We start from the raw sequence: 144,179 nt of genomic DNA, 5'->3' as shown, positions 1-144,179 counted from the left end.
GGATGCAGCCAAATAAATAGATAAGTAAGTATTTAAGAAGAGCAAACAAATAAACAAATGTATTGATTTTTAAAAACAATCAAATGTTGCTCCCACCATAATAATAAGAAAAACCAGGATTATTTACAAAGTCATAACCTTTCTTGAGAGTTGAGGTAAGGAGGCAGCCAATGGAACTGAATTGCACAGTGAAGAGTCCCTCTGGGACATAAGGATACTCAAAAGGATTCATCTTAGTAAAAGCATGGAGGGAAAAGTGGCTGTAATAGAAGTAAGTAAGAAGAAACAAGAGAAAAAAAATTAACAAATCCCTAAAGGCTGAGAGTGGGTTAGCATACCACTTTAGAATGACAGGAGTGCCAGGCATAGGGAAGTTTGCACCCACTTGCATGCTCTTCTGCACAAGCCTCCCCTAGATTCTTAGAGAAATAGTAAGGACAGGGAAGGAGACGAGATCAAACCTCATCAATGGTGACCTGGTGACTCCGAGGAACAGGCACAAAACAGTGCCTACTGCTGTGGACCTTATTTTCATAAGAACCAAAAGCTGTAAGCCATTGGAAGAAGGACAGCAGTCATTCTCAGCCCTTTCCCCCATCATGTGGCGGTGGGTAGGAAATGCTCCTTCCTGCCCCTCAGAACTAGTCACAGACCCATTGCTTCTGTAGGGAGGATAGAAGTAAAAGATATCTTCCCTGGAGGATGTGAAGGAAACACTCTTGGACCAGTTATTCTGCACCAATAAAAAAGATTTGCTTCTGCTGGGGGAGGGGAAAGAGTATTTCTCCTGCCCCAAACTCACCACAGATTCGAGGCAGAGTCTGGCTGCCACAGCAGCAGAGGGAATGAATACTCACAAGGGCACACTTTTGAAGCCTTGGCATACTGCCTGGAACCGAGGTTGGACCAGGAAAATCAAGAACTTTTACCCCAGCTACAACCCACCACTGAGTAATATGCAACCGCAACTGGGAAAGGGGCAAGACCATGGACCAAGGCAGGTGACCAAGAATGAATAAAAGCTGAGAGTGTAGAATACCAGAAAAAACTCCTCAGTACCCCAAGTCCCATACAAAAGACAAGGGGAAAATAACCCACTGTTAGAATCTGAAGCCTCTGATTTCACTGAGGATGACAATAGCAGTAACAAAACCCAAATCTTGCTTAAGTACTGACTGTTAGTTGTTTAATCACTAAGTTGTGTTCAACTCTGTGACCCCATGAGCTATAGCCTGCCAGTCTCCTTTGTCCATGGGATTTCCCAGGCAAGAGTACTAGACTGAGTGGGTTGCTGTTTCCTTCTCCAAGTCATCTTCCCGACCAAGGGATCAAACGAGCGTCTCCTGCATTGAAGGCAGATTCTTTGCTGTCTGAGCCACCAGGGGAGCCCCGAATCCTGGCTAGATTGATTCAATATCCCTTGCTAATAACCTAGCAGAAGAAGAGTGGCTATTCCTAGATCTGAAACTATTTAATTCAAGGTATATTGTTCTTCAACACACAATGTACACAATGCATTAGAAAAAATAAGACTCAAAAAAGCAAGGAAAAAATCGATGTACTGTCAAGAGATAAATCAATCAACAGAACCAGAAACAATGACCTAGATGTGGTACTTCACATAAGGATTTTAAAATAACTATAAATAATTTGTTAAAGTATATGGTGGAAAAAGTGGACAGACAGAGAGTATCAGAAAGAAATGGAAACTATAATAAAATGCTAAATGGAAAAAAATCATGGTATAAGAAATCAATAGTTCCTTTATTAAACATGGCTGAGGAAAGAATCAATGACTTTGAAGACAGAAAAGTGGAAATTAACCAAAAATTAAACAAAATGACAAAAAAAAGAGTGATGAAAGAGAAAAGAGCATCCAAGAGCTGTGAGATGATGTCAAACCATCTAACATAGATATAAGTGTACTTCTACAAGGAGGAGAGAGAGAACAGGGAAGAACCACTCCAAGAGATAATGCCTAAATTTCCTGAAATTAATGAAAAACAAAAACCCACAAACCTAAAAAGCACAGAGAACCCTGAGTAGGATACACACACACAGGCACACACATGTATCATAGTCAAATTGCTGCAAAAAAATAAAAATAAAATAAAGAGAAAATCTTCAAGGCAACCAGAGGGATTAAAAAATCATTACCTAGAGAATAACATGGAGAAGGCAATGGCACCCCACTCCAGTACTCTTGCCTGGAAAATCCCATGGATGGAGCAGCCTAGAAGGCTGCAGTCCATGGGGTTGCTGAGGGTTGGACATGACTGAGCGACTTGCCTTTCACTTTTCACTTTCATGCATTGGAGAAGGAAATGGCAACCCACTTCAGTGTTCTTGCCTGGAGAATCCCAGCGATGGGGGAGCCTGGTAGGCTGCCGTCTATGGGGTTGCACGGAGTTGGACACGACTGAAGCGACTTAGCAGAGAATAACGGTGGACTTTTTGTCAGTAACTGTGTAACAAAAGAACAGTAGAGCAACATCTTAATGATGGTGATGAAAAGAGCTGTCCATCCAGTGAAAATTAAAAAGTGAAAGGAAATACTATCTATGTCAGGAGAGTTTGCTTCTGGCATTTACACAAAACCACAGAAATTCACACTTGTCAAAATGTATTGCATGACATACACTTATATGCTTGCACCCAATCTGTACTGCGATCTACTCAAGAACAAGGACTTTTATTTATCCTTTTTCTCCAGTGCCAGATGCAGTGCCTAGCACCCAGAATGTGCTCAGTAAGTGTTTCTGGTTGATCAGATCAACTTAAACCGAAGTCCTTTGTGTATGCACGTGTGCATGCTCAGTCGCTCAGTCTAAGATAGCTCATTTAAATAATCCTTATTAAACAAGTATTTCTGGTGCCTACCATATGCAAAACAGCATCTATCAAACTGGGAGTTAAAGCAATTTATTGAGGTATTCAGAGACTTTTTGAGTATAAATAATGTCTTTCTGGGGTTTCCCAGGTGGCTTAGTGGTAAAAGAATCTGTCGACCAATGCAGGAGAAACAGAAGATGCAGGTTTAATCCTCAGGTCAGGAAGAACCCCTGGAGTAGGAAATGGCAACCCACTCCAGTACTCTTGCCTGGAAAATACCATAGACAGAGGAGCCTGGGTACAGTCCATGAGAGTGCAAAGAACTGGACACAACTGAAATGACTTAGCATGCAGGCATGCAGTGTCTTCCTATCTTACCATCATTTTTACTACTATTAGTACTACTGTAGTATGTTATGCAGAACACTTTACAACATGATCTAGTGACGAAAAGAGATAGTCAGGATTTCCCTCTGCAAAAGATTGTCAAGGAAAAGAAAATACTGAGGCTGTCTATACACATTTTGAAGAAATCCATTTTAATTAAATTATTGAGATAGTATTGAATATTTATCAATGTGATAATCATAGAAATGGTCTGTATTTCTATGTTTCTATCGTTTGTGGCATAGGGTATCTTAATTCAATCAATTATTCCAGTGGAAGTGCTTCAGAAATTGTGCTACCACTAGCTCTGCATAACATGTGAAAAAGGGGAGGATGATAGAAGTGATAAAGTAGTAGAGACACCAAAACTTATACATTACAACTGTGTATGCATCTAGGTATACACATTTATGGGCTTCCCTGGTGGTTCAGATGGTAAAGAATCCACCTGCAATGCAGGAGACCTGGGTTCAATCCCTGGGTTGGGAAGATCCCCTGGAAGAGGGCATGGCAAGCTACTCCAGTATTCTTGCCTGGAAAAATCCTCAGGGACAGAGAAGCCTGGGGGGCTATAGTCCATGGGGTTGCAAGGAGTCGAACACGAGTGAGTGACTAAGCATACACACACACATACACATTTATATATGTAAGTTTCAGTCTCCTTGGTGTTAATCATACATTTTCAGTTTACTACATAATTTGTGCAAAATTGAATACGACTATACACTTATATTTGGAGAAGGCAATGGCACCCTGCTCCAGTACTCTTGCCTAGAAAATCCCATGGATGCAGGAGCCTGGTGGGCTACAGTCCATGGGGTCGCTAAGAGTCGGACACGACTGAGTCACTTCATTTTCACTTTTCACTTTCATGCATTGGAGAAGGCAATGGCAACCCACTCCAGTGTTCTTGCCTGGAGAATCCCAGGGACAGGGGAGCCTGGTAGGCTACCGTCTATGGGGTCGCACAGAGTCGGACACGACTGAAGCGACTTAGCAGCAGCAGCAGCAGCAGCAGCAGCAGCATACACTTATATTAATATATGATTAAGTAGTTTTTAGGATCACATATTCACCACCCTTATGGCAGAAAGTGAAGAGGAGCTAAAAAGCCTCTTGATGAAAGTGAAAGAGGAGAGTGAAAAAGTTGGCTTAAAGCTCAACATTCAGAAAACGAACATCATGGCATCCGGTCCCATCACTTCATGGGAAATAGATGGGGAAACAGCGGAAACAGTGTCAGACTTTATTTTTGGGGCTCCAAAATCACTGCAGATGGTGACTGCAGCCATGAAATTAAAAGACGCTTACTCTTTGGAAGAAAAGTTATGACCAACCTAGATAGTATATTCAAAAGCAGAGACATTACTTTGCCAACTAAGGTCCGTCCAGTCAAGGCTATGGTTTCTCCTGTGGTCATGTATGGATGTGAGGGTTGGACTGTGAAGAAGGCTGAGCACTGAAGAATTGATGCTTTTGAAGTGTGGTGTTGGAGAAGACTCTTGAGAGTCCCTTGGACTGCAAGGAGATCCAACCAGTCCATGCTGAAGGAGATCAGCCCTGGGATGTCTTTGGAAGGAGTGATGCTAAAGCTGCAGCTCCAGTACTTTGGCCACCTCATGCAAAGAGTTGACTCATTGGAAAAGAGTCTGATACTGGGAGGGATTGGGGGCCGGAGGAGAAAGGGACGACAGAAGATGAGATGGCTGGATGGCATCACGGACTCGATGGACGTGAGTCTGAGTGAACTCCGGGAGATGGTGATGAACAGGGAGGCCTGGCGTGCTGCGATTCATGGGGTCGCAAAGAGTCGGACACAACTGAGCGACTGAACTGAACTGAACTGAACTGATTTATGCCATTATTGAGCACCATTTTGTATCTAGAAATGTGATATCCTAATGCAGGATGTTACTATAAGCAAGCCTAGAAGGTAAATTTTCCATTGTATTAAAAACATGCAAAGCAAATGATTTGTACAAACTACATACGTCTATATGCATACTTATATACATTAATAAGCAGACCATAATATTAGAACCATTTTTAAACCTTGTTTTAAAATAAGAAGTATGTTTTGTTTTGTTACTGAAAAATGTCAAGGAACAATGGAGTAAAACCCATACAACCTCACCTAAATTCACTGAGTAGTAAGATTTTTGCCATATCTGATCTCCTTTCTTCCCTCATCCCCTCCGCCTACACACACACATGAATATTCTTCTCTCAACCATCCAAAAGTTAAGCTGCATACGTACGTCAGAACACATCACCTCTAAATATTTCAGTTCTCAAGAAAATGTGATTCCTCTACACAACTTCACACCAGTAACACACCTAACAAGCAGTCATATCCAAACTTTCTCAATTGTTTCATCATGTCCTTTTTGCTAGATTATTTTTTCAGTCCAGGTTGTAATAATCAAGGTTGATGTATTTCATTTGGCTGTTATGCCTGCTTAGGCTCCCTCAATTTTCATCTGTCTTTGCTTCCTCTGCTTATAATATTAAAATAGTTGAAGAGTCCTGCAGAACACTCCATATCCAGGATTTGTCTGTTTCCTTGCGTTAGGTTCAGATTGAACATTTCTGGCAGAACACACTGTAGGTGATGCTATATTCCTCCTGTCATATAACATCAGGAGGCAGGACTTCAGGCTATCCCACTACTGGCAGTGCCAAGCTCCATCACTTGGTTAATGCGGTCACCTCTCCATTATAAAGACATATTTTGTCTCTCTGTAATCAATAAGTTATCTATGGGCTGATACTTTAATGTCATCAATAGTGTCCGCCTCTTTGTGACCCCATGGATTGTAGCCCACCAGGCTTCTCTGTTCATGGAATTCTCCAGGCAAGAATACTGGAGTGGGTTGCCATTTCCTTCTCCAGGGGATCTTTCCAACCCAGGGATCGAACCCGGGTCTCCTGCACTGCAGGCAAATTCTTTACCATCTGAGCCACCAGGCAAGTTCCCAAACTAAGAGACTATCCAGTTCTCCAAGAATCTCTCACCTACTGTTTCAGGTGAAACATCTGTTCTTGGTGATCTGAATCAATTTTTACATGGGAGGTTACAAAATAGTGATTTTTCTCGTGCTATCAGTCTTTCTATATTTATTAGGGGGGAAGTATGCTTTAAACAAACACTGAATAAAATGATAAAATTTCATCAACCGAACGGTGTTATAAATTCCATCATCAGGTCTTAGTACTCTTGAAAATGATCCCAGCAATTCAACTAAATTTTTCACGTTCAGATATAGATTGATGACCCAAAAGTGTCTGAGATACCTCAGGACCTCAGCTCATTTTCAACTGGACCCCACCATGAGGTAAGCCAAGCATGTTCACAGGTTGCGTTGGGTGTCACTGCCTCCAGGGAGCCATTCCTCATTAACCTCAGATGGAGACAATCACTCTCATCTGTGCCCAGGCTGTGGCCTGTACAAACTTTCATCAGAGTACCTCTGACACTTCATTACACACAGTTATGGTTGTATTTACTTCCTGCAGGCTTCCCTGGTGGCTCAGCAAAGAATCTGCCTGCAGTACAGGAGACCCAGGTTCAGTCCTTGGGTCAGGAAGATGTCCCGGAGAGGAGAATGTCTACTCACTTCAGTATTCTTGCCGGGAGAATTCCATGGGCAGAGGAGCCTGGTGGGCTACAGTCCACGGGGACACAGAGTCAGACACAACTGAATGACTAACACACACAGTCACTCCCTTCTCATGGATAAGCTCAGGCAGGATAGAAACCTTCTCTTATTGGCCTTCTTAGCCATAACATCTAGGACGATGCCCAATGCATACTGAATTAACATTGAAGTCACACACAATCTGTATCATCTAACAAAACCCCTGAGAGGCAAGTAGGGCACATGTCCCTTATTTAGTTTATATGGAGAGCAACTCAGAGAGGTAAGGTGACCTGTTTTCAGGAGGCTGTTTTCCTATCCAGTGATGGCAGACTACACCACAATCGCTACTCAAGAATAAATTCCAATGATGTTCCTCCAGTGGTTTAGCGATTTCTAGGAATGGGAAAAAACATCTCAAACGCTTGTTTCTGTCACAAAATGCCCTGCCCATGTTCTCCAAACATCCTTTTCTTGGATTTTTTTCACTTCTCTAATTATTAAAGCTGTTATTTATTAACTCATTATGCACTATGCAGGGCTTCCCTGGTGGGTCAGACAGTAAAGAATCTGCCTGCAATGCAGGAGACCTGGGTTCCATCCTTGGGTTGGGAAGATCCCCTGAAGGAGGGCATGCCAACCCTCTCCAGTGTGCTTGCCTGGAGAAATCCCATGGACAGAGGAGCCTGATGGGCCACAGTCCATGAGGTAGGTCACAAAAAAATCTAGACATGACTTAGCAACTAACACTTTCTCTTATGCAAATATGAAACAGAGACAAGGAAGTACTAGATAGCTTGCCCCATCACATTCCCCAAAATCAAAGGGGCCAGGATTTACCCAGATGCTCCAGAGTGCAGGCTGTAACCCGCTCGTGATGGCACCTTAATCACCGCTGCAGAGCAGAGCCAGTGTCAGGCCCTGGCAAAGAACCACTTAGATAGGAATTATTAGTCTCCTCATTTACACAGGAGGTAGTCTTACAGAGGGATTAAGTAACTTCAAGTTAGCTAGTAACAAGCAAAACTAGACTTTTGAACCCATATGACCTTACGCTATGGCCAGAGCTCTTAATCATTGATCTGTGCTGTGTATGCTAAGTCACTTCAGTTGTGTCTGACTCTTTGTGACCTAGTGGACTATAGCCTGCCAGGCTCCTCTGGCCACGGGATTCTCGAGGCAAGAATACTGGAGTGGGTTGCCATGCCCTCCTGCAGGGAATTTTCCTGACCCAGGGATCGAACCCGCATCTCCTGCATTGGCAGGCAGGTTCTTCACCACTAGTGCCACCTGATCACTGACCTACTGCTTCTTTAACTTGCTGCTTCCCCATCAGTGTTCAAGTACACCCTCCTTCTTACACAATGGCCTTTACAGAGGAAAGGAAATCAGCAGTTGTGCTAAAAATAATAATAGGTGATATTTACCAAACACTTACTGGGTACCAGGAAGTGTTCTGAGTATTTTAAATGTATTATTACATTTTATCCTCATATTTACTCCATAGAATAGGTTTCGCTTTAATCATGCTACACACACGCTCATTTAATCCTTGCAACAAATATTTTGACAAGCAATGATGGTGAAAACCCTTGAGATTTTATCTCAGGAACATAACTGGTTCATGAAAATGTACACAGAATATGCAGCTTCGCAGAGAAGACCTCACATGAAACTGCAGTGAAACTCCAAGTTTGTTCACAGAGCACTGTGTTCCATCACTCTTTACTTGGTGTGGTAACAGTAAACATTAATCTACTGTCTTAAGAAAAAATTATCTACCTCAGCAACAAGTTAAACAGCATAGATCTGTTTTCTTTAATCACCATTTTTGGGAGTTCGTGATGAAACTACACTTAGTGGTATTTACTTTCCTTTTCAACAATCTTTGAAGTCAAATGCTTTTATTTAAAACCCTGCAAAATGCATATTGCCAAGTGAATGAAGCCCATCTAAAAAGGCTACATGCCGTATAATTCTAACTCTACGACACTAGAAAAACTGTGGTGACAACACACGCATCAGTGGTTGCCAGGGGTTCAGAGGGAAGGTGAAGGGGGGATGGATAGAGAGCATAGGGAATTTTTAGGGCGGTGATATCATTCAGTATGCTATTGTAAGGGTGGATACACCTCATTAAATATTTGTCAACATCCATAGAACTTACAAAGAATAAACTTCAGTGTAAATTATGGGCTATAATTATTAACATTGTAACAATACTGGCTCATTGATTATTACAAATATCACACTAATGCAAGATGTTAATAACAGGGAAAACTGGGGGCAAGATGGGGTATATGGGAATTCTGTGTATTTTCTGCTTATTTTTCTGCAAACCTAAAACTGTTCAACAGATAAAGTCATTATTTTAATATCATGTACAATAATTACACATGTGAATATATAATGTTCCTGTTACAGCTAGAATGTACATATATGTGTGTATGTGTGTAGAATGTACATATATATGTTGCAGAAGAACATGAAGCCACTTCCATCAGACCATCGAAACATCATTACTAACACAACTCCCCTTCTTACTGAGAAGGAAACGTCTCCTAGTTAGTTGTGCTGTGGGACATTTTCTGTGCTGTTGTCAACTCTGAGCAGTCCATTAGGAATAAATTTACAAGATGTCAACTGAAAAGCCCAGTAAAGCCAAATTTCAGAACATTTCACCACATGATACATTGAGCACGTTGTGAATACTATTCTATCTTTGTCATACATCCCCATTCCTGTTGCCAATAGAGCACACACATCCCCAAAAGATTTTGTCTAGGGCACACTTTCAAGACCCCTGGAGATTAGAAGGCATGAGCATGGTAGGGGGCAGGGTAATGAAACTCATTAACTCTGAAAGAAAGACTAAAAAGAAATAAGAAGATTCTACTAACAAAGTTGAATGTGCATCTGTGTGTGTGTGCACGCACGTGCATTTGGCAGGAGAAGGTTGGGAGTGGAAGGTAGGAATGGAACAAGATTTTAAGATGGAAATAAACCCACACCACTTACACACACACATACACATATGTCTGGAGCATATAAGAGTCTCTTTAGTTCAAGCTGGTGTTAGAAAAGGCAGAGGAACCAGAGATCAAATTGTCAACATCTGCTGGATCATTGAAAAAGCAAGAGCATTCTAGAAAGACATCTATTTCTGCTTCATTGACTATGCCAAAGCCTTTGACTCTGTGGATCACAACAAACTGTGGAAAATTCTGAAAGAGATGGAAATACCAGACCACCTGACCTACTTCTTGAGAAATCTGTATGCAGGTCAAGAAGCAACAGAACTGGACATCGAACAACAGACTGGTTCCAAATAGGAAAAGGAGTACATCAAGGCTGTATATTGTCACCTTGCTTATTTAACTTATATGCAGAGTACATCATGAGAAACACTGGGCTGGATGAAGCACAAGCTGGAATCAAGATTGCTGGGAGAAATATCAATAACCTCAGATATGCAGATGACACCACCTTTATGGCAGAAAGTGAAGAAGAACTACAGAGCCTCTTGATGAAAGTGAAAGAGGAGAGTGAAAAATTGCCTTAAAACTCAATATTTAGAAAACTAAGATCATGGCATCTCGTCCCATCACCTCATGGGAAATAGATGGGGAAACAGTGGAAACAATGGCTGATTATTTTTTGGGGCTCCACAATCACTGCAGATGGTGACTGCAGCCATGAAATTAAAAGACGCTTACTCCTTGGAAGAAAAGTTATGACCAACCTAGATAGCATATTCAAAAGCAGAGACTTTGCCAACAAAGGTCTGTCTAGTCAAGGCTATGGTTTTTCCATGTATGGATGTGTGAGATGGACTACAAAGAAAGTTGATCACTGAAGAATTGATGCTTTTGAACTGTGGTGTTGGAGAAGACTCTTGAGAGTCCCTTGGACTGCAAGGAGATCCAACCAGTCCATCCTAAAGGAGATCAGTCCTGGGTGTTCATTGGAAGGACTGATATTGAAACTGAAACTCCAATACTTTGGCCACCTCACGCGAAGAACTGACTTATTTGAAAAGACCCTGATGCTGGGAAAGATTGAGGGCAGGAGGAGAAGGGGACAACAGAGGATGAGATGGTTGAATGGCATCACCGACTCAATGGAGATGAATTTGGGTAAAGTCTGGGAGTTGGTGATGGGCAGGGAGGCCTGGCGTGCTGCAGTCCATGGGGTTGCAGAGTCGGACATGACTGAGCAACTGAACTGAACTGAACTAGGGGATAGTCTTTAGGAAAGTAATTGTTGGATCATTTTGGATTTCTGGATTTCAGCTGTCTCATCTCTAAGATGAGACGGTTGCATGCATGCCAAGTTGCTTCAGTCATGTCTGATTCTTTGTGACCCTATGAACTGTAACCCACCAGGCTTCTCTGTTCATGGGATTTCCCATGCAAGAATCCTGGAGTGGGATTGTTGGATTATAGGAATACTCCAATACTCAAATTTACTAAACAAAGTCAAATTGTTCCTAATTTTATTTCTTATGGTCTGTATGTTGCTTTATCTTATACTTTTTGGTGTATTTTGAAGAGCAGAGGTTTTTGGTAAAGTCTAATTTATAAACTCTTTCATATTTAATATTTGTGTATCCTAAGAAAACTTGCCTGTCCCAAATATTTTCTTCTAGGAGTTTTATGGTTTTAATTTTTCATTTAGGTCTCTAATCAATTCTGTTTTTTAATATAGTGACGTATTATGTATCAAAATTCACTTCCTTCAGTACAACTAGTGTCTTCTATCTACTTATTTCAGTATTACTTGCTTAAAAAAAAAAAGAAAAGCTATCATTTTCTCATCAGTTACCTTGGTATCTTTGTGAAAAATTAATTGTCCATATGTACGTGACCTTATCTCTATTCATTCCCTTTCATCAGTTTACATTCCAATCCAAAAGAAAGCCAATGCCAAAAAATGTTCAAACTACAGCACAATTGCACTCAGCTCACATGCCAGCAAAGTAATGCTCAAAATTCTCCAAGCCAGGCTTCAACAGTACATGAACTATGAACTTCCAGATATTCAAGCTGTATTTAGAAAAGCCAGAGGAACCAGAGATCAAATTGCCAACATCTGTTGGATCATCGAATAAGCAAGAGAGTTCCAGAAAAACATCAAACTTCTGCTTTATTGCCTATACCAAAGCCTTTGACTGTGTGGATCACAACAAACTGTGGAAAATTCTGAGAGACAGGAATACCAGACCACCTTACCTGTCCCCTGAGAAACCTGTATGCAGGTCAAGTTAGAACTGGACATGGAACAACAGACTGGTTCCAAATAGGAAAAGGAGTACATCAAGGCTGTATATTGTCACCCTGCTTATTTAACTTATATGCAGAGTACATCATGAGAAACGCTGGGCTGGAGGAAGCACAAGCTGGAATCAAGATTGCCAGGAGAAATATCAATAACCTCAGACATGCAGATGACACCACCCTTATGGCAGAAAAGTGAAGAAGAACTAAAGAGCCTCTTGATGAAAGTGAAAGAAGAGTGTGAAAAAGTTGCCTTAAAACTCAACATTTAGAAAACTAAGATCATGGCATCTGAGCTCATCAGTTCAGTCAGTCACTCAGTTGTGTCCGACTCCTGCGACCCCACAGATTGCAGCATACCAGGCTTCCCTGTCCATCACCAACTCCTAAGGTTTAATCAAAATCATGTCCCTTGAGTCAGTGATGCCATCCAACCATCTCATTCTCTGTTGTCCCCTTCTCCTCCCACCTTCAATCTTTCCCAGCATCACGGTCTTTTCCAATGAGTCAGTTTGTATCAGATGACCAAAATATTGGAGTTTCAGCTTCAGCATCAGTCTTTCCAGTGAATATTCAGGACTGATTTCCTTTGGTTGGATCTCCTTGCTGTCCAAGGGACTTTCAAGAGTCTGCTCCAACACCACAGTTCTGGTCCCATCACTTCATGGGAAATAGATGGGGAAACAGTGGAAACAGAGATAGACTTTATTTTCTTGGACTCCAAAATCACGGCAGATGGTGACTGCAGCCATGAAATTAAAAGACGCTTACTCCTTGGAAGAAAAGCTATGACCAACCTAGATAGCATATTAAAAAGCAGAGACATTACTTTGCCAACAAAGGTCCGTCTAGTCAAAGCTATAGTGTTTTGAGTAGTCATGTATGGATGTGAGAGTTGGACTATAAAGAAAGCTGAGTGCCAAAGAATTGATGGTTTTGAACTGTGGTGTTGGAGAAGTCTCTGAGAGTCCTTTGGACTGCAAGGAGATCAAACCAGTCAATCCAAAAGGAAATCAGTCCTAAATATTCACTGGAAAGACTGATGCTGAAGCTGAAACTCCAATACTTTGGCCACCTGATGCAAAGAGCTTACTCACTGGAAAAGACCCTGATGCTGGGAAAGACTGATGGTGGGAGGAGAAGGGGACGACAGAGGATGACATGGTTGGATGGCATCAATGACTCAATGGACATGAGTTTGAGCAAACTCCGGGAGTTGGTGATGGACAGGGAAGCCTAGTGTCCTGCAGTCCATGGGGTTGCAAGGAGTCAGAAATGACTGAGTGACTGAACTGAACTGAAATTGTTCTACATAACTGCTTGCTTAGTTGCATCAGCAGTGTCTGATTCTTTGAGATTCTACGGACTGTAGCCCCCCAGGCTCCTCTGCCCATGAGATTCTCCAGGTAAAAATACTGGAGTGGGTTGCCATTCTCTTCTGCAAGGTATCTTCCTGACTCAAGGACTGAACCTTCATCTTTTATATTTCCTGCATTGACAGGCAGGTTCTTTACCACTGGCACCAAGGTGTCTCAGGGGGTAAAGAATCTGGCTGCAGTGTAGCAGACCTTAGTTCAATCCCTGGGTTGGGAAGATCCCCTAGAGGGGGGCATGGCAACCAACCCACTTCAATATTCTTGCCTAGAGAATCCCATGGACAGTGGAGCACGGTCCATAGGGTTGCAAGTTCTACATACCTGTTCTTATGTAAATACCTCATGTTTTTTGTTGTTGTAGCTTTACAACAAATCTTGAAATCAGGTCGTCTTTAGTTCTCAAAATCCTTATTGATTCCCTTTCAAAATTGTTATGGCTCTTTCAGATTTGGGGTCTTTCATAACTACATTTTGAACTGACATAAATTTCTGTCTGAAAAAAGTCTATTAGGATTTTGACTGGGATTGAGTTGAATCCTAGATCAATATGAGAGAACTGACACCTCAAAAATATCGAATCTTTCCATCTATGAACATGGAGTGTCTATCCAGTTGTTTGGCAATTCATTAATTTATCTCAACAAAATTTTATGGCTTTCAATATACAGATCTTGCAAATATTTTGAGAAATTTATCCCTTAGTGTTTAACATATCTGGAAGTTAGAGAAGGTATTTTTTAAATTAATTAATTTGTTTTAATTGATTACTTTCCAATATTGTGATTTTTGTCATGCATTGACATGAATTTGCCACAAGTGTACACGTGTCCCCCCTGTCCTGAACCCCCTCTCTCTTCCCTCCCCATTCCTTCCCTCTGCGTTGTTCCGGTGCACCGGCTTTGAGTGCCCTGTTTCGTGCATTGAACTTGGATTGGTCGTCTGTTTCACATATGGTAATATACATGTTTCAGTGCTATTCTCTCTAATCATCCCACCCTCGCCTAGAGAAGGTATTTTTATTTTTTAGTTTGTATTGTTGGCATTGATTTTTGCTTATTGGTCTTATTTCCCACAACCAGCTAGATTAATTTCTTGGTAGCTTCCTAATCTATTGTTCTCAGTTATCTGTGGCTCTCCCCTCTAGACTATTTGCTCTGGATTCTGTGACATCTTTCCTTTATGGTAAACAAACACATCTGTTCATAGCTCTGCAGCTTTCTCAATTGGGCTGCTGCTTTCTGCCCTCAGAAAACTGATGGACCAAAGGCCTCATTTCATTGTGCATTGTCTATCTTTCCTTTTCTACTCCAAACTGATGATATTTTCCCAACACAAGTCTTCCAAAAGCCCCTCCAGATAGCTTCTCATCATCCCTATCATGGTCACAGGGCAGTGTTCTAGGAGCATGACAGGAAAAATTAATTTTTTTCCACTGTAACTGGATTCTCTCTCCCCTCTTCTGCACTATTCTTATGTGTCATGATTATTTCTTGTACATTTTTATGTCTTTTAAAGAAGAGAAGAAAGAAGAAAACATAGTCTTTTATATTAATTCCCATATTTACCATTTTTGATGCCCCCTTTTGTCTATGGGTTTTAGTTCCTGTTTGATCTCATTGTTTGGATATATCTCCATCACTCCTCTCACTTTGTACTATTATCGTCATACACATAAGATCTTTATGTGCTATTTGCCCAACAATACATTTTTATAATTATAGTTTCACGAAATTATCTTTTCAATAATTAAAAGAAGAAAAAATCACAGTCTTTACAATGCCCAGATTAAAGTAGTTTATGTAAGACAGCTTGAGAGGGAGGATGTGTGTTTATAAAGACATATTGATCATTAAAATTTTATATTCTGATTCACTAGCACAGTTGGCTGCAGTGCAGTCCTAAAATGAGATAAAATTGTTAAAGTTTCCTACACAGAAAGAAAGACTCTATTTCATTTTTCTCCACAAACTTGATGGAGTAAGTAAATACTACTAACAAGGAAACAGAGATTAAATTGCTGACATAGCTGACAAGCAGTGCAGGTAGGATTAAACACAGTCTGTTTCCGTGGTCTGTGCTGCATCCCAAATAGTATTTTCCATAGTAACCACTGTTTGGGTTCCTCCAGACCCTTTCAAAAGCATCTAGTTTTACCCAGGACCTTGTAGGTGTGTGTCACGTGCATGTGATCATTTTAGCTGCTGTGCCACAGCCACCATCTTCTCTAACATCCTTGCTCTGATCTGGTTCCCCCAGAGTTATCACTCCTGAATCAGCCAAATCCCCTCCTGAAAGCACTAGTTACTGACGGTGCCGCCACTCCACGGCTGGCCCTCTGCTGCCAACGGTCTTCTGTGCCTTGCTGCAGCTGCCGGCTTGCATGCAGTCACCGACGCTGCAGGGGCCATGCTGCCAAAGTCTCCTGCTGCTGGCAAAGGTCACGACCTGCTAGCAGGAGTGCTGGGCTGAACCAGGCCTCTGTCTCTCTCCCACTCCCATGGCCTCAGTCAGAAGCCAAGGTGGGGATGCTGAGCCCAGAGGCAGACACTGCTATCCTCAGAAGTCCTCCTCCCCCTAAGGCGGAGTACTGACCGTGATCACAGTTTAAGGGCCCCACTCTTTTAGGATAAATTCTTCTTCGAGATGGTAGTTCACTTCACATGTAAGTGGACTCTTGGCAGGTGTGTACCACCAGTCCTCAGTCTCCTGACTCACTGAGATAAGTTCAAGAAGTTCTGTTAAGTTCGAGTAAATTCAGCTGAGGTTTCCACAACAGTGGCATCTTCAGAACCCAGTGTTTGGTGTTGGTCAATAAGTATGTCTAGGTAGACCAGGTTAATACACTAGCATCAGATTCCTATGTAACTAACGCTATTATTCATGTTTTAAAAACAGCAACAAATTTGAAGGCTTTTTTCTAGTGTTTTTCATTCTGATAAATGATATTTTCATACACAGGGAAAGAAGATCTTTCCTGAAAAATGTAAGACTGACTTCTCACTTGATATTCTAAAAAAAATTCTTTTGGCACTGAAACTTGGAATAATCAACTTTGAGGAACTACCTATTCAGTACAATTTGCTGCTTCAGTGCTATTTTCAATGTTATTTTTCCTAGAGATTAAAGCATAATATCTTAGAACTGTTTATATCAATATTTTAAAGTAAAGATGATTGACAAGTAAAATTATGGCTTTTTTTAGGGGTATTTTTGGTCATGTTTCCATGAGTGAATATCTCAGGGCAAAGTTAGCTGTTTATTTTTCCTAATGTTACATACACTTTTCAGGAAAAGAAAGTTTCACTCAATACATTAGTGTTGAATCTAAGTGGACTAAATGAAGGAATATACTCATATCATAACTTACTTTTTACCCATTAAATAAATTATCTAATAGAGTTCTGGCCCTATTGAGGACTACAAGAAGAGCACGCAGAATTGAATACTTGTTTTCTCCTCAAATCTGAAATACTATATTGCCTGATTTTTAAAACATTATCTGTACATGTGAAAAGACTAGCAATAGGCAAATTATATTACCTGAGAATTTTATTTTTTAATAAAAATATTTTTTAAAGTTCTTTTTAATTTTAGTGTTTTATGATAATAAAATTCATTTGTATCAAAAGCATAGTAACTTAAGAACACCCAGTGAAGAGGTATTTCTTTTAAAACTACAATTTACAAAGAACTGAAACCCATTAATTTCCAAACATTAGCATATTTTTAAACTTATTGTACTGTTAGTTCTCATGCTTTTGGAATTATTCACATAGAAAGCTATCCTTTGAGTACAAAATAGACATTGAGATTGGTATTTTTAAAAAATAGATAAAAGGACAGTATAGTTGACATTTTTGCTTTGGATTATCTATATATAGTTATGTAAATCACAATTGGGGAGTACAGAACTTTTTTATTTACAAAATGATTGGAAACAATTTTCATTACAATGAGATAGAAGAGACTGTATATCAGTTAATAGATTTACTTGAAAATAACAAACTTGGAAGTTTTGAGATTTGCATGTATGGGCAATTCTGTTCAAATTAGTAAAATCTCTTCCACTCCTTCTCGGTCTCATTTCTTTCATGAACACTTTAGGGGGAAAGCATTTTTATAGGTCTAATGTTTTTACATGGCTTTACATACAGTTACAACTGTCTTTGTGTAACAGACCCTAAATCATCACATTCAAGTGCAAACGTGTCTGAATAATAAGGTTTCTTTTCTTTTTTTTTTTTCGCAAAAGACAATCCAAATAAAGTTTCATCACATGAAATCTGCAAGTAAGTAATTTTAATTCTACATCGAGTTAAGTCTTGTACAGACAGCATTTATTTGTACTACAACACATATTTTTCCCCCCACAGGAAATGTTTCACATTCTAGCTGTGTTATTTTCTTTTTTTTAATGAATAGAGAAGGCAAGATTTGAGACTTAAGTGAACTATATTTAATGAGTTAACTCAGTGTGTAGAACAGTGCTTGGCATATAGTAAATCTGCACATGTATTAGCCATAACCATGCAGAACAGTGACAGTAGATAAAAACTGGCTCTGGGAACTTCCCTGGTGGTCCACTGGTTAAGAATCTGCCTGCCCATGCGGGGGACATGGGTTTGATGCCCGGGCTGGGGAGGTTGCACATGCCACAGGGTAACCAAGCCATGCACTGCAGCAACTGAGCCGATGCACCTGGAGCCCATGCTTTTCAGCAAGAGAAGCCCCCACAGTGAGAAGCCCACGCACCACAGCTGCAGAGCAGTCCTCGCCTGTGGCAGCTAGGGAAAGCCCACATGCAGCGACAAAGACCCAGTACAGCCAAAAATAATATGAAAAAAAATTTTTTTAATGGGTTATGGATTGGGTAAGGGAAATTTATCTCAATAACTTCCTTGTCACTCACAACAAAGCAAAATAATACATGAGGTTTAGTGGAATCTAAAGGCAAAGTTTAAATTGGGCAGAATTTCCGAAAACTCTATTATAGGGCTATTTGTTCCTTTTTATTTGGGTACTTTTTTCTGGAAACATTTTAGCAGATAAAAAGGTAAGAAATACACCTCAACTTTTCCTATGTGACTGGAGTGGTCAAGTTTCAATTTGGAGCATAATAACTATTCCTCAGGAGCACTTTAAAGTATAACACTCAAGCCCACGCTAAAAGGACACCAGAGTCTCTTCCGTACTAGGTTCTCCCTCCCTTGAGCTATCCTAAAATCCCTCAGAATGCTTTCTTGTTATGAAAGACCAGCCATGTTTGCCTTTGGCTTACAGATAGAACCATAACTGATTGTACTGTCTCTGACAATGAGAGAGTTCACAGCCTTTACTCCACAAAGGCTGCGAGAAGCTAAGTGCACAGAATACGCTACACAGCTTCTGCCTGTGAATGCAGCTTAAACCTGTAGAGTTCAAAGAAATGTGCCATTCATCACAGCCTGCAGTAGACGTGCTATTGCTGCCTCCAAGGTGATGGTTGCTGCAATCACCAGAGTGTTTCTTCAGGTACAAGATAGGATAGTTATCCCCACAGCCATAAATGTTAGCATTAAAATTGGTCTCAGCCTCAATGTGACAGATAGTTCACTCAGACCACCCCAAGTCCAAAGGCTCCCTATCTCTCACCCCTCCTAGGTGGATGACTGATTTGGGAGTGGTTCTAGTGTCTGCCAACCCACAGACTTAAAACCATAAATGCCCCCTTCCTTGCCCTTGACTACACACTCGGAGCATGAATCAGTTCATCTGTTCTGTCTCTTTCCACCCTCATGGAAACTTTTCCCCCAGTAGCTTCCGTGCCCTTCCTTCCAGTCATATACATGGATCCATCAGTTTTGGATAGTTTCTTTTACCATTCCTTCAAATTCACTAAGCATTTTCTTCCGCAGTGTGTCTAACTACTCTTTATCCCATCTGGTGTATTTTTCGCCTCAGGCATTATATATAGTTTTTATCTTGAGGTTCAATTTGGCAGTTTTTACTTTTCTCCATGTCTGCTTAACTTTTTGTACATACAATTGTAGTCATTGTTTTCATATTTTTATCTGCTAATTCTAATATGTGTGTCAGCTCTGGTTTCAATTGATTTATTTTCCACCTATTTAGAGATTATTTCCTGCTTCTTTGCATGCCTTGTAATCTTTGATTGGAGGTCAGATATTGTGAATTTTATCATGTTGAATGCTGGATACTTTTGTATTCCTATCAATATTCTTGAGCTTTATGATAATATACAGTTGAGACAGTAGGAAACACTTTCATCCTTTTGGGTCTTGGATGGCTAATTTCCACTGTTGAGGCTAAGCCTTCCTGAACAATCTATTTTCACCCTGGACACATTGAGGTTTTCTAGACTGGCTAGAACAGTGATTATACCCAGCCCTGTGTGAGTGCTCATATTGTTCTCTCTTATTCTTCTGGGAGATTTCCTTGCCTCTGATAGTTTCCTCACAGACGTACACTAATGAGTACATGCTGCACGGTCAGGGGAACACACCATATATTTCTGGATTTCCCCTCCTCTTTATTACTCTTTCGAACTCTAGCTGACTTTGTCTCCCTGGGTTCTATTCAACTCAAAGAGCCTGCTAACTCCTCCTGGGTTCCTCCTATTTGCACTACAGTCTGGAAACTCTTTTAAAGCAGTAAGCTTGGGCAAAAATAAGAGTCACCTATTTGTTTCCTGTCTTTCAAGGTAACTGTCTTATGTTGCCTGATGTTTGGTATCCTGGAAATCATATATTCCATACCTTATTTTCCTTTTCTTTGTAGTTTCAGGTGGAAGGATAAATTTGGTCCTTGTTACTTAATCCTGGCTATAAATGAAAGTGAAATTGAAATTGAAAGTGAAGTCGCTCATTTGTGTCCAACTCTTTGCGACCCCGTGGACTGTAGCCAACCAGGCTCCTCTGTCCATGGAATTCTCCAGGCAAGAACACTGGAGTGGGTTGCCATTTCCTACACCCCAATTTTGAATATCAGACAGACTTCAATAATTTTCCACCTTGAGGGAAAGGATTTGAAGAAGTGATACTATGAGAATGTCTAAACAAGAGATGTTTATAGACGGCAATCTTATAGAAAGAAGTTACATGAAGCTGTGTTTGCATAGCATATTACATAGTATGGAGATAATACACATTCTGTCAAAAATGAGGGAGATTATGGGGAGGGGGCTGAGCCTGCTTGGTTTTGCCTTTGGGTTGGGGTCTCAATCTCTTTTTTTAACCAAAATAGCTCTTGAGATTTTTATGCCAATCTGTCCTTAATCTCCACATCAGGTTCAAACACCAAAGTTGAAAAGTATTTACCCACACATAATTAAAATTCTTCCCACCTCTTCTCAACTGTTCAATAATGGGAAGGAGAATGCCTTGTAGAAGATAAAAACATAGCAGGTGCTTCTGCTCTGGAACTTGGCACAGTCTGCCAGCTTACTTATGGATCTGGCATGGAATACCAAAGGGAACACACTGTGGGCTAACTCGGGAGTGGGATGAAACTAGCAAGACACCCATTCTGGAAATACGTAGTCATGTTTGTCAGATTTATTTCATTAAACATACTTCAAGTAGATACAAAGCAGGCAAGCACATGCCTAAATGAAGCCTGGGTGATTCTCCAGGGCAGGGTTGCAGAGACAGTCAGAAAAGGGAGAATATTTGACCTTAATGAATGAGGAACACATTGATCTAGGGAACCCTTTCTCCCCACCTGAGTTCTTACAAAGGTTACTCGCTTAAGCAGACATCGTTTTCAAGAACCTACACTTACCTACTTGGAAATAAACCCATCTTTTAATTTTTAATATAACTTCACAAAATGATAGTTTTATGTGCTTCAAGGAATATATATAAGTATCTGACAAGGAGGGCTTCCCAGGTGGATTAGGTGGATCAGTAAAGAATCCACTTGACAAGCAGGAGACATGAGTTTGATCCCTGAGTCAGGAAGATCCCCTGGAGAAGGAAATGGCAACCCACTCCAGTATTCTTGCCAAGGAAATCCCAAGGACAGAGGAAGTTGGTGGGCTACAGTCCATGGGGTCACAAAAGAGTCAGACACAACTTAGTGACTAAACAATAACAACAATATCTAACAAGGAACTGCCTGTGCTCTAGTAGGGAAGTAACTCATGTATTTATTAAGAGTAGCACAAAGGAAGATGGAACCCAAGTAAGACAGTAGGTGTTGCGAGAGGGCATCAGAGGGCAGACACATTGAAACCATAATCACAGAAAACGAGTCAATCTAATCACATGGACCACAGCCTTGTCTAACTCAATGAAACTAAGCCATGCCCTGTGGGACAACCCAAGATGGGCGGGTCATCGTGGAGAGGTCTGACAGAATGTGGTCCACTGGAGAAGGGAATGGCACACCACTTCAGTAGTCTTGCCTTGAGAACCCCATGAACAGTATGAAAAGGCAAAATGATAGGATACTGAAAGAGGAACTCCCCAGGGTGGTAGGTGCCCAATATGCTACTGGAGATCAGTGGAGAAATAACTGCAGAAAGAGTGAAGGGATGGAGCCAAAGCAAAAACAATACCCAGCTGTGGATGTGACTGGTGACAGAAGCAAGGTCTGATGCTGTAAAGAGCAATAGTGCATAGGAACCTGGAATGTCAGGTTCATGAATCAAGGCAAATTGGAAGTGGTCAAACAGGAGATGGCAAGAGTGAACGTCGACATTCTAGGAATCAGCAAACTAAAATGGACTGGAATGGGTGAATTTAACTCAGATGACCATTATATCTACTACTGTGGGCAGGAATCCCTTAGAAGAAATGGAGTAGCCATCATGGTCAACAAAAGAGTCCGACTTGCAGTACTTGAATGCAATCTCAAAAATGACAGAATGATCTCTGTTCATTTCCAAGGCAAACCATTCAATATCACAGTAATCCAAGTCTATGCCCCAACCAATAACACTGAAGAAGCTGAAGCTGAATGGTTCTATGAAGACCTACAAGACCTTTTAGAACTAACAACCACAAAAGATGTCCTTTTCATTATAGAGGACTGGAATGCAAAAGTAGGAAGTCAAGAAACACCTGGAGTAACAGGCAAATTTGGCCTTGGAGTACAGACCGAAGCAGGGCAAAGGCTAATAGAGTTCTGCCAAGAGAATGCACTGGTCATAGCAAACACCCACTTCAAACAACACAAGGGAACACTCTACACATGGACATCACCAGATGATCAACACCAAAATCAGATTGATTATATTCTTTGCAGCCAAAGATGGAGAAGCTGTATACAGTCAGCAAAAACAAGACTGGGAGCTGACTGTGGCTCAGATCATGAACTCCTTATTACCAAATTTTCAGACTTAAATTGTAGAAAGTAGGGAAAACCACTAGACCATTCAGGTATGACCTGAATCAAATCCCTTATGATTATACAGTGGAAGTGAGAAATAGATTTAAGGGATTAGATCTGATAGATAGAGTGCCTGATGAACTATGGACTGAGGTTCTTGACATTGTACAGGAGACAGGGATCAAGGCCATCCCCATGGAAAAGAAATGCAAAAAGCAAAATGGCTGTCTGGGTAGGCCTTACAAATAGCTGTGAAAAGAAGAGAAGTGAAAAGAAAAGGAGAAAAGGAAAGATATAAGCATCTGAATCCAGAGTTCCAAAGAATAGCAAGTAAGAAATCCTTCCTCAGTGATCAAAGCAAAGAAATAGAGGAAAACAATACAATGGGAAAGACTAGAGATCTCTTCAAGAAATTCAGAGATACCAAGGGAACATTTCATGCAAAGATGGGCTTGATAAAGGACAGAAGTGGTATGGACCTAACAGAAGCAGAGGATATTAAGAAGAGATAGCAAGAATACACAGAAGAACTGTACAAAAAAGATCTTCATGACCCAGATAATCACAATGGTGTGATCACTCACCTAGAGCCAGACATCCTGGAATGAGAAGTCAAGTGGGCCTTAGAGAGCATCACTATGAACAAAGCTAGTGGAGGTGATAGAATTCCAGTTGAGCTTTTTCAAATCCTGAAAGATGATGCTATGAAAGTGCTACACTCAATATGCCAGCAAATTCGGAAAACTCAGCAGTGGCCACAGGACTGGAAAAGGTCAGTTTTCATTCCAATCCCAAAGAAAGGAAATGCCAAAGAATGCTCAAGTGACTGCACAATTGCACTCATCTCACACGCTAGTAAAATAATGTTCAAAATTCTCCAAGCCAGGCTTCAGCAATACGTGAACCAGGAACTTCCAGATGTTGAAGCTGGTTTTAGAAAAGGCAGAGGAACCAGAGATCAAATTGCCAACATCCACTGGATCATGGAAAAAGGAAGAGAGTTCCAGAAAATCATCTATTTCTGCTTTATTGACTATACCAAAGCCTTTGACTGTGTGGATCACAATAAACTGTGGAAGATTCTGACAGAGATGGGAATACCAGACCACCTGACCTGCCTCTTCAGAAACCTATATGCAGATCAGAAGCAACAGTTAGAACTGGACATGGAACAACAGACTGGTTCCAAATAGGAAAAGGAGTACATCAAGGCTGTATATTGTCCCCCTGCTTATTTAACTTCTATGCAGAGTACATAATGAGAAACTCTGGGCTGGAAGAAGCACAAGCTGGAATCAAGATTGCTGGGAGAAATATCAATAACCTCAGACATGCAGATGATACCACCCTTATGGCAGAAAGTGAAGAGGAACTAAAAAGCCTCTTGATGAAAGTGAAAGTGGAGAGTGGAGAGTGAAAAAGTTGGCTTAAAGCTTAACATTCAGAAAACGAAGATCATGGCATCTGGTCTCATCATAAGAAATAGATGGGGAACAGTGTCAGACTTTATTTTTGGGGCGTCCAAAATCACTGCAGATGGTGACTGCAGCCATGAAATTCAATGATGCTTACTCCTTGGAAGAAAAGTTATGACCAACCTAGATAGCATATGCAAAAGCAGAGACATTACTTTGCCAACAAAGGTCCGTCTAGTCAAGGCTATGGTTTTTCCAGTGGTCATGTATGGATGTGAGAGTTGGACTGTGAAGAAAGCTGAGCGCCGAAGAATTGATGCTTTTGAACTGTGGTGTTGCAGAAGACTCTTGAGAGTCCCTTGGACTGCAAGGAGATCCAACCAGTCCATTCTGAAGGAGATCAGCCCTGGGATTTCTTTGGAAAGAATGATCCTGAAGCTGAAACTCCAGTACTTTGGCCACCTCATGCAAGGAGTTGACTCACTGGAAAAGAGTCTGATACTGGGAGGGATTGGGGGCAGGAGGAGAAGGGGACGACAGCGGATGAGACGGCTGGATGGTATCACCGACTCGATAGACATGGGTTTGAGTGAACTCCGGGAATTGGTGATGGACAGGGAGGCCTGGCGTGCTGCAATTCATGGGGTTTGCGAAGAGTCAGACACGACTGAGCAACTGAACTGAACTGAACTGAGCACAAAGGAAAGAAAGGCAAATAACAATATAAAGTGCCAACAGAATAAATTTCATGGGTATAAAACACATGGTAAAGAAAACAATCATATTTACAAGTTCAAAGTGATGTGTAACCACTAACTGGGTTGGTTTATAAAGGTCTCATTGAAGAAGTGGGACTTGTATTGTGCTTGACAGGATTTCAGTGAACAGATTTTGAATTCTTTCTTCTACAAGATTCATTATGACTCATTTTATTATAACTTTCATTTCACAGACCCACCTTCAAAGATGGAGGGAAGTTTCAAGAAAGTGAAACGAAGTGAAGTGAAGTCGCTCAGTTGTGTCCGACTCTTTGTGACCCCATGGACTGTAGCCTATCAGGCTCCTCGGTCCATGGGATTTTCCAGGCAAAAGTACTGCAGTGGGTTGCCATTTCTTTCTCCAGGTGATATTCCCAACCCAGGGATCGAACCCAGGTCTCCCACATTGTAGGCAGATGCTTTACCATCTGAGCTACCATGCACCACCCATGCATGCATCAAGAAAGGGGAAATAATTGCAAATAATTATAAAATTTGGCATTCCCCACAGTAGAAACTCTGAAACATTATATCCTAGAGACAACCACATCCCTGCTTCTCCTGGGCTCTCCAGCAGTAGTGGTCCCACAAAAATAGCTTCTAAACTCTTACTTTACCAAGGTGGGGAGGGAAAGACATTGTTCATAAGGCAGTACCATTATGTGGTACTGTCATTGAGTACCACATAATACTGCGAAGAATTACCCATTATTTTGATCATTATCTGATTCAGTGAACTAATGAGACAGTTGTTTTCAGTACTGCTTTCTATCTTCATGCAAGAATGGTAGCATCATTTTTCTGCTGTCTGTGGAAGTATCTTGCAGAGTGGATGCTAGAAAACTGCTGAATGTAGAACTGCTTGTCAGTGAAGCAGAGGAGTATACTATTTATTCTTCCCTCCTGTCAGGTCACAGAAAAGTAATAATGTTCTACATGTATCAGCAGAAGTGATAAACAGAGCTAGTCAAAGTTGAGACTCATGGGAGACAAATGCAGACAATTAAACCCATGAAGAAGGAAAATATAATGCTGTGTACTCTTCTACAGCACAAAGGTAAATTGGGGCAAGTTAGAGGTATATGCAAACAGAGAGGAAAAAAGTGGTCATTACATGCAAAATATTAATAGATGAGCCCTCCAGTTCACGGCCTGTAAGTGAAAGCAAAACACTCTCTTGGATCATGGGACTGTTTCCAGACTTGGCTTGATTTATATTCAAAATATAAGGTATAATTTCAAAATATCTTAAATGATGTTTGGCATTTTATTTCATAAAATTATAGTCACCATTATAATTACTCTTCAGATTGAAATTCCAGGAAATCCTCCTTATTTCATTTTCCGTTTTCTACTTCTCACTTTTAATGTCAAATAGAATTTTTTTCTCAACTTTCTATGACTTTATCAAATAAATTTTCAAATACTATGAGCTCATAAACAGAGGATTCAGACATTTTCAATTATAATGCCAAATCTTTGCTATTATTTCAATGCCAAATAGTTTAAAGTCATTTCCATATGATAAGTACTGATAATTAAATCCAAGAATTCCACCTTATTTTCCTTTTATAAACAATTATCAGTAAATAAATAAAGTAACATTTCTATACTATTCACATCAGAAATGGAATTATATATGTGCATTATAAATACAGACACATTATAAATACAAGGTGTTTTCATCAGGTAGAAATGTGTGAAATGATGCATGCGAGAGTCAGTTAACTATGTAAATTAATACTGCTTAAGTCATTGTGTATAACAGTCATGACTGTCGTAAAACACGATCTCAAAAGACAGATAAATGAAAGGCAACAAGGCATTATAATTGCTATTCCAAATTGAAGTAAAATCTTTCATAATTATTGATTGCCTTCTATGTTCCAGGCACTGTAACAGAGAAAAAGATTATTCAGTTCAGTTCAGTCGCTCAGTCATGTCCAATTCTTTGCGACCCCATGAATCACAGCACGCCAGGCCTCCTTGTCCATCACCAACTCCCAGAGTTCACTCAAACTGATAAAACATTATTAAATATTTAAAAGATTATTAAATATTGCAAAATAGTTAATCCTACAACTTTGAACTTAATAAACTTTGAACTTCATTATATGTAGTAGAGAGTGTTGGACTGGGTGTCTAAATGTAGCTCTGCCTTCACCTGGCTCAGTGACCTTTGAAAAGTTACTTAGCCAGTTCAGGATGGGGAACACGTGTACACCCGTGGTGGATTCATGTTGATGTGTGGCAGAACCAATACAATATCGTGAGGTAATTAGCCTCCAGTTAAAATAAATAAATTTAAATTTTTTAAAAAAAGTTACTTAGCCTGGGTTTTAATATTCTTAAACATTTTTAAAATATCTATATTTAAATATTTAAAACTACAAACTAGATTATATCTAGTTTGATAAACCAGGTCACATCTAGCTTGATAAACTAGATCACATATAGTCTGATAAACTAGATCATAAAAACCATGATCACATCTAACTAGATATGATCTAAACTAGATTGTATCTAAATTGCATTGCAGCTCTAAATTCCCATGTTTTTATAAAAGATAAATTTGTCTATATTTTTCAATAAGTTATGGTTGAATAACATTTTAAGATGAATTAGAAAAATTGGTTAGGCTGTGATGTTAATGAAACCATGCTCCTGATTACCATAATTCCCGTTTTGACCTAAGTTCTAAAACAGATCATTCCAAGTCCTACTGACCAGCCTTGCAGAAAAATCAGGGGTAAGGTGTAGGTGTGACAGATAAGTGAAAATCCAACTAAAAGCACACACTGTGCTGAGGAGAGCACCATTCATCTTCGTAGACCAAAGAACAACAGTGAGACTCTCTGATTTGGGTTGATTTTCCATTACAGAAACTCATAGGAGTTTTCAGGAATTTGGTGAAAGCCAGAAGGTGAAAGCAGAATCAAGAAAACTGCCCTTCTAGTGGTGGCCTGAAAAGGCTCTGATGATTCACAAACGGAGATAAAAAGAGACTGAAGGACCTGGGAGAAAGGACATTCTCTGCTCAAAGATGAAAGGTGTGTTCCTTACGTCCTGAGCCGCAGATCCTATAGGTGTTTTTAGGAGCAGAGAAGACACGGTATTGTGCATTATTCAAAGCCAATTTTTGTTTAAACAAGAGATATTTATTTTGTGCCTACTATGTGCCCGGCATAATTCTAGCAATGGGGATACAAGAAAAAGTTCCTACTCTGTGGAACTTACATTCTAGTTGGTGAGACAGACAATACTCATTAACGAAAAACTACGTAAAATAACTTGAGGTGGAGAGAAGGCTATGCGAACTCTGATGTAGTGTAATGGGATAGACAGTCACAGAAGAGGGGGAAGGGCAGTAATAATGAAGTAAGGCAGTTGGTGAGGACCCCTCAGAGGAGGAGGCATTTGAGATGAGACGTGAATGGTGAGGTGGCAGTCTTGCAAAGCTGCCCGGGAGACCTATTTTAAGTAAGAAAAAAAGCCCCAAATGGGACTCTTGAGTGTTTAAAGAACAGAAAGTTCTTGTTTTTTCAGAGCCTGTGGGATAAAATGAAAAGGTATCTTGCAGGACTGGAAGGCCATAAAAAAATGTCTCAATGTTGTTTTAATTGTACTGAGAAGACATTAAAAGTTGTAAGCAGAGAAGTAACATGATTTATGTTTTTAAAAGGTTACTATGGCTGTGGTATAAACCATATTGTTTGGGAATAAGAAAGGGAAAAGTAAAACATATAGAAATTCATAAAGCTTTTCTTTAAGAGAAAAATAAAATCCAATTTTAAAATGTGAAATATTTGTTTCCTCTATGTGTGTCTGAATGTCAGTTATCCTAATAAAGGCTTAATAAGGCATATTTGTTATTTGTCTGACCTGTAATCCATGTTGTAAAACACAACCTCCAAGGGGAAGAATGATGTTTAATAATGTCTGAAACAGGGCTCCCAGATGGGCGGGATGGGTGAGATGTGGGAAAGAAGATTGGAAGGAAGTACATGATCCATGGGCTGGAAATCTCAGCAATCAAAATTATAATTTATGGAAAAGTACAAAAAGGGGAACCCACATAATAATTTAACTTATCCTAATAAACTGGAAATATGAAATGATGAGAGAAAATGGATTTGTATTTTCTAGAGACAATATAAACATCTTTTCTTAGTTTATTTAATTTAATTAATCAAGATTTCAAGGGATAGTTAGTACAGGGAAGTAACAGATACAAATAAACATCTAGATTTTTCCATGGAAGACTTGACCTTGTATAACAATCTGCATATGTGTGTTTTTTCCCTAAATACTAAATAACATATCTTCAGGGAAATACTCTACACAAAACAAGAACGATAATACAAAACTGCAAAAGAAATTTCCCATAATTTTATATATCACCAAGAAAATCACTGCTTTTAACACTTTGATTCATGCTTTCCAATCTTTTCTGTGTATATATATTTTACAACAGGAATTTCATGTTGTATATATCATTTTGTTATCTTGCTTTTATCACTTCATGTAAGGACACATATATTACATTTTGTGCATTTTCTTTTTTTTCTGTCACAAACCTATGTTAGATTCTGACTAAAACAGTTTTACGTTGTACTCCAACAAAATTGGTTAATGTTTTAGAGAGAAAATCTGGGAAAATGCTATTTTATAAACAGCTTAATTTTAAATTTATGATTAAAAGAGGAAATTAGTTTCTCTTTCAGCTTAAATTTTATGTAATTATCACTTAGCCACTCATTCTACCTGTGTAATATCTTGTATGAATTTGGTGCTGTGCAACGCCGTGCGCATGGTGGGAAGGGGACTCTCCCAGTGTCCTGACAGGCCTGAGGACCAGATAAGCAACCAGGTCTCATGTGTCGGTTCCTGTGGTACATTTTCACCTAAAAACAATATTATAAATAAGATTTGTCACTTAGGCTAGCTGCAAAGATAGTCCACGATGTACCTAAAATACGAAATTATTCATGGAGAAGTCTGGGCTAGCCCATAAATAGTACTAAATTCCTTCTACTAGATTTGGAGACAGCATGGGTTGGTTAGTAGCAGCTGGGACCCATAATAACTAATTCATAGCATTTCTGGATGCATTAAAAAGACAGCAAATAAAAGACATCTGGCACCAAGTACGTACCATGAATGGTAGTTCCTTTTCGTTCCATTTCCTTCTTCTTTCCTTCCATCTGAATGCAATTACTTTTACTTACACTTGTTCCTATGGTATTCTGAAGTGCCAGTAAAATGACCTTTAGAAAAATAGGAGCTGCTGTACCTCAGCCATCCCTAGAAGCAGAGCGGGATCCAGAGTAAATCACTCGAGTGTGTGTCCCATTCATATTACATGTCTGTTCAGGAGAAATCAAGTTAAAGTAAATATCTAGAGCAGCAGTGATGGAAATAAGCATAAACTATGAGCATGCAGGTGAATCATTTTTATACATGCATGAAGAAAGAAGGCACTTTGCCTTGGATATATCCTGAGAACTTAATAAAAATAATAGCAACTGGCACAGTGTTTTTTTTGTTGTTCTACATATGACCTTCTTCTTCTGAGTCACTGTGCCATACTAACAACATTCACCCTAAGATGAGGGGAGGCCAGCAGAAGGCAGTCATGGCTAGCTGACCACCAAAGCTCCTCTCCTGAAGGCTTGAGTTGTTTCTGCCTGTCCCAGCCCCTTTACTTTTTCGCGGAGTTATGTGACTGCTGCTAAGTCGCTTCAGCTGTGTCTGACTCTGTGCGACCCCATAGATGGCAGCCCACCAGGCTCCTCTGTTCCTGGGATTCTCCAGGCAAGAACACTGGAGTGGGTTGCCATTTCCTTCTCCAATGCATGAAAGTGAAAGTGAAGTCTCTCAGTCATGTCCGACCCTTATCGACCCCATGGACTGCAGCCTACTAGGCTCCTCCATCCATGGGATTTTCCAGGCAAGAGTACTGGAGTGGGGTGCCATTTCCTTCTCCGGTTATGTGACTAATTCTGGCCAATGGTTTTGAATGAAAGCAATAGGCCAAGATCACTAAAAGTCCAGTATGAGTTTCTCATGTTTGTTCTCTTCCTACGGCCACCTTGGAGTCATAGATTGAAGAGAGAAACAAAACAAGATGGGAGGAACCTAAATTCCTGACTTACTGCTTAATGGAGTGCATCCAGGGGAGTCCACAAACAAAAATATTCACCTTGGATATAGCCTGAGTGAGAAGTAACACAGCAGATAGATGGGTACCGCTTGTCTGGGTGGTTGGATTGCGTTTACTAATACACAGCATGAGTGGCCGTTTGGGGATTGGACTAAAAACAAATGACAAGTGAATGACATCAAGTGCTTTTATAGGAGGTAAAGAAGGATTGACCAATTTGGTCCATTTGGAACAGAGAATGTTTGTTTACTTGAGAAGAGAGGTAAGCTGGGTCCCGAGAATGACTCAAGGGAGAAGAGGCAGGAGCGTCAGCACCAGCAAATGCATCATGATAGCAATGGGTACTGTGCGTTAACAATCAGTTGGCCAGTCTGGCTTGGGGGTAAATTTGAAAAAGGATTTTAAGATGTCAGGAACCTTCTAGAGTTAAGGGAACTGGGGCTTGGAATACCATGCCATGAATTTGATCCTGTCAGTGAGTGGGACACACTGAAGATTTTTGCATAGTGCGATGGTGACGTGAGATGACTTTAGAAAGTTGTGAGGAGATAGGTAATATGAGAGTCCTCCCCACCTTGGCCTACCCGCTTCCCTCACCGCGGACCTTGCCCTACACCTCCCCTAGAAAAAACTCTCCAACAAAAACAAACCAGAAAACCAGTAAAGATGTTGGGAGGATAGAGGCAGCAGATAGAACATAGGAAGTACAAATTCTCTGCCCTTCTCAGATTTGTCCTGATCCTCTCCAGAGATAAGATCTATTGAGGCTGTGCTTGTGCCTGGCCAACAGCGGTTTCTCCTCTTATTTGCCAACAAATATCCTGAGTTTGCACCAGCAATGTGTGCTGCTCTAGAGATAAGTTGGTGGTGATTCGGGTCAGTAATTTCTATCACATTCCTCTCCAGCAGGTAAAGCTACAGAAGAGCCAAATGAATCAGGATTCCTGAATGAAATTTTAGACGCAGACTGCTGAGGACTTCTGAGAAATTATTGTCTTCACTAATAAAACAAAAAGAACTCTTAAGGGAAAAAAAAGTTATTCTTCCTTCCTCCCTCCACTTCTTAATCTTGAAAATGATTGTCACAGCCAGATCTGTGATAACCAGCTTGGGACCACATAATAAAGGTTATGGAATGAATAGATAAGCACATGTTAGTTTCCTGAAGACATTATTGAGCTGCCAAATCATGATGCTACTCTCTAACTCCAGACTTGCTACTAGAGAGCATCATGGTTCAGTCACTAAGCCATGTCTGACTCTGTGACCCCATGGACTGCAGCATGCCAGGCTTCTCTGTTCATGGGATTTTCCGAGCAAGAATACTGGAATAGGCTGCCATGCCTTTCTCCAGGAGATCTTCCCGACCCAGTGATTGAACCCATGTCTCCTGCACTACAGGCAAGTTCTTTTCTGATGATTCATGTGGGAAGTCCAACCCTTGCAACATATGTGTATAAATATCTTAGCCACAGATGCAAAAGATATCAGATAAACCAAGAACAAAACTTACCTGACCCCCTTTAAAAGCTAATAAAAATCAAGATATCAAAGGAAAATATCTAAATGCAGAAGCTAAATAATTTACTAGATAACTATCAATGACAAGAGCAGAAATAAATGAGGCAAAGCATTCAGAAGATAGGGAATCACTCCATCCACAAGAAATAGTATTATTTTATCTTGGATTTGCAACATCACTGACCAAAAAAAGCATTTAGAATTAAAGCTTCCAAATCAAAAGCAAATATAAAGTTTCCCAAGATGTAATTTAATAAATGATTCAGATAAATTCAGTGGGAGTTATAATGTTTATACAGAAACACATATATTCTATTCACTGAAGAAACGATTTATCAGTCCTCTTGACAAATGTTCCATGGTGAAGGCAATTGGAAAATAAATGCATAAAAATCCTTTAAAGGGGGGACTTCCCTGGTAGTCCAGGGGGTAAGAATCTACCATGCAGTGCGGGGGATGTGGGTTTCATCCCTGGTCGGGGAACTAGCATGCCACATGTCATGGAGCTACTGAGTCTGTGGGCCACAACTAGAGAGTCTACAAAGAAAGATCCTGTGTGATGCAACACAGCCCCGAGGCAGTCAGGTAAATATTTTAAAAATCCTTTAAAACCTTGAGTAAAATCTACCTATGCCCTGAAGAACAAAAACCGAGCTCTGAAGTGTATCTCTAGAAAATCAGAAGTGGATGAAAGAAGAGAGTATGTCATTGTCCAAAAAGCCAATATTCTCTCTTATTCCAACCTTATTCCTACTTGAGAAAAACTCTTCTGCTCTGAGACTGTTTTTGTGCTCTTATTTAGTGCTTTCTGTCAGTTGAAAATATCTGGCATGTTGAGGATCTCAATATATATTTGTTGAATGAATATCTAAAGACTATGATATTAATTTCCTGTGGCTGCTGTAACAAATCACCACAAGCTTAGTAGCTTAAAATAACAGAAATTCATTCTCTCACATTTTTGAAAGTCGGAAGTCCAAAATCCATATCACTGGGCCAAAATCAAGGTGTCAGCAGGCTACCCCTCCTTCAGAAGCTGCAGAGGAGAGTCTGGTCCTTGCCTCTTACAACGTCTAGCAGCTGCCAGGATTCTGCAGTTTGTGACTACATCATTACAAGCTTTCAGAACAGGATCTTCAAATTCCCCCCTGCTCCATCTTCACATCACCTGTACGTCAGTGGGAAAAATCTCTCTCTGCCTCCCTTTTATAAGAATATGTGAGGGCATTTAAAACCTACCCTAATACCAGTAATCTCCAAATAATGCCCTCATCTCAAGATTCTTAATTTAACCATATCTACAAAAACTTAAAAAAAAATGCAAGCTAACATTCCTAGGTTCCAGGAATTAGGAATGTGGATATCTTTTAGGGGGACAATTTTTCAGCTTAATATAAAAGCATACTAAGAAAGTAATAAATGAAAAACAGAAGATATACCAAGAAAAGGGAGTCTAACAAAGAAATAATATGTTTGTTTATCACATGGATGACTTGGATCATCTTAGTGAAGTTAAAGGGGGTTCCCTGGTGGCTCAGTGGTAAAGAATCCACCTGCAATGCAGGAGATGCAGAAGACGCGGGTTCGATCCCTGGGTCAGGAAGATTCACTGGAGGAAGAAATGGCAACTCCTCCAGTATTCTTGCCTGGAGAATCCCATGGACAGAGGAGCCTCATGGGGTCACAAAGAATCGGACATGAGTACTTCTAATGCTGTTAAAAACTTTACTTCTGAGAAAACAAAAATTAAAGACAACTTTGTTAAAATTAATGTAGCAATGAAGAAAATTTCAAACCAAACAGCCAGTGCTAATAAATAAAAATTGGAAAATCACATGCTCTTTCTCTGAAAGAAATGATTAATATTAAGATGAAGAATGAATCTATGAAAATTTCTGTGGAGAATGTGATCCAAAATCATCATTACTAGTATAATTCACTTGGATTCCTTATGGAAGAAAAGAACATTATGTAAGATATTTTCTCTACATCAACATTATTTTTGCAGATTTCTGCATATAGAAGAGGAGAGAGATAAGACATTGCCAAGAATTTTGATGCTACAAAAGGCTGAAAGGAAATGTTGAGTGAATTAAACATTTCAGGAAGTTTTAAAACTCAGAATATAGAGGTGTGGCCAGAATACTGGAGTGGGTCGCCTTTCCCTTCTCTAGGGGATCTTCCCAACCCAGGGACTAAACCCACATCTCCCACATTGCCGGTGGATCCTGTACCAACTGAGCTATCAGGGAAGCCCACAAAAGGCTGGAAGGAAATGTTGAGTGAATTAAACAGAAAGTTTGAAAACTCAGAATATAAACCTGTTTTTTAGTACACTGAGAAAATAGATAAGGATGATTTTGAAGTTATCAGAACAGAAATCTAAACTATATTATCACTATTATTCTTCTCCTGCTGTTTCTATGTCCTGCCACTGTCTCCCAGTGTACTACTGTGGAGAAGGCAATGGCACCCCACTCCAGTACTCTTGCCTGGAAAATCCCATGGATGGAGGAGCCTGGTAGGCTGCAGTCCATAGGATCACGAAGAGTCTGACACAACTGAGTGACTTCACTTTCACTTTCATGCATTGGAGAAGGAAATGGCAACCCACTCCAGTTTTCTTGCCTGCAGAATCCCAGGGACGCGGGAGCCTGGTGGGCTGCCGTCTATGGGGTCGCACAGAGTCGGACACGACTGAAGCAACTTTAGCAGCTGTAGCAGCAGAGAACCAAATATAAAAGCAGTTTAAAATTATAAGAATAAAAGCATTAATAGAAATACAGAAAAAATAAAACTATAAGAATAATAAAAATCCTGTCATTTTATTTTCTTTGCTTTCATGAATATTTTCAAAACTTTCACATTCTAAGAACAAAGCAGGGGTTTAAACACATGCCTTAAAGAGTATTTATTAACATTTCTTTTAATGTCCACATTTTAAAGTTTATCCTTGAATTCCTTATCCAATAGGTATTTGCTGAAAAGTAAATATTTACGGAGTTAGTATATATTTGTTGAATGACTGAAAGAAAAAAGTGGCCCATAGACACTTTTTTAGAGGCAGGTAAAGTGCACCAATTTTCCCTAGAACAATCCAAATGAGAAACAGGAATGTGATTCTTGCTCAGAGCTTATGAAATCCTGGTGTCAATGGACTACCTGGGTAGAGAATATCATGAGAAATTTGAGTGTCCAGAAAATCCTACAGAAGGATTCTCAAATCAGTCTGGAAACAACAAAAATAGAGAAGACATAAAAGTATTGTTTCATTGATTTTCATTTTTTATTGAATTATGTTGGAATATGTTTTGGACATTTATTCTCCTCATCAGTTTCTCTGAAAATTTTTCTTCTTTCTTCTCTTCCTTATCTCTTGACCCACTTCCTCTTCTCTCTTCCTTGTCTTCCCTACTGTGTATTTTTTCTTATTGTGCTAGTCATTGGACAAATTCACCATTACCAACCAACAAAAGTTAGATGGTCTCATGAACACTTTCTGCCTGACATATGCAGTTATGGAAAAAGTTAGCTTAGATCACTTAGTCTTAAAACCAGTTGAGGAGTGGAATGGGGAGGAGGGTTGGTGGAAGGATGTTCAAGTGTGAGGGGCATGGGTAAGAAAAAAAAATGGAGAGAAAGGAAAAAAAAAAAAAAAAAAAACTGAACCTTTAAAAACAGTTCCTGAGGCTGAACAAAAGATGATGGTCCTGAGGAGAGTAAAATATAATTGACTAGGATCACAATGAACATTACCAATATGGATTATTTAGAATGCACGGTTGGTGAAGTCAAATGGAATGGCACTCCCCCCTTTAAAATTCGAGCTAAACCTTTGAAGTTTAGAAATACTTGGATTGACAGTGAGGTTTATAGAATTGACATGGTTGATTATAGAGATGCTGTGGCAAGATGGAAAAAAAAACTGGTTCTGATTCTCCCTGCTCCCTATATAATATAACCCAATTCACAGATTCTGCTTCTTCCATCCAGTATGATTCTATCTTGCCATTTTTGTTTACTGTTTTCCTGAACCATTCAGCTTTCATTGACAAACAGGAGAGTCAGTCAAATAACCACACCGTAGTGTAAACTGCTGACACTATTTCTGGAGATGCTTCTAGTTCTTAGGTGAGCTGTTAGCACTCAAGATACACAGAAAACCCAGTAGCCTCTGGGGTATGTGTATTTTCTGAGATCTAACAGAAGAGCTTTAAACTGAAAAGCTCTGATTTAAACTAAATCTTCCATCTTTGGTGGCTCAGAGGATAAAGCTTCTGCCTGCAATGAGGGAGACCTGGGTTCGATCCCTGGGTTGGGGAGATCCCCTGGAGAAGGAAATGGCAACCCACTCCAGTATTCTTGCCTGGAGAATCTCATGGACAGAGGAGCCGGGCGGGCTACAGTCCACGGGGTCGCAAAGAGTCAGACATGACTGAGCAACTTCACTTGACTTGATTTCACTTGACTTTAAACTGAAGCTCCAAGTGAAAAGGGGGGCAGTACACACTGTGTATTCAGTATTATGGATTTCCCCAGTGGCTAAGATGGTAAAGAATCCACCTGCAATGCAGGAGACCTGGGTTTGATCCCTGGGTTGGGCAGATCCCCTGGAGAAGGGAATGACTACCCACTCCAGTATTTTTGCCTGAAGAATTCCATGGACAGAGGAGCCTGGCAGGCTATAGACCATGCAGTCATGAAGAGTTGGACATGACTGAACAACTAAGCATGATTCGGTATTGAGTCTCTTGCATCAATCTACCTGCTATGGGAAGGAATTAGCCAAGAAGTTGCTCATCTTCTCAAGATCAGGAATGTTTTTCAAGCCCTCACCTCCAAGGAATTCCCTTACAGTCATTCTTGGAATTTGAACTGAGTTTATCTCAACATTTCTGCTATGTTATACCCACTGACCTTTCCCATTCTGTATTCTTGGAGTCTTTTTCCTCCTTTTTATTTATCCATTCATTTGTTTATTCAACAAGCAATCAATGAACATTTATTGAGGTCATATTTGGGAGACTGGATGTGTACTTGGGATACAAGCTGATAACAGCTTTTTGTCAAAAGCTGTGGGGGAGGGATAGTGTGATCTAGGGTCAGCAATGAACAGCTGTGCATTCATTAACTCCCCTGGCTTGAACCTAAATGGAAATTGACTAGAGGTAGCCTTTTCAAATTAATTATATGTAATGAAGACTCTCTGATGCAACATCAGTCAATATAAATAGTTTAATCTAGGTGAGTGCCTATGATGGTTTGTCGATCTTCTTGCAGGAGTAGATTCTCTCTTTCTCTGTCCTGCTAGTGGCTACCTTGACCTTCACTGTGGACTGGATCTGGAACAAGGGCTTTCAAGATCAAGAGTCTCCTGCCACAGACTCCACATGCCAGTGTCAGGGAGAGGAAGGTCAGCAGGCACTGCTGCAGCAGAGTGCAGTGTTACTAATTATGAAAGCTGGGGCTTTATATTTGGTAAACCCTTGTGTGTTGACCCTAAATGTGTTTAGTGCACTTGTTGGCTCTGCTACTCCAGCTTGCCTGGCTGGACACTTTATCTCGATCACATCAGGCACCCCTAATATGCTGATGTGGGTAAGATGTGGTGCCCTTCAGTGGGTGTAGGCAGCTCTTTTAGGCTGGTACTAATAAGATGTTGTGGCCAGAACTGGGCCTTAGACTAAAAATTTATGGATATGTGCACACACACTAAGTGGATTTAAGTTATTTTATTTCTTCTAACAACAACAAAAAAATGCATTTAAATAATGAATTCCTTATGGTGGAATTTCAGGCAAAGTAGGAGAGACATTTGGTGTTCGTGTGCTGTCTTTGCCTACTCTGCGACCCCATGGACTTGAAGCCCACTAGGTTCCTCTGTCCATGGGATTTCCGAGGCAAGAATACTGGAGTGGGTTGCCATTTCCTTCTGCAGGGGATCTTCCTGATTCAGGGATCAAACCCACATCTCCTGCGGCTCCTGCACTGGCTGGCAGATTCTTTACTACTGAGCCACCTGGGAACCCCGAGATACTTGATTTCAGGTGGTCATTCTCAATTCCCCTGAAGTGTACCTTATTTCAAAAGTCTATTATCGTCTTTGTCAGTTGAGCCCAAATAAGATGGAGATAAGATTGCTATCTTTCTAGACAAGATTAAGAGTTTCAGCTGAGTTTAAGAGTTTAGCTGAGATTTCTTAAAAAATGCTTCCAGTTTAATATAATTTTATGTACATGTTTTTCCTTTTCATTTTCAGTCATTATGCTAAGATAAATTTGTTCTACATCTTCCTTTTAATTTATGGAGAACACATCAAAATGTTTCTGAAACATTTAGTGAAACATCAGATGATCTTTCTGATTAAAAAAAAAGGATTTTTTTTAAAGCCTAAAATTCAGGAAGTTGACTTACCAAAGCTAAACATGCTATAATTGTAAAAGTTTAGGATTGCTTCAGAATATGAAATAAATAACAAGATGTGCCCATAATTTAGAAAAATATACCTTTTCCCCTTTATTTCTTTTACTACTATTTTTATAAAAATAATAGAAATGTTCAGAGCAAAACAGACCCTTTCATTCTTAAAATCTTCTCTTTTTTTCCTGTGTGTTTATAATTTGGAACCGTTTAAGGTAGCATTTCTCAGAGTATGGAATACAAGACCCTCAGAGTGTATTTCAAGGAACACAGACCTTCAAGACCCCCAAAAAAGGTAAACCAAAGAAAGCTTTCTCATTAATTAAAGGCAGAAATCACTCAACAGTGTATCCCGTCTGGGAGACTCACGGTGTGATGCTAATGCAACCTGGAGGCCCTGTAAGAATGGGAGGTAATGAAAGAATGTTCTTAACTTTATCTACCCCAGCATCACCTACTTTGCAAGTATATCTGTTAATATCCATGGATTGCATGTTGGGAAATACTGACCAAGTTTTTCATAGTTATTTAACACTTAAATATTTTTCCTCTTCAGAAAAGAAAGGCAGTATAATTAGTTATTTGGATTTTGGACTCAGACAGCCTGAGTTCTAACTCCAGTTCTGTGACCTTGAGCAAATGACTTAACCTCTTTGAATGTCAGTCTTTCTGTCTCTAAAATGGGCATCATAATAGTACCAATCTTATGGAGTTGTTGCTAAGACAGATCTTCTTTAAAGTACCTAGTATACTGCCTGGCATGTAGAAAGCTCTACATTTATGATTGTACTGTTACTATTAGTGAAGGCTTGGCTGTATATACATCTTAGGTACTCACAATAATGGGAGTCAATTATTGTAATTTCCATCATCTTGACCTTTTCATATATAAGCAATAGGTTTGGGCAGATAATAGATCTTTCTAAAAGGCCAAGTTTTGCATCTGGAATCTGCTCCAAATGTCATCTACCATACTCAAGGTTAAAGAACTCAATCTCACTGAGACCAGACTATCTGTTTAACTATCTCACTGAGACCAGACTATAGTTTAGTTATCTAAGCTAACAAGTTTATCTTCCTTATCCTTCTGTCCTTTCAACCCATTCCCTTTCTCTTTTTTTCTTTTTATGCATTTCAGCTCTTTTTATGCATTGCTTTGATTAATGTCTTATGTTTCCTTCTCTCTTTTATCCAGCATCAACTGATTTATGGTGACCTGGCCATGTTTTGTTAATCCGCCAATTCAACAAATATTTACTGAGTACTTACATGGTCCCTGAATTTATGTATCATACTGAGCACTGAATTCCAGGAACTGGCTTTGGCAAAAGACAGAATCTGAATGCTTACATGAGGGGGAAAAAAAAATGAAAAGAAAACACAGCTTCTTTAGCAAGTTACCTGAAAAATAGCTGAAATTCAAGAAGCCCTTTGATTAGGAGTGAGAGATTGTGCGCACAATAGACTCAGTGGCAAAGGTTGAATTTTTCTATCATAAGCACACCTCTTTCCCAAATGCTCTCTCCCTGAAAGCTGCTGACAGAGCTTTGGCAAAAGATCATCCTCCTCTTGGCTGATAAGCTAAGCCCTGTTTTATATTTAACTCACTCCGGCGCAGGAGGGGTGGAGTGAGGGATGCGTTGTTTATAAGAGGAGCCGTGACAATATTCTCGTCAGTCTTCTTCCTCCAGCTCAGCCCCTCTTCTGGAGTCCTTACTCCACCCCCTTGTTTCCACATTCATCCTGGAGTGGCTAGTGGGAACGTGAAGGGAGAGGGAAAGACGCAAGAAGCCAGAGAGAGGTTTGCGAAAGGCAAAAGCCGGCTGCCAAGCCAGGCAATTACTTCCAACTGGAAAAGGACTGCTGACGTTAGTTAGTTACATTTAACATCCTTTCATGTGTAACATTTGACTTTGGAAAGAAAAATGTTCTTGGAGGAGGGATCATCTTGGGAAGGCTCTAAGAGATACTGCATTAAGACGAAACATGTGGCCATTATCTGTGTAGTGGTGGTGGCTGTCGGATTAATAGTAGGACTTTCTGTGGGTCTGACCAGATCATGTGACTCTACAGAGAGCGGACAGGGCACGACCCAGGCTCCTTCCCACCTGCCTCCCGTTACCAGCCCTCCACAGGACCAGGGGGTCTGCCCTGCCAGTGAGGATGAAAGCGGAGGCTGGAAAGATTTCAGGCTGCCGGACTTCATCAAGCCAGTGCACTACGACCTGGAGGTGAAGCCGCTGATGGAGGAGGACACGTACACCGGCAGCGTGGACATCTCCATCAACGTGAGCTCACTCACCCGGTACCTGTGGCTACATCTCCGGGAGACGAGGATCACCAAGCTCCCGGTGCTGAGGAGGCCGTCTGGGGAGCAGGTTCAAGTCAGGCAGTGCTTCGAATACAAGAAGCAGGAGTATGTGGTGGTGGAAGCAGAAGAAGAGCTCGCGCCCAGCGCTGGCGAAGGTCTCTACCACCTGATCCTGGAGTTCGCCGGCTGGCTGAACGGCTCGCTCGTGGGATTTTACAGAACGACATACGTGGAGAAAGGACAAACCAAGTAAAATAAAAGTTTTTTGCTACGTTTTTCCAGAGCTTTTATCTTTGCTTTCCGTTTCTCTTCCTTTCCTTTACTCTTTTCACCTTTCACTTATTTGCATGGTCTGATCTTTATTTAAACTTGACTTCATTTCTGCCTGTTCCTCTGGGAAGCAAAAGCTCTTGCCCTGTTGTCTTTTCAAAGCTTATCACAAAATTGGAAACTATTGAATGAGGTGCACGGAGTCCAAAAAATCAGTGTAAGTCCTTTTCATCAGGAAAAATCATAATATACTGCATGTTATCCTTAATGTTTATATAAACTGCCTGAAACTTTAAAAAATATTATGTTTTTGGTAACTTTCACTGGTGATATTTGTGGGCTATATGGCAATGATTTTAAGCTGAACTTTTAAAATATACTAAATTTAAGTGAAATCAGTAAATATCAATTATAATTTTTTGTTTTATTGGAGACTGAACATTGAAAGAGTATATAAAATTCATGTAACTGTCTTTGTTGTCACTTAAGAAAGGTACGGCTGTGTCTTCTTTTTATCTCAAATGGCCAGAACTATGTTTTACTCAATAAATACTCATTGAGTCCATACATCAGTAGTAGCACATGGATAAATCTTTGGGCTTATTATCTATCATGCAGTATGCAGTAATTATGCTCAGTCTTTTGTGACAAAAAAGATATATTAGGCAATTAAGGACATAAAAATATCCCCACACACAGAGCCCTCCAAGTACACCTGTATATATATTTGCATTCCCTGAGACAGTTACTTGTCTTTCATTTAGTCAGAGGCTATTACTTAGAGCTATGTCAAAGACATACTGTCAGTGAATTAAAAAAACTTCACCCTGTGGGCATGGTTCTTGCATATGAGAGGAAGGTTACACCTGAGGTACCACCGAACTTGAAACTGTTTTGACTTTTACCTACTTAGATTCCGAACAAGTGAATAATGGAGAAACGTTAAAATTTGGCAACTAAAACCAACGTTGGCAACTAAAAACGTATAAGCAAATCTTTGACACTCAATCAAACTTGGTATATACAATAAAAAGTATTTACATTCTTAAAAAAAAAAGAAAAGAAACCTTATGTCACTGTTTAGAGAAAGTTTAAGGCCAGCCCTCTAAATATCCCTATGTTGTTTGAAGCATTTTATAGAGCAAAGCAAATCTTTTGGTCAAAATGCTTCCTGTTGTTTATCAGAAAGACCAAGGGATTAAAAGAAAAAATTTAAACATTCTTATTGTGTAGTATAGTATTAAACTGAGTAGACTAGAAATGATAGTTTGAAAAAATATTTAGAGGGATCATGTTTATATAGATACACTCTTCTATATACTATAGAATAAAGTTTCTTTATTGTTTACATATTTTTCTGTTTATAAAAATTACAAATGTTGAAAGCATAGAAATTATAAAAAGGAAAATCAAAAAAAGTATAAATAATTTCACCATCCAGTGGTAAGCCCTGTTAACATGCTAATGTATATTCTAATTTTTTTAGGTAATCAAAATTGTAATTAAATTACCTCTACATATCTCTCCATCCATATGCCTTTTAACTGAATATATTGTAAGCATTTCCCTTTATTAAATATTTTCAAGAATCTGATTTTAAAGACTGAGCAATATTCCACTGCAGGAATGCATTGTTATTTTTTAAAACCAATTCACTAATGCTAGACATTTGAGTAGATTCCAGTATTTTATTACTATAAACAAGTCAGAAAGAACATAGCTGTAAGTACATCTGTAAGTGTACTTACAGTGTATTTCCTTGTGTTCGGATGTAGTCTGAAAAATAAAATTGCTGGGTCAAAGTACAAATATGTCAAGAAACTTGTAACATTTATTTTGGTTAGTTATCTCATAAAATATGTTAATGAGACATTCACTACAGAAAACTTGAGAAGCAAAAAACTTATAAGAAAAAAAGTCCATATATAACCCCATCACTCAAGTATAGTAATTGTTAGTATTTAGGCAGATAGTTTTCTAGTCATTTTTTTCTGGACACAAACATAGCATTATTATGCTTTATATAGTGTTGTGTAACATGTTTTTACAATATATCAACACTTTAACATGTTATTTGGTGTTCTGTAAATGACTTAATGGATACATGATGGTCCATGATATGAATATAATGTAATTCAACTTTCCCATTAGATTTGGGTGCTTAAATCGCTCCCACTTTTTTACCTACAAACACCTATAAAATGTAATAAACAGCCTTTTAAAAAACTAGGAATAATATTTTCTCATATTTCTATAGGAAAATTCTTAGGAAATTGGCTCAAACTATGTATGTATGAGCACATGTGTGTGTGTATATACACACACCTACATATATATAACACATGTGCATGTACTTATGTATATGTATCTCCAAACTGACTTTCAAAAATATGTCCCAAATTACATTTTCACAAACAATAAAGTACCAATTTCTCTAACAATAAAATGATTTAAGTGTTTGCAATTGGGTAGAGGAAAAGGAATATCTAAAGATATATCTACCTCTAAAGAATATCTACCTTCCAGAGATTCTAAAAATCTGTTAGTGTAAAGTGAAAACAAGTCAAAACTTTTAAATGATTATTGCTAAGAGTTTAAAACTGCTTCTTGGGTTGTGAAAACAACAAAAATTGCATCTGAGTAAAGCCATCAAAATACTTCATAAAAATTCTGTACACTATAGGAAGGCCAAAAAATAAGGAACACAGTTCCATTCATAAGTTTCTGTTATGTATTTCAGAAGCATAAAAATTACTGTATGCTAACATATATTATTCATTCTGAATCTTTGGATTATTTTACCATATGAGCTAATTTTATGATAAAATATATACTTGAGAGCTGACATTTTGAAACTTAGCTGTTTTAGTTGAGAAAATACTCAGAAATACTAAGTGACAGCAAGCTGAGGGGAAGGCCAGTGGTCAGCTAGGCTCCCTGGAGGACTGGTGTCCCCGAGTTTGTCTGTTTTCATTGGTAGCAGTTGAGGTTCTCACATTACACAGGACGCAGCCAGTTCTGTACTGCATTCATGGTTTTGGAACGATTCTGGCACATACTCGGTAACCTCATTTAGGCTCAATGGAATACTTTTTGTTTTTCTATTATGAAATATTTCAAGCATATGAGAAATTGTTTTCTTTCAAGCTTGTGAATAACGTTTTGACAATGCAGGTCTCCAGTGGGTTTCATCTACAAAATGCAGAGAAGAGCCACAAGAGTGAGTTCAGGGGGAATAGCAGCCTTCTTTCATATTATATAGTGAACTTTGTCATATTTGATGCTCATACAATTTCAAATGCCATCAGAGTAATACATTTTTATGTATACTGTCAAGATTATATTTTCCAGCTTTTCTGCCTTATTGTCAAATTAACTCTGGGATTGAGTATGTGTGGTATGGGATATTACTGTCGGAACCACAGTGCAAACTAAACATAAGTGCCCTCAACAGAAACCAAAATTACTTGATTTCTGCAAATACAACAGAGACTTGGACTTCATAGAAAGGAGACAACTATCTGAGCTTTCCGTCAAAGTTCAGAGGCAAATGGAGACTTGGAGAAGAAGGTAGAACAAGTTCAGGGTTCCCTAGCTATAATAACCATAGCATCTCACTGGGGACAGAGTTGTAGTGAGGCTTGGGCGGAGAAAGTTTGAGAAACTTGACAGCCACTTTTTCTACCGTCTGGTCTGTTCCTTTGGGTCTGAGGAAAACCACTTCAAAGGACTGAAATCTTTGGAATGATTTCCTGCCCACATCACTAAACCCTCTTAACACTCTCAACAGTTACGTAGGATTCCCAGTTACTCTTTTCTCAGAGTTCCCCTCTACTCACATCTCCAAACTATATAACAATATTCCCTTCTCTCTAAGGTTCAGCATTTCCTTTTCTACATCTGGATTGCTCTTACACAGCATTTCCTAATTATCTGTTCCACAGAGTTCTAGTGGCATGAAGGTATTAATAGATATTGCCAGAAAAAAAGAGCAGAGTTATTCTGTGGCCAAGGTTGTTTGGGAAATAATACTGAATACAAAATGATTTTTTTTTTTTAATGGTGGGACTTTTCAGAGACTTTTATATTATAAAGTTCATGACAACCTCTAGAAGCTGCCATAATATGCCGTTTCCCAACCACATGACTGTGGAATCTTCCGTGGCCCCTGAGAGTAGGGTCTCTGTCTCTCTTGTTCACTACCTAGCTCACAGAGAGAACTCAACTATTACTGAATGAATATATAGAAGCATTTTCACGTAGGCTGTCACATGACTAGCATGCTCTGGCAAATGCTGGGATCCACTGCATCGCCACAGCTTCTTTCCTGTAGAGGAACCCAGTTTCCACCAATGACACCTTCACTTTCCCACTAAGCATGGAAAACTTCTTTTGGTTCTTTTTCTCCCCATCTCATGTCAAAGCCAAGAGGAGCTGATAAAACCTATTTTTTTGACTTAGGAATGCCATCTTCAAACTTTAAGGACTGAGAATCATTGGAATTGATAGGAATTACAAGAACTTAAAAGAAGGACAGACAGTTTTCAGTTTGGGTTTTCTGGGGTTTTGGCAGAGGATGAGACAGATAGCATCACTGGCTCAATGGACATGAGTCTGAGCAAACCGTGGGAGACAGTGAAGGACAGGGGAGCCTGGTGCGCTACAGGCCATGGGGTTGCAAAGAGTCGGACATGACTGAACAACAACAGTGTTGCTGGGATTGAAGATGAATTTTGATGTAATGGTGGGATTTCAATAGGCAGAGACAAGTAATGTAAAAAGCAGGCAAAAAGGAAAGGCACTACGTCAAAAAAGCAGATTAAGGAGAAGAAATACCTTTGTAGGAGAGGTTTATTTGGAGATGCTAGCTAGAGATAAGTCTGGAAAACCCATTGGGAAAAAAAGTAAGGATAATTAATTAATGAAAGGCATTATGCAGAAAAGGTTAACCCATGACTATTTACATGGGGAGAAAAGAACTAAATCTATACATGAGTACATGAGAGAAACTGCAGGTGTCCAGGAAAGAGATGATAAGGATCAGGTAGGACAGTGACTTCAGGACAGACAGAAGAGAATACAATGAAGGGAACAGCCTGGAGGCAACATAGTCAGGACTGGCAGACTAACTGGCTATGGGGAAGAGATGAGCTAAAGTTACAGATCAAGGATGCTCCAGAAGTCTGATCTGACAGCCCACCTTTCACTGACATTAGAAACAGAAGAACCAGGTTTAGAAGGGAAGGTCATAGTGTCAGATGTGCTGAATGTTAGATATCTAGGAAGAGATGTCTAGAAGATATCTGGATAAATAAATCTGAAGCACAAGGTTAGGACTTGGGATAAAGATGTAAGAGTTAAGTGGAAACATGGCAGAAAAGAAATCAGTGGGATGGTCATAAATAAGGGTGCGTGTGTATGTGTGTGATATCCTCACACATGGATATGTATCCTCACTGTAGTTCTGATCTTGAAATTTTAACTGTATGTCAGTTTATTCATTATATTCTTAGATTGATGTGTTAAGTTATTGGTATGCCCATTATCAATAAAGAACAGATTTGGCAGGGGGAGGCCTTGTTTACTTGTTGCAGGATGCATAGTAATTTCCTTTATGTTGGAAGCACGGAAACAAAAAGAAATTTTACTTGAGTGTCCTCCATTTAGAAAAAGAGCTGTTGGAAAATAAATTAAAATAATTAACTGGTTCAAACCACCATAAAAATAGGTTGGAGTCTGGATAATAATCTAAATGGGTTGTTTTGCACCAATCAGCTCCCGTACTTAATTCTGGAACCCTGTACTAAGTCTGCAGTGAAACTTAGTTGTGGCTGCCTCACCTGCATCAGAAGTCCTTCATTTAAGTTTTCACCTAGACCTTGCTGTTCATTTGCTGGCTCAAGTTATTAAACTACTGAACGTAGCCCGAGAGCCTTCATTGGAAACAGTGTGCCAGATGATTTATGAGGCAGTCAAGCAGCTGTTTTATTTTAAGTTGATTCCAAGTGAACGGCTTGGTGCTTGCATCATCACTTCCTCTCCCTTCAGCTTTCTCTGAGGTTTCCTTAATCTCACCCACTCAGAGAAGTCAGAGGAATGCCTTCCCTTTTGTAAAACTAACAAGCTACACAGAATTATATTTTTAATGTGCTGGGTCTAGTAAGTGACTTATTAACATGATGTGGAGAGGCCCCTGTAGAAAAATGGTTTACCTCAGCACATTTGCCTAGCATTATAATTATTCAGGACATACCCAAGAGTTACTCCTGAACATACTGTGATTAGCCAGGCTTTTTCCATTAAATTTGCAAAACAATTCATCTAATTTTAAAAAGAAGCTTTTACCACTGAATAAAACCCCTCCAGAGAAGCCATTGTCCGAAATGGTTTTGTAAGGCTATCTCATGTACATTGTTTTCAAATTTGCATATATTTAGAAAACTTTAGTAACTCTGATGGAATTTAGCATATACAAATAGGGCCTTTTTAAAAAACTGAAGAATACTTGATTTATAATATTAGTTTCAGGTTTATAGTATAGAGATTTGATATTTTTATGGATTATACTCCATGTAAAGTTACTATAAAATATTGGCTACATTCCCTGTGCTGTACAATATATCCTGAGAGCCTGTTTCATTCATAGTGGGCTACACCTCTTAATCCCCTGCCCTTATCTTGCCTCTCCCTGCTTCCCTCTTCTCACTGGTAACCACTAGTTTGTTCTCTATATCGGTGAGTCTGTGTCTGTTTTATTTGTTGTTGCAAATAGCAGGCTCTCATTCTTTTTAACTATTGAACAACAGTCACTGTATACACACACACTCTGCTAAGTCACTTCAGTCGTGTCCGACTCTGTGCGACCCCACAGATGGCAGCCCACCAGGCTCCCCCGTCCCTGGGATTCTCCAGGCAAGAACACTGGAGTGGGTTGCCATTTCCTTCTCCAATGCAGGAAAGTGAAAAGTGAAAGGGAAGTCGCTCAGTCGTGTCCGACTCTTCGCGACCCCATGGACCACAGCCTACCAGGCTCCTCTGTCCATGGGATTTTCCAGGCAAGAGTACTGGAGTGGGGTGCCATCGCCTTCTCTGACACACACACTACATCATCTTTATCCATTCATTTGCTGGTGACTCTTAGGCTGTTTCCATATCTTGGCTATGAACGTTGAAGTGCATCTATCTTTTCAAATTGGTGTTTTCACTTTTTTTCCAGATAGATACCCAGGACTGAAATTACTGGATCATATGGTAGTTCTATTTTTATTGTTTTGAGGGACCTCCATGCTGCTTTCCATAGTGACTGTACCAATTTACATTTCCTCCAATGTCCTACCAGGGTTCCCTTTTCTCCACATCCTTACCAACATTTATTATTTGTATTTTTTGTATTCCTGTTGTCAATGTGGTGTATCACATTGATTGATTTATGGATCTTGAACCATCCTTCCATCCCTAGAATAAATCCTACTTGATGGTGTCTGATCTTTTTTATTTACTGTTGAATTCAGTTTGCTAATATTTGGTTGAGGATTTTTATATCTATATTCATCTGAGATATTGGCTTATAATTTTTTTTGTACTGTTTTTGCCTATTTTCAGTATCAAATTAATGGTGGCTTTGTGGAGTGAATTTGGAAGTGTTCCCTCCTCAATTTTTTAAGAATATTTTGAAAAGGATAATATTTACTCTTCTCTCTATATATATTCTATACTGGTAGAATTCCTCTGTGAAGCTTTCTAGTCCTGGATTTTTGCTTGCTAGGAGTTTTTTTTTTAATTGGTCTATTTCAGATTGTCTATTTGTTCCTGATTCAGTCTGGAAGATTGTATGTCTCTAGGAATTTATCCATTTCTTCTAGGTTGTCCAATTTATTGCTTTATGCTTTATAGCTGTACATAATATTCTCTCATGTTTTTTAATCTGTTATATTGGTTATAATTTCTCTTCTTTCATTTCTTACTTTATTAATTTGTGTTCTCTCTCTTTTTTCTTGGTGAATCTGGATAAACATTTATAAATTTTGTTTATCTTTCCAAGGAACAGCTCTTGGTTTTTTTGATTTTTTTCTATTTTTTTAGGTTTCTGTTTATTTCCTTCCTGATCTTTATTATTTCCTTCTTTCACTGACATTGGGCTCTGTTTGTTCTTTTTCTTTCAGGTTGTTTATTTGAGACTTTTCTTGTTTCTTGAGGTAGGCATGTGTTTCTATAAACTCTCTTAGAACAGTTTTTGCTACATCCTATAGACTTTAGATAGTTTTTGTTTTCATTTGTCTCAAGGTATTTTCTGATTTCCTCTTTGATTTCCTGATTGAAACATTGGGTTTTTTAGTAGCATGTTTTTTAGTCTCCACCTGTTTGTGTTTTTTCTCATTCTCATTCCTGTGAATGATACCTATAGTTTCATAATGCTGTAGTCAGAAAAACTGCTTGATATAATTTCTGTCCTCTTAAATTTGTTTAGACTTGTTTTGTGGTCTAACATACATCCTGAAGAACATTGCATGTACTCTTGAGAAGAATGTGTTCCTGTTTTTGGATGTAATATCCTATGGATACATATTAAGCACAACTAGTCCAAGGTATCATTTAAGATCACAGATTTCTTAATGGTTTTCTAATGATCCTATCTGAATGACTGTCCACTGAATCTAGGAATTTTTACTTTTAGAAGAGGGTTTTCCCCATAAAATCACATTGTAAGAAACGCCACGGGAAGAAGGAACCACCCCTATGGACCGTTGAACAGGGCCTTTTATTGGGCGGTCGCTCTCGGGCGGGTAAGCAAGAGAGTGAGGGGGGTCTGCAAAGCAAAGGGAGTCAGCGGGGTAAAGGGAGTCTGCGGGGGAAGGGAGTCTGCGGAGTCTGCGAGGTGTGAGGGGTGGGGAAGGGGTTTTATAGCCCGGGCCGGGGCTCCCATATAAGGAAGAAAACACGGGCTCAGCGGTGATTGGTGTCCAAGGGCTCCGTGTCAGCTCCTGATTGGACGGCGAGGGCTTTGTGTCGGCTCCTGATTGGTCGGCTTGGTTGCCGGCCCGTCTCCGGGGTGTGTCTGCAGCGCCCTCTGCCGGGGCATGTCCCGACATGCCCGGGCATGCCTCAGCACGCCTGACCTTTCCCTGACCTTTCATCCTGACCTCGCCCTGACCCTTAATCCTGGCCTTGCCCTGACCTTTCACACATAGGCTCTGAACTTAAAAAACAGACAAACAAATAAAATCCACATTTCGTAGCCCTTCTGGTTGATGAATGTCACTATATGTATACCAGTGTAAGTCCAGATCACTATGACTGAGTGGGACTTGCTGTAACTAACATTTGCTGACAGGACCACCAACATGGACCAAAATACCACACAGAGATCTCACCAATACTGTCCCATTTCTTTTCCAAAGGTAGGCTCTGATGTACTGTAATATAATAAGGCATCTTTCCCCTACGATCAAGCACAATCTCTTTTAAAGAGAGATTGTAAGCAAAGGACGGAAAATTCTTCTTTCTCTTAGATGCTTAGGAGTACATACTGTAGCATAGACACTGAAACCAAGTATTTGAAAACCTACCCAATGGCTGTTGCTTAGAACAGTATTATTCCACTCCTTCATCACGTCACCTCCCACACACATGAAGGTGCATGCACATGCACATGCTCATGTGTGCACACACACACACATACATGGTCTCTCTCTCTCTCTCTCATATTCCCAAATTAGTGGGCTGGCTTATTTCTGAGATGTGACTAAACCGAAACATTCTTGCAGAGAGTAACTTTTCCTTTTCTTTTGTCTGAGAAAGAAATCAGAATCCAGAAGAATTCAGAAGAAAAAAGCACCTGACTAAACATGGAGTTGGAGCTAATGAATCTTATTATAAACCCACAGTATTCTGGGAAAGTGTATAGGTTTCTTTACGTTCTGATGTATTTGAGATTCACACTTCCCTTGTAGCTCAGTCAGTAAAGAATCTGCCTGCGGAAGACCTGGGTTCGATCCCTGGGTTGGGAAGATCCCCTGGAGAAGGAAATGGCAACCCACTCCAGTATCCTTGCCTGGAAAATCTCATGGACAGAGGAGCCTGGTAGGCTGTAGTCTATGGGGTCGCAAAGAGTTGGGCATGACTGAGCGACTAACACTTACTTAACAGTCTCAGGTGTTAGAAACTCCAATTGACTAGTTAAACTGTTATCATCACAAAAACTAATCAGTAATACTGGGACTTTTTGGATAACTTTCTGTTTTGAAATAATTTTAAACTTAACAGGAAATTTATAATAATAATACCAGGAATGTAGGAACACAACCAATGGTTTACATTTTGTCCTGTTTTCTCTCTTCCCTACAGCCCCACATCTCTGTCTCTCTCTTTAGACTATGTTGAAACATTGTCTCTCTTTACCTCTTCACATTCAGTATATATTTTTAAAGTACAGAACATTTTCTAACATAAACCACAGCATTGATATAATTTTTGTGACGCGTTCTGGTTCCTTTTATTGGAGAGTGGTAAGTTATGACCAACCTAGATAGCATATTAAAAAGCAGAGACATTACTTTGCCAACTAAGGTCTGTCTAGTCAAGGCTATGGTTTTTCTCATGGTCATGTATGGATGTGAGAGTTGGACTGTGAAGAAGGCTGAGCACCGAAGAATTGATGCTTTTGAACTGTGGTGTTGGAGAAGACTCTTGAGAGTCCCTTGGACTCAAGGAGATCCAACCAGTCCATTCTGAAGGAGATCAACCCTGAGATTTCTTTGGAGGAAATGATGCTAAAGCTGAAACTCCAGTACTTTAGCCACCTCATGCGAAGAGTTGACTCATTGGAAAAGACTCTGATGCTGGGAGGGATTGAGGGCAGGAGGAGAAGGGGACGACAGAGGATGAGATGGCTGAATGGCATCACTGACTCAATGGGCGTGAGTCTGAGTGAACTCCGGGAGTTGGTGATGGACAGGGAGGCCTGGCATGCTGCGATTCATGGGGTCGTAAAGAGTCGGACATGACTGAGCGACTGAACTGAACTGCACTGAATGGGAACTAGTTGTGCTCACTGCTACAAGTGTGTTATTTCTTCTAGTCCTGTTCAGCAGACAAAGATAGGGAATACATGTCTTGTATATATTTTTATATCCATTTACATATTTACCAAAAAAATCATTGAATTTACACTGATCCTTCAGTTACAGTTCAGTATCAAGGTCTGGTCTCCTTTCTTTTTTAAAACAAATTTATAACTCTCTTCCCCAGCAGTGAGAAACCTGCCTTCTGTTATCTTCATTTCTTTTTTTTTTTCATTTGCTCAAGCTCAGTATACATAAAAGTTTGTTTTTCATTGCTAATTCACATCACTGCAACAATCCAAACCTACTTACTGGAACTCAATATTGATCTACAGTTATTTTAAGATAGATTTTATACATATTAAATGCACAAATCTAATGGGAACTAATTTAATGAATTCTGAGGAATGTACACATCTTTGTTAATCATACCCATAATAAAGTATACATTTTTTTCAATCATCCCAGAAAGTTGTCCCCTTCAGTCAATAGTATCCCAAAAGACAGCCCTTTTCCAGTTTTATTTTTCACAGATTAGTTTTTTTGGCTAAGTTTTTAACAAGTAATTTTTATATCCAGAGAGTGTTTAAAGGAACTTCAAAAATATTTTAATTTCTTGTAGATGAATGTTGACCTATGACATATTAGTTTTTACATAAATTATGTATATATTGCATCCTTGAATCCAAATAAAGTGCAGACTTTTACCATGGCCTCTGCTTGATCATTTAGTCCTTCCAGTTCACTGTACTTCAGCTACTCTGGACATCTTTCCAGTCCTCAACCACAGTAAATTCTCTTCCACTTTAGCAACTATGTTCCCTCTATTAAAGAAACATATTTTCCTTAATCTCCACCTATCTGGAGTTTTCTCATCACCTACTGCAAGAGACTGTCCCTGACTATTGTACCTTATATTGCCCACCACTTTTCCGGGGTCATTCTCTGTCACTTTCCTTGTTTTATTTCCTACACAGCTCTTATCACTCTGCTTATCTATCTATTCTTTGTTATTTCCTCAGTACGTAGAATGATACCTGGTAAATGTATGTGTGTGTCTGAATATGAAAGAGTGAGTTCAACAAATATTTATTGGATGAATGAAGGCTGCAATAATTTGTTATCCTGTACGAAATACCTTCATTAGTCCCAGAGAATTCTGAAGCACAAAATATTTTTCTTGTACAAATTATTAATGAATATGTCAACCTTTCCGTTTTACACTTTTTACTCTGCTTAGTCTTCAAATGAGCAAATGTACAATCTTACTGTACTATAACTACATATAAAAAGTATATATTCATTGATTTTTTTTGGAGCAATTACTCAAAAAATAGTCCCACTTTGAAATGATGGAAACATTATAAAGTAACATTTTAGTTTAATAACGCATAGGCCTAGTTAGAGCCATAAAAGAATCCTGTCTCTTTCCAAAAAGGGTTTTAAATCTGGCCAAAGGTTGCTTCACTGGGAGACTGTTCAGGGACTGCTTTTCATGGAAATGAAACTAAGGGTTTTGTCCCTGGTGTAACATAAGTAAGAAAGAATGTGCTATTAGGGACAGGATCTGTAGACTCTAGAATATACTCCTCTAGTCCATGACAGAACACAGCTGTTCACACTTACAAGGACAGCTACAAGCAAGCCTTCAAGTTTGGCTTTGTGTTTATCTACTTGTCACTTGATAGCTGTAGGATGGAAAGAATAATAGCACATAAATTGGACTGATTTTTGCTCATCACAGATTTTTAGTTATGGGACCAAAATATTTAACTACTCATATAAAATACCCAAAGCAGTTTCTGAATTTTCATTTGTTAACCTAAAAATTCCAGTAAAGACTTTGAGAACTATTTGATAGATTTCTGGATGGACATTTGCTTTAAGAAATGCAAGAGTTGATTACATAGTTGATTGTTTTATATGGGAATAGAGGCTGTCAGAAGAGGCAACATGTATTTTGCTTGTGTGTTTGTTTCTAAGGAGCATAGCAGCCACTGATCATGAACCAACAGATGCCAGGAAATCCTTCCCTTGTTTTGATGAGCCCAACAAAAAGGCAACATATACGATATCCATTGTCCACTCCAAAGAATATAAGGCACTTTCAAATATGCCAGTGGAGGTGAGTATTTTAAATTCTTTTAAAATTTATGCAGATAGTTTGTTTATAATATCAATTTCCTGATTTGCTATGAGAGAACCCACTGAATTCTAAAATAAATGTACTCTAATAGCTTATTTAGAGGCTTGAAGATACATTTGGGCAATCTCTTGTCTTTGAGTACTAGATGTCTTTATTTCAAGATTTTACTATCTAGTCAAAATACCATGTTGGGTTTTCTAAGCAAGAATGGATACAGTAGACATATGTCAGCTAGGCTCTGCTTAGATGAAAGCATCCCCTAATCATGACAAATTAAAGGCAAACAAATGGAATTACAGATTTTAAAATACTCAGCAGCCTAGTTGTCTTGGTTTCTACAAAAAAATCATCACTTAAATGTTGACGTATAGCTACCAACTCCAGGGATCACCATGCCCATAGGTATTCTAGTGAACAAGAAGTACTCATTAAATGTTAAAAAACAAACAAAAACAAAAAACAGGCTACAGTAAATTCAGTTTGCATAATTATTAACATGACTCTTCCCTCTTTTCCTGCTCCTCAACCCTATAATGGATAATGCTGTTAACTAAAGTATCATTACCTCAAGGTTGAGGTTTATTATGCCTTATATCTTTGACATGTAAAAGGGTGAAGCTCATCCTTAGATATAATTGTCACCTACCCAATACCAGAAAAGCACTGTGCCTACATTACATTTCCCATCTTTCTGATCCACTATCTGAAATATGATCACTGAAATCATCCTCTTTAATTACAAATATTCCTCAAAAAAGCAAACAAAACCTTAAGAAGGTTAAAAAGTAAATGGAAGCTTAAAAAGGTCAATGTAAGCTCATCAACTTTTCTTCTAGTGTCAGACTCCTAGGCAATTGGGTTTTGACTGGAGAAGAAAGAGGAAAAGATGCACTTAAAGGACACACTCTGACTGGGTCAGACTACAATGCAGTCAGAATACTTGGCATGGAACAGGTAAAGTTAGGGTGGGAGGAGGAAGGATGCAAACTTTTTATCATGGAGTAACATGGAACAACAGACTGGTTCCAAATAGGAAAAGGAGTGCATCAAGGCTGTATATTGTCACCCTGCTTATTTAACTTACATGCGGAGTACATCATGAGAAACGCTGGGCTGGAAGAAGCACAAGCTGGAATCAAGATTGCCGGGAGAAATATCAATAACCTCAGATATGCAGATGACACCACCCTTATGGCAGAAAGTGGAGAGGAACTAAAAAGCCTCTTGATGAAAGTGAAAGAGGAGAGTGAAAAAGTTGGCTTAAAGCTCAACATTCAGAAAACGAAGATCATGGCATCCGGTCCCATCACTTCATGGGAAATAGATGGGGAAACAGTGGAAACAGTTCAGACTTTATTTTTGGGGGCTCCAAAATCACTGCAGATGGTGATTGCAGCCATGAAATTAAAAGATGCTTACTCCTTGGAAGAAAAGTTATGACCAACCTAGATAGCATATTCAAAAGCAGAGACATTATTTTACCAACAAAGGTCCATCTAGTCAAGGCTATTGTTTTTCCAGTGGTCATATATGGATGTGAGAGTTGGACTGTGAAGAAGGCTGAGTGCCGAAGAATTGATGCTTTTGAAGTGTGGTGTTGGAGAAGACTCTTGAGAATCCCTTGGACTGCAAGGAGATCCAACCAGTCCATTCTGAAGGAGATCAGTCCTGGGATTTCTTTGGAAGGAATGATGCTAAAGCTGAAACTCCAGTACTTTGGCCACCTCATGCAAAGAGTTGATTCATTGGAAAAGATTCTGATGCTGGGAGGGATTGGGGGCAGGAGGAGAAGGGGACGACAGAGGGTGAGATGGCTGGATGGCATCACCGACTCGATGGACGTGAGTCTGCGTGAACTCCGGGAGTTGGTGATGGACAGGGAGGCCTGGCATGCTGCAATTCATGGGGTCGCAAAGAGTCAGACACGACTGAGCGACTGAACTGGACTGAACTGCTGGGGCTTCAACTCTCCTCTACTAGCACATGCTTGCCTTGTGGATGATGCATCGAGCTCTAATCCAGCCTCCCTCTCTTAATGCTTTTTTAAAGCTTCTCACTGTAGAGTGACTCACTGTGTGGCTGCAGGGCATGTGGAAGTGTTTATACAATGGACAGTAGGAATTAGGCAAGTATTCATGGATGAAGTATTAGGACTGGTGATTGGCAGTGAGGAAGGCAAAGTGGCATGGACAGAAAACCAGACAGATGGAGTTGGGAGCTGCCAGCAAGTAATACAATCTCTTCTCTCTCCATGGTAACCAAGGCAGTGACTTTAGTGACCATACCTTAGGTCTCTGATGGAGACAACCAGAGATGGAAAAGACAGCCTGACCTCCTGCTATGCCTGCACAGCTATTGCCCTCTTGCATGTAGTCAAATTAGCAAATACCTGCTTAGTTCTTCCTGTGTTCAAGGCACTGCTGCTGCTGCTAAGTCGCTTCAGTCGTGTCCAACTCTGTGTGACCCCATAGACGGCAGCCCACCAGGCTCCCCCGCCCCTGGGATTCTCCAGGCAAGAACACTGGAGTGAGCACTAGCCTATTCTCCATTAAGGGGTCATAGTGTATGCTCAAATATTATGGTCAGGATTTTCTGTTTAATGCAGAAAGATAAACTCCTGTCTAGTTTATATCACAAAGTTTAATATCTCCCTAAGAAACCTCATACAGTATATAGTTCAATCACACTCTCACAGTACTAAAAATAAAATGAATTTTCCTCCAGTCTTTTCAACATCACCATTTAGGGGTAAAATTTCTTTCTACCATTAAGCTTTGACAAGCTTTTTTTTCTGACTGGAAAGCCAGGTTTAGAGTAACTATTTGTTTGTCTTGTCCATGATTGATCACTTTATAAATAAAAGATTATCTTTTGCTTTCAATAGAAAGAAGAGTCGGTGGATGATAAATGGAATCGGACAACTTTCCAGAAGTCTGTTCCCATGAGTACTTACCTGGTGTGCTTTGCGGTACATCAGTTCGACTCTGTAACGAGAATATCAAACAGGGGGATACCTGTGAGTACCATTCTATTTTTTAAAATTTACCACCTATGCATTTGTGATTGTCTACTTTTTCTGAACAGTCTTTTTAAACCCCACACTAGAAAAGCCCATTAGACACCAAGGTCTGTGAGTCTGATGAAACACTGAACAATATAGAAAAATGTAAGCTGAGAGGAGCAAGGTGAAAAATAAACAAAACAGCCATAGGAATGGATGGCCTTGAATTATTTCAGGAGAAAATTCACTATAAATCCAAAGCTAGTTTCTAAGGATATCAGCACAAACGTATTAAATATTTGAGCATGCTCAATTTAGTAAAATGATTGGGTTTCTGTGTTTGGGTGGTGTCCAAGATAGAGGCCAGAGGGAGAGGAGGAAATCAGAGGTAGGTGAATATCCTTCAAGTAGCTAAGCACTGAGACGTTTGTGGTGCCATCCCAATATGTAATTCAACATAAGACAGCAGCAAGGTCTCAAAAAGCATCTTCTTAAAAATGTAAGAAAATACAAATAAGCTTTTAAAAAAAAAATTCAAATGATGAACTTAATAATTTTCTCTTGAAAAATGAAATACTAAATACTTTAACCTAATTATTACCTAATTATTTTTCTCTTTTTGGAGACCCCCATTCTGCTCATGCCCTAAACTTGCTATCTAATGGTTAGTCTGCCTCTGTGCTATATATTATATATATGAAACACTATATTCTTTGTAATATAATTTTATAAGGAAGAAATCATCACTCCCATTTTACGAGTGAGAAAACTGAAATGATGAGTTTAAGTAATTTGCTCAAAATCACACCACCGGCAAGTGCGGAGACTCAAATTCCAGATTCTTTTCAAACAATGTACCCTGCTGCAAACCTTCTGAAATGTGATATCCTGAAACATATCTTTACCTCTTCACCAGTCACTGGAGAGAAGAGGTACTTCTCTCTCCATCCTATCTATAGAAGACAGCTAGCCAGAGTTTTCCTTCCTGCAAAAACCTGTGGGGCTCTTTTCTTCAAAACTGAAGGAAAACTTAAGGGCATCTAGTTTGAATGTCAATTCAAGGTAAATTCTCCCTCTTTGGCATTTGACTGGCTCCCTACCCATTCACTCTAAATTGAAATCTAGCACTTAACACCCAAGCACAGATGCTCCAGTACAATTTCCCACTCCAGAGAGAACTACGGGAAAACTACACCACTTTTATCTACTTAAAAGTAACATCAGTGGGAACCCACACTATTCTCACAGTACTACATTCTTATGGCTACACAGACAACCTAAGACAAACCGGCATATGAGGAAAACAAGCAACATAAAAGAGAAAATCCAAGACAAATAAACAGCCAAGCACAGTGTGAGTAAATAGTCATAGAAACCAAAAAAGCCATAAAGATTAAACATTCTCACATACCCAACCTATAATTATTACCCTCAGAGATTCAAGAAGATATGACCACTGTAAAATAAAAACAGAAAACTATGAGAAAACAACCAGAAATAGTAGTCAGAGTTTAAGAACATAACTTTCAAAGCATGACATGGCTCTAACCCCCAGGAGCTTGTTGCGAATTCCTTCCAAACCCAGGGCCCAGTAGGCCGATAGGTTTAGTCCCTGCCAACTGCTCTGTATTTTTATCCACTCCACAGAGATGCTTACGTTGTTTGAAGCCCTGATATGTCTTGTGGGCTTTCCACTTTTATGTTGCGACTGTCATTTCTGTTTGGTAGGAGCAGTGTTGTTCCTGTTTAGTTGCTAACTCATGTCTGACTCTTTCCAACCCCAGGGACTGTAGCCCACCAGGCTCCTCCGTCCCTGGGATTCTCCAGGCAAGAATACTGGAGTGGGTTACCACTTCCTGCTCCAGGGGATTTTCCCGACCCAGGGATTGAACCCGCGTCCCCCGCATTGGCAGGTGGATTCTTTACCGCTGAGCCACCAGGGACGCCTGTCAGGAGAAGTGGGGGTATATTAAAGCATTAATATGCTGTATGCTCTGGAACCGAAGTCTCCATATTACTGGTCCCTCTAACAGATGAAGTTGGTTTTTGTGTAACACTACATTTTTAGTATAAATTTCATAAATCAGAAAACCGTTCTTATCCACTCCACTTCTGACAGTATTATTCTGGTAACATGTATCACTTGCTTTCACAGTCGGGTTACACTGTACAATCCAAGACTCTATAATACCCTGACTGAAGTCACCATTCTGGCAAGAACTACTTTACATCAATAAAACCAAATCGAAGCCCATGTTCTTCTTAATTGTTTACCGGTAATGGCAGATATTAGTACCTGAACCATTCACTATGTTTAAAATGTCCTTGTTGCTCATGAAGATTAGGAATCCAATCCTAAAAAATTGTTGGGAAAAAAGGTAACCAAGTTTGGAATGTAGCTCAAAAAGACTTAACTCTGCACATTTCCTTTTGTGACTGCCAGTTGCATGACACTTTTATTGAGGTATAGTTGGTTTATAATACTATATAAAGTTCAGATGTATGACATAGCAATTCATAATTTTAAAGGTTATACTCTATTTGTGGTTATTATAAAATATTGGCTATATTCCTGGGGCTGTACAATATTTATTTTATATATAGTTGTTTGTACCATTTAATCCCCTACCTATATTTTGCCCCTCCCTTGTTCTCTCTCCCCACTGCTAACCTCTAGTTTGTTTTCTGTATCTGTGAGTCTGTTTCTTTTCTCTTATATTCACGTTTGTTTCCTTTTTCAGATTCCACATAAAAGTGACATCAGATAGCATTTGTCTCCCTCTGTCTGACTTACTTCACTAAGCATAATACACTCCAGTCCATCCATGTTGTTGCAAATGTCAAAATTTCTTTCCTTTTAGGCTGAGTAGTATTTCATTGTATATAAGCCACACATGCTCCATTCATCTGTTGCTGGTCGCTTAGTTTGCTTCTGTATCTTGGCTATTGTAAATAAGCTACTATGAAAACTGTGGTGTGTATATATTTTTGAATTAATCCTTTTGTTTTCTTTGAATGCATGCCAGCACTGTAATTGCTGGGCATATGGTAACTGTATCTTTAGTTTTCTGAGGAACCTCCACACCGTTTTCCACAGTGGCTGCTCCAACTTGCCACCAACAGTGAACAGCGTTTCCCTTTTCTCCATATTCTCAAAAGCATTTGCTATTTGTGGCACATTTTCAGAATGAGTTTGATTTTTACAACATTTTTATTTCAATGAGTTTCTTTTTTTCTTTTAATTTCTTTCCTGGAAGGACTGTTCTAAATTAAGGGCTATCAATCTTTCTTGAAAGAATGCATTTAATTCAGGAAGCCACAGAAGATTGCCAATGATTCTTATTCCTAAATTTACAAAAATAATATGAACAAAGAAGTATATAAAATTCTGTGAAGTTAGATTTTTAAATGTTATTTGTTTGGAAAAAAACTCTACTGCAGTCATGATAATCACCACGCATCAAACTACCCAAATTTTGACTTGAATGAGAAGTGAGCTGCCAGTAAGTGTTCTGTGTAACCTAAGTGATGATGCTGGGCTGCTTCTCAAACAGTACCTCATGGCTGCTGAGCTCTGGGACTCAACGTTCTGAACGCACGTTGAAACTGCAAAGCCACAGCAATAATACAGTCCTGAGTCACCCAGACTTCAAGCCAAGGTTTTCCATATTTATAATAATTTATCGATGGATAAGGGACAATCTAAAATTTAGGAAGAATTTATCACATTCCTGTGATAAAGCAGGATCACAAACAAAACTTGAAAAGAACCAAAACATCACAATTCCTTTCTACTAAGTATTCCTCCTCCCCAAATTTCTATCTACTGCTGGAAGAATATTTAGAAGGACATGCTTCCCCGATGGTGCTAGTGGTAAAGAACCCACCTGCCAATGCAGGTGACTAAGAGACATGGGTTAGATCTCTGGGTTGGGAAGATCCCCTGGAGAAGGGCATGGCAACCAACCCACTCCAGTATTCTTGCCTGGAAAATCCCATGGACAGAGGAGCCTGGCAGGCTACGGTCCATAGGGTCACAAAGAGCTGGACATGACTGAAGCAAATTAGCACACATGCAAAGTTATAAAATTAAACATATTGATGGCATCCAGTAATACTAACTATGTAACTTAAACATGCATTTACAGAATTAAAAACAATATCAAATTCTTTTCTCCTTCTCATCCTGGCTACATCAACATTGATAATAAAACTGAGGTTCCCCCAACATTTTGTCAGTCTTTATTGAGCACCTACTATGTGCACAAATAGTATGCTAGGTCCTAAAGGGAGTGAAATATGCTAAAACATCTATACCTCAATGGACATGTGAAACATAGGTGGTCACCACTGTCCACTGTCACCCAACTGTGTTTTAAGGTCTTTGATCACACCATCCCTTTGGTGCCAAAGATCTCACCTTCTAAAACAGAAAACACAAAAACAGGGGGCTCTGCAAGAGTCATGGGCCACATAAAAGGAGTGTGTCTATCCGGAACAATTCAGATAAGATGGAAAAATCTCAAGAGATGAACAGGTGCTAAGTCTGACGGATGATCGGCAGTGGAAAGACAGGTTGTTGTCAATGGGTAGAGTGACCAAATATTTTATTATTTATAGAATATAAATAATAGAGGTGTTATTAATTATGCTGGGATAAGAGGTGTAAACAGATAAACAACAGACTTAGAATCCTACTTGGATATTTGGTCATCTCTGTCCATAGAAGATACTCAGCAGACAAGGACAACAAAAACATGGTCCCAGGCCCAGCGGGCCTGCAGGGCTCACAGGTGGTGGTGGGGACCCTGCAGGCACTGGCTGGACTTCTGACTAGGTGGTAGTGGCTAGAAGCATCTGTTCAGTTTGATTCCTTTTTGTTCACATGGTCTTTCCAAGTTCAGTGCCTTTGTCTCAGACTCTAAGACACCCTTCCAGAGTCTTGCCCCTTCAACCTTACTACCCCTCTCCTGGGGTTACTCATTGACACACAGCCCTCTGGACTTGCCTCCACTCTCTTTCCAATCTATTGTTAAAGCATAAACTCTGTGGTTTACTTTTTTTCTTGCCTTCTGTTTTTATTGCTAAAGCCTTTTCCAACCAGGCTCTTGCAAATCAAAAGGTTTTGGCTTTCAAATTTATTTGTATGGGTGTGAAAAGCCTATTCTGAACTTTGAAAACTTAATGTTTTATTTTTTCCCTCTTCATTCTCCTAGTATTCCTAATGGTAATGTGGGTACCACAGGGTGGATATCCCACATATAAGGAAGTATGGACAAAGAAAATTACAGGGGATAATCATTTAATGTATTATCTCTGATGATACAAATGTTCTTGATGGAACACATGAAAACTATTATGTGTCAAGTATTGCTTATGCATTAGCTTATTTAATGCTCACATTAACTATTAGTTACGTACTGTTGTTAACTCTATTTTGTAACTCGGGAAAGTCAGGCTTCATTCTTAGCAGTAGAGAAAAGAAGCAGTACAATATAGTAAAAAACAAACTTGGTGCTGAAGTTTAGTGTCAGTTTCATCTTCATTTCTCTTGTGTATACATTTTCCTCATATATACAATTGGAAGTTTACTTTTAAAACTCTTCAAACTCTAAAATTTGAGATACAAGTTTACAATTCTTATCTAAAATTTTTGGGATTAGTTGCATGTTGGAATTCAGAAATTTTCAGATTTGTGAAAGGCAATATGTACAGATATTGAGTATTATTGAGTAACTGCAGTGGGATCTTGGGGGTAGCTCCTTATGATCAAATAAAAGTGTTTCTACAGCAATACTTTTGTAGTGAGAAAAATAAGTTATTTAAAAAAAGTTCCTCTCAGTTCAGGTCAGATGATACCACCAAATTAATTTGCTGAGAACATATTAAAAACAAAACTTTGGATTTTCAAAACTCATTGGATTCTGTAATCGTGGAAACTGGGCTAATGAAAGCACTGGAGTAAAGATATCATTAGTGATGCAAAATATTATATTTTATGATCATTATTAATAGTCTAGATTAATAGGATTGATGTGCATGGTAAGTGTCACATTACCTGGAAATTTTTAAGTACTCAGTAAGACTAATAATTAACCATAATGATTACACATAAAAGAAGTAGTGGCAACCAATTAGAATAAATTCTTGTGGACTTAAATTCCATCTCTCAAATTTCTGGAGACCCTTGATTAAAGGGATAATATTAACAACTCTAAAAGCCTTCTTGGGTAGGGTTCCCATGTGATAAGAGAAAGGCAACAACAACAACATTGACAAAACAGATGAAGCACACCTCCCAAAAGAATAATCAAGTGCATATGGGCTTCAGGAAGCACAGATTTTACATCTGATGCTAGCTCAATAGATTCAGTGTTTTGAGTTATGCCTAAGGGGCTTCCCTGGTGGCTGAGAGGTTAAAGCATCTGCCTGCAATGCAGGAGACCTGGGTTCCATCCCTGGGTCAGGAATATCTCCTGGAGAAGGAAATGGCAGCCCACTCCAGTATTCTTGCCTGGAGAATCCCATGGACAGAGGAGCCTGGTGGGCTACAGTCCACAGGGTCACAAGGAGTCGGACACGACTGAGCGACTTCACTTTCACTTTCATAGTATCCAACAGGTCTTCCCTGTAGCTCAAATGGTAAAGAATCTGCCTGCAATGCCGGAGACCCAATTTCGATCCCTGGGTTGGGAAGATCCCTTGGAGAAGGAAATGGCACCCCACTCCAGTATTCTTGCCTGGGAAATCCCATGGACAGAGGAGCCTGTTGGGCTACAGTCCACGGGGTTGCAAAGAATCAGACACAACTGAGCGATTAACACTACTACGCCAATAGTATCCAACAGTGGTATATCTCAGTAATTTAGTCCACTTAGAGAATTTAGTATCTAAAAACGAAATATATGCATTCAAGTTAGGTAGGTTCTTGAAGACTTACAAACTTCATAGATAGTTGTAGTTATTAAGCTTATATAAAACCTTTATATTTAGCCTTTAATAAAATCTTTAAATAATAAAGGCATATGTGACTTTATAGAAATTAAGAAGAAAGAATATACATGTATATCTCCTTCCTCACCCCATGCTATTTCAATATGGTTAGTCACATGCTTAAAGAATCATCTCAGTGAAGCAGGCATGTAAACTTAGAACAATAGTTTGTTACAAAGCAATGACAATTCAGGAGTAACTGACTGAACTTTATCATGGACAGAAGTGCTGAAGCTTAGCAGATGATGGAGGGGAGTTAGCTACTCCTACCAAAGGCTGCAGAAAGGAATCTTTAAAATAAAAATATGTTTGTGATATAGAGCAGATAGGACACACAGATATGCTCTGGCTAATACTCTAACAAGGTTAATGTCTTTATATTCTGTGATTGCTTATCTCAGTTGATCAAATTGCTTATCTCAGCTTATCTCAGTTGAACAAAGTTGATCAAATATGACCATATCTCAGGGTTAAAAAAGATGATGCATCAAAATAAAGGTCACTTTAAAATAAAGGCTACTTTTATTTTTATTGGGTTTACATGAACACAACTCTATTAAAGGACACTGCATGCCTGTTGCTGCTGGCAACAGAAATATGGAGAGTAAGGAAAACCTGATCACATTGTCTCAGAAGCCTTCTGATTGAAGGAAGTCAGTCTACCAGCATGGTACTGGCAGAAAAAGCACAGAGCCTTTCTCCTCCCCACTGCTCCACCTAATGGGGAGACCTGCCTGTTATCTCCTCTTCCTCTTTTTCAACCCTGTTTCACTCTCCAAATATTATGGGCAACATAAATGTGCAGAGTGTGTAGATGACAGCACGGTGAGTCAAGAGAAACTACCATTTCTGACATTTTTAACAGAAGAGAACAGAAAGTCTGAGGAAGTCCTGACATACTAATCAGTTTACTGGTGAAAAATTCTGAGAATCTCAGTTTACGACATGGTCATGCCATATGAACATGATGGTTTTGATTTCATAGGGGGCAATTACCTTCACTTTGTTCAGCGACCACCAACGGGATCCTTGGTTTTACTTACCGTCTTGGAAAATGCATGCTGTCGTTCACAAAGAGAACAGGAGAGCAGCAGCAGTAAGGAAATGTACCACCTCTTCTGGAAAACTTAAAAATAAATAAAAATGAAATTTAAAAGAAAGGATGATAAATGAGTGAACTTTGTAGGCTTTGGAGATGAAGATGAATACAATTTTATTTATGCAAATAAAGCAAGAATGTTAATCACCCAGTATCTGGGAGAACACTAACCACTGGTAATTTAAGATGATTTTAGAAACACCCCTTAAATTATTGGATCTTTCTTATTGTTCACTTCTAAGAAAAGACGGCTAAAGGGGTAAGCCCAAAAGAATAGCAAAACTAACAATGCATTTGAAATAATAAAAAGGAAAAGAGTAGGCCTAATTTTTCATTTTTCATTATTAAAGAGTGATGAGGCCCCAGCTCCAGTTTGGTAGACAGGCTTAAACTTACCAGATGGCTGCATCTTTTGCTTTATTTGAGGTTTTAGAATCAGGCCTCAAGTTCAACAAATACAGTTCATTTGAATTCCTCACAAACTTTGTTAAGACTGCTTTCTTAGAGCAGTTTTAGGTTTACAACTAAATGAGGAAGGTACAAAGATTTATATAACCTCCCCCCCACCGGTTCCCACATATGCATACCCTTCCTCATTATTAATACACCTCCTCCAGACAGTACATTTGCTACCAAGGATGAAGCTATATCGAGCCATCATAATATCCAAAGTCCATAGTTTACCTTAGGGGTCATTCTTGGTGTTGTATATTCTATGTATATTCTATGTAGTCAAATGTATAATGACAAATATCCATCAATACATCATGCAGAGTATTTTCACTGCTCTAAAAATCTGTGCTCTATCTATTAATCTCTCTACCCTTCACCCCTCAGCCTGTCCACCACTGATCTCTTTACTGTCTCCATAGCTTTAACTCTTCCAAAATGTCATATAGCTGGAATCATACAGTATGTAGCCCTTTCTGATTGGTTTCTTTCATTTAGAAATATGCATTTAAGGTTCCTCCCTGTTTTTTTGTGATGGTTTCATAGTTAATTTCTTTTTAGCACTGTATAATATTCCATTGTTCACAGTTTATGTGGTACACGAGAGACATCTTGGGTGCTTCCGAGTTTTGGCAATTATGACTAATGCTGCTACAAACATTTTTTGTGCAAGGTATGTTTTAAACACCTTTGGGTAAATGCAAAGGAGCACAATTGTTGGGCCATATGGTAAAAGTAGGTTTAATTTTATAAGAAACTGCCAAAACTGTCTTCCAGAGTAGCTGTACCATTTTGTTTCTCACCAGCAATAGGAGTTCCTGTTGCTTCACATCCTCATCAGCATCTGCTGTCGTCCGTGTTTTGAATTTTGGCATTATAGTAAGTTTGTAGTGGTATCTCATTGTTATTTTAATTTGCATCTCCTTGATGAATATGATATGAATCAGCTTTTCACATACTTACTTGCCATATGTATATCTTCCCTGGTGAGGTGTCTGTTAAGGCCTTTGGCCCATTTTTTTTAAATTAGGTTGTTTGCTTTCTTCCTGTTGAGTTTTAAGAGTTCTTTGTATATTTTGGATAATAATTAATCATCAAATGGACCTTTCATAAATATTTCCTCCCAGTTTATGCCTTATCTTCTCATTCTCTTGATACTGCCTTTCACAGAGCAAAAGTTTTAATGAAGCCCAGCTTATCAGCTTTTCTTTCATAGTTTATGCCTTTGGTGTTGAAAATAAGAAATCACCTTCATATCCAACATCATCTATTGATAGATTTTGCATGTTATCTTTAAGACGTTTTATAGCTTTGTGTTTTATATTTAGGTATGCAATCAATTTTAAGTTAATATTTGTGATGGTTATAAGGGCTGTGTCTATATTCACTTTTTTCCATGTGGATGTTCAGTTATTCCAGCATCATTTCTTGAGACTCTCTGTGCTCCGATGTGTTGCCTTTACTCCTCTGTCAAATTACAGTTGCCTATTTTTATGCGAGTCTATTTCTAGGCTCTCTATTGTCTTGTACTGATCTGTTTTTCCATTGTTTTGTTAATACCACATTGTCTTGATTACTGTAGCATTACAGTAAGTCTTGAAGTCAGATAGTATCAATTTTTCAATATTGTTTTTCTCTTCCAATATTGTGCTGGATACTCCGGGTTATACATGCTTAGAACTGGGGAGTAAAAAGTCTATCCTTGCTTTGATTTATAAATTATGTCATGGCATAAAATAATATCCTGGGTATTTAGAGATGTAGCTTATCAAGATGCCTCCCTCTTAAGAAAATTTTGAATCACTGTATTTTAGACTCTGGGAGTAGAACAGTTAAAATATCAAAAGGGTAATTTGATGGCAATGGATAGAAAAGCATAAATGGAAAACATGCATGTAAGGGCTCTTTAGATAAAAAAAAATCATGCCTTATTTCCTCAAAGACAAATTACACAGAGATACACAGATAGATAGATACATAAATATTAAGATGACAATATATGCTCTAAGTGGAAAAAAAAATATTTTACAAATATGTCATACACTATGCCAACCATTGTGTCTTATGTTATTTACAGTCCTTGATGAAAGTACTCAGTGAGTTAGACAGTATTCTCCTTCACACCTGAGTCTCAGAGATGTGAAGTGATTTGCCCAAGGCCATGCAGAACGAGGATTCAATTAGACTTGTCTGCCTCCAAAGCTCACCTTCTTTCTACTAAGTCATGTATCATAGTTTTTGTGTTTTACCAAATGAAGAATTTTCACTGAAGTTTTCTGTTTTTTTAATAGCTCACTATATATGTCCAGCCAGAGCAAAAGCACACAGCCGAATATGCTGCAAACATAACTAAAAGTGTGTTTGACTATTTTGAAGACTACTTTGCTATGAATTATTCTCTTCCTAAATTAGGTGAGAACCATTTTTAAAATTTTCTTATTTTTAATATTGCCTTTGTTTTCACCTGAGTTAACTCACTTCCTCTACTTTTAGCATCCCAAGTTAATGGTTATTCATTAGTCTTTTAATCATATGCCTATACTATTTGTCTAATACTTACTGGATGCTGAAAGATTCATTCTGGATTCCTCCAAGAGTAATGTCTAGTCTCTCTTCTTACCTGATAAATGTACAGTATTTTATTTCCAAATAAAGATTAAACTACAGACAATGATTGAGCCAGAAAGAGCAACCTAAATTTGTTGATATCAAAATTAGTACCCATCCCAATAGCTTACATTGCCTCTCTACCATCAGCGAGTTAATAAACAATATGGATAAATAATGCTGTCAGAGTCTTATGTATTTCCAGTCTTTCCATTGTTGTACAAGACTAATTCTAGATTCTCCAGCAGTTGAAATGAGCTGGTGCTCCTACCATAAATATTTTTTCTAATATGAAGGATGGGGGAACATGTTTTCTTTTGAAAATAAAAACAGTGCTATAATCAGAAACACTTTATTAGTAAGTTCAAGTGGTATTAGCAAAGACTGTAAATGTAACACCCATACAGATGACTGTAGGGATGAAATGAAGACAACAACAAAAAAACCAACCAACCAACAACTGACTTTCTCTTTTTCTGTTTCTGCCCTTACTTTAATAAATTACCAATGCAAAGCAACTGGAATGCCAAATTCTCTGCATGGGAATGGCTATGGCTCTGAAAAACTTTGTGGAAGCTCCTCCTCACTTTCTTTTGATTGCTTCACAACCATCAGAGAAGGAGACGGGAAGAGAAATACTTCACAAAAATCAGCATAATATCTAATAAAATATTAAGCACATTAATTTAAAAGTCTTTTTCTGTTTATTTCTCTTGTACCACTCACGATAACCTGGAAAGTGGAATTCTCACCAATTTATTCCTTACAAGCATATCCTCCAAAACAGATGCTTGGGAAAAAAAGCAAATAAAAATGAAATACAGAAAGAAACAGAAGACATAAAATTATAGAGGACTTGAAAAGAGCATTGCCGATCATATCCTTAAGAAATAAAAGACACTGATTTCTGGAGTCAACAGAAAAAGTCCCATGGAAATTTTGAGCACGTTAAAGACTAAAAAGTTTATACAAATAGATGATTGTTTTTCACTCTGAGAAATTATTTTTAGCCTGTTAAAAAGCATTCATCTAAAGAACTTAATTTGGTAAGAAATGTTATGAACAGAATGGAAAGAATGTATTTCTCACTGGACTCTTTTTCCATAGATAAAATTGCTATTCCAGATTTCGGCACTGGGGCTATGGAGAACTGGGGACTCATCACTTACAGAGAAACAAACCTGCTTTATGACCCTGATGAATCTGCCTCATCAAACAAACAGAGGGTGGCTGCTGTGATAGCCCATGAGCTTGTGCATCAGGTATAGAATCTTAGCACCAACTAGGGAGAAATAAAGCAGGAAATAAATGCTGAGTAAATAATAAACTAGGGAGAAATAAAGCAGGAAATAAATACTTCTGTGTCATTACAAAACTTGCATGAACAAATTACTATATTGAAAATTTCTCAGCCTCTGTACCATAGGCATGGGAATCTAACTATCTCTTTATTGCTGATAATTGCAGTGGTTTGGAAATATTGTGACCATGGAATGGTGGGAAGACTTGTGGCTAAATGAAGGATTTGCTTCCTTCTTTGAGTACCTGGGAGTAGACCATGCAGAAAAAGACTGGCAAATGGTAAGCTTGAAACACGTAAACTTCAATCTCTATTTTGCTCGTGCCAAGCAGACTGGGGACTTTGGACTAGGACAGTGGCCCTGAGTTAGGGACCATGTGCAGTACTGAACTGGGAACTGTGCTGGGAGGACGGGGTGGAGCCAGCTGGCTCCAGTGACTGTACCATGCTCAGAGCCTACACCCAAGCAACTGAACACCACAAGCCTAGGATGTCATTGGTAGTCATTCAAGAACACATGCCAAGGCAGGAAAAAATGTCCAGCTTAAACAGAGTGAACTCTGTGTTCAAGAAAGTATCCGTAGTTCTAACCCTTTGAAAAATGTCTAAGCCTAATTTTATAAATGACTTCCCTTACACAGTTTGCTGAAATGATGGCAAAGAGATAAATGGCAAAGAGATAAGCACATAAACTTAGTAGTTAGACTCAGGTTTAAATCCTGGATGAATCATTTTAAGGTGTGTTACAGGGAATGTGACCTTGAGCAAGTTATATACGCTCTCTGAGTCCATTCTCTCTTCCATTAAAGAACATTGTTCTCTATCTCGTAAGCTTAAAGGCGCCCCGAAAAATGTACAGGTAATTACTATTATTAACTGTGTGTCCCCGAGGGGCCTGGAACAGAGGCTTCTATGAACTCTACAGATACTGTTTTCCTGAAAAGCTATATCTGTTTTCAAGTATATTTACATGATGTAAGTATCTCCAGGGGATCTTCCCGACCCAGGAATCAAACCCGGGTCTCCCACATTGCAGGCAGACACTTTACCATCTGAGCCACCAGGGAAAGCATATGCTTATCAGTTTGTACATGTAAAAGTGTAAGCATGTGAAAGAAATGTCACAGAAGGTTGTCTACTGTACAGACAACTGCCCTCTACTGGACAGAATGAGAAGACCGTTATATGCCCGAAGTACTTCAAGTCTGCACAACCTGGTTCAAAAACTAAAAAAGTTAATTTGCAACAATTGCTTCCTTAAAATTTAATCTACATCAGAATTTTTCATCTGGAACTATTGGGCCAGATATTTCTTTGTTGTGGGGGTATTCTATGTATTGTAGGCTATTTATCAGCATCCCTGGCCTGTATCTACTAGATTTGGGTAAATCTCCATCCCAATTGTAAAACCAAAATTTCCCCACATATTTTCATATGTCACCTAGGGGACAAAATTCCCCTAGCTGAAGACCATTCATTTATGTTGAAAAATGCTGATTTTGTAATTTGTTGAAATTAAACTATATAAATGAAAAGTTCTTTTGTCCTTTACTTTTTATAAAGTAACCCTCTATATATCAAGATATAAGAAATTATAACATTTTAATATTGCTATATTATGCATAATAAATATGTAATATTTTAACATTTAATATTTAGTGTTTCAAAAACACCAATTAAATATTAGAACAATTTAGTATTCAGTTCTTAAATGAAATGTAATCATATGATCCAACTCATTCATTCTTCATCCATTCATTCATTCTTCATTCTATGAACACTACAGAGGTCTCAAAACTAAATAAAACACACACACACTTCCTGCCCTTATAAAAGCTCCCAATTTAGGGTCTGGTGGTGAAGGGGATAGATGAACAAAGATGCATTGTAAGAAAGCTTGCTAAGTACCACAATAGTGGAGCCTTATTTCACAGGTGAGAACTCTGATGCCCAGGAAGGTAATATAAGTTTGCAATATTACATAGACAGTTGGTAACACAACCAAGACTAGAGTCAAATTTACTGACATTGAGAATAAGATTCTTTCTTCTTATCAAAACATTTTAGGGACATAAAAATTAAAATTTAAATCAAATTATCTTGACTGACAGTCATCATTTGACAATAGTATCCTGCCTATCATAAATGGAATTCACAAACTTGTAAAATGTAAACCAATATAGCATCCTCCCTTTTGGAAATATTTTTTGATTAAGTAAGACCAATAAAGCTTTCGATTTTTTATTAGTAGTGCTTTATTAGAGCTAGATTTCAGATTCTGATTAAGAATCAAAATGATAACAGCAGCTAATGTGCTAAGATTTCACTGTATGCCAAGAACTATGTCAAATGCTTGCATGCATTGTCTCATTAAATCCCCTGCACATTTCTGAAAAGTAGCTGCCATCATTACTCCTATTTAATGAGTGAGGGAAATTACTTAAACTTACATGTCGAGAAAATGAGCTTTGAATCCACAAAGCTTTACTATAGGGCTAGATCTCTCAACCACTCTATTTTGCTGTGAAAACCTAGGGTTGGAATGAGAAGGTAAATATTAGAACTAATGCAAAAGTTAGTATTTTCTTCAATAATGAATCATCCAAATTCCAATGATTAGTTGGCAGAAAAGACCCCTAAAACGTCCATTTTTGGCAAATCAATATTCTTCCTTACTTCTCAGACAAATTTGTGAGGTGATAGCATCATTCCTATTGCACAGATATGGAAACAGAGCCTCAAAAGTTTGGCACATGTCTGAAAGTCATAAAGAAATAGCAGAAACAGAATTTATAAATGCTTGTGTCTTCTTGGCCAGCCATATAGGGGCAAAGTCAAAGGAATTATATGTGGAGGAAGGGAATGGAATCAGTATAGAAAAATCAATGCAAAATTTGATTAATTGGACACCTAATGCTTGCTTTAAATAACATGAGTCAATCTGTGTTCTATAAATATTTTTATATATAAACCAGTATAAAGTGCTGTATTTCTTTGGTTCATTGTCATTTCAGCGTGATCAGATAATACTTGATGATGTATTACCTGTGCAGGAGGATGATTCTTTGATATCTTCACACCCAATTGTAGTCACTGTGACAACTCCTGATGAAATAACATCTGTTTTTGATGGAATTTCCTATAGTAAGGTGGGGAAAATATGACACTGTTTTGAATGTCTTCCTGTTTAATGGCTTTTTCCTTAGCAAATGCCTAAAAATGGTAAGAATGGTTAGATTATGTTAATGGGTTTGGAGAAATAGTGTAGAGCTTATGCCAGTGCAGAATATTCCACAGTTTGCAATTTTCAGTGGAAATAATCAGTGCTAGTCATTGTCACAGAATTCTGAATCAGATTCTTTTTAAAGTTTCTCTTTTCACTTTTGCTTAAAATGGCTCTCATTCTGATAACTGAACATTTATACTTTAAACATCCAATTTAAAATTATTTGATTTGATTATTTGAATGACATTAAATCTTTTTCTGTAGTCAATGAGAAATGCCATATACATGGACACCTTTTCTAGTAGAGTGCTTCCAGTAAGTATTTAAATCCCAGTCCATTTAAGGAATTACTTTCATCCAGTTTCATATAAGATTTAAAGATGAATGACTTTTGTTAGTATGTCATAGATGGGGCATTTTTATCCATTAATTCTATGAAAGGTGTTGAAAATCCACAGTGACGCAAAGTTTCATGCTACCCATTTTCTCTTACAACTTTTTCTCCTGTAGCTTCTCTTCTAAACATATTCCACATTTGTATGCAGCATATTTTAGTCAATTTTCTACCTCAGCTTCTTATGGTTTACCAACTATACTAAGTTGTCCAAAAACCTCTGTAAACTAATAAATTTTATTGTTCTAGGAGATACTCAAAGTTTTATTTAAGACAAACTATGATAATTATTAAAATGAATAGTAGATAAAATTGGCTTGAATGAAAAATACCATATATTAGTATCTGAAGCTTATAGCGTCGTATTTTTTGGCTTTCCCTCTCATATATTCTCATGGCATTTTTAGACTTCCTTTATTCGTTTTTCTTTTACATTGTCAATTATTCTTTTTATCTTTCAGTTAAAATGAAAACTTTGAATCTACTTATAGTATATTCTGATAATTCATGGAGACACATTTATATTTATTAAATGACCTTCTTCCTAAGTCCCAGGTATTCCATGGGTTTAAGGTATTAGGTCAGAAATAAACACATGTTTCTAAGCCTTTAGCCTTCTACTAGGTACAAAAATAACTTATATTTTAATAAATTACAGTAAAAATTGCTAATTCAAATGAGGAAGCAATGTTTCTCTGGTCAGCTACTTGAAAATTGATTTTTAAAATCTATTTTGGCTATTGTTGTTCTTGTCTAGTCGCTAAGTCATGTCCGACTCTTTACAACCCCATGGACTATAGCCTGCCAGGCTCCTCTGTCCATGGGATTTCCTAGGCAAGAATATTGAATGGGATGTCATTTCCTTCTCCAGGGGATCTTCCCAACACAGGGAACGAACCCGGGTCTCCTGCAGTGGCAGGTGGATTCTTTACTACTAAGCCACCAGGAAGCCGTTTAAATCTACCAATAAAGTGTTTTAGAGTTAGTCTTATAACATATGAAAAGCAAGTAGAGAGCAGAGGTATTCATCAGATACTTCAGACTAAATAAAACCAAGTAAGATAAACCATTTTGGAAGAGAAGGGTTTCATGCCTAAATTATGTGTCTTTGTGTGTGGATAGTGCTCAGTTGTGTCCGACTCTTTGCGATTCCATAGACTGTCTAGGCTCTGCTGTCCATGGACGTTTCCAGCAAGAATACTGGAGTGAGTTGCCATTTCCTTCTCCAGGGAATCTTCCTAACCCAGGGGTTAAACTTGCATCTCTTGTGTCTCCTGCATTGGCAGGCAGATTCTTTACCACTGCACCACCTGGGCTTCAGTAAATTATATGTCTAATCTATATTAGAAATTATATGTCTAACCTATATTAAACTATATGACCTGATTAATCCCTCAACTGTTTACTCCCCTCTGTTAAATATAATTTTCCCAACTATTCCAATATACCTAAGAAGTTGCCAGAATTTTATCCTGAAATTGGTTTCCTTGTTCAAAGATGACTTAATACTTTTTTCCCCAAGTTTCTCTTTCATTAGGAAAGCCCCATCTACTGGTTCATGTGGTGAAGTGCAATAATTATTTGAATCTTAGGTTCATGAAAGGCTGGCCCTTGTATCCTTTTCTTCCTGCCTTTTAGTTATTTTAGAAGCATAGATATGGAGGTATGCCAGATGGTATTTTCACCCTAGAATCACAGATTGATAACCATTTAGCAGAGTCATCTTGAAGACATTATCCCACAAATATGGTCATGAGATAGTAGTCCCAATAGAGATCACTGATATTTGTTTCTTTTGTATATCCTCTATTAGTTTTACTTGCCATTCTTTTACATCATAGGGAGCTTCCATTCTGAGAATGCTTGAAAACTGGATAACACCAGAGAAATTTCAAATAGGATGTCAGGTATGATTTATTACTTTTAATACTATTAAAATCTACACTGGTATGTGGCTGGTGAATGTTAAGATATGTGATTAATTAAGGGCAATTCCCCTTTGACTTTTACTTTCCTTGTTCAGGAATAGATAATATTGCAAACTCAAAAAAAGTGATTTCACATACAGTCTGTTACCTGTATCGGGTCTGTAACTGTCACTTAGCCAAAGTTTCACAGAGAAGTTAACAGATTACTTCGTTATTTTTGATATCCTTTACAGGGCTAGGGCTTGGAAAATGTCCTTTCCCTTCCTAAGATATTAGTAGTAGAAACACTTTGTTTCATTTTGTGCTTACCAGTAACAACTGAGGGACCATTATCGAGAGATCTAGGTCATCGTGAACTTTTGACTAGAATGACTATATTGTAATTTTTCAAAGTGAAGAAGCAAATGTCAATATAGAATATTCAAAAGCACTAATCTAGGTAAAATTAGTTACTTTTACTATACTATAAGCTGCAATCCTCTCACTCAGAAGAAGCAAGGAACTAATTTAAAAAACAGTAACAACAGTGATGAGAACCACGCAAACTGATCCAGGACTCAGAATTCTCTTCACTGTAATCTCAGGCAAATCTCTTCTCCTCTTTAGACACCAGTTTCCTTCACCCCCAAAATGTGAGAGTCGCATAAAACAGTATTTTAACGTTCCTTTCAGTCCCAAGATTGCATGTTTCTCAGTACAAGACAACTGTGACGATACAAAGAAGTTCCTCTAAATTAATTTTAAGAAGATACTATTCACTAAAAATCATCATTACGTAGGTAGCTACGATTATAATCATTACCGTTTCAAGTATCCAATTATTTTACTAAGAAAGAATGATCTATACAAAACTCTGGAACGAAATTTGATAAAATGTGCCTTTCGTTTCCTCTCCCTTCCTTTGCCTGCCCTCCAGTGGCAGTGCTGAGCAGGCAACCAACCAAAAGAACAAACATGAACGCAGCATTTCAAACTGTTTTCAACCCTCTCCCAGGTATCTTGGAGCAGTCCTGCTAATATTGTTTTATCTCTCCATGGCTAAAAAAAGGAATTTAGAAGATAACATGACTTAGGAATAGCACGTCTTGAAAGTTAAAGCAACTTAGAGTGAAAATGATATGTACAAAGTCAACCACTGGTTTATTTTCTTTGAAGATTCAAAGACCACTTAAGAAGGTTCTGTTTCCATCAAAGACACCTATATTTTAAACAGGACAATTCTAGAGTATAACAGAGAAGAGATTACAGTAGGAATTTTGGAAGGTTTCCTGGAGAACCACAAGTAGTGCCCAATTATGAGATTAGAAGACTAGGAATTTTCTTTAGGGATATCACAGTATCCCTGAAAACTCATATGCAGAGAGGTTTGGGGACCAGAACTGACAAAATGGGGAAACTTCTAGTTAAAAATATTTTGTATCTGTATTGTAAAAATATTTGAAAAATGAAGGCTTACACTTTAAAGTGAGTAATTTCCCCAGTTTATCCATTATCATCATCATGATGATTATTATTCCAAAGACTGTATATTCATTTCTTTAGAACAAAAATCTGCAAATTACTACTACAGCTTGTGGGCCAAATCCAGTCCACCACCCATTTTTGTAAGGTCTGCAAATGAAAATCATGTCTACATTTTTAAATGGCAGGAAAAAATCAAAAGAAGCACATTTCATGACATGTGAACATTGCATGGAATTCAAATATCAGTGCATAAATAATGCTTCACTGGAAGACAGCCATGATTACTCACTTACATATTATCTTGGCTGCTTTGGGGCTATGGAGGCAGAGTTGAGTAGTTGTGACAGAGCTTTTATGGCTCACAACACTTAAAATCTTTACAGCTTTTTATGGAAGAAGTTTGCTGAGAGCCCTGGCTTAGAGCCAAGCTGACCAGTTTTTATCTTTGCATATCACTTAAACCACTCATGAGTGATGGGACCGTCTAGTATCTGAGATGAGAAAACACTACTGGTGTAAATAAAGGTAAGGGATACAGCTGGTAGTGGACAGTTTAACACTAATACGTGAACATCATAGAATCATGAGTCTTTTTTCCCTACCAGATCAAAAATGTTATAGTCTGCTGACTGTCTGCTGAACAGTTGACTGTCCTTAAGTACCTTGCATTGTATATCCTGAAAAAATTAAACTTTCCCTCTCCTGTTCACAATTCCACTAGACTAAAAAAAAAAAAAATTATCTCATTAATAATAAAAAGTATTTCTTATACTTTACAAATAAATCATTATTTGTACAGTGTTTTTATAGGTTATGAAATGTTTTACATACAGAATATCATTTGGTTTTCATTCCAGGTATACTTGCTATATTATACATTAGAATGAGATTGTTGAAAGGTTCACTCATGTTGTGAAAGTATGGAAAAAGCAAACATTGACTTCTGAAATATTTATCTTTCACATGCAGAATTACTTGAAAAAACACAAATTTGAGAATGCCAAAACTTCAGATTTCTGGGCAGCACTTGAAGAGGTAATGAGAAGTATATCCTCAAAAATTCCTTTGATTAACAAATGATTTATCAATCATTTCTTTATCTGATTATTCTATCCTTTTATTTCCCTTATTTGTTGATTGATTATTCTCTATTTTTTTTTAATCTTAGGCAAGTAATCTCCCAGTGAAAGAAGTAATGGACACCTGGACCAATCAGATGGGTTACCCTGTACTTAATGTGAACAATATGAAGAACATCACACAGAAACGCTTTCTGTTGGACTCGAGAGCTAATTCTTCCGAGCCACATTCAGCTTTTGGGTAAGACTCTATAATGTACTTCAGGGGAAGCAGAAATTTGATGGAAATACTGGCAATTCATTTAGAACTTGTTCTTCGGTACCTGATTCATAAGCACAGTGTCTTTATGGAAATAAAGACATTTAGAAATAGCTCAGTCATCTCTGGGTTCAAAATGGTGGATTGAGCATGTGCATGCAAGTCTTATTCTTCCCAGAAGTGACTGAATAAGGAAATAGAAGTACTAAAAGAAATAAACTCAGAGAAGTAAAGAAAACAGAGAGGAACTCTGAAGTTCCTAGATGGGAGGGAGGGAGGAATATAGACAGAAAACAAACTGAGAAGGTGCAGCCAGATGAAAAGAGACTTGAGCAGAGGTGGAAGCTGATTTCCCCTACCCTAGATGGGCCTGGGCTCAATGTCAGCACTCAGAGTGGACGGCAGGAGTGAGAAGTGAGGTTGAAAGTAGGGCAGTTAATTTGAAGTCTGCACTCAGGACCATTGCATTAGCCAGACCCCTCTCCCTCCACTTTCCCTTCACTGACTGCCATTCTTTCCTCTGCACAGAGCTCGCAAAAGTCTGGCAATGACCCAGCAAAACCCAGAGGGCTTTTTTTTTTTCCTGAACAAATTGACTAAAACAGTGGAGGAAAGCTAAGAATTCCCATTTGGTTGGTACACTCAGAGAAAAGCTTTCCTCCTCGTGGCATTTGTAGGTTGAATGGGCTGGAGCTGCCAGCTCCACTCATACATACACAGAGCCTCTAGTCAGACTTCCTGTTCAGCGGAGAAGTCTGTCTCAAAAATATACCTCTCTTCTCAACAGTAGAGGGGTTAAATACAAGACACCAAGAATAATCAATGTAGTCCTTCTTTCTTAAACATGAATGAACATCAAAGATAACAAGATGCATGAAAAAAATCTAAAAAACATAAAAGTCAAAATCTCACATGAACAAACAATAAACCCATCTCAATAACAGACATAATTGAAATAAAAAAATTTATGAAATATATTGAGATCAAAGCTCTTATACACATTAACTAAGAGCAGATTGTTTTTGAAAGGACAAACTGAAAATATAAAAGAGCTATGAAAGATTAAAATTTCAGTTGTCAAAGAAATTAATAGACCAATTCAAAATAAATTTCCAGAATTCTCTAAAAGTACAGGACAAGCATATACAGAACTGGCAAGTGTGAAAGAGAAGATAAATATGAAACAAACCTAGCACCAACTAATACAAGTCTCTCAAAAAAGGAAAACAGAAACTTAATGGGCATATTATATCAAAGAAAGAATAAAAGACAAAGGATTCTGATTAAAAAGTCCCATTGAGTACATAGTACAAAATGATAACAACCAAAACATACTTAGCTACAGCCTCATGAAATTTCAGAGAATAAGGGTACATGAGGTACTGTGACATTAGAATTATTCACAACTCTGAACACAAGAAGAACATAAAGCAGACATTTAAAATGTAGATGCAAAAAATATTTTCAACCTCTGATTCTCTACCCAGTCCCTAAACCAAAAGTAACAGCATAGTGAGGACATTGGACATTCTCTGACATGCGGCCCCAGAAAATGCTTTACATGCTGCACTTAGAAAGTTACTAAGGCTACACTCCAGGTGAACTGGAGCAGGGAGAGAAAAAATACGAATATATAAAAAAAGAGGAAGACAGAGGATCCAGGAAACAGTGTATCAGTCCTAGGAGATCCATGGAAGGAAATACAGGTCAGTGCCCATCCGGTGGGCTCACAGTGCTGTAGGAGCAGGAAGACTGGAGCTGAGTTAGGTGAGCTGCAGGAAAAAGACAGCATGATCGGGAGGATGGCAAAATTGAGGGGTTGCTGAAGGCCTATCAGTTTGGTCAACTGTAAAGAAGAAAAATTAGAAAAAAAAATCAAGGCCATATGTAAAAATTGTGATCCAAAAAAAAAAAAAGAAGCAGGTAGAATGATTTTATATGAAGAAGTATTTTATATGAAGAAGTAGAATGAAGTATAAGGAAAAGGAGTCTCCTGCACTGGCAGGTGGATTCTTTACCACTGAGCTACCAGGGAAATCCAAAAAGGAGTCTATTTTACCCTTATAAAATAAGGTGTTAGGGGAAATTTTTACTTAAGTGACTCAAAGGCCATGAAATCAAACCATAGAAAAGGAAATATAACTCCAACACACTTCTTGGCCAACAATAGGTATACAGCATAAGTCCATATATGTTATTTGTTGTCTTTTAGTTTTTATAATCAACCAATGGATAACATGTTAAAATTTTGTTCTGGTGGCAGGTTAGATTGTACATATAAACAGTTTTAACACTGTAACAAGAAAAAAAAATAGTTGACAGAAGAAAGGAGGTGGAAAAGGAAGAAAAGGTACAAGAATGTTGGGATACTGATTCAGTGGTGGACTGAAGCTGGTTTTAATCCCAACTCAGAGATGTCATTCCAGTAGCCTGAAATTGGTCATGATGTGAGTTAATAGAAATCAGCAAATAACACATTCCACCTTCCACTCCACCCTGAGAACCAGTTATTGAGCCTTTACTAGCACTGCACAAGAGAACCTTATTCTACAGTTAGGAGAGAGTAGCAATACTAAAATTTATAAAAACAAGAAATGGCAGTATGAGTATATTATCTAAAGGAACAACTGTAATTTATACAAAGTCTAAGAATAGCAATAATTTTGCTTTATTAAAATTTGACTGTTAAAGGGAGAATGAAAAAGAAAACAGTGAAAGTGAATTAAATCACCCTCTTTTGTGGGTGAGTTAATAAATACTACCTAAAAAATATAGAGGAATTTACAGTTACAGGACATCCAAAGAACTAAAACCAAAAGCATTTAAAAGGCAGTGCTTCTGAGAGAGGTGCTGGCCTGTGGGTAGAGTGGAGGAGACTTTTCAATAGCAGTTTCCCTCGTTTTTGATTGAAGATGTCTTTATTTACAATGCATAAATGAAATTCTCCTGAATATTTTAACAATTACAAACTCAATCAATCAAATTATTTTGTATATTTCATTTACAAGAAACTTCTAAACGACACTACTTAGTGAAGTGAAAGTGAAATTCCCTCAGTTGTGTCCGACTCTGCAATCCCATGGAGTACACAGTCCATGGAATTCTCCAGGCCAGGATTCAGGAGTGCGTAGCCTTTCCCTTCTCCAGGGGACCTTCCCAACCTAGGTCTCCTGCATTGCAGGCAGACTCTTTACCAACTGAGCTATCAGAGAAACCCCCAATACCACTGAAAACGTTATTAAATTCCATTTACAATTTCAAATATAAACACCTAAAGACACAGATTTATAAATCTAATTTAAAATACTTTTCTATACATTTTTATGGATATAACAAACTAAAATTCATAAATATGGCATATCAAATTTCTTGGACATTTTCAACACATTAAGCTTCAAAAACAACAACAAAAAGAATCAAACCTTTAACTTTACAAAATAAGACTTTTCTAGCACATGAAAAGATGCTCAACATTACTAAATATCAGAGAAATGCAAGTGAAAACTACAGTGAGGTGTCACCTCACACTGGTCAGAATGACAAGCAGCAAAAAACCTACAAACAATAAATGTTGGAGAGGGTATGGAGAAAAGGGAACGCTCTTACACTGTTGGTGGGAACATAAATTGGTACAAATACTATGGAGAACAGTATGAAGTTTTCTTAAACTACAAAGAGAACTACCAGATGATCCAACAATCCTACTACTGGGCATATATCTGGAGAAAACTGTAATTTGAAAAGACACATGTACCCCAGTGTTCATCAGCACTGTCTATAATAGCCAAGACATGGAAGCAATCTACACGTCCATCAACAGAAGAATGGGTGAGGAACGTGTGGCATGTATATACAATGGACTACTACTCAGCCGTAAAAGGAACAAAATAGGGCCATTCGAAGCAACATGGACAGACCTAGAGATTCTCACACCAAGTGCGTTAAGTCAGAGAAAGACAAATATCATATGATATCACTCATATATGGAATCATATTTGGAACAGACTCATAGGTTTCAAAAATACACTTAGGGTTACTAAAGGGGAAACATGGTGGCGGAGTATAAATTAGGAGCTTGGGATTAACATACAGACAACTCTGTATAGAACAGATGGCCAACAGGGGCCTACTGTATAGCACTGGGAACTCTGCTCAGTATTCTACAATGACCTACATGGGAAAAGAATCTGAAAAGAATGATATATGTATATGTATAACGGAATCACTATGCTATATACCTGAAACTGACATTGTAAGTCAATTATAGTCCAGTAAAATTACAATAACAAAAAAAACCCCAGCAAAATCAGATTTTTCTAGACATTTAAACATGACTACTGAGTGAAGACAGTCTGAGACTTTCAGTTAAAATTACAAATCCAATATGTCATTCCCTCTAATTTGCCAGATTTCTTAAACATCTCAACTACTATAAAAGCTGACAAAATATGTGCCGCACAGCCAGTGGTTTCTAAACTTATCACCCTGGTATGACAACAACTTTTACAAAAGAGTTAATACTATAGCCATTGCTGTATAATTAGTTATTTTTGTAGACATTAATGGAGTGCCAACTGCTCCCAACTGAAGAGAACAAAACCACAACCGCAGGATCGCCCAGCCACTGGGGCTGGTCACAGGAACCTGGGTGTGCCGCTTTGGGGATATCATCTCAGACCGCCCCCCTACCCAACTGAACCCCCTCCGAGACAGTATTCTGGCTAAATAAAAGCCATACACTAAATCCCCTGGAAACTATTCCAATTTCATCCATGCTGATTTTAATTGTCTTTTAGCTTAACACTTGCTTTGGGTGGAGACAATTTTGTACCCACCACACTCCAGGTGGCTTCTAATCGCCACTGCCTGATTTCTATTGTAGAGACCCTTCACCTTCTTCCTCTCATTTTAAATAGTCTCACTGACCTTATCTTACAGTCACATATATAAAGCATCACAAGATCACTTACTCAATAGCAATTAGGATAATATGAGGAAGGAGAATTACAGGGCGTAAAGAAAGTGTCTCAGGAAGTGTTTAATAACCGTAAGCTGGTTCTTTTATAGTTAGTTCTATGTTCCAGCAAATTATCACTAGATTGGCCCATTGTAATACTGCTAGAGCCTCTGGATATTAAAGTTTTAGAAACATTTCTCTCTCGCAAAACAAGCTTGCATTTGGAACTTTCACAGTAATTATTCTCTCCTGCCATATGTGTCCACTGATACACTGAGCCTGAGGCAAGAGGTGTGGTGGAGTAGAGAAGGCTACAGAAGACTTTCTGTCTTGAGGAAGTGATTCTTAAACTGAGTAAAAATTGATGTTGAGGGTGACTGTCAGGGTTGTCAAAATAGAAAACATGTATGAAGGCTCTAACGTTGAAAAGGAGCATTTTACATATGATATGCAATACTGATCGGGCGTTTACTAAGTAGCTGCCACAATTTTAAGTGCTTTAGAGTATTTTTTTATAACAGATGGAGAAATTTAGGCAGAACATGATTAAACAGCTTATTCAAGGTTGCACAGAGTGTAAGTGATGGATCCTCAATTTGAATGCAGGCAGTCTGGCTCCAAGAACTGGGTGACAAAGAGGCCCTGGGAAGAGTTGGGGGCAGATAAAGCTGGAGAGGAAGATGGGGGCCAGGCGTGCAGACCACGTTAAAGATTCGAACAAAAGAGTGTGCAAATTCAAGGAATTTAAGGCAAGAACAGGCAGGATCACGTTTATAATTTTCAGAGTTCCCCTCTAGTGTACAATGGAGAACAGATCACGTGGGGCCAGTGTGGATTCAGGGAGACCTGGTAGGATGATATCATAGTGGGTGACCTCTGTGAGAGATGATGGAGTTGCTGGGGCCCGCACCAGGAGAGGGGCTAGGGCTGGGGGCATGTGGCGGATGTTCCAAAGATTGACTTGAGCTAAAATTTCCAGTTAAAGAATAAACAGTGTACAGGGAATCAAATCGGATGAATTTGCAAGGAACAATCTCCTTTTAGAAGATTGTTTTCATCTTGTTTATATGGAGGAGCCTAGTAGGCTGCAGTCCATGGGGTCACTAAGAGTTGGACACGACTGAGTAACTTCACTTTCACTTTTCACTTTCATGCATTGGAGAAGGAAATGGCAATCCACTCCAGTGTTCTTGCCTGGAGAATCCCGGGGATGGGGGAGCCTGGTGGGCTGCCATCTCTGGGGTCGCGCACAGTTGGACACAACTGAAGCGACTTAGCAGCAGCAGCAGCAGCATAGGGGTCATAGCCATATTTCTAGAGCACTGAAAAAGCTTTATAGACCCACTTTATGATACATATTCCATGCAATAGGGAACAGAATCTGTTTCCTGGCTTCCAGTTCAGGACTTTGGGAATTAAGTCACATGAATAGCACCTCAGGTGTTTCCAAAAATTCAAATTGCCAAAAACTTTCTAAGGCATGGAGGATGAAGAACACTCAGAATTATTAAATAACCTACTTCCAGTAAACTGGTAGGCACTTAAACCGGAGAAGCCAGTGGTGGTCACCTTGTTGAAACCTGTTACCAGCCCCCACCCCCCGAAAGCCTCAGCTCTCCCACAGTAAAGGAAATTCAGAGAAACTGGATATCTTGCTGGAGTGCAGATTCTGAAAATTAATAGTTCACGCCAAAATATAGGAAAATTAGAGTTTTTAGGCCCAATGAAGTCAGTCAGGGAGCGTCTGTATATCCTTTATTTTGGAGAGGAGAGATTATGATGGAGAAGACCTCCTTTCCTCTTCATAATATGTGAATGATTTGATACTTAGATCTGACCTGTTATCAGCTGACAGTTCAATTACATAAACGTACATAATTTATGTGATCATTCTATTAACCATAAATTGTTTTTTTTTACAGTTACTGTTTATGTTCTAGCAGATCAGATTGGCTATCTTTAATACTGCTATTTAATAGTCTTTACACATATAAAATTTTTAAAATATATTTCTTTCTTGAGAAACAAATTTCCACTGGGAAAGTTTCACAGTAGTTGTTCCCTTCTCTCACTCATATCCACTGATTTGTTAAGTCAAAGACAGCCAATGATGTTTTTAAACCTGTGGAACTGGATTTTCTAAAACTACTCCTGCATTATGGATCCCTCACCAAACAAACAAAAAAGATGTTATTGCCAATGGAACTAAGCATATCAGCCAGTCTAAAATCACTTTCAAAGTTATAATAAATCTTTATTTTTTAATATAAATTCATTTATTTTAATTGGAGGTTAATTAATCTTTAAATTGCATTCAGGCTTATCTGTTCCTGGGGATTCTCCAGGTAAGAATACTGGAGTGGGTTGCCATGCCCTTTTCCAGGGGATCCTCCCAACCCAGGGATCAAACTGAGGTCTCCCACATTGCAGGCAGATTCTTTACTGTCTGAGCCACCAGGGAAGTCCCATCAAGATTTAGAACATGGAACTATACTAACATTTATACTTTTCTTTAAATTTTTTGGTCTGAACCTTCAGATACTTTAAGAAAAATGTTAGATTAATAGATGTATGATTTTTAGTGATCATTTATCATAAAATCAATCTATTTGTTCCCTTTTTCAAAAAAGTTACAAATTATATATGCATAGGAAAATAAACCTAGATAATACAGGCTCTACTTCTAAGAACATTTCTTAAAAATCTATAGTGACTCTTGAACTAATAAGAAAGAAAAAAGAAATTATATAAAAAGTTGTCATTCCTTATTTTTCAATTTGATTTAAAAGCTAAATCATGCTGCTGCTGCTGCTACGTCACTTCAGTCGTGTCCGACTCTGTGCAACCCCATAGACGGCAGCCCACCAGGCTCCCCCATCCCTGGGATTCTCCAGGCCAGAACACTGGAGTGGGTTGCCATTTCCTTCTCCAATGCATGAAAGTGAAAAGTGAAAGGGAAGTCACTCAGTCGTGTCCGACTCTTCGCAACACCATGGACTGCAGCCCACCAGGCTCCTCGGTCCATGGGATTTTCCAGGCAAGAGTACTGGAGTGGGGTGCCATCGCCTTCTCCAAAGCTAGATCATAATGTATGCCTAATACCCCCAGAAAGGAATCTTTTTTCCCTCCAATCCTAGTATTCACTTGCTCTCTGTTCAGATATATTCCTGTCTGATAGACAACATTAAGTCATACTATAAACTAAGTGACCTCTTCCCTTTTCTCACTGCTTAAATCCAACATCAGGGATTTCTTACTGATCAGAAGCTTTTTATAACCTAAATGGCTCACAAGTGTGTGAGGTATTGTTCTAACACTATGGCCTCAACCCATCTCTTAGAAATGGGTGAGTTTCACATCTCCATCAGAGAGAGTTCTCTATGGGACAGGTTTACATGTCTTTGGCAGTCTAGTCAATGTAAACAGGTACAAGAATGCAAGTAGGTATATTAGGGCAAAATTAGTTTCCTTATTTTAAAAATTAGATTGGCCATATTTATACTGCCAGAAACTGTTACATTGTTTTTCATATTTCTGTGAAGAGACTTTTCTTTTTTTTTTAACTTATTTTTTAATTGGAGGAAAATTGCTTTACGATGCTGTGTTGGTTTATGCCATACAACAAAGTGAATCAGTTATAATTTTATATACATATACACACATATATGGGCTTCCCTGGTGGCCCAGACAGTAAAGAATCCGCCTGCAATGTGGGGTACCTCAGTTCGATCCCTGGGTTGGGTTGGGAAGATCCCCTGGAGGAGGGCATGGCAACCCACTCCAGTATTCTTACCTGGAGAATCCCCATGGACAGAGGAGCCTGGCGGGCTACGTGGGGTCGCTAAGAGTCAGACACGACTGAGCAATTAAGCACATACACACACATATATATATATATTCCGTTAGATATTTAAAAAGTGAATTATACCTTTAAAAATATACTCTTGAAGTTTAGATAACATATAAGAAAATCTATCATTTCATTTATGTAATTTTTATTTCTTGATATTTTGTACTCTCAAGTCTATTGTTTTACTCAGATTATATTAGATCCTGCAAGTGGTTCCAAAACTACAAAATTATATAGCCTCAACCCTCTAATCTTGTCTTATGATGCTCTTACAGACCTCAGAGTAATATTTTTTATATGACCTTAGTCATATGTCTTATGCTTACTCTCAGGCACAGCCTAGTCCCAAACACCATGTCTTAGAGGGGACAGTGGAAGTGTGAAATCCTAACTGTATACATAGGGTATCCAGACACTGCAGAATCAGTTGTTTCAGTTGGGTTGGCAAGGGGGAAAGCTGAGGAGAATGAAATGTTAGTCTACATAGCAACACCAAATCAGCAGAGCAGTGAGAGTGAAATCTATAGGTAGGATATGACTTTTAAAAGACGTTTCTTTGTCTATCTGTCAAGAAGTTATAAGGTATCCTTCTTAGGTTCACTAAAATCAGACTCTGATCATTCAAGTGACAGTGACTCATAAGGAAATCTAGGAAAGGCTGGTGGGGGATTGGGCAGTGGGATATCAAACAGCAAAATACAGCAGGCAGGTGCTGTCCAAGGTAACTACCCTGTAAGGAAGCTCTAGAGACTGCTTCAGCATGGTCCTGCCAGATGGGGCAAAGAACACTCTCATGCCCAGCCACCACTGGCTAAAGACTGCACCCAAGGGTATACATTTTCAGGAACTTCTGGCTTCCCTTGATCAGGCAGCCAGAGGGCAGTCCTCTGACAGACCCGGTGTTGGCTGTCGGCAGGGAAAGCACATTGGAATCTACAACTGGAAGTACAAATATGACAAAGGGATTCAAGGGGATAAGGATGGACCACTGACAATGTCTCCTATAAGATCCCAGAAACAGTTTATGTACTGGTTCTGTGAAACTTAACAGCCGGAAATATTCAAATGCAAAAAAATCCTTCAAGAAAGCTAGTAAAAGCTCAACCTATAAAACATTTCACTAATTATAAAAGAAAGGATTACTTCTTTCATGCAGATGACAAACACACATCTCTCTGAATTATATAAATTTTATTAGCTCTTGAAAGGGAGAAATCTCATTCCCGCATTCTCTGTTAGGGACTTGAATGATCACAGGTCATTGGTCAACTCTGAGGCGAAACCTAAACCCAAACTCAGATTTCATCGTTTCTCTAGAATCTATCCTGTATTTTCCGACTGGTAAGGTATGATAATGAGAACAACCAAAAAGACACTTATGATCTCTTTTAAGAGATTTCAAGAGTAAATATTAGGTATACATATTGTATCAAAATACAAAGCTCATCTCCTCCCTTGGCTCCAGGAGAAAATACTAAGGAGCTAAAGAAAACACTAAAAATCCCTGAAACGTGCTTGCCTAGTGATTTTCTTTGCAGCACACTGGTGCACATGATTCTAAATAGGAGATATTTAAAGAGCATGAGACATTTTAAGGGATGATGGTGGTAGTATCATTTCAATGTAATTTCTAAAATGTTTCATTTCCTTCACAGCATTTTAAGATTGTCTTCTGAATTCTAACAATGCATATGTTCCTTGATGGGAACTATAGCATACTAGAGTGCATATGAGTATGTATGTGAATGCTCAGTTTTCTTGTATAATATATATATTATATTTATGCAATACTTCTATCCCAAAGTCTCAAGGCATTTTATTGAAATAATCTTCTTCACCTTAGCTAATTTTCTGAAAAAGATTTCCAAATTTTAAAGATTTATATAAATTGAAAGCAATTACATAGTCTATCTTTACCATAAAAAGAGTACAATGTATTAACTGTGTTAATTGTATACTATATACTAGATAATCGCATATGAGGACAATATGCTTATTTATTGCCTTTTATGCTTGTCTATTTTTACTTTGGAAATATTTTCATGTTTTAGTAATCAAAGTTAAATTTTTCTTTTTAAAAAACTAGTTACACATGGAATATTCCAGTTAAATGGACTGAAGATGATGAACAAAGGATTACATTATACAATAGGTCAGAAACAGGAGGTAAATATCATCAATTGATTTCTTTCTTCCTTGAATTAATGTACTACATTAAATAAGTATGTGTAAAGAAACAGCAATAAAACTGGAATTTATGAGGTGAATTTCAGCTAAAAGAAATCTCTTAAATAATTAACTGATAAGCCCAAATCCTTATCTATAATAATGAGAATTTTTTGCCATAAGAAATTCTTTGTAATGATTTGCCATAACTGAAACAATAATAAATACCTACATTCAAAGAGAAGGGTCATACACCCAACCACTAGAAGATCAGTATATCAGTCTTCTTCTTTGCTTTTCTCTCTTCCCTCTTTTTTCCTTCCTTCTTCCTTTTTAGAAATATCAAATGTCATTGAATTTCTTAAAACGTTATGTGACAAGCCTGACTTTTAAAATACTGTCATTAAATCAGACCTAATGTTTTTCTCAAATCGGCATGACACTAGAATTTTTAATGACACTAAATTATTTTTTCTAAGCTGTAAGTTGTCGCCAGTAGCTCAAGGGACTATCTGCATCTATATCCATTCATCTACCCATCCATCCATCCACCTCCCTAAGTGAACGCATTGGCCCTTGCCTGTGTTAAAGTTCAGCTGTGACTGTTCCATCCACTTAAGTCAACTAGAAATATATTTCTGTGTTCTATTTCCATTCATTTGTATTTTCTTTTCTTGAAAAATTTTAGAGTGACATGAAAACAAGACCTTATCACGTTTTCTACTACAGATCGCTGAAAAAATAATTTAAAAAGGCAAGTTTTAGCAACTATCCAAGAAGAATCCTGCTTTCTATACTTCTGCTATTGTGCTTGTTTTGTGTTTCAAAGTCGCTTCTTATCTAAAACAAAATGAGACTCTTTTTCATCCCATCCCATAAGGACTTGGTTTCCAAATAGCATTTGGCATGGACTTTCACCCATTGATTCTCAAGAATAAAAGCAGATCATCCACCCTCTATTTACATATGCCTATTTGCTCCTGCAAAATATTCTAAAATAGTAATTCATATCCTCTGGCAAGTAAATTTTTACCCTATTTCCAGTAGATTTAAAAAATAGCTTTATTGAGATACAATTCACATATTAAAAAATCCCCCCATTTAAAGTGTGCGATCCACTTTTTATTACATTCACAGATATGTGTAGCCATCACCACAGTCAATTTTACAGCGTTTCAGTCACCTCAAAAAGAAATTCCACACCCTTTAGCTATCAACTCCTCTATTCTCCTGATCCCAGCCCTAAGCAACAACTAACCTATTTTTTTATCTTCATAGATTTGGCTATTTTGGACATTTCATATAAATGGAATGATATCTATAGCATTTTATGAGTGGCTTCTTTCGCCTAGCTTGTTTTCAAATTCGTCTATGTCATAGCATGTATCAGTACTTCATTCCTTTCTACTGCCAAGTTATATTCACATCATATTGATATACCACCTTTTATCTGTTCATCAGTTGATGAGCATATGGATTGTTTCTGTCTTTTGCCTATTATGAATATTTCTATAAACATTTGTGTACAAGTTTCCATGTGGCTCCTATAAGGTTTTTTCAGCTTTGTTTCTTTTTTTATTTCTATTATAAATTATTTGTGATTTTAAAAATAATTGTAGTTCTTTGCATACCTTGGCTGTGCTGGGTCTTCGTTGCTGCAAGGCTTTTCTCTGGCTGTGTTCAGCAGGGCTGCCCTCTGGTCGCGGTGTGTGGGCTCCTCAATGTGGTGGCTTCTCCTGTTGCAAAGCAGGGGTTCTAGGGCTCACGGGCTTCTTTGATAGTTTTGGCTCTCTAGCTCTAGAGGGCAGGCTCAACAGGTATGGCCCACAGGCTTTGTTACTCCATGGCACGTGGGATTTTCCCCAGATCACGGATCCAACCTGTGTCTCCTGCATTGGCAGGCAGATGCTTTTCCACTAAGCCACCAGGGAAGCCCTATTTTGTGATTTTTAGCTTTTACTGTAAACTCTACTAGCTTTGTCTTTGTCAAGGTAAGACCTTTCACTGTTGCCTTTACAACAAAAACTTTCTCTTGCTCATTTATGCTAACTTTAATTGATGTAGTCAGCAGTCTCTCCTAAATTCTTCTAGAATACCCAGATCAGTATTTTATATAGGATCATTTTGTTTGCATACCAAGATCTTTTCTGACCTTTTTCTTACTTAAGCCAAAGGAAAATGGAGACAGAAAAAAATACAGTAAAAAAAAAAATGTTCGATAGCACCAATAAACATAATCAGGCTAGGATTCCCTTGGGAAATTTTCAGTGGATTTGGCTGAAATATTACTACATATTTTCCCCATTGGTCACCACTGGTTAACTGAAGATAGGAGGAACATCTGGGAATCTTCTTGATTTGATGTTTACAAATTTAAAGCATGGATAATTTATTTTCACCAATACAATCTATTCAGAATTTTCATAAACTGAGGTTTTCATAAACGTAAAATTTCCAGGTAACTAAAGTTTATTCTAGTGGTCCAGAAAATAGATTTCAGGAGTTAACAATAAACATTTTTCTTATGTGTATTATGTCCTTATTAGACACAGTTTTAATAATGAACTTAGTCCTTAATTAATTAAAATATTAATTAATTCTTTCAAACAAGTATTTACTGAGCACTAACTAATGGGCCAGACACAGGGGTAGATATAGAGATAATGCTGAGCGAAAAATCCCCACAATTCTTACTTTGTAGCACTTACTGTCTAGGGAGGGTGTGGACGAGTCAGCAGGCAAATATAACACCATGTCGTAAGGGCCTGGCTCACAGGAGAAATACAAGTGGAGATCTGGAAGTTGAGAAAAGTTAGTCAAGAAAGGGACATCTGTCTGAGGGTTAGAGGGACTTACTGGTAGAGTTTATGTGATAATAGGACTGACTGCGTATAGACTCAAACAGTGCTATGGACAGAAAATATTAGTATGAAAGGGAGAGAGCAAAGGGCTTGGAGAGCAACCTTGATCCCTCTGTCATTCGATTTGAGACATTTCTTTTGCTGTAACTACCGACTTTTATCTGTCCCTCCCCTCCCTGTAGAATATTCCCTGAGAATGAAGCTTATTTTTTGTTGTTGTGTGGTTGTTCCATATCTCCAGCAGATACCTAGTAATTGTTAACTGAAGGAATGAATGAAGTGGCTCTAATGGCCACAGAGCTTTGATGACAAACCTATCTTTATCTGCAACTTCAGAATCATGACTGGTCATTTAGCCAGAAGCAAATTAGACATCTCTTCCTACTTCAAAGTGCCTGCTCCATTTTTAGGCTATGCAATAAGTTCCTGTTTCCTGTTCAGGGACATCTTCAACTCCCAGCTCAGAGCGCAGATGACAACACGTCCTGAGGGTACTGAATGGGCAACCAGCTCAGGTTACCAGCCCCACCTCCTTCTTCTTGGTTTCTTTGGTGATTCATCAGCTAGAAATTTCCCAGGCAATAGTGGGGCTTCCCCTAAGGTCTTTTATTCACATTTGTGTTGTGCACAATATTTTAAAGATGAAAACAATTAAACATGTACTTTTTAACAAAAGAAGAGGATCTCCATCTCAGGGCCTTCTCTGGCAATTCTAACCTACCCTGAATAATCTCTCCTCTTATTGTTGAGAGCATATTTTATGCTATTAGTTTCATCAATCCTTAGATTTTAAGCAACATCATTATTAAGGTTCATATTCTCTCTTTTCTTTTTATGTAAATCATAAGCCCTTTGAAGGTACACACTGCATAGCATACTCCCTGTCTCCTGTTCACCCTATTCCCGCAAGGCACTGTGTACATCTTAAGATGTACTAAGAGTTCAGCAAGTCCTTTCTTAATTAAGGCTTGTTTGCCTGAAGACTGCTGTCCTTCTAGAGGTTGCCTATGTATAGTGAATGCCTATCTTTAGCATCAGCTACTGTACTGTCTATTGTCAACGCATCTACATTTAGTAGTATACCACCTTTTTGTTTTTAATCTGCTGCTTTCCAACATTTAGCAGACTTATAGATTGGCATACGATATCAGACAACCAGTCTTGCTAAAACAGATTTAAAAATAGGGATTCATGAGCATATAGGGTCTAAAAGACAGTTTTAGGGCATAGGATGTAGAATAGACTTTGTGATGACTGTTTCCACAACTCTTTCAGTTATGTATTATGGATGATTTAGATAACCAAGTTCTATCATATAAATATTCCTAAAATGTTATGGTTGTTATATTTAAATATTTCATACCAAAATAATGATGGACATATATTTTTCTAATTTAATGAGAGAGAGAGAGAAAAAGAAAACAAAAAGAAAAGAAATCCATAATCATTCATTATGGATTCAGTTTTGCAGATTAAGAAGCTCAGTTTGTTTAATTCAGCACTGGTCAACAAAGTCTTGAAAGACTTATTCACATGAACCACACAGATAAGAATGCTAATTTGTTAATTTACACAAATAAAAACATACTGGCTAATGTCAACTAGAATATTCACTTCAGCTAATTAGGCATCTCTTCCAGGAAGAAAGTTTACTTAACTAGGGTAAGGGGAGAGCTAAGTTACATCAATTGCTTTAAAGATGCCAATCAAGCTGTGACAGCCTTGTATATTGCATTAACCAGGGAAGCCTAATTATTGCATATATTGGCTATCAGGAGTAGTTTAATGCAACAAAAATTTCTTATTCATGCAGCAGTCCAATGGAGATGTTCCTGACCTGCCATCTCTCCTAGGTAGCTCATACGCAGATAATGACTTAGAATTCCTGTCTTTTTCCTTCTTATGGCTCCACTTCCTCTCTCTCTACAAACTAATATTAGACTTCTGTACTGGATCTCTTGCATCTCATCAGAGGACAGAGGAAGATAATGGAGGGACCAGACCTAGAAGGGCATCTATTATTTCTGCCCACACTTTATGCCCCAGTGTCAATCATATGTTGCCACCTAACTGCAAGGGAGGCTAATAAATATAGTCTAGCTGTGTACCTAGAAGAAAAGGGAACAGTGTGATAAACAACCAATAGATTTCTCCACATACACGGTTTTCTGTAAGAGCAGATCTGTCAAACAGATCAAAAGGAAAAAAAGTTTTAGAAACAGTTCCTACCCAGAAAGAATCCATTTACCATTCTTATCCATAAAACTAGAAAGAAGTGGTACAAAACAATTTATAAATTCTGTGATTACTATGTGGCCATTAAATCTACATCTTCATATACATAAAATGAAATTGCAAAGTGTTTACAATATAATTTCAAGTGAAAAGGATTAATAATCAAAAACACAATAAATTTCTCTATATGTATTGTGTCTTCACATGTGCATATATTTGGAAGATAAATACACATATACACACAAAAGAAAAACATAATGTCAACTGGTGGTAGCTAATTTTTGTATTCTTCATTATATTCTTTTTTTATTTTCAAAATACATATTTGAAACCATAAAGAACACATCCTACTGTTATAATCAGAAAAATCTTATTACTAACTGGAGAAACAGAGTGAATCATGCGCCCTTTATTCTATGTGCTGCCTGGAACAGCCATCAGTATTTTATCCTACTTACTTCATTATGCAACGAAACAACCCAACAGTATTTTGTTGTTGACAGCTGCTCCAGAAGTAGCATGAACTTGGAAAGTCCAGTAACTACTGACTTCCTGGACCTCAGCTTCCTCATCCATAAAGTGAGAAAAATCACAGTAACTCTAGACAGGCTTAACTAGGTATATATAAAGCACACTAAAATACTGCTGTATTTAGATGGATTGCCAGGAACTTCTCAATGTTATTTATATTTGCCTTGCTATTTATAGAACTGGCGGCATATCCCCTTTCATAATAATGGGGATAGCTACCATCTGTTGGACACATAACTATATAGCCGACACTTTACCTATGTTATCTTATTTAATCTTCACAATAGCCCTGTGAGGGATTTTTATCCATTTCCCTCATGGTGAACTGAGACACAGAGAGGTCAAGTGATTTGGCCAAGATCACACAGCTAGTAAGTCAGAGAGAGCAATGATTGTATCCTAGACCTGTCAGACTCGAAAGTTCATGTTCTTTCTCCTGTAACATATGGTTCTGTGCTTAGCAAGAGGCTCTCCTCCTGATGCAAACATTCAAAGTGTATGGCTGCCAAAAGATTAGCTTCCTTTCAACAACCTGTCCATGGGAGAATGACAAAGAAAGATAAATACTACATGAGTGAGGTAAAGGTTTACAATTTGTCAAGAACCTACTATGAATGTTCCTAAAAAAACTTATTGTCTTGTTGAAGTGTTTACTCATGTATTATGAAAAACTACTGTGTCGCTGGATATCTTCCAAACCTTGTGAGCACTTCCAAAATGTAAATCACCTTTCCTCCCAAACCGACTCATCTTCCTCTGTTCCTTCTGTAATGGCAACACCATTATTCATCCAGTCATGCATGCCATTTTCCCCTCTAACTGTCCACATCAAGTCAGAAAAGATAGTGTTGATTTTATTGGTGATGTGTCTCTTGAACACATCATCTATTTTCATCATCTCCACATTAAGGTAAACAATCATTTTCTCTTGCCCTAGATTAACACAGTAGACTCTAGAATCTCCTTCCAATATCTCCTTCCCATCCTACCATCAAAATCATCCTTCTAGAAACAGACCTGAGTGTATTATTTACCTGCCTAAAAATCTTCTCTTTTCTTACCATCTCTCAGAAGATGGACTTAATACAGCGTGCGGCTCTTCACACTGAAGCCCCACTTTTACTTCCAGCCGCATATCCTATTTTCCAATATCACATCCCATGTTACTATTACATTAAACTATCTGAAGTTATTTAAATATACTAAGTATTCCCACATCATTATTTAAATTGCATATTGTCCATACAGACAAGAGTATAGGAGTTAAAAAGCATATGAGTAATGCTAAACCAACACTGGTCATATCAGAGCATAAATACTATTTGGAGTTCAGTTCCGTTCAGTTGCTCAGTGTCCAGCTCTTTGAGACTCCATGGACTGCAGTATGCCAGGCTTCCCTGTTCTTCACCAACTCCTGGAGCTTGCTCAAACTCATGTCCACTGAGTTAGTGACATCCTCCAACCATCTTATCCTCTGTTGACCCCTTCTCCTCTTGCCTTATTTTGAGTAGTTTTTACTTAAAACGTAAGTCTTTGTTCCTTCAATGTTGAGCTTCCAAAATCTATATCCTAGAGCCTTATGTAAATTCTAAATACTACTTTAGAAATCAAGTTAATTTGGTAAGTCCACTGATGAAAAAACGTTGGTATAATCAGTTGAAATATGAAAGTAGAAGGCTTTACGGAAATAAATAAAATTGGGAGAATGAGTATGCAATGGACTGCAAGATCAAAAAGGCTGTATTTGGATTTTAGCCCTATTGCAAGCCTTCTTGACATTTGAAAATTGCTACTGACTCTCAAATCATTATCCTGCTTAGCAATCACCATATCCATCAATTAGGATATTGATTTTAAATAAACATAGTATTCTTTTAAATGTTTACATTTTTATATCCTTCCTAGGCTATCCCAGTGAATATTCTTTGTGTAATTAATCCATCATGATTAAGAATATATGGATTACCCCCAAAGGGCATGGACTTCTCTGTCTTTAAGTATTGTGGTTTTTTTTCAAATGTTTTTATTGAGGGATTATTTCACCCATACGACAAGCTTCTGAAAGTAAGAAATAATAATAAGTCACAAATTACAGGGCACTTAATATAGGTAAGTGCCCTGTAATTATTTCTTTTTCATCTCACACACTACAATGACATGTTAAAATTAGGCAATAAGAATAATAAGAATTAGACTTTGGGGCTTTGGATCCAAATCAAACTTGACTCCTCAAACTAACATTTCTTTTCTTTTTGCCCTCTGGGTCTAATTTCTATGTGTTTACAGTATGTGCAAACATGTTTCTCATTAGTGTTTATTTACTACCACAGGAATCACTTTGGAATCTACTCTTAGTGGAAATGCTTTTCTCAAAATAAACCCTGATCATATTGGCTTTTATCGTGTAAATTATGAAGTGTCAACTTGGGAATGGATAGCTACCAATCTTTCCATCAACCACACGGTAAGAGTAGAAATTGTTGTGAATTGTTTTACTTTTGTTCTAAGAACAGCATCTTAATGATATTAATTTTTCAATATATTTTGCTTTAAGATTCATGTTTCCTACCTTTCTTTCTTTCTCTTCCCAGGACTTTTCTTCTGCTGATCGTGCAAGTTTTATTGATGATGCTTTTGCCTTGGCACGGTAGGTTTCAGAATGAGATTCAATTATTTAAAATACTACAGATCTTGTCATAAATTTCTTTTAAAATGAATTACAACACAGTTTAAGTATTAATTTAAAGTATCCAGAACCACTATTTATAACATTATTATTTTACATAGCTTTCTTCTTTAAAACTAATATGAGCCTTATAGCCAAAATACTGATATCAGCCCTTAACAGACACAAAAACCTCACCTATCCTATTGACTTCAAGTGAAGTTTGACTAATCTGAGTTCTTGAGCTAATTAGGAGTGACACTTACAAATGCTCAAAAGTGCACCATTGTAATTTGATTTAATAAAAAGACAATGTGTTTCATGAACTCATCTCTGTGAGCCTAAACCCATTGTAAGATTTTTTTTTCCCCCTTAGTTCTTTTTTAAAAATTTTATTTATTTATTTTGCTCTTTATTTTTTATTTTTTTTTACTTTACAATACTGTATTGGTTTTGCCATACATTGACATGAATCCGCCACAGGTATACATGAGTTCCCAATCCTGAACCCCCCTCCCACCACCCTCCCCATATCATCTCTCTGGGTCATCCCAGTGCACCAGCCCCAAGCATCCTGTATCCTGTATCGAACCTAGACTGGCGATTCATTTCTTATATGCTAGTATGCATGTTTCAATGCCATTCTCCCAAATCATCCCACCCTCTCCCTCTCCCACAGAGTCCAAAAGACTGTTCAGATTTTATGGCTAGAGTTTTCAAATATTATTCAGGTCATTGGGGTAAGAAGAATGAGACATGGTGCTCTAGGATTGATAGAATTAAAGTGTCATTTCAGAAATTTGAATTTTTTCTCATGGCCTAAAGGTAGTTTAACTTGGAAAAACACAACCCACACCTTGAAAAAAGAAAATAATCAACACAGAGTGGGGTAATGTAAGGGTAGTAACCATAGCACCTTTGAGATTCTTTTTCCAGCTAGGCTAACACTAGTAATTTGACCAGTATTTTTTGAATTTCTGGCACTTCTGTAGGAGCTAGGGACACACCCAACTTGTTTTGCTGACTTTGTAGTAGCCTCATTTTAGACACAAGCAATGTACTGACAATGAGATGCTAGTTCCCCTGGAGAAGGCAATGGCACCCCACTCCAGTACTCTTGCCTGGAAAATCCCATGGACGGAGGAGCTTAGTAGGCTGCAGTCCATGGGGTCACTAAGAGTCGGGAACGACTGAGCAACTTCACTTTCACTTTTCACTTTCCTGCATTGCAGAAGGAAATGGCAACCCACTCCAGTGTTCTTGCCTGGAGAATCCCAGGGACGGGGGAGCTTGGTGGGCTGCCGTCTGTGGGGTCACACAGAGTCAGACACGACTGAAGCGACTTAGCAGCAGCAGCAGCAGCAGCAGTTCCCCTTGTCCGAGTTGGGTGTCCCTTTTATAGGCCCCTATGTTTCCAGTGATATCAACTGTCATTGCTTATTAATTATCCATCTCACCCACCAAATTATAAGTTTCATGAAGGTAGGCACCTGGATAATGTTCCTCTTCATTTTATCCCCAGCTCCTAACTGTGCCTGGCCCCTAGTAGATGTTCATTAAGTAGGAACTGAATATATGGCTGGAAGAATAGTATAACAGCGCTAAAGGCATGGGAGAACTATTTTACATGAAATCCCTAGATACTGCAAGTTAGAAACCCTTTGTGATATTTTTAAGGGAGGAATTTATAGGGAATTAAAAACAAGCTCTCAAACCATGTTAAAATCCTGGCTCTGTATAACCTTGAGAGAGTTTCTTGTCTCTGCTTCAGTTAGTTTCCTTATTAGTAAAATGGATACGAACTTACAACACTCTTGTGTGGAATAAGTGAGAGAATGTACACAAAGGACCCCAACCATTGTCCAGTCTTTAGGAAGTGCTCAATAGATCGTAGTGCTTGACCAAAACAGGCACCCACCATTGATTAGCAGCAGCAAAGAAGCATTTGGTAGCTCAGTGGTGAAGAATCCACCTGTCAATGCAGGAGACATGGGTTTGATCACTGGGTCAGGAAGATCCCCTGGAGAAGGAAATGACAGTCCACTCCAGTTTTCTTGCCTCAGAAATCTCATGGACAGGGGAGCTTGGCAGACTACATTCCCTGGGATTACACAGAGTTGGACATGATCGAGCAACTAAACAAATGAAGCATTTAGAAAAGCTCTTCTAAATTTGTAATCTAGACTCTATTATAGGTAATAGAACTTGATTCTCTTTGGTGAACCTCCAAGTTTAATCTCCTGGCTATGTAACAGATTATTTTTATTATGTTATGGTATATCAATCCCTCATTTATAAATATATATTGAGCACCTGCTCTGTTCCTGGCACTATGTAGATTGGGAAAATTAAGTGGTAATATGGTGAAAAAAAATGATCCACCTTTTAGGGAATTCGCTGGCAGTGCAGTGGTTATAACCCTGCACTTTCACTGCTGAGGGCATGGGTTCAATCCCTGGTCCAGGAATTAAGAAATTGAAAGCTGCATGGTGTGGCCAAAAAGAAAAAAGAAAAAAAAAAAAGCCTTTTTTAAATATAATAGGACTATTAGATTTTTTTTTCAGGAAAACTCTCCTGTGAATGTATTATGATCTTTTCCAAAGCTTAGAATCTTGTCTGTAAAGATTATAAAGATATTATAATATCTTTACAGTTTAATTTTCATCATAACACAGTTCTTTTGCTTTAAGAAGTGAAAGCCTCTTGAACAGCTTTCTCTGAGGAATGGGATACAAAGTGGATAACTCACACAATTGAACAATCCCTGCATTTGTTCAGCTGCTTGACCATAGCCCCATCAAATTTTGAAGAGCTTCAGAAAGGAAGAAAGTGAAACAAATTTGAAAGTCAAAAAGCATGTAGAATCACACAGCAACCAATCCAGAAAATACCTGAGCTGTCATCTGAAACATTGCCTGAGCTATTGAGTTATCACCCAATTTCTGTCTGCAACACATGAGGAAAAACGGACTCAGAAACAGACCCCCACCTGTATTCGTTACAGTCTGTCCCAAATCACTCAAACTTCAGAGAAAAATAGAAATGCGTAGATAGGTAAGTGCATGAGGGAGGATTAGAATTTACACAGTTCTACTCTGATATTCAAAAAGAAATGAACTCTTATGTTTCATCAGTAAACTGACAGATCTAAAAATAAATGTATTCTTGATTTCCCTGCCCCCAAATGTGAGGAGCCAGGAGTCTTACTGCTCTCCAGCTGGGCACATTTGCTGAAGACAAGGAGTAAGAATTCACCCAGTCACTCTGAGTCCCCACGACAGGCTCAGCTCAACCATACGCCCTGCCTAGTTATACCCTCAAAGTTTTTAAGTTCATTTAAAGTTTCCCCCAGCCCCCTACTCAGGCTAATTTCAGGCCAGCCACCTGCAATGAGAACAAGGTGCCTGATCTCCTCTCCGTTTTGCTACACGGAGCTCCTGCTTCTTACCATGTTGCCTCTGATTCTCCACTGCGAGGAGCACAGAGAGGGCAGAGGAGGGAAGACCCTGACATGCTGTCTACTTCTGGTCTTCTCTGAACTCTGGACATGTTTGACACTGATGCTTTCCCTTGTATGGTGCTTGCATGGTGTATGTGCTATCTTATGGCCCATTCCATGGCCAACCGTCTTTCTTCTGCAGTTCCCTGAGGTGAGAAAACTTCCAGACCATATCTAGTCTATAGCAAGTTTTCATATATCCTTTCCCCTGACAAAGTCTGGAGAGATGGCCACCTCATGCAGTCCCATCTCTTCACTCTGATGTTAAAGCAATAGTCAACTACAGTCTCTCATCCTTTAGATTTCTTGGGGATCAGATACCGGGTCACTGTGTCCACACGAGTTCCAGGATACACAGATAAAACTCTTCAAGTGGTTGCATTAAAACCTCTTTTCTAGGCTGGGTGTGAGGGGGAAAGCATCCTGCACTCTGTCCTCCGGGAGGGACAGCACATTCAGTACACTAAAGGAATCCTCCAAAACTGTGTGTTAGTCGCTCAGTCATGCCTGACTTTTTGCCACTCCATGGACTGGAGCCTGCCAGGCTCCTCTGTCCACGGAATTCTCCAGGCAAGAATACTGGAGTGGGTAGGCATTTCCTTCTCCAAAAGCCCTCTTCTAAAAGGCCTCTCTCTCCCTGTTAGGCATTCCAATCTCTTTCACAGCTGTAGTGGGCTGTCAGCTGAGGGTCACAGAAAGCTGACCCTCCGGACCATGTCAATCCTGATTGGATCAGCCCACATCTTACTTTCGAGTACAGGCCAAGGGGCTTGGTTTGGGGGCCTTGCCAAAACTGAGACAGAATCCTTTTTTGCCTACCTGTTGCAGTGGAGCTTTATCTTTTCAAAAGCTTATTTGGCACTTTGCAGCCCACTGTGTGCCAAAGCCAGGAGAGGGTCCAGGAATAGCACCAGTGAAAGCAGAGAGCGCTGGCTGGCAAGCACACGGAAGCGGGCAGGAGTTTCTGGCTGAGGAAAGGATGGCAGAGAAGGCGGCTTCAAGGGCCACCTAAACTAATGCTGTAAGCAGACTTTTGCCAGACTTCAAGGTACTGAGGCTCCAACCATGTCCAAGGTGAGGGGAAGGTTAGCAAATGAAGATCACAAAGTGAGCGTGAGCCATGCCAAGGTTACAGACCTCTAGGCGCACCAGGTTACCTTTTTATAGGTGCTTACAGAGCTGACCAGACCACAGCACAGAACTAGATAAGTAACTTTTCCCACCCTATTGAGGACTCCCTTTTAAAAAAGGGAGAAGTGAGTTGCTGGGGAAAGACTCCAAAAGGGATCTAGTTGATAGCAAGGAGACTGTTTTAAGCCAGAAATCTGAATTTAATTAGAAAGTTAATGTCAAGGGAACAAACACATGGGAATTTTTCAAAAGTCTCCACACCACCTGAAGGCTCTGCTGAAGAACTTGAGACCATAGTGTCAGATCCCTCTACCTAACCACCTCTCTCAACCATTTGTCCTGTCCCATTCAAAAGCCACTGTTTGATAAGACATTGTGCTGAACTCGACCTTCTTGGAGGACTGTGCAGTCTTTCCAGGTCATACCCAGGAAAGCAAAACCAAACCTTTTGTTCCAAGATTCCCCAAACTTCTGAGTACCTCAGCCCAAGATAGGAGAGCAAGAATTTCCTCAAAAGACCTTTTTGTTTTCTTCTTCGTAGCATTTTGTGAGAACTTTCTTTAAGTTATAGCCTCTCTCCTCTCTACAATATAGATTGTAGGCCAATTCTAGGATCAAAGTTCCTCAGGCTGGACTCTTACTATAAATGGAAGATTTCGGAATAAGGAAAATTCTCAACCAAATCTGGCTTTCATAACTGCTGTTGGTCTATGGATTTAATAAATAGGGTTGGAGGCTCAAAGTGAGTAAAAATGCTATCTTGAGTTGCCTCAAAGCAGAGTCTGAAATGGAGGTTCATGAACACGTGGTTTATTGAGAGAAGACGCTTATGAAGTAGGGAGTGTGAGAAGCAGGGTGGGGCAGGGGAAAAGCTGAGCAGCGACGACATCGTCTTAGCTGGAGTTTAGCTTTGCCAGATTCCAGTAGGAAGCCATCCATGAGTTGTACTACACGGTGACCCAGCTTGAGGGAAGCAGGCTGGCCTGTGGCATTCCTGCATCAGACAATCAATGACCAGGGGTAGGGGTTGCATAACCTTTTAAGCAAGATGGGTATATTTGGTCAAGGGCTATTCTCTGAAGAAAAAGTGCAGCTATGAGCCAAAACAGCACTGTAAGGGGACCTGGGAGGGAAGGGCACTGTAGATGTCTTTGTTCTAAAAACCGATTCTTCACACATGGTCCCAGTAGTATCAGCATTGCTGGGAACTTGTGAGAAATGAGAATTCTTAGGCCCTACACCAGACCTACTGAGTCAGAAATTCTAGAGATGGGGCCCAAGTGTTAAAAAAAAACCTTCCAGGTGTTGCTGATACATGCTCAAACTTGAGAATCATGAACCTAAATGATACCGCTCTTCCTTGGAAGTATCGAATACCACAGAATCGCATGATGTGTGGGAAATGAAAAAGGCATCAACTTAATTCTCAAAATATTCTCTCTATAATAACTGACAAAAATTTTATTCTCAGTCCAGTGTTTTGACCAAGTGACTCAGCCTTAAAAGAACAAGTGATACCAGTGCAATGATTGCATAGCTATCAAATACGTTGAAAAACAAGGCACTAGGATAGGATATCGATTTTTCAACATTAAATATATAGTGAAAGTGAAGTCGCTCAGTCGTGTCTGACTCTTTGCGACCCCATGGACTGTAACCATCAGGCTCCTCTGTCCATGGGATGCTCCAGGCAACAATACTGGAGTGGGTTGCCATTTCCTTCTCCAGGGGATCTTCCCGACCCAGGGATTGAACCCAGGTCTTCCACACTGCAGGCAGATGCTTTTACTGTCTAAGCCACCAGGGAAGATAAATATATAGTATTTATATATACTTATAATATATATATATAATATATATTATATATAGTATTTATATATATTTATAAAATGGACCTCTAAACTTCACCTACTATAAATGTGCAGCCCACTAGGTTTCTGAATTACCTATTATTCTTCATAAACTTTCATTAGCCTTCACCAATTTGATCCTCAGAGCAACAGCTATTCATAATTATTCTAAGAAAATACTGACAGGTCAAAGCTGTTGCTCTATCCACCCAGAAAACTAGAGAATTATTAAAATTAGAAAATTCTTGTTTCAAATTGCAACATAAAGTTCTACAATCACTTTCTACTCAACAAACATTCTCAATAAAGTACTCCATTTCTCAATATTAGTTATACTTTTATTAAGACAAGTTGAATGTTCCAAAATATAAATCCTTTTAAAAAGATCATAAAGAAGGTTGAGCACCATAAAGAAAGCTGAGCCAGAAGAATTGATGCTTTTGAACTGTGGTGCTGGAGAAGACTCTTGAGAGTCCCTTGGACAACAAGGAAATCAAACCAGTCAATCCTACAGGAAATCAACCCTGAATATTCATTGGAAGGACTGCTCAAACTGAAGCTCCAGTATTTTGGCCACCTGATGTGAAGAGCCGACCCACTGAAAAAGACTCTTGATTCTGGGAAGGATTTAAGGCAGGAGGAAAAGGGGATGACAGAGGATTAGATGGTTGGATGGCATCACCGACTCAATGAACATGAGTTTGAACAAGCTCCAGGAGATGGTAAAGGACAGGGAAGCCTGGTGTGCTGCAGTCCACAGGGTCACAAAGAGTTGGACACAACTGAGCGACTGAACAACAAATAAGATCAAGATCTGAGGAAATAGGAGAAATCGGCTCTCTGAACTGAAAACAAACTCTATATCATATCACATTAGTATAAATCATATGATGCCGAAAGTATTTATTCTTACCTAGATCTCCAATACCATTTTATCTTCTTATCAATTCAGGGGAGAAATCAAGGTATGATTACATTATTTCTCATTCACAAAAAAATGATCTCAAGCATAATAGCACTCAATGCACCAGTATGACTTACTCAGTAATTTAAAGTTTATTATTTAACCTAAATTTTCAAAATGTAGTTTGGAAAGACAGGATTCCCACCTAAGAGTCTTTACAAAACCTAGGCTAAAATTTGAGGCATAACAGATTTCTGAGAATATTATTTCAAAAGCTTCCAAAATCTTTTCTAAGGAGGAATAAGTCAGACTCTTTAAAGTGTCAATAGTAATTTCACGTTGTTTTGAGGAACAAAATCCATTTTTATTTATAAATATTACTGCTGCTAAGCTGCTAAGTCACTTCAGTCGGTCCGACTCTGTGCGACCCCATAGACGGCAACCCACCAGGCTCCTCCGTCCCTGGGATTCTCCAGGCAAGAACACTGGAGTAGGTTGCCATTTCCTTCTCCAATGCATGAAAGTGAAAAGTCAAAGTGAAGTCGCTCAGTCATGTCTGACTCTTAGCGACCCCATGGACCACAGCCTACCAGGCTCCTCCATCCATGGGATTCTCTAGGCAAGAGTACTGGAGTGGGGTGCCATTAAAAAGGAGATGTTTTGTGGGGAATATAAGTTCAATTGAAATGTTTTAAGCGTTGATGATTCACAAGTACTGTTATATTTCTTATTCATATCAAATATAAAAAATTCAATAAGGTACATTTATAATGGTGCATTTGTATATTATAATGAGCTAGTGAACTTAATGTTTAAAAGTTTCTATTTGTCAATATTAACCATACAACTAAATGGCTTTTTTTCCCCCATTATTTATTTATTTATTTATTTTTATTTTACTTTACAATACTGTATTGGTTTTGCCATACATTGACATGAATCTGCCACGGGTGTACATGAGTTCCCAATCCTGAACCCCCCTCCCACCTCTCTCCCCATATCATCTCTCTGGGTCATCCCAGTGCACCAACCCCAAGCATCCTGTATCCTGTATTGAACCTAGATTGGCGATTCGTTTCTTTAAATGGCTTTTGTTTTATCTAAAATTCTGCCACAGAAATTTTTCAGTGCATACCTTAATGTTTTGTCTCCTCTTTATTGTTGAACATTTGAAAACACTAATACATGACTGTGAACAAACCTCTTTGATTGGACCTTTATAGTAATGCATTTTCTTAATAGTTTAATTGAAGGATTCTCATTAACATTGACATCTGTGATGCCCATGTTAGTACTTCCAGTCAAAGGAAACCAATCTATTGGTTTTAATTTACTGTGGGATTTTTTTGTTCTTTCTTAGAGCTCAGCTTCTAACTTATAAGGAGGCTCTGAACTTGACCAAGTATCTCAGAGAAGAAAAGGAATATTTACCATGGCAGAGAGTCATTTCAGCTGTAACCTATATTATTAGCATGTTTGAAGATGATAAAGAGCTATACCCTGTGATTGAGGTAATGCTAATGCTATATCTCATGAAAGTAGATGTTTAATCCCATTGGTAGAATAGGAAGATTTCTGAGAGAAGGAGCTCCTGGGAAACACAAAAGCATATCTTGACTGCCAAATCAAAGGAAATTACAATGACTTGACTAATCAAATCAAAGAGATGCTATTTTCTTTCAGCTTGAAGTGTATCAGTATTTCTGGTTCAGTATACGACTTAAAGGTGTAGTTTAGTGTTAGAAGAAATACAGTAGTTAATATTTTATTTAAAACAAATAATGTTTTAAACCATAGATACAAACTAGATCCTATTTTAACGGATTTATCTGTGTTAAAATGAATTTATTCTTATCAAAATACAACATCATTTTCCTTATTATTACTGCTGTTATTTCCACACTGAGATTTTATTATGACAGTCATTCAGACTACTTTTCTTGGCTTTGTGATTTCTGTAGCACTTTCTGATTACAAGAACACTTGTAATTTTAAACAAATTCTGGATTCCAATTTCTAGCTCTTCCATTTTCTTTATGAAAGAAATTGGACAAATGATTTCATATTTATTTTCTTTGTACAATAGGAAGTTAGTACTTGACTTCCCATGGTAATGGGATAGTAAGAATCATATAATATAAATATCCTTTGTAGATCTTAAGGCAATATACAAATATTAGTTACTATTTCATTAATACTTGAGCAATCTTTAGTATGGTAAGTCTATCAGGTGTTATTCTATTTATTAAAATGTCAGCTAAGAAGTGGAGGTTAAAAGGGGATGACCCAAAGTTCTATAAAACATTAGAGAGTGATCCAGAATGTTCTTATGTTCAGAACTGAAGTAAAACTGCTATGTGATAAAAACTGGAATATATACCTTTCCTAAGTACAGGCCCAAAGTTCTCTGAACTAGTAGGGGAAAAGATTACCACTGGGAACTGTAGATAATAATAAATGGGAGACTGTTGCTAAATAGTAAATTATTACTCACTGCACATGATGCTTTTATTTCAGAAATACTTCCGAGATCAAGTGAAGCCCATTGCAGATATTCTGGGATGGAATGATGTTGGAGACCACCTCACAAAGTTATTTTTTTACCTTTTTAAAAATTAACATTTGTTTAATATTTGTGTGTGTTAAGATATGTTGAAAAGTTCTCAAGGCCCCAGCTCTGTGTGTGTTTGTTTTCTTAGATTACTCCGTGCCTCTGTATTAGGACTGGCGTGCAAGACGGGAGACAGCGATGCCTTGAACAATGCTTCCCAGTTATTTCAGGAGTGGCTAACTGGGACTGTAAGGTGACTGTTCCCATTTTTTCATATCTAGAAGACTTTAAACTGAGAAATGAGGAATTAAAATCTCTGAAACACTGTTTCTTCTTCTAGTCTTCCTGTAAATCTCAGGCTTCTGGTATATCGGTATGGTATGCAGAACTCTGGCAATGAGACTTCATGGAATTACACTCTCGAGCAATACCAGAAAACGTCATTAGCTCAAGAAAAAGAAAAGCTACTGTATGGATTAGCATCAGTGAAGAATGTTACTCTTTTGTCAAGGTAAGTTGGAACTTTTTAAAAAATTACATGAAAGGTACTCGATAGTTTACATGTCACAGTCTCTTTAAAATGCTAATTAATGGAAGATACATTTCCAAGAAAGTCTATTAAAAAATTATTTTCCTGGCAAGAAACAAAATATCCATGTAAGAGTGGCTTAAAAAATAAAGACACATTATCTCATATAAAAAATTCTAGAGGTAGATAACTTCCAGTCATGTACAGCGATTCAACATTTTATCCAAGACCTAGGCTCTTTCTCTTTCTTTTCTGCCGTCTTCAACATGTTGGATGCTTAACGACTTCCAGAGCCCCAGATATTTTGTCTTCACATAAATACGTTCAATGGAAGAAAGACAGGAGCAAAAGAGCTCCTCCCCACGAGACTCTGTCTTTTACGATAAGAGGTCAGTTATCTCCACTTCCTCTCATAATCCAGCACTAGGTCACCCTTGATCATTCTGGGTGATTCTCTGGATCTACCACTTGATCACTTGCTGACTGCAATGAACTTGAGTTCCTTTGACTGACTTGGACCAATCATGCTACTCTGAGGATGGGGTAGCAATTTGCCTTCTCTAGAATCAAGGATACCTTGATCCAAATCCAGAACGAAACTGGTCTCTGTCAGCAGAGGACTGTCCACCACAACAGGCATGCACACACAAATAGTTATTTACATTATACTCAAAAGATACAGCCTTCCCTGGTGGCTCAGAGGTTAAGGCATCTGCCTGCAAGGCGGGAGACCTGGGTTCAATCCCTGGGTCAGGAAGATCCCCTGGGGAAGGAAATGGCAACCCAGTCCAGTATTCTTGCCTGGAAAATCCCATGGACAGAGGAGCCTGGTGGGCTACAGTCCATGGGGTCACAAAGAGTTGGACACGACTGAGCAACTTCACTTTGACTGTCAAAAGACCACTTGAAGCCCATCTATGAATGTTCTCCCACTTCACACCTATGTCCCAAATTAACTAGTTTCTGCCTTTTTCATTTTTTGCTTATATAGATTCTGAGTTATTTGCTTCATTCATTTAACCAACACTTAAGATATCCTTTCTTTGTATAGGTATGTAGATTGTGGGAATAAAAATGAAAAAGAATAATATCCATCCTTGAGAAACTTATAGGTTCATGGGAGAGGCAGAATATAAATAGTAAATTATAGTGCAATAACGAATTTGTAAGAGCTACCAGGAACAGTTTGCTTTTACTTAGCAGGGTCAACAATATACTTTCACTATCTCACCTCAGGGCTATATGTGAAGTCTCCTCTCTGGCCTAAGATAGTCTATCTATCCAGAACTTGATCATCTTGACATTCCACAAAACATCATATTGATTCATTACTTGGTTGTCATTATGCTAATTGTTGTATATGATGAGAAAATTAGCAAGTACTTACATGCCTTGTGTGTGTGTTCAGTTATGCCCAATTCTTTTCAACCCCGTGGACTGTAGCCCACCAGGCTCCTCTGTCCACAGAATTTTCCAGGCAAGAATACTGGGGTGGGTTGCCATTTCCTACTCCAAGGGATCTTCCTGACCCGAGGATCAAACCACGTCTCTTGGATCTCCTGCACGGGCAGGCAGATTCTTTACCACCGTTCCACCTGGGAAGCTCCACTTAGATGCCGTACTAAGATTCTTACGAACTAGAGGATAAAAGATAAATTGTACAAAATTCAGGAGTGCCCCACTCCAGTGCCGAAGTTTATTAGAGCATGCTCAGATATTCCCTCTGGGTACAGCCATGGAATAAAGTGAATAAAAATCTATTTGGTCACTTAATTTATCTTGGACTTATTTGCTTTATACTCTAATTATAGCCAACTAATCTAACCATACAGATTATATTAGAAAGTTGTTTTTTTCACAATCTTCAGTTCAGTCGCTCAGTCATGTCTGACTCTTTGCAACCCCATGGACTGAAGCAAGCCAGGACTCCCTGTCCATCACCAACTCCCAGAGTTTACTTAAACTCATGTCCATTGAGTCGGTGATGCCATCCAGCCATCTCATCCTTTGTCGTCCCCTTCTCCTCCCACCTCAATCTTTCCCAGCATCAGGATCTTTTCAAATGAGTCAGTTCTTCGCATCAGGTGGTCAAAGTATTGGAGTTTCAGCTTCAACATCAGTCCTTCCAATGAATATTCAGGACTCATTTCCTTTAGGATGGACTGGTTGGATCTCCTTGCAGTCCAAGGGACTCTCAAGAGTCTTCTCCAACACCACAGTTCAAAAGCATCAATTAAGACTTAACTGTAGTCCCATATAAAATAAGAACATAAGGACCTCCCTGGTGGTGCATGGGTGAAGAATCTGCCTGCCAGTGCAGGAGATGTGGGTTTGACCCCTGATCCAGGAAGACCTCACAAGCTGCAGAGCAGCTAAGCTCATGTACCACAACTACTGAGCCTGTGCTCTAGCGTCCTGGAGGCATAATTACTGAGCCCACACACCACAACTACCGAAGCCCACATGCCCCAGAGCCCATGCCCCACAACGAGAGAAGCCACCACAGTGAGAAGCCCATGCACCACAACTAGAGAGTAGCCCCTGCTCTCTGCAACTAGGGAAAAACCTGTGCAGCAACGAAGACTCAGCACAGCCAAAATTTTATAATTTTATAAAATTATGAAAAAGAAAGAATATCAGTAATTTAATTTATTAGTTCCTTTTTTAGTTTCATGGAATAATAGGCAAATGGATGGAGTGCTTCTATTAAATACAATTAATTTTTTAAATTAATAGTTAAAATTGTGGGTTTTAACTGTTATAGTACTTCCAAAATAACTGAAATTTTCATACAGTTTACACTTCTCTAGTCCTCAAAATTAAAGAACAGTTAAGTATTTTAGAAAATATTAAATTGTGTTTTATTATTTTTCTTATTTAATTGTTTCAGTTGATGACTCAATAATTAAATTACTGGAATGAAAGCTAAGTTCTATTGGAATTTAGCTAAGGGTGAACACTCAAGGCTCATTTTGAATTGCTTTTCCATTTGACTTCTTTTAGGTATTTAGATTTACTCAAGGACTCAAACCTTATTAAAACACAGGATGTGTTTACAGTCATTCAATACATCTCATATAACAGCTATGGGAAGACTATGGCCTGGAATTGGATACAACTCAACTGGGAATATCTAGTCAACAGGTGAGGTGATTAGATAATGATTTGTTGTTCTCTTTGTCTGATACCATCTACAAGTTTGTTTTTTTTTTTCTCTCTTTTTTGTGCTTTCTCTGACATCTATACAATATTTTAAGTGCCATATTATCAGAAGTAAAGGATCATGGTATTTTCCCTCTAGGAAAGCAATATGCTAGTTTAAGCATAATTCCTTTCCTGGAAAGTAGTGTTTCCAACTGATCAATAGATTTCTAAAATCTTCAAACATGCCTAAATTGCATCTGAGTCATCAGAGAAGCCCCTAAAGGAATTTCTCTGTAGCTCATACAGTAAAGAATCTGCCTGAAATGCAGGACACCCAGGTTTGATCCCTGGGTAGAGAAGGTCCTCTGGAGAATGGAATGGCAACCCACTCCAGTGTTCTTGCCTAGAGAATCTCATGGACAGAGGAGCCTGGTGGGCTATAGTCCATGGGCTCGCAAAGAGTTGGACATGACCGAGCAACTAAGCACACATATGTGATTTATTTCAAATAATGCATATTTCATTTTAAAAGTTAGTTCATTGTTATACCTCTTAAAAAATTAAGAAGTAGAAAAAAACAGGTTTGTATTATAATAAAAGTCAAAAACAGCTGACTTTAAATCTATTAGACCTGAAGTTTAATTTTTTCAGGACAAATAAATTAATGACTATTTCCAATGCTAGTTCTAAACCCTCTCCCAAGGCTTTTAATATTTCTTCATAGTCTGATAATCTAATTCTCATGTGATATTATTTCAAGTAGCCTCAAACATAAAATCATATAATAACCATATGTCAGACACAAACAAAAAAGCCCAATATTAATTATGGTTAATTTGAAAAAGTATAATTTCCCCATTAAAACTGGATAAGACAAATTAAACAGAAATGAGCCAAGCTTCAGTCAAATATTTTCAAACTCTTAAACATTTTCCAGACTTCAGAATGAGTGGTTTTACTACCTCTGTTTCTAAATAATTTATTGTCATCTTAAATAATCTGTTTTATAAAGCTTTTGCTTTATGATTTTTATGACAGCTGATGACCAACCACTAATGTCCTTTCCAGTTTGAGACTTAACCACAAAGTTCCAAAAACACTTCAGAAATTATTTGCTTTTATTTATTCCACTAAACAAATATTAAGTCAGAGATTATTTTTATATAATTATTTTTCAAAATATTTGATATAATTAAATCCTTATTTTAGTTTTTAAAATAATTAATATGATAAATATACAGCATATTTCCCCTTAAATGGTACATTCAATATGGTATTTGTTTCTTGGAATAAACATACTTATATTAAATGTTGAAATATGACTGAGAATTAAAAATAACATCAAAGAAGCCTACTTAAAGACATAAAAAGATATCTACAATATAGGATAATGTAAAAAACAGCAGATTATAAAAACATGTTTAATATCATTCCATTTCTATAAATAAACAAACATCCATGGAAAAATGACTCAAGGGAAAACAGCTATGTGACAATAGGGATTTTTTTAGGTGGTATGTATGGGTGATTTCTATATCCTTATTTTTGCTTCTCTGTACTTTGTGCAAAATAATATACACCTCTTTTATGATAAGAAAATTGAAATTTTAAAAAAGGAAATCACACTAAGTTCCTGTAATGGTATTTTATAGATTTGAAGAAATTCTATTATAGCTAACAGTTTTCCAGTGATTTTCTATAATTTCTATAACATTTCTTTTCTGTTTTATACTTTGTGACTAAAAATTAAAGAATATATTTAGAAACTAGCAATGAATAGATTGAATAAAAACTGCCACTACCTATGTAAATTCTCAGTCATATTTCAACATGTAAATACATCTTATCTAGCTAATCTCCATCTGTTGGATAATAAAATTGTTTGAAATTTTCCACTGTATAATTAATGTACTAATGAACATCTTTGAAACTGAACTTATTTGTTCTCTTTGAATGTCCTTGACAATTTCCTTAGGATACAAATAATACTAGAAGCAATACTGCTGAGTTAAAGGATGCATTCATTTTTAGAGTTTCTGATGAATATTGCAAAACTGTCTCCCAGAACAAACTTTACTATTAACTTTGCCTATTTTCCAACCATTGCCAATACTCAGTGCTATCATTTAAAAATATTCTTATTAATTGAGTACATGAAAACTGGTATCTCATTTTAAATAATTCTTTCATTCAATAAATATTATGGAGCATATACTATGTGGTAGGCTCCGTGCTTGGCACTAAAGTTATAATAGTGTACAGGAGAAAAAGATCTGCTTCTCTGTTTTCATGGAGTTTAGAGTCTAATGATGAAGAGCAATATTAAGTAAAGTGCAAGTGTTAGTCATTCAGTCGTGTTCGACTCTTTGTGACCCCATGGACTGTAGCCCACCAGGTTCCTCTGTCCATGGAATTCTCCAGGCAAGAATACAGAAGCAGGTAGCCATTTCCTTCTCCAAAGGATCTTCTCAACCCAGGGATCAAACCCAGATCTCCTGCACTGCAGGCATATCCTTTAGCATCTGAGCCACCAGGGAAGCCTGTAACAGTAAGCAAAGAATCAAATAAATACATGTATAATTAAAACTGTAATAACTACAGATAGAAAAGTTTCTGGGTACACTGAAAGAGCATAATGGGGAAATTGACCAAGTCAGGAGAAGTTGGAGGTTAAGGGATTCCCAAAGGGAGCGATGACTGAGCTGAATTCTGAAAGAAGGGCAGGAGTAAATTAGATGAACAGGAGGTGAGCATTCCTGGCTGAAAAGAAGAAAGCTAAGGGCTAAGCTTTTGGGGATCACATAAAGATTGGGCTTTTGTTCTAAAAGCAATGACCTATACACTAACAATGAGAAAATAGAAAGAGAAATTAAGGAAACAATTCCATTCACCATTGCAACGAAAAGAATAAAATACTTAGGACTATATCTACCAAAAGAAACTAAAGACCTATATATAGAAAACTATAAAACACTGGTGAAAGAAATCAAAGAGGACACTAATAGATGGAGAAATATACCATGTTCATGGATCAGAAGAATCAATATAGTGAAAATGAGTATACTGCCCAAAGCAATCTATAGATTCAATGCAATCCCTATCAAGCTGCTGCTGCTGCTGCTTCTAAGTCACTTCAGTCATGTCTGACTCTTAGCAACCCCATGGACTGCGGCCCACCAGGCTCCTCCGTCCATGGGATTTTAGAGCTAGAACAAATAACTTCACAATTTGTATGGAAATACAAAAAACCTCGAATAGCCAAAGCAATCTTGAGAAAGAAGAATGGAACTGGAGGAATCAACCTGCCTGACTTCAGGCTCTACTACAAAGCCACAGTCATCAAGATAGTATGGTAATAGCACAAAGACAGAAATATAGATCAATGGAACAAAGTAGAAAGCCCAGAGATAAATCCATACACCTATGGACACCTTATCTTTGACAAAGGAGGCAAGAATATACAATGGAGAAAAGACAATCTCTTTAACAAGTGGTGCTGGGAAAACTGGTCAGCCATGTGTAAAAGAATGAAACCGGAACACTTTCTAACACCATACACAAAAATAAACTCAAAATGGATAATAGCAAATGAAGCAACTGATAAAGGACTAATCTCAAAAACATACAAGCAACTCCTGCAGCTCAATTCCAGAAAAATAAATGACCCAATCAAAAAATGGGCCAAAGAACTAAACAGACATTTCTCCAAAGAAGACATACAGATGGCTAACAAACACATGAAAAGATGCTCAACATCACTCATTATCAGTTCAATTCAGTTCAATCGCTCAGTCATGTCCGACTCTTTGCGACCCCATGATTCGCAGCACGCCAGGCCTCCCTGTCCATCACCAACTCCCGGAGTTCACTCAGACTCACGTCCATCGAGTCAGTGATGCCATCCAGCCATCTCATCCTCTGTCATCCCCTTCTCCTCCTGCCCCCAATCCCTCCCAGCATCAGAGTCTTTTCCAATGAGTCACCTCTTCACATGAGGTGGCCAAAGTACTGGAGCTTCAGCTTCAGCATCATTCACTCATTATCAGAGAAATGCAAATCAAAACCACAATGAGGTGCCATTTCACACCAGTCAGAATGGCTGCTATCCAAAAGTCTACAAGCAATAAATGCTGGAGAGGGTGTGGAGAAAAGGCAACCCTCTGACACTGTTGGTGGGAATGCAAACTAGTACAGCCACTATGGAGAAAAGTGTGGAGATTCCTTAAAAAAACTGGAAATAGAACTGCCTTATGACTCAGCAATCCTACTGCTGGGCATACACACCAAAGAAACCAGAATTGTGTACCCCAATGTTCATTACAGCACTGTTTATAATAGCCAGGACATAGAAGCAACCTACATGTCCATCAGCAGATGAATGGATAAGAAAGCTGTGGTACATATACACAATGGAGTATTACTCAGCCATTAAAAAGAAGACATTTGAATCAATTCTAATGAGGTGGATGAAACTGGAGCCGATTATACAGAGTGAAGTAAGCCAGAAAGAAAAACACCAATATAGTATACTAACGCATATATATGGAATTTAGAAAGATGGTAACGATAACCCTGTATGTGAGACAGCAAAGGAGACACAGATGTATAGAACAGTCTTTTGGACTCTGTGGGAGAGGGCGAGGGTGGGATGATTTGGGAGAATGGCATTGAAACATGTATAATATCATATATGAAATGAATCGCCAGTCCAGGTTCGATGCATGATACAGGATGCTTGGGGCTGGTGCACTGGGATGACCCAGAGGGATGGTATGGGGAGGGAGGTGGGAGGGGGGTTCAGGATGGGGAACACGTGTACACCTGTGGCAGACTCATGTTGATGTATGGCAAAATCAATACAATATTGAAAAGTAATAAGCCTCCAATTAAAATAAATAAATTTATATAAATAAATAAAAAGTACCCCCCCCAAAATAAAAGCAATGATAAGTCACTAATGGGTTTTAATTAAGAAAGTAAAAATGATCAATTTTGTTTTCAAAAGAAAGCTCTAGTGGTAAAGCCTAAATGGGGAACTTTGGGAAAGCAATTATAGAGCTACTGGAATAATCCTAATAAAAGATGGTGGTAGATTATACTATGGATGTAATGATAAAGATGAAAAGATAAGAACAACCTTTAGAATTAGAAGTTAGAAAGGTAGATTAGAAGTTAGCTTATTCAACTTATATACAGAATGCTGCTACTGCTGCTAAGTCACTTCAGTCATGTCCGACTCTGTGAGACCCCATAGACGGCAGCCCACCAGTCTCCCCCGTCCTTGGGATCATGCATGCGAAATGCTGGGCTGGAATCAAGATTGCCAGGAGAAATATCAATAACCTCAGATATTCAGATGACACCACACTTATGGCAGAAAGCAAAGAGGAACTAAAGAGCCTCTTGATGAAAGTGAAAGAGGAGAGTGAAAATCCTGGCTTAAAGCTCAACATTTAAAAAACTAAGATCATGGCATCCAGTCCCATCACTTCATGGCAAATAGATGGGGAAACAATGGAAACAGTAAGAGACCTTATTTTTTCGGGTTCCAAAATCACTGCAGATGGTGACTGCAGCCATGAAATTAAAAGACGCTTGCTCCTTGGAAGAAAAGCTATGACCAACCTAGACAGCATATTAAAAAGCAGAGACATTGTTTTTCTGACAAAGGTCTGTCTAGTCAAAGCTATGGTTTTTCCAGTGGTCATGTATGGATGTGAGAGTTGGACTGTAAAGAAAGCTAAGTGGTGAAGAATTGATGCTTTTGAACTGTGGCATTGGTGAAGACTCTTGAGAGTCCCTTGGATTTCAAGATCAAACCAGTCAATCCTAAAGGAAATCAGTCCTGAATATTCATTGGAAAAACTGATGTTGAAGCTGAAACTCCAATACTTTGGCCACCTGATGTGAAGAACTGACTCACTGGAAAAGATCCTGATGCTGGGAAAGAGTGAAGGCAGGAGGAAAAGGGGATAACCAAGAATGAGATGGTTGGGTGGCATCACCAACTTGATAGACATGAGTTTGAGCAAGCTCCAGGAGTTGGTGATGGACAGGGAATCCTGGCGTGCTGCAGTCCATGGGGTCACAAAGAGTTGGACACAGCTGATCCACTGAACTGACTGAGATTAATAATGGGAGGCAAGTGAGGTGACAAAAATAAAATGTCTAGATTTCTAGAAAAGATAAAATTTTCAGAACAGTGAGTTCAGGTATGTGTGTGAGTGTGTGTATACGTACATACATATACACACATTACTGAACTATAAGGAAGCTTAGGGCTTAGGCAAAAATGTTATTGAAAATGGTATATCATGGAATTTAAACTATTTTAGGAAAAAAGTGAAAGCAAAGGAAAAGCTGATGATCCTGAAGAAAGTAGGGATAGAGATGCTCAGTGGACCAGAAATCCAGATAAAGTCAAAAAATGAGGGTAAATTATGTCATGGAGCATACATAAATTAATGATTTTAGAGGTAGAGTACTTATGGATGATCACAAAGTATGATGATGGAAATTGGTGGCTGGAGTAGAGTGGAGAAAATATCTTTGGAAATGAGGTCAAGAAACTAAGGAGTTAAGCTGTTTTATCTTCATCTAAGTGGACCTTGAAGTCATGGCCTGGAGTAGAAAAGACAACCAGGAGTCAGATGCTAAAGTGTATCATAAATGAGATCAAGGGGAATAACCTGAAGAAGCAGAGGGTCTTAAAGAGTGAGGGAATAATGGTTTGTAAACTGTAATGGGGAGCATGATCACACCAATTCCTTTTCTGACCTGGTGCTATGGAGGATACAGGAAAAGAAACATTCTCCAAACGAGTAGTAGTATTCTCTGTAAAGGGGTAGTTCCAAAGGGCTAGGTGAAGGGTTTGAGAGTAACTCTAGACGGCCCAGTCAGAGACAAGAAGGTACACACATGACAGGTGCAGTGTCATGCCTGAGTCTTACATTTTGGATAATGACTGATGATATTACGTAAAGGGAAATCATTTGCATTATACTTCTAAGAAAATAAAGACAAAAGACATAATGGATTTAAATTCAGTGGTGTCTGCGATAAGAGTGATCATTGGACCTAGTATACCAAAATTGTGGATAATCATTAGAACATTTCATCTGTTTCCATTGGGTACATTTTCTCTATATATTTCTTTTGCAAACTGATGATTCATTCCTTTGCTAATTTCATGTTGGCGTATTTCTCCCTATTACCAATCTGAAAGGGCTTCCCTTGTGCCTCAGTTGCTAAAGAATCCACCTGCAATGAGGGAGACCTGGGTTCGATCCCTGGGTTGGGAAGATCCCCTGGAGAAGGGAAAGGCTACCCACTCCAGTATTCTGGCCTGGAGAATTCCATGCACTGTATAGTCCATGGGGTCACAAAGAGTCAGACGACGACTAAGCGACTTTCACCAATCTGAAAGGGCTCTTTAGATAGTCAAAATATTTGCTCTTTTTACAACAATAAATTTTTACTTTTAATTTTATGGCAGGCTTCCTTTCACATAAATTTTTTTAATGTGTATGTGGCAAACTATTAGTTTTTATCTTCATGATTTCTTTTTATGTGATATTTTTTAAATGTAAAATTTCTCCTCCTGTTTAATACTTTATACATTCCAAAAATTCAAAGTTTATAGATAATTCTTAGGATTGTTTTTTTTACACTGTGATTAATTGGGATGAAATTTTACCTGTGTCACTGTTATTTGCATTTTGGTTTGTAAGGAAATTTGTGATTTTTACTTTTTAAGAGAGAAAAATGCAAAAGGTATAGGAATAGAATATAATTGCTCAAGTGCTATCTTTGCACTTAGCTTCAAATGTCTTTGCTTAGCAGGCTGATATAGATGATAATGCCAAATATGCAAGTAGCCAATAAAGCTTTATGGAAGCAGAATAAATAGCCTATATTCGAATTTCTGTATCTGTAGGAAGACACATAGATTACTAGTTAAGATAAAGGTGACAGAGCTATTCTGCTGTAACAGAGACACAGAAATACAGCAGCTTAAAGGGCAAAAGTAATTATTTCTCATTTGGATTGGTCTCCTGAAGTGAGCATTCCAAGTTGTTAGGGTGGTTCTGCTCCATGAGGCCTAGGGTCTTATTCTGTGTAGTTGAAATCTGGAAGAAGGGGAAGGAAAAAAGGAAGATTGAAGGCAAGCAATTTCCCTTTACTTCCTTAACAAGAAGGTGGAAGTTGCACCTACCACTTCTGTTTATGTTCCATTGATGAGAACTGGATCACCTGTTTGCACCTAGCTAGGAGGAAGGCTGAGACAAGTAATCTGACTATGGTTCTCACGTGTGCAGGAAAAAGGAGACTAGATTTGGGGAATGTAACAACCAGCCTACCATTTCTGAGAAAGTGGAGTGGATCTGTCTACAAAAAAAAAAGTGCAGAAGTTGCTGCGAATTTCTACTGAATAGAATTATTTTAAATTAAATATGTTTACTTACTGTTTTATACTTACTGTACTTTGACAATTTAAAAAAACTCTCAAAATAAAAAGGACATGCCTGCATCTAGAGGAAAGATTTAAAGTTCTGAGCACTTATGTAGCCTTTTCCACCCCTAAATTTCTCTTCAGGTATACACTCAATAACAGAAACCTTGGCCGGATTGTGACTATAGCAGAGCCATTCAACACTGAACTACAACTCTGGCAGGTAGGAAGATAAATTCCTCTATACTTCTCAAGGAAGGAACAGAATTAATTTTTTTTTCAAGTAGAAATTATATTTTCTCTATTCAGATCCCGAAAGACAAGGAAAAAGTAATAATTATTATATATAATTAAATGTACATCTTATTTTTCTAAACTAAAAAAATTTCAAATAACCAAGAAATAAAGTTTAAAAGTTGAGAAAGGTGAGGCCTGAGGAGGCTTAGGCTCTTGGTCCATGAGACCATACAGTTTGGCAAGCCATGAGCAGTCCATCTCCCCTTTCCAGGTAAGTGCAATCCTGGCATAAGCTGCTCAAGATTTGATTCCTTTCAGAACTCAGAGTTTTGGAATTTCAAAACTAAGCCCAAATCTTTCATCAATTCCTGTGGGGTAGAGGGGTGAGGGGATGTTCATTATGTTAGCCAAACAAAGATTGTATGAATTTTGGAAGGTTACATCCTTCTGTGAACCAAAATAATTCTTAATCCTTCTGTGAAACAAAATAATTCTTATTTTTGTAAATAGCATATACTACTATGGTTAAGTTTCAGAGAGGGTTTTGGAAGGAAGAGGGAAAACAAACCAGATTTAATAGAGATTTTTTGATGAGCCCTCAATGAGTGAACTGAGTGTATATAAAACACTCCAGACTCTTGGAACAAAGCAAAGCCATCATTCCACAGTACAGATTTTCCAGGAAACACCTTGGGAGAATGTGCAGAAAACTGAGGAAACTGCAGAAGCAGAGAGAGCATGCCCGCCACCACTGTGCGGCTCTCCTTCACCAGTACAGCAGGGCCTCTTCTGCGGGACATGCTGCCAGGCGTCCAAAGCCATGGGCAATGACTACCAATCTGAGAGATGGGCTCAATCTAATGATGCACCAGAAGATGTATCTTAATGTTGTTCAGTGATACTGAATTTCCAGGGAAGAAGGAAACAAATCCAGAATGTCAATAAAATCCCTGAAGAATAACTGGGCTTAAAATTACTTTCTTAATTACTGCCTTCTCTTTTATAGATCAAGAGCTTTTTTGAAAGATATCCTGAAGCTGGAGCGGGACAAAAACCTAGGGAGCAAGTACTGGAAACAGTGAAAAACAATATCGAGTGGCTAAAACAAAACAGGGACACCATAAGAAACTGGTTTCTTGATTTGAATGGTTAATGTGTCCAAATATCATATTTTAATTTTGTGACTCTATTGTTTCACCTGTTAAATATTTGGTGGCCTAATTTACAAGCACTATGGAGGGAGTTTTATATATAGATACTGCTTTCACTAAGCACTGTGTTTATATGTCTTGCAAAGCTTTTAAATTGTTCCTTTTTGTTTATGAAGGAAGATACTAATAGAGTAGTTAATGTACTCAGGGATTTCTTCTAAGTATACTTCGTAGGAGATTTTTTACAAACTGAAGATAATTTAATAGCCATTTTAAGGTCTTTAAATATCATTCTTTGTATCTTAAATCTGTGAAAATAGAAGAATTTGGTCTTAGCTTTACATTTTTAGTACCAAAGAAACACCACTTAATCTCTCTTGAATGATTTTTAAAGTTTAAATACCAGTACTTGAGGGACCAATATTACCATCTTAATCTTTATTTTATTATTCAGAATTACACAGACCTAACATCATTGTATTCACATGTTTTACTCTTTTAAATCATATCAAAGTAACCTGGGCTTAAATTTTACTCAAGGATTGCATGAATTAGCCAAAGAAACACCTGACTCTTACCTTTGTTATAAAATCAACAAAAGAATTCTCCTCTCCTTTTTAAAATAAATCTGAATGATTACCTTGAAAAACTACATTGTTTTCCAGTGTTCCTTTACTCTTGAATAATAATGACTGCAGCACTCCCCAAATACTTTCAGTTCAGTTCAGTTCAGTCGCTCAGTCGTGTCCGACTCTTTGCGACCCCATAAATCGCAGCACGCCAGGCCTCCCTGTCCATCACCAACTCCCGGAGTTCACTCAGACTCACGTCCATCAAGTCAGTGATGCCATCCAGCCATCTCATCCTCTGTCATCCCCTTCTCCTCCTGCCCCCAATCCCTCCCAGCATCAGAGTCTCTTCCAATGAGTCAGCTCTTCGCATGAGGTGGCCAAAGTACTGGAGTTTCAGCTTTAGCAAATACTTTACCAGGAGGCAATAAGATTCAAGAACCCAGTCTTTTTCATGCTTAGTTTTCTGTCATCTTGCTCCATTCCCTACAAAGTTCCTTCAAATAAGCTATGAAATTAAGGGGAAGATAGTGTTTAAATCCTACATGGATTTTAGAGGAAAAGGGCTAAATAATTGGAAACTTATTAAGAAACAGAGAAGGGTGATCATTCCATAAAACTAAGTGGAATTAGAATTTAGCTTTGATCTTACCTAGCAATCTTTAAGTATGAAAATAAGGAAACCCATGGATGTTTCCAACATGATTCTGCATATCTGAGGATATATCTTCTTAGATATAACTTTAATGTGTAAACCCTTCTATCCTAATCCATACAGAATCAGTTCAGTTCACTTCAGTCGCTCAGTCGTGTCCGACTCCTTGAGACCCCATGGACAGGAGCACTCCAGGCCTCCTTGTCCATCACCAATTCATACAGGATAGCACTGATGAAATTTATATTCGTGATTTGACTAAAGACATCAATTTTGTAGGAGCTGGGGGCAAGAACATGTTTAATATGACACTTGATGCCAAGTAGATCCACAACACAAGTCCAACAGACAGAAAAGATAGTAAATTCGTATGTTCCAATCTACTGTATCTAGAAAATCTAAATTTATTTGGAACCTTCAGAAGTATAATTTAAGATTGGTTTGATGATAATTGAAACACACGGAAACAATCAAAACCCTAGTTTTGACTTTACATAAAAAACATTCCCTAATCAAGGGCTCTCAAACTTTGTAAACTTTCCTATTGCTGTCTCTTAATTTTTACTTCTCAATCCACATAGCTAAACTGTCAAAGTCAAATGTAGACTGGGGGGAGGAGGGGGAAGACTAAAAAAGAAGATATTTTCAGACTAAAACTTTAAAATATTGTTTTAAATTACTTCAGAAGAAAACCACATTAACATCGTGAATCATCAGGGGGGGAAAAAAAAAATCCCACTATCCTCATGGGGATTAACACCCTAACTTCAAATTGACCACAATCAAAACCAGCACTTGAAGTCTATGTATTGTTTCAAGCGGATAAATAAGGAAGTGGGATGTTTTATCCTTCTGCTTTATGCAATAAATTCTTAAAAGAATTTGAAGGAGATGGTACATGAAACAGATTCCCAACTTGCATATAAGTCATTCTGCTTCATTCCACTCTAAGCATTAAAACTGAGAATGAATTGTTTAGTTCTATTTACCCCATATGAAAAAGAACTGTGCACACTTCATTATAACTCTACTAGCCAATCAGGCCCTTCACAAACAGTATCTGGTTTTTAAAGGCTGATGACCAATAGATAGATCTATGCCAAGAAGAGTTTGCTACTGTGCTTTTTTGGTTGTGTCATGATTTTTACAGGAAAAAATTTTAGTATGTTGTGTCCAAAATTAAACCACAATAAACCATCAACTTTAAAGAATTAACAGGAAGAAATGATCAGCAAAGTCATGTAGCAAGAAGCAGGACCACTAATAATTATTGCCTCCTTCTAGACAGTTTATTCGGAGGAGGCAATGGCACCCCACTCCAGTACTCTTGCCTGGAAAATCCCATGGACGGAGGAGCCTGGTAGGCTGCAGTCCATGGGGTCGCTGAGTCAGACACAACTGAGCAACTTCACTTTCACTTTTCACTTTCATGCATTGGAGAAGGAAATGGCAACCCACTCCAGTGTTCTTGCCTGGAGAATCCCAAGGATGGGGGAGCCTGGTGGGCTGCCATCTATGGGGTCGCACAGAGTCAGACACGACTGAAGCAACTTAGCAGCAGCAGCAGCAGCAGGCAGTTTATTCCTATAGTGCAGATCACTGCTGTGAACCCATACAAGCGTAAACTAGGAGCTTATATAATAAACTATGAACATATAAGTGGCAAGCAGGGAAGTTCTGGGGAGCAGAGATATACAGCTAGGTTGAAGGCAATGGTACTCCTACAGTTTACCCTCCATGTAGATAAAGTGTTATTCCAAAAACAGATAAATACAAGGTGGGAAGAGAAATCTAGAATGGTAATTCTCAAAGGGAGAATAAGCAGGGAACAGAGGAAGAAGAGTAGAATAACCAATGAAACTTCCAAAACTGCTAAATAATACTAATAGTGATGGTAACAATAATACCAAGTTCCTTTCTAATAGCAAGCCCTGTTCTAAACACAAGCACTCCACATACATCAATTTCTATATCTGAACTTTACAAAAACCCATGAAGTAGGTACTGTTAATATCCCCATTTTACAGATGGAGAAACAGAGAAGTCACACAACTTGCTCAAGGCCAAAAAGTTAGTGTCTGGCATGAGCCATGACTTGAACTTAGTTTATCACCAGAATCTACATACACAACCACATATTAAAGTAGAAATCCCTGAAGAGAATTCCATTATCTCACCCCGTTGTGACATATGAAAATCAACCAATGTGATGTACTATATTGATGGAATAAGGACAAAAACCACATTATCATTCCCATGGTGCAGAAGAAACATTTGAAAAAATCCAGAACCCTTCCATGATAAAACATTCAACAAGCTAGGAATAGAAGGGAACTTCTTCAACCTGAAAACAGCATCTATGAAACACCAACAGCTAACATCAGACATACAGGTGAAAGACTGAATGCTTTGCCCTTAAGATCAGTAACAAGACAAGGATGTGCTTGCTTGCAACTTTACTTAACACTGGAGTGGAACTCTTGCAAAGGAAATTAGGAAAGGAAAGGAAATAAAAGACATCCAGAGCTTCTGTGGTGGCTCAGTGGTAAAGAATTCACCTGTTACTGCAGGAATCATGAGTTCCATCTGTGATTCAGGAAGATCTCACGTGCCATGGAGCAACTAAGCCAGAGGGCCACAACTATTGAGCCTGTGCTCTAGAACTTGGGAACTACAACTACTGAGGCCCGTGAGCACTAGAGCCCATGCTCCTTAACAAGAGAAGCCAGGGCAATGAGAAGCCTGCTCACCACAGCTAGAGAGTAGCCCCTGCTCGCTGCAACTAAAGAAAAGTCCGTGCAGCAATGAAGACCCAGCATAGCCAAAAATAAATAAATTTAAAAAATTATTTTTAAAAAGATATCTAAATGAGAAAAAAGAAAATGATCTTTATTATTTGACGGCATGATCTTGTACATAGAATATCGTAAAGAATACATGCACATATATACACATGGATGATTACCACTAAATTAATTCAGCAAAGTTGCAGGATACAAATTAACTGCAATTCAATACACTAGCAATGAAAAATAAGAAAATAAAATTAGTTACATTCCAAGAGCATCTAAAAGGATAAAATACTAAGCAACAAATTTAACAACAGGAGTCCAAGACTTGTAGACTTAAAACTAGGAAATATTGTTTCAAAAAATTAAAGATCTAAATACATGGAAGGACATCTCAGGTTCATAGATTGGAAGACATAATATTGTGAAAATGGCAATATTCCCCAAATCTACAGATTCAACATAATCCCTAAAAATGTCACCTTGATTTTTTGCAGAAACTGAAAACCTGATCATAAAATTCATATTGAAATGAACACAGAATAAACAAAAGAATCTTCAAAGTAAGAACAGATTGTAGAACTCATATATCTCAAATTTAAAACTTACTACTCAACTACAATAATCAGTAGAATATGATACTGCCATAAGGAGAGACATATAGGTCAATGGAATAGAATTGAGAGTCCAGAAAGAAATACTTACATATATGGTCACTTGAGTCTTCACAAAACAATAATAATGTAGAAAAAGTCTTGTCAATAAATGGTGCTAGGATAACTGGATATCCACATGCAAATAAAATGAAGTTGGAATGCTTTCTTACATCAAACACAAAAATTAACTCAAAACACATCATAAACCTAAAAGCTCAAACTACAAAAGAACAAAACAAAATAAAAAACATGCAAGTAAATCTTTGTGATCTTGGATTAGGCAATGATTTCTTAGGCATAATACCAAAAGCATAAACAACAAAAGAAAACAATAGATAAATTAGTCTATATCAAAATTGAAAACTTTATTGCTGCAAACGATACTATCAAGAGAGTTATAAGACAAATCATAGTACCAAAGAAAATATTTGTAAATCAAAAATCCTAATTAGGGACTGGTATGAAGAACAATACTGCATAAGAACCTGGAATGTTAGGTCCAGAAATCAAAGTAAATGGACATAGTCAACCAGATGGCAAAAATGAACATCAACATTTTAGGAATCAGTGAATTAAAATGGATGGGAATGGGTGAATTTAATTCAGGAGACCATTACATCTACTACTGTGGGTGAGAATCACTTAGAAGAAATGGAGCAGCCCTCAGAGTCAACAAAAGAGTCTGAAACGCAGTACTTAGGTGCAATCTCACAAATGACAGAATGATCTCAGTTCATTTCCAAGGGAAGTCACAGTAATCTAAGTCTATGTCCCAGCCACTAATGCCAAAGAAGCTGAAGGTGAACAGTTTCTCTGAAAATCTACAACATATTCTAGAACTAACACCAAAAAAAGATGTCCTTTTCATCACAGGGGACTGGAATGCAAAAGTAGGAAGTCAAGAGATACCTGGAGTAAAAGGCAAGTTTGGCCTTGGAGTACAAAATGGAAAAGGGCAAAGGCTAACAAGTTTTGCCAAAAGAACATACTGGTCACAGCAAACTCCCTCTTTAAACAACACAAGAGATGACTCTACACATGGACATCACTGAAGTTTACACTGAAGTTAGACTGATTATATTCTTTGCAGCTGAAAATAGAGAACCTCTATACAGTCAGCAAAAACAAGACCGAGAGTTGACTGTGGCTCATACTGTCAGCTCCTTATTGCAAAATTCAGGTTTATATTGAAGAAATTAGAGAAAACCACTAGACCATTCAGGTATGACCTAAATCAAATCCATTATGATTTTACAGTGGAGATGATTAGATTCAAGGGATTAGAGCTGGTAGGCAGAGTGCCTGAAGAATTATGGATAGAGGTTCGTAAATTATATAGGAGGTGGTGACCAAAACCATCCCCCCAAAAAAGAAATGCAAGAACACAAAGTGGTTATCTGAGGAAGCCTTAAAAAGAGCTGAAAAAAGAGAAGCAAAAGGCAAAGGAGTAAGGGAAAGATATCCAACTGAAGGCAGAGTTCCAGAGAATAGCAAGGAGAGATAAGAAAGCCTTCTTAAGTGAACAATGCAAAGAAATAGAGGGATAAAACAGAATGGGAAAGACTAGAGATCTCTTCAAGAAAACTGGAGATACCAAGGGAACAATTTCTTGCAAAGATGGGCTCACTAAAGGACAAACCAGCAAGGACCTAACACAAGAAGCAGAGATTAAGACGTGGCAAGAATGCACACAGAAAATACACATAAAAGGTCTTAAAGATCTGGATAACCATGATGGTGTGGTCACTGACTTAGAGCCAAACATCCTGGAGTGTGAAGTCAAGTGGGCCTTAGGAAGTGTTACTGTGAACAAAGCTAGCGGAGGTGGTGGCATTCCAACCTAGCTATTTCAAATCCTAAAAGATGATGCTATTAAAGGGTTGCACTCTATATACCAACAAATTTGGAAAACTGAGCAGTGGCCACAGGACTGGAAAAGGGCAGTTTTCATTCCAATCCCAAAGAAAGGCAATGCCAAAGAATGTTCAAATTACTGTACAACTACACTCATTTCACATGCTAGCAAGATTATGCTCAAAATCCTGCAAGCTAGGCTGCAGCATGAACTGAGAAATTCCAGATGTTCAAGCTGGATTTAGAAAAGGCAGAGAAACCAGAGATCAAATTGCCAATATCTGCTGGATCACAGAAAAAACAAGGGAATTAAAAAAAAAAAAAACCCTACTGTTTTATTGACTATACTAAAGCCTTTGAATGTGTAGATCACAACAAACTCTGGAAAATTTTTAGAGATGGGAATTTCAGATCCACTTACCTGTCCCCAGAAATCTGTAGGCAGGTCAAGAAGCAACAGTGACAACCAGACATAGAACAATGGACTGGTTCAAAATTGGGAAAGGAGTACATCAAAGCTGTATATTGTCACATTGTTTATTTTATTTCCATGTAGAGTACATAACAAGAAATGCCAGGCTGGATGGCTCACAAGCTGGAATCAAAATTGCCAGGAGAAATATCAATGACCTCAGATATGCAGATGACACCACCCTTATGGCAGAAAGAGTAGCTAAACAGCCTCATGATGGTGAAAGAGGAGAGTGAAAAAGCTGGCTTAAAATTCAACATTCAAAAAGCTAAGATCATGGCATCCAGTCCCATCACTTCGTGGCAAATAGATGGGGAAACAATGGAAATAGTGACAGATTTTATTTTCTTGGGCTCCAGAATCACTGTGCACTAGTGATTGCAGCCATGAAACTAAAAGACACTTGCTCCTTTGAAGAAAAGCTATGACAAACCTAAACAGCATATTAAAAAGCAGAGACATCACTTTGCCAGCAAAGGTCCATATACTTGAAGCTATGGTTTTTCCAGTAGTCATGTACAGATATGAGAGTTGGACCATAAAAAAGGCTGAGCACCAAAGAATTGATCCTTTTGCATTGTGGTCCTGGAGAAGACTTGCTGTCCCTCGGACAGCAAGGCGCTCAAACCAGTCAATCCTAAAGGAAATCACCCTGAATATTCACTGGAACAACTGATGCTGATACTGATGCTCCAATACTTTGGCCACCTGATGCCAAGAGCTGACTCATTGGAAAAGACCCTGATGCTGAGAAAGATTGAGGGCAGGAGAGGAAGGGGGCAACAGAGGATCAGATGGTTGAATGGCATCACCAACTCAATGGACACGAGTTTGAGCAACCTCTGGGAGATAGTGAAGGACAGGGAAGCCTGGCATGCTGTAGTTCATGAGGCCTCAAAGAGGCGAACACAATTTAGCGAATGAACAAACCAAAAGATGCAGACTATATAAAGAACTCTTACAACTCCACAATAAAAAGACGACCCAATTAAAGATGGGCAAAAGATTTGCATAACTATTTCTCTAAAGATAGACATATATCCAATAAGTACATGAAAACATGCTCAACATTATAAACCACTAGTGAAATGCAAATTAAAACCACAGTGAAATACCACCTCACACCCACTAGGATGGCAATAATAAAAAAGACAGACATTAACAACTCTTGGCAAGGATATGGAGAAACTGGAACCTTCATACATTGCTAGTAGGAATTTAAAATGCTGCAGCTGCTTTGGAAAACAGTTTGGTAGTTCTTCAAAATATTAGACACAGAGTTACTATAAACCCAGCAATTTTACTTCCAGATATATATCCAAGAAAAATGAAAACAAATATCTACACAAAAAGTTGTATGCAAATGTTTGTAGTAACATTATTCATAATAATCAAACAAATCAAATTATGAATGAATTTGAAAAAGATAGTATATATCTGTAATGAAATATTACAGAAGAGGAATGATTCTAATACATAACACATATGAACCTTGAAAATCATAACTGTACACTTTAAATGGGTGAATTTAATGGTATGTGTATGTCTCAATAAGACATTATTAAGTCACCCAGAAATTGAAAAAAAGAGAAGGAATATCTCCAAATATACAAAATCAAAACTTATATTTTTTACCTACTAGATCAACCAAAACTAAAGAGACTGAAAATTCACTGTTGATGAGGGGATGGTTCGGAAATAGACCTCTCACCACTGCTGGTAGCAGTGTGGACTGGAACAGTATTTTAAATGTGAATTTGGTAACATTTTATAATTTTAAGTATGCTTTTCCTTTGAGCCAGCAATACAGTTTCTAGAGGTTTATCCTTTAGATGCTGTATAAAAATACTTGCATGGTATACAAGGATGAAAGCATTTTCACTGCAGAGCTCTGAAAGTGAAGAACCTATGGCAGTTTCTAAGATTGTTAAATAAATTATGATGCTCCCTTACACTAGAATAAGATACCAGCATTCATTCCCATATGCTCTACCTTCTCTTCCATTATGGCTAAACTCCTAGGTAAGGCCAATGTATTCGGTCTCATCTTTGTTCAACCTCTCAAAGCACTGTACTAGTAAATAAGTCTGTGTTCTCTCTCTTACACCATCAGTGTTTCCTTATCTACTACATTCTTTGCATCAGCAGAGAACCATGCTATTATTTCCCCCCAAATTAAAATATACTAGCCCCCCAGTCTCTTAGTGATCTCTCCTTCTACTCACTGAAACTTCTCTTAAGAGTTATCCATGCTTGTTTAGAGAAGAATTTAGCAGAAACCATCAGATTTTAAATGTGTATGCCATCAGACCTAGCAATTCCACTATTAGGGATCCCTTTTAGATAAATACTTAAGAGATATTCATTTATGTTTAAGATTTTATCAGAGTAAAAGACAAAAACAAAACAGTTGTCTAGGCTCATCTAAAATTTCTTCCTTGAGCCCATTCTTTTTTTTTTTTTTTTACTGTAGATTTGTAATATATTTTATTTTATTACTTTTTTTTTTAGATTTTTTTTAGATTTTTTTTTTTAATTTTAAAATCTTTAATTCTTACATGTGTTCCCAAACATGAACCCCCCTCCCACCTCCCTCCCCATAACATCTCTCTGGGTCATCCCCATGCACCAGCCCCAAGCATGCTGTATCCTGCGTCAGACATAGACTGGGGATTCAATTCTTACATGATAGTATACATGATAGAATGCCATTCTCCCAAATCATCCCACCCTCTCCCTCTCCCTCTGAGTCCAAAAGTCCGTTATACACAGCTGTGTCTCCTTCCCTGTCTTGCATACAGGGTCATCATTGCCATCTTTCTAAATTCCATATATATGTGTTAGTATACTGTTTTGGTGTTTTTCTTTCTGGCTTACTTCACTCTGTATAATCGGCTCCAGTTTCATCCATCTCATCAGAACTGAATCAAATGAATTCTTTTTAACGGCTGAGTAATACTCCATTGTGTATATGTACCACAGCTTTCTTATCCATTCATCTGCTGATGGACATGTAGGTTGTTTCCATGTCCTGGCTATTATAAACAGTGCTGCGATGAACATTGGGGTACATGTGTCTCTTTCAATTCTGGTTTCCTCGGTGTGTATGCCCAGCAGTGGGATTGCTGGGTCATAAGGTAGTTCTATTTGCAATTTTTTAAGGAATCTCCACACTGTTCTCCATAGTGGCTGTACTAGTTTGCATTCCCACCAATAGGGTAGGAGGGTTCCCTTTTCTCCACACCCTCTCCAGCATTTATTGCTTGCAGATTTTTGGATTGCAGCCATTCTGACTGGTGTGAAGTGGTACCTCATTGTGGTTTTGATTTGCATTTCTCTAATAATGAGTGATGTTGAGCATCTTTTCATGTGTTTGTTAGCCATCTGTATGTCTTCTTTGGAGAAATGTCTATTTAGTTCTTTGGCCCATTTTTTGATTGGGTCGTTTATTTTTCTGGAATTGAGCTGCATTAGTTGCTTGTATATTTTTGAGATTAGTTGTTTGTCAGTTGCTTCATTTGCTATTATTTTCTCCCATTCAGAAGGCTGTCTTTTCACCTTGCTTATATTTTCCTTTGTTGTGCAGAAGCTTTTAATTTTAATTAGATCCCATTTGTTTATTTTTGCTTTTATTTCCAGAATTCTGGGAGGTGGATCATAGAGGATCCTGCTATGATTTATGTCTGAGAGTGTTTTGCCTATGTTCTCTTCTAGGAGTTTCATAGTTTCTGGTCTTACATTTAGATCTTTAATCCATTTTGAGTTTATTTTCGTGTGCGGTGTTAGAAAGTGATCTAGTTTCATTCTTTTACAAGTGGTTGACCAGTTTTCCCAGCACCACTTGTTAAAGAGATTGTCTTTACTCCATTGTATATTCTTGCCTCCTTTGTCAAAGATAAGGTGTCCATAGGTGTGTGGATTTATCTCTGGGCTTTCTATTTTGTTCCATTGATCTATATGTCTGTCTTTGTGCCAGTACCATACTGTTTTGATGACTGTGGCTTTGTAGTAGAGCCTGAAGTCAAGCAAGTTGATTCCTCCAGTTCCATTCTTCTTTCTCAAGATTGCTTTGGCAATTCGAGGTTTTTTGTATTTCCATACAAATCTTGAAATTAAGACTCCACCAGAAAATTACTAGAGCTCATCAATGAATATAGTAAAGTTGCAGGATATAAAATCAACACACAGAAATCCCTTGCATTCCTATACACTAATAATGAGAAAGTAGAAAAAGAAATTAAGGAAACAATTCCATTCACCATTGCAACGAAAAGAATAAAATACTTAGGAATATATCTACCCAAAGAAACTAAAGACCTATATATAGAAAACTATAAAACACTGATGAAAGAAATCAAAGAGGACACTAATAGATGGAGAAATATACCATGCTCATGGATCGGAAGAATCAATATAGTGAAAATGAGTATACTACCCAAAGCAATTTACAAATTCAATGCAATCCCTATCAAGCTACCAGCCATATTTTTCACAGAACTAGAACAAATAATTTCAAGATTTGTATGGAAATACAAAAAACCTTGAGCCCATTCTAATTGGGCTTTCATCCCCACTATTCCTCATAAACTGCCTGTTGAGGTCAGGACTTGCTAAATTCAAAAATCAATTCTCAAAACAATTCTACAAAAAGCCAAGATAACAGTGTCCAAATGTACAGCTAACTGATATGACTTATCAAAGTTAAACTTTAAGACTTCTAGACAAATGAAATGGACTATATACGCTTCAGATAACCTCTCGAAAATACTACTTTCAACTGAGTTTTGAGGTTTTATCAAAATAGTAGTGAGTTGGAGTACAGATTTTCTCTCTTGCTACTTTAACAGTCAAATGAACTGAGGGAAATGTTGACATATTCTTATGAAGTTGAGATGCAGCTGTCTGAATACACTTACACTTCAAATGTAGAACAAAGGTAAGATTTCCCCAGATCAATAATTTTGCAACTAGCTAACATACAGGCTAACTATTAAGGCACCAAAATTACAGGATGTAGAACATGGCTCCAATTGTTTTAGCCTGTAAAAGATGTAGAGAAAGAATTGCTAAGATCCCTCCTCAGCCATCTTTCCATAGAGCGGGGGGGGGGGGGGGGGGGGGGGAACCTTGATAAAGAATCATAAAATCTATAACTTTAATTAATATAGCTTTGCAATAAACACTTCAAGATAAATTGAAGATGTATTTTAATTTGAAGGATCTATGTCAAATTTTGGAGAAGGCAATGGCACCCCACTCCAGTACTCTTGCCTGGAAAATCCCATGGACGGAGGACCCTGGTAGGCTGCAGTCCATGTGGTCGCGAAGAGTCGGACACGACTGAGCGACTTCACTTTCACTTTTATGCATTGGAGAAGGAAATGGCACCCCACTGCAGTGTTCTTGCCTGGAGAATCCCAGGGACGGGGGAGCCTGGTGGGCTGTCGTCTATGGGGTTGCACAGAGTCGGACACGACTGAAGCGACTTAGCAGCAGCAGCAGCAGTATGTCAAATTTATGACAATGCTTATCCCTGAGTGATGTAAATGATTCCTATCCAAGAAATTTAAAGTCTGGGTATAAGAATCAATAAATGATCAAATAAATATATACTATTCCTAAAGATTTATCCACAACATGACGATAAGGAGATTCAATGATCCGATTTTTCAGAAAAGTCTAAATTTGAATTTTATCAAGAAGGAAGCTATAAAAAAAATTTAGACAAAATTCCAGGTAAACTAACACATGCATAATTTGGGGGTAAGTAAAGGCTGTGCTTTTTTTAAATTATTTTAAATATAAAGTGATAAACTATACTCTGGATCCAGCAATGATTAGTCAATGACTGTGCACAAATTTGGAGAAGGCAACGGCACCCCACTCCAGTACTCTTGCCTGGAAAATCCCATGGGCGGAGGAGCCTTGTAGGCTGCAGTCCATGGGGTCGCGAAGAGTCGGACATGACTGAGCGACTTCACTTTCACTTTTCACTTTCATGCATTGGAGAGGGAAATGGCACCCCACTCCAGTGTTTTTGCCTGGAGAATCCCAGGGATGGGGGAGCCTGGTGGGCTGCCGTCTATGGGGTCGCACAGGGTCGGACAGGACTGAAGTGACTTAGCAGTGCATAAATTATCAAAGTTTAGCTTAAACATTTAAATGAAATGTGCAGTCATAACTTGAGAATAGCACAGAGCAACACAGGATCTACAACATTCAGAGAAGTCAGTGGATGGCGACTCCACCAGTGAAATTAAAAGACACCTGCTCCTTGGAAGAAAAGCTATGACAAACCTAAACTGAATGTTAAAAAGTAGAGACATCACTTTGTCAGCAAAGATCCATAGAGTCAAAGCTATGGTTTTTCCAGAGGTCATGTATGGATGTGAAAGCTGGACAGTAAAGAGCGTGAGCACTGAAGAACTGATGCTTTTGAATTGTGGTGTTGGAGAAGACTCTTGAGAGTCCCTTAGAGAGCAAGGCGATCAAACCAATCAATCCAAAAGGAAATCAACCCTGAATAGTCCTTAGAAGAACTGATGCTGAAGCTCCAATACTTTGGCCACATGTGAAGAGCCAACTCATTGAAAAAGACCCTGATGCTGGGAAAGATTGAAGGCAGGAGGAGAAGCGGATGACAGGGGAGGAGGTGGTCGGATAGCATCATTGACTCAATGGATGTGAGTTTGAGTAGACTCTGAGAGATTGTGAAGGAGAGGGAAGCCTGGCGTGCTGCAGTTCATGGGGCGTCAAAGAGTCTTAGCAATGGAAAAACAGCTGAACAGTATCCTAGAGATCACTGGGATGTAATCTTCTAAATTCATTCACCAAATTCACTTGCACATAACACTGCCTCAGAATCTATCCTAAATTCTGGTTCTACCTGTCATGCTTAGATTTTCTCATGTGGATGTTTTTATTTTCATATATCTTGTTGATATTGGGAAAGGAGAGTCTTTATTTTAAAACAATAGGGAATAAGGTTTAAGTATACAAGATCTGGAGAAGGCAATGGCAACTCATTCCAGTACTCTTGCCTGGAGAATTCCATGGATGGAGGAGCCTGGTAGGCTGTGGTCCATGGGGTCACGAAGAGTCAGACATGACTGAGCGACTTCACTTTCACTTTTCACTTTCATGCATTGGAGAAGGAAATGGCAACCCACTCCAGTGTTCTTGCCTGGAGAATCCCAGGGATGGTGGAGCCTAACGGGCTGCCGTCTATGGGGTTGTACAGAGTCGGACACAACTGAAGTGACTTAGCAGCAGCAGCAGCAGCATACAAGATCCAATGTGGGCATTTGATTTCATATACAACTTACAGACATAGCCATAGTTTTTGCTGTGCATTATTGCCAGTCTTTTTCACCCATACACTGTCAGTCAGTTCAGTTCAGTCGCTCAGTTGTGTCGGACTCTGTGATCACATGGACTACAGCATGCCAGGTTTCTCTGTCCATCACCAACTCCCAGAGCTTACTCAAACTCATATCCATCGAGTCGATGATGACATCCAACCACCTTAGCCTCTGTCATCCCCTTCTCCTCCCACCTTCAATCTTTCCAGCATCAGGGTCTTTTCCAGTGAGTCAGTTCTTTGTATCAGGTGGCCAAAGTATTGGAGCTTCAGCTTCAGCATCAGTCCTCCCAATGAATATTCAGGACTGATTTCCTTTAGGATGGACTGGTTTGACCTGCTTGCAGTTTAAAGGACTTTGGAGAGTGATCTCCAACACCACAGTTCAAAAGCATCAATTCTTCAGTGCTCAGCTTTCTTCACAGTCCAACTCACATCCACGCATGACTACTGGAAAAACCAGCTTTGAATAGACAGACCTTTGTTGGCAAAGTAATGTCTCTGCTTTTTAATATGCTGTCTAGGTTGGTCATAGCTTTTCTTCCAAGGAGCAGGCATCTTTTAATTTCATGGATGCAGTTGCCATCTGCAGTGATTTTAGAGCCCCCAAAATTAAAGTCTCTCACTATTTCCATTGTTTCCCCATCTATTTGCCATGAAGTGATGGGACCGGATGCTATGATCTTCGTTTTTTGAATGTTGAGTTTTAAGCCAACTTTTTCATTCTCCTCTTTCACTTTCATCAAGAGGCTCTTTAGTTCCTCTTCACTTTCTGCCAAAAGGGTGATGTCATCTACAGATCTGAGGTTATTGATATTTCTGCTGGCAAGCTTGACTCCAGCTTGTGCTTCATCCAGCCTAGCACTTGGCATGATGTACTCTGCATATAATTTAAATGACCAGGGTGACAATATACAACCTTGATGTATTCCTTTTCCAATTTGGAACCAGTCTGTTGTTCCATGCCCAGTTCTAACTGTTGTTTCTTGGCCTGCATACAGATTTCTCAGGAGCCAGATAAGGTGTTCTTGTATTCCCATATCTCTAAGAATTTTCCACAGTTTGTTGTGATCCTCACAGTCAAAGGCTTGGCATTGTCAGCAAAGCAGAAGTAGATGTTTTTCTCAAATTCTCTTGCTTTTTTGATGATCCAACAGATGTTGGCAATATGATCTGTGGCTCCTCTGCCTTTTTTAAATCCAGCTTGATCATGTAGAAGTTCTTGGTTCACATACTGTTGAAGCCTGGCTTGGAGAACTTTGAGCATTACTTTGCTAGCATGTGAGATAAGTGCAATTGTGCGGTAGTTTGAACATTCTTTGGCATTGCCCTTCTTTGGGAGTAGAACGAAAACTGAACTTTTCCAGTCCTGTGGCTACTGCTTAGTTTTCCAAATTTGCTGCATATTGAGTGAAGCACTTTCACAGCATCATCTTTTAGGATTTGAAATAGCTCAACTGGAATCCCATCACATCCACTAGCTTTGTTCCGAGTGATGCTTCCTAAGGCCCACTTGACTTTGCATTCCAGGATGTCTGGCTCAAGGTGGGTGATAACACCATCATGGTTATCCAGGTGATGAAGATCTTTTTTATATAGTTCTTCTGGCTTCCCTGGTGGCTCAGATGGTAAAGCATCTGCGTGCAATGTGGGAGACCCAGGTTCAATCCCTGGGTCGCAAAGACCCCCTGGAGAAGAAAATGGCAATCCACTCCAGTACTCTTGCTTGGAAAATTCCATGGACAGAGGAGCCTTGTAGGCTACAGTGCATGGGGTCGCAAAGAGTAGAACACGACTGAGCGACTTCACTTCACTTCTGTGTATTTTTGCCACCTCTTCTTAATACCTTCTGCCTTTGTTAGGTCCATACCATTTCTGTCCTTTATTGTGCCCATCTTTGCATGAAATGTTTCCTTGGTATCTCCAATTTTCTTGAAGAGATCTCTAGTCTTTCCCATTCTATTGTTTTCCTCTATTTCTTTGCACTGATCATTGAGGAAGGCTTTCTTATCTCTCCTTGCCATTCTTTGGAACTCTGCATTCAAATGGGTATATCTTTCCTTTTCTGTTTTGCCTTTCACTTCTCTTCTTTTCTCAGCTATTTATAAGGACTCCTCAGACAACCGTTTTGCCTTTTTGCATTTTTTTCTTGGGATGGTCTGGATCACTGCCTCCTGTACAATGTCAGGAACCTCTGTCCATAGTTCTTCAGGCACTCTATCAGATCTAATCCCTTGAATCTGTTTGTCACTTCCACTATATAATCATAAGGGATTTGATTTAGGTCATACATGAATGATCTAGCAGTTTTCCCTACTTTCTTCAATTTAAGTCTGAATTTGGCAATAAGGAGTTCATGATCTGAGCCACAGTCAGCTCCCAGTCTTGTTTTTGCTGACTATATAGAGCTTCTCCATCTTTGGCTACAAAGAATATAATCAGTCTGATTTTGGTATTGACCATCTGGTGATATCCATATGTAGAGTCTTCTCTTGTGTTGTTGGAAGAGGGTGTTTACTATGATCAGTGCACTCTCTTGGCAAAACTCTGTTAGCCTGTGCCCTGCTTCATTTTGTACTTCAAGGCCAAATTTGCCTAGTACTCCAGGTATCTCTTGACTTCCCACTCTTGCATTTCAGTCCCCTCTATTGAAAAGGGCATCTTTTGGGGGTGTTAGTTCTAGAAGGTCTTGCAGGTCTTCATAGAACTGTTCAGTTCAGTACAGTTCTGTCGCTCAGTCATGTCCGACTCTTTGTGACCCCATGAATTGCAGCACGCCAGGCCTCCCTGTCCATCACCATCTCCCAGAGTTCACTCAGACTCATGTCCATCGAGTCCGTGATGCCATCCAGCCATCTCATCCTCTGTCGTCCCCTTCTCCTCCTGCCCTCAATCCCTCCCAGCATCAGAGTCTTTTCCAATGAGTCAACTCTTCGCATCAGGTGGCCAAAATACTGGAGTTTCAGCTTTAGCATCATTCCTTCCAAAGAAATCCCAGGGCTGATCTCCTTCAGCATGGACTGGTTGGATCTCCTTGCAGTCCAAGGGACTCTCAAGAGTCTTCTCCAACACCACAGTTCAAAAGCATCAATTCTTCGGTGCTCAGCCTTCTTCACAGTCCAACTTTCACATCCATACATGACCACAGGAAAAACCGTAGCCTTGACTAGACGGACCTTAGTTGGCAAAGTAATGTCTCTGCTTTTGAATATGCTGTCTAGGTTGCTCATAACTTTAGAATAGGAAACAGGAGTCCAAAATGGCGGTGGCTAAAAGACAAGGTAGGGAAAGCCCATGAAAACAGAACAAAGGAAGGTCTGAGGAAGGTCTGAGGACCGGAGTGAGGACTTAAGGTAGAACAAACAGCACTCCTGGCTAGCCCAATTTACATAGGGCAGGCCGGGGGGCGGGGGGAGGGACATATGAAAAGAGGAGCCAAGGGGCTCGCTCTCTCTCCTGCACGCTGGCGCAATCCTCCACTCTCTTCTCTTCATGTCTTTGGGTTGGCATGCCCTCACGCTTCGAGGCGGAGAAGGCGATGGCACCCCACTCCAGGACTCTTGCCTGGAAAATCCCATGGACGGAGGAGCCTGGAAGGCTGCAGTCCATGGGGTCGCTGAGGGTCGGACACGACTGAGCAACTTCACTTTACTTTTCACTTTCATGCATTGGAGAAGGAAATGGCAACCCACTCTAGTGTTCTTGCCTGGAGAATCCCAGGGACGGGGGAGCCTGGTGCGCTGCCGTCTATGGGGTTGCACAGAGTCGGACACGACTGAAGCAACTTAGCAGCACACTTCAAGGATGGATTCTCCTGCTATCTTCTAAATAAAATAGAGCTGTAACACTGATTTGTCTAAGAGCTATAACACGGTTTGTCCAAGACCTGAGAGCTGTGACGTGCTGAGGGCTTTAATGTCCATCACCCCAAATCTTTGTTGTGACGAGACGGAACCAAGGAGCACACACTCACCTGACAGAACCGTTCAGCTTCAGCTTCTTCAGCGTTACTGGTTGGGGCACTGACTTAGATTACCGTGATATTCAATGGTTTGCCTTGAAAACGAACAAAGATTTTTCTGTCATTTTTGAGAATGCATCCCAGTAATGCATTTCAGACTCTTTTGCTGATTATGATGGCTATTCCATTCCTTCTAAGGGATTCTTGCCCACAGTAGTAAATCTAATAGTCATCTGAGTTAAATTCACCCATTCCAGTCCATTTTAGTTCACTGATTCTTAAAATGTTGATGTTCACTCTTGCCATCTCCTGTTTGACCACTTCCAATTTACCTTGATTCATGAACCTAACATTCCAGTGCATGCCTGGGACCTTTTGTAGAAGGTCGCCATTATCTTCATTACCTCCACCATAGTTTTGGCCTGAGGTCAAACAATAGAAAATGGGATTAAAGATTTACTGAGAATGGCCCCGCCCATCAGAACATGACCCAGTTTCCCCTTCAGTCAGTGTTTCCCATCAGTTCAGTTCAGTCTCTTAGTCATGTCTGACTCTTTGCAACCCCGTGGACTGCAGCACACCAGGCTTCCATGTCCATCACCAACTCCTGGAGCTTACTCAAACTCATGTCCATCAAGTTGCTGATGCCATCCAACCATCTCATCCTCTGTTGTCCCCTTCTCCTCCTGCCTTCAATCTTTCCCAGCATCAGGGTCTTTCCAATGAGTCAGTTTGTCACATCAGGTGGCCAATGTATTGGAGTTTCAGCTTCAACATCAGTCCTTCTAATGAATATTCGGGACTGATTTCCTTTAGAATGAACTGGTTGGATCTCCTTGCAGTCCAAGGGACTCTCAATAGTCTTCATCAACACCACAGTTAAAAAGCATCAATTCTTTGGTGCTCTCCCATCAGAAAGATAAGCCAATGATCCTTATCCATTAGAGAGCAGACAAAATGAAAACCACTGTCACAGAAAACTAATCAAACTGATCACATGGACCACAGCCTTATCTAACTCAATGCTGCGTAGAGCCACCTAAGATGGATGGATAATGGTGGAGAGTTCTGACAAACATGGTCCACTGGAGAAGGGAATGGCAAACCACTTCAGCATTCTTGCCTTGAGAAACTTATGAACAGTATGAAAAGGCAAAAAATAGGACACTGAAAGATGAACTCCCCCGGTCAGTAGGTGCCCAATATACTAGTGGAGAACAATGGAGAAACGACTCCAGAAAGAATGAACAGATGGGACCAAAGCAAAAATAACACTCAGTTGCAGATGTGACTCGTGATGGTAGCAAAGTCTGATGTTGTAAAGAACACTGTCAATAGACAACAGGAAATTTATACTTCAAGGGTGTAGCTATCCACAAAGCAAACTCAGGAATTTGGGTGATCTTTGGATTATTTCAGAGATGGTAGAAGAGAAATATTCTTTCTTGAAATTTTTCAGACTATTGGTGCAAGTGCTGAGTTCCTGGGAAACTTCTCTGGAAAAAAAATCTCTTTTCTTTCTCGCCAGATGTTAGGACAGAGAAGGAAATGGCAATCCACTTCAGTATTCTTGCCTGGAAAATCCCATGGACAGAGGAGCCTGGTGGCTGCAGTCCATAGGCTCACACAGAGTCAGACATGACTGAAGTGAATAAGCAGCAGCAGAAAATGTTAGGAATGAATGTATTTCCACACCTAATGTGTCCTTCAATGTACCTTCTAGTGGAGCAAAAGTCCTGATTCCTCCTCTGCCCCTGTACTCCATCCCACATATTTCAGAGCAGGACCCTTCTTTGTCCCTTGATTCACTTCTCCCTCTCATGTCCTGGGCATATTTGGGTCAATTCACACTTCTTTCCTCTTCTAGGAATCTACCTGTCCAGAGAGTATATGTTCTGACATGTTTTCAGAAATAAAGCAAACTCAGCAATAAAGGCTCCCCGTGTGGGGAGGGGGAGAAGGGAAAATGGACAGGTAGTTGCCCGGGTAGTTGTGGCAGAGTAGTGAGTCTACCTAACTGTCTGTGTTTGTCATTTTTACTGCCCACAAACTATGTCCTCCAACCTAGCCTTTATCTATATCAACTCCCTATTTGTCTCTCAGTTGGCTGAAAATTCAGCTAGGAGGAAGGGGGCACATAAATGGTTGATGTACTGAAACTCAAGACCAACATGGAATCCTTCCTAGGGTTTTACAAAACTATATCTGCTCGACCACATCAGCTAACTGATATAATATGAGGGTTTTAGATACAAGTAGGATTCTCTGACTAGCATTATTCAGAAATATTTCCAATTATCTACTATTTTGCCTCTGAAGATATATCTTTAAAGCTACATTAGTAAGTAGAAATAAGTTGTTAGCTTTCAACTGATATTTTAATAATAGAAGTTAACCTTAAACAGTAATTTAAAGAACTGGCCTACTATACAGAGTGAAGTAAGTCAGAAAGAGAAAGATAAATATTGTATTCTAATACATATATACAGAATCTAGAAAAACCGTACTGAAGAATTTACTTACAGGGCAGCAATGGAGAAACAGACACAGAGAATAGACTTATGGACATGGAGAGAGGGGAGGAGAGGGTGAGATGAATGCAAAGAATAACATGGAAACTTATACTACCAAATGTAAAATAGATAGCCAACAGGAATTTGCTGTATGGCTCAGGAAATTCAAACAAGGGCTCTGTATCAACCTAGAGGGTTGGGATGGGGAGGGAGATGAGAGGGAGGTTCAAAAGGGAGGGGATATATGTATACCTATGGCTGAGTCATAGAACCACATAGAACTGGACATGGAACAACAGACTGGTTCCAAATAGGAAAAGGAGTACGTCAAGGCTGTATATTGTCACCCTGCTTATTTAACTTATATGCAGAGTACATCATGAGAAACGCTGGGCTGGAAGAAACCGCACCTGGAATCAAGATTGCTGGGAGAAATATCAATAACCTCAGATATGCAGATGACACCACCCTTATGGCAGAAAGTGAAGAGGAGCTAAAAAGCCTCTTGATGAAAGTGAAAGAGGAGAGTGAAAAGGTTGGCCTAAAGCTCAACATTCAAAAAACGAAGATCATGGCATCCGGTCCCATCACTTCATGGGAAATAGATGGGGAAACAGTGGAAACAGTGTCAGACTTTATTTTTTGGGGCTCCAAAATCACTGCAGATGGTGACTGCAGCCATGAAATTAAAAGACGCTTACTCCTTGGAAGGAAAGTTATGAGCAACCTAGATAGTATATTCAAAAGCAGAGACATTACTTTGCCGACTAAGGTCCATCTAGTCAAGGCTATGGTTTTTCCTGTGGTCATGTATGGATGGGAGAGTTGGACTGTGAAGAAGGCTGAGCGCCGAAGAATTGATGCTTTTGAACTGTGGTGTTGGAGAAGACTCTTGAGAGTCCCTTGGACTGCAAGGAGATCCAACCAGTCCATTCTGAAGGAGATCAGCCCTGGGATTTCTTTGGAAGGAATGATGCTAAAGCTGAAACTCCAGTACTTTGGCCACCTCATGAGAAGAGTTGACTCATTGGAAAAAACTCTGATGCTGGGAGGGATTGGGGGCAGGAGGAGAAGGGGACGACCGAGGATGAGATAGCTGGATGGCATCACGGACTCAATGGACATGAGTCTGAGTGAACTCCGGGAGATGGTGATGGACAGGGAGGCCTGGCGTGCTGCAATTCATGGGGTCGCAAAGAGTCGGACACGACTGAGCGACTGAACTGAACTGATGGCTGAGTCATGTTGAGGTTTGACAGAAAACAACAAAATTATCAACAAAATTCTCAAAAACAAAAAAATTCAAAAGCAATCATCCTTCAATTAAAAAATAAATTAAAATATATTAAATAATAAATTAATAAAAATAAATAATAATTAAATAAATAATAAATTAAGAAAAACTGATGTAGTAGGATTTAGAATATGTGAAGTCTTGAAAGTTAACCTGAGGCCTTTATTCCAGAGGGAAGTAAGAAAACTGTCAAGAGTTTAGGTAAACTATTCCACCATATTGCTGCTTCAGCATCCTTTTGTTTGGTCAAATGGCCTAGAGGGACCTTAAACTGACACAAGCCCTTCATGCAAGCACACACCCTAGATAACAACCCAGAAAGTCACAAAGTTCCTGATATGGCTTCCCCGACAGCCCTTGCAATCAACAGTCTCCCTTTCTCCCAGGGCTTTCTCCTTGTGTGTTCCTTAGATAAGCCCCCCATGGAATGGCCTTAGCCCAGGGAACCCAAAACACTCCACAATGGACCCTAATGAAAGCATGTTCCCCAGATTCTATTGCTTTGTCTGTCTTCGGAGCTTCCCTGGTGGCTCAGACGGTAAAGCGTCTGTACGCAATGCGGGAGACCCGGGTTCGACCCCTGGGTCAGGAAGATCCTCTGGAGAAGGAAATGACAACCCACTCCAGTAATCTTGCCTGG

At 38.7% G+C, this 144,179-nt stretch overlaps 1 protein-coding gene across 1 annotated transcript; it reads left to right on the top strand.

Moving 5' to 3' along the window:
• Nucleotides 1-41,041: 41,041 nt before the first annotated feature.
• ENPEP (glutamyl aminopeptidase) lies at nucleotides 41,042-121,418 on the top strand. The gene is made up of 20 exons (XM_052642137.1): nucleotides 41,042-41,676; nucleotides 54,741-54,882; nucleotides 57,788-57,919; nucleotides 68,738-68,858; nucleotides 70,161-70,315; nucleotides 70,521-70,634; nucleotides 73,368-73,502; nucleotides 75,815-75,880; nucleotides 78,335-78,400; nucleotides 78,534-78,685; nucleotides 89,597-89,676; nucleotides 97,634-97,767; nucleotides 97,895-97,950; nucleotides 106,713-106,863; nucleotides 107,870-107,943; nucleotides 108,052-108,156; nucleotides 108,244-108,414; nucleotides 111,436-111,576; nucleotides 120,173-120,251; nucleotides 121,272-121,418. Exons 1-20 carry the CDS (start codon nucleotides 41,042-41,044, stop codon nucleotides 121,416-121,418), a joined length of 2,856 nt encoding a protein of 951 aa, XP_052498097.1.
• The last annotated feature ends 22,761 nt before the right edge of the window (nucleotides 121,419-144,179 follow it).

Source organism: Budorcas taxicolor, chromosome 6, assembly GCF_023091745.1.
Source record: "Budorcas taxicolor isolate Tak-1 chromosome 6, Takin1.1, whole genome shotgun sequence".
In the NCBI taxonomy this organism is placed as follows: domain Eukaryota; kingdom Metazoa; phylum Chordata; class Mammalia; order Artiodactyla; family Bovidae; genus Budorcas; species Budorcas taxicolor.
Note: the sequence above shows the minus strand (reverse complement) of the source record. Positions and strands in the feature narration are given on the sequence as shown.

What these genes read in the sequence shown, in the direction of transcription:
- ENPEP (XM_052642137.1), top strand. Translation starts at nt 41,042, where the DNA reads ATGTTCTTGGAGGAGGGATCATCTTGGGAAGGCTCTAAGAGATACTGC. An exon ending in TATCAAACAGGGGGATACCT is followed by an intron (nt 57,920 to 68,737) that starts GTGAGTACCATT and finishes TTTTTTTAATAG; the next exon opens with CTCACTATATATGTCCAGCC. An exon ending in GTTGGAGACCACCTCACAAA is followed by an intron (nt 107,944 to 108,051) that starts GTTATTTTTTTA and finishes TTGTTTTCTTAG; the next exon opens with ATTACTCCGTGCCTCTGTAT.